Here is a 144,179-nt window from a genome sequence, read left to right on the forward strand (position 1 = left end):
AGAAGACAGAGAGGGGGAGAGAAAGACAGACACCTGCAGACCTGCTTCACCACCTGTGAAGCGACTCCCCTGCAGGTGGGGAGCCGGGGGCTCCAACCGTGATCCTTAGGCTGGTCCTTGTGCTTTGCTGGCTTTAACCCGCTGCGCTACCGCCTGACTCCTGCAAAGGAATTTCTATGAGTTGTCTCAGAGATAAAATTCTTCATCCACTTCAATGCAGGGCTTTCAGTATCAGCAACTCATGAGAAACAAGATCGAGGGAAATATTAAGTCTAGGAATCCAAACTGCAATAAACCTATTAATTACTTGCTGGGAAGCAGTAGTAATATTTACATCCTGTACTCAGATAGCTCAAACGGAGACTGAAAAAAGTTGTTTCAGTTCCCAAGAGATACGCCCAAGCTCCTCGTTTGTTTGGAGAGCATACTTTCTGTTTTGTCTTTCAGGGCCAGTTGAGTTCTCCTTGGAGAGGAGGTGAGTGACTAAGGGTGTTCTGTGATCACTATGTGCAGCTCACAGTGTTCTCGACATAAGATCTCCTTTTTTTTTTTTGCCAAAGAGCTGGGGGCCTTGGCAGCATACTTTGAAGTGAGATAGGTAGGGCTTTTCTACACGAACTGTTGTGAGAACTCTGTCCACGAAAGTCAACCTCTGCCAAAGGCAATGAAAGTTTGCTTGGGTCTGCCAGATACAGTGAGAGATGGGACAGTGAATCATGATACCAACTTTATAAAACATTTTAGTGATCATCACTCAGTCTTTCTTTCCTAAGATTTGTTTGCAAGTTAGAGAGGAGAGATGAATTTGCCTTTCTTGATTCTTTTTTTTTTTAAATTTTTTAAATCCTTGTTTATTCAATAGAGACAGCCAGAAATTAAGAGGGAAGAGGGAGATAAAGAGGGAGAGAGACAGAGATACACCTGTAGCCCTGCTTCACCACTTGCAAAGCTTTCCCCCTACAGGTGGGGAATGGGGGTTCAAACCTGGGTCCTTACATTCTGTAACATGTGCTTGTTGTTTTCTCTGGGCTGGCTTCACGGGCGGGAGACATAGAAGATCAGAAACTCATGGCTGAGCTGAGAACGCAGTTTAACCTTTATTCACAAGCGGGCAAGCAGTCCAACAACCTAATCACAAGACAATGGGCTCCTCCATCTCTCTCCTCCAGCAGCAGAGTCCGGAACCAAGGAAGTGGAAGTATGTAGGATAGGGGGCGGGGAGAAGGAAGAAGCACAAAAAGGCAAAGACTAAACCAAAATCTCCCGGAGGCAGGGGGAGTGAGACCAAACCAATGTAACAGAATGACCATGTAAATAGACCACAGTCAAGCAATGTAATGGAAGGGATCCCAGAAGCAGAACTAGAAGCATACCAACATGTGCTCTCAACCAGATGCGCCACATGCCCTCACCTTGACTCTTTAGGCAGTTAATTCAGCTATGTGACAGAAGGGTCACTCTCAGACATAAAGCAATATTTGAGATCAGTCCTCTCCAAGCCAATAAAAGTACAGGGCGCTGAGTCCCTCCCAAGCTTCCCCAGTAGATGTTCTTTTTTATATGTGTCTTCACAATTCACTGCTGGGGAATTAAGTGTGTCTTATGTGATTCTACTAGGGGAGGAGTCTCAGTAGCTCATACTTGGTTTCCTCTGGACAGTGCCTTTTTCCTCCTCTGATTTTACTTTCAGTCTTTTTGTTGTAAGGAATCACAGAACACTGAAACTTTTGCTGTTGCCTTCACACCTCCTACATGGTGATTTCTGTCTTGATGTGAATTTTAGGAAATTCACAGTTTCTCACTATGCTTGTATTTGCATGATTCGTCTGTTTGTGTTGTTACTATATGGACTCTCTGACTAGAGGTTGGTTCTAAGTCAGGTAGGGGTGCATTTTTAAAGGTAAACAAATTAAACGGGAAGGCTTTTGGGGGATTGTTTACAATAACCCCTAAACTATCAGCTCCCTTCTGCCAACTCAGTGTCTGCATTTTCCCTCCTTTTTTGAAACATACTCAACTCTCTTTCCTTTTTAAAACAAAAGCAAATAAAAAACACCCTTTGAAATTGTTTCCTTATATGTTTTTTCTTTCTTTCACAGACAAAGATTCTGTAAAAAGCAGGCAATACTCAATATCTCCATTTCTCCATTTCATTTTTCTCTACTCTTCTCAGCTTCATCGTCTCAGAAGCAGAAGAAAAACGCCTATATTTCTTTGAAACACAACAAAACTACATGAGAGAAACTTAGGGAGTAGTTTTGGTGCTCTCCAAATAGACCAAGTAAGGAAGGCAGTCAAATAAAGAAAGTACGTAAATACATAAATAAACTACTGTACAGTAGTTGTCTTTACAGATAACATTTGCAAACATATTCAAATAGTAATAATTACTTTTAAAACCAATGATACTTATGAAGAGTATTTCCATGGAAATCTCAGAGCTTAATTTATAAATCATTGGGTTTTTGAGAGGAGATAATTAATTATGGGATGTAGTGAAATTATAATTTAATCTCTGATTCTGGTTAAGCAGGAAGAATAAAACCATCAGACTTTCAAAGCTACTCATTAAGTTTTCAAAGCTATCACATTAGCTTAGAATTAAACAAATAAAAAGATTTTATGTCCAGCTTTAGTTCTACCTGTTTTTTTTTTTTCCCCCCATGAAAGCTTCTCTTCCCTTCTAGTCCTAAAAGAACATGGAGTTAGTTCACAGGAGGCTGCTTTTTTATAAAGAAATGCTAATTTTTGAGGAAAAGGCCCTATAAACAACCAAGAGAAATAAAACCGGTAGCTCACAATAAAAATGACAAAAACAATCCAATTGGATGTAAACTCTTAAGAATGTAAACTTTAGGAGTTAGAGAGATCAATGTCCTGTGTTGTAAATAGCTCTATGTAGGTTGACATAGTTGAAAGGCAGAGGCATTTCAGCAGTTAATTACAGAAACCTATAGGGCTACATTTATTGGTTGCAGGTGGTCTAGTTCAGCTACAACTTAAGTAAACCAGGAAGAGAGGATCAGGTAGAAAATGCTCCAGAAACTATTAACTACATTTGGATGGGAAACCAAGTCTAAAAGAATGTCTCAATAGCTGAAATGCATTGCCTCCATCTTCTCACCCCATTTTGGTTGGTGAGAAGATGGAGAGACAATCAAAGGACACTTAAACGATTTATTTATTTAGGATACAAACAGGGTGATATTGAGAGAGAGAAGGGGGGAGAAAGTAATGGAGAAAGAGAGGTACCTGCAGCACTGCTTCACCGCTTGCAGTGCTTTCCTCTTGCAAGTGGAGACCTGGGCCTTGAATCTGAGTCCTTGCACACTGTGCTATGTATGCTCTCCGGGGTGCGCCAATGCCTGTCTCCCCTTGTCAGTCTCATCCCCTCCCCTTTTTTTTTTCTTTAAACCAGTTACAAATGGGAACTTTGAGGTCAGGAGCACTACCTCTTGGTGGAGAGGCCCCAGTCCCCACTTATGGTGGGAGGTGGGGAGCTTCACAGGCAGTGCAGCAGTTTTTTTTTTTTTTTTTTTTTTAAATATTTTATTTATTTATTTTCTCTTTTGTTGTCCTTGTTGTTTTTCATTGTTGTTGTAGTTATTATTGTTATTGATGTTGTTGTTGTTAGATAGTACAGAGAGAAATGGAGAGAGGAGGGGGAAGACAGAGAGGGGGAGAGAAAGATAGACACCTGCAGACCTGCTTCACCGCTTATGAAGCGACTCCCCTGCAGGTGGGGAGCCGGGGGCTCGAACCGGGATCCTTATGCCAACCTTGTGCTTTGCGCCACCTGCGCTTAGCCCGCTGAGCTACAGCCCGACTCCCAGCAGTTTTTAAGTGTTCTTCTTTCTAGCTCCATCTATACCCGCCCTCCCTCCAGCCTTTTCAATTTTTCTGTCTGTTTTTTTTTTTTTTAATGGCCTCAGTAGCAGCTGGTTCATCATGCAGGGACAGAACCTCAGGATAACCCTGGCGGCAATTAGAAAGGAAAATAAATAAATAAATAAAGGAACTTTGAACTTCACAGTCTGTTCCAGTTCCTGGAATCATTGTTAGCATATTCAACGTCACGAGTAAGTCTTGGAAAGGATCTGATTTTTTTTTCTGTTCTTTCTTTTAGGTACTTCCAACTGGGCATAAAAAAAAGTAAGGTCAAAGTCAAAACTACTGATTCTGTTATTTAGATTTAAAGATATGTGAACACAGCCCAGACAAATGAGTAAATAAAAAGAATTTACCAAGAGTGATGGATTCCCTGAGGTTTCTAGATAGTCATCTTTTCTACAGAATCAGATATAGAATCTGGTACAGGATACCAGACAGTCAATAAATATATTAGATATCTCTCTTTCCCTCTCTCTCTTTCTTTCATCTTTCTGGACTTTCATTTATCTTTAGTTTTGCTTTTGAAAGGGATTAAGAATTTTCAAACATAGAAGAAAAGTAAATATATATTGAAACAGAGAGTACAAGGTCCTTGTCATTCTACTTTTCAAAGGGAACAATGTTATTAACTTGCCTTTTTATTTCTCAATTTTATAGAGAAATGACTGGGTTTAAATTCATTTAATTTAGAGAAAATTAAATGAATTTTAAAGTCACTGCATTCATGGTAGGGGTTTTCCTCCATCCTGGGCTGCTTCCTCCCTCCTTCTCCAATTCATATACAGACAGGTAGGTAGAAACCATCAGTGTGGGGGCCAGGTGGTGTCACACCTGATTGAGCACACATGTTACAGTAAGCAAGGACCCAGGTTCCAGCCCCTGGTCCCCACCTGCAGGGGGAAAGCTTCAGGTATGGTGAAGCAGGGCTGCAGTTGTCTCTCTCTATCTCTCCCACGCTCCCTCCCCCTTTCGTTTTCTGGCTGTCTCTATCAAATCAATAAAGATAATAAAAAAAGGCTTTATTAAAAAAAGAAAAATCATCAGTGTGGTAATATCTCCTATGTGTTATTGGGAGTCAAACTGGGTTCAGTCCATGAATGAGCCCTCTTCCTAGTCTTCTGCCCTGACGTTTGTTAATGAACATAAACAATACACATGCTAACATAGTTAAAGCTAGGACCCTATACTTGTAAAGATTGGGAATTTCTGCTCTTGCCTAAAAATAGTACCACATAGTGCCAGCCAAACTTTCGTCCTTGCCAGCAAGGAGATACACAAAGCAGCTTTGCAGTGGGAGGTTCTTTGAGTGACAGCCACCGCCTCCCACACACCCGCCGCCTTTTGGTAAACAAGGAAACCCCCGCCTGCCATCCGTATAAGGGGGTGGGATTGAGGGCGGGGTCAGGGCGCCTGGCCTAGAAATCTTAAAGCCTCCTATTGGAGATCCGCAAAGCGCAGAAGGGTTTCGAAATCGTGATTGGATCCTTCCATTGACGGACGGCCCTTGTCCGGTTGGGTTGAGCCAGTCGGCGTCGCGCTCTTCCCCTTGGGGGGTGGACTTCCGCGCTGAGTGGCCAAGCGCGTGCGCGCGCCCCACGCCGCGGTCGTGCGGGCCTACTGGGAGGCAGGCGCACGGTCTGAGTCACTGGGCGGACCGCGAGCGGCGCGGCTCCTTGCGGGGAGGCGGGGCAGGGGCAGCATGGCAGCCTCCTTACGGCTCCGAGGAGCCGCCTCAGGCCTGCGGTTCTGGAGCCGCCGGCAGCGGCCGGCAGCGGCCAGCCTTGCAGTGGGTAAGGACCTTGCGCCTTTTCCCTCCGTCCCTCGGTCCCTCCTCTGATCGCCGGCTTCTGGCGCTCTGACGGCCGGAGGGGGACTTCTCCCGGGGCGCGCCGTGGTTGGGTCGGGGCTTCCAAGCCAGCCTTTGGGCTGCACCCGAGGCCTGGTCTCTGCTGCGGCCGCCGCTCGCGCTGCTCCTGTTTTCCCAGATCTCCTAACCCGGATCCACGTGAGTGCGGCCCACCAGCGTTGGGTGGATGAAAGGAGAAGGGAAGAACTCGGGTTAAAGGGCCACGGCTGGGCTCGTTTGGAGCTAAAGACTCCGCAGACAATTAGCGGACCCACTTCTTGGGGCGCCCAGCACCTTGGCGACCTCTGTCTGTCTGGACCACGGGGCACCAGCTGGTGTCTCAACGCCCCCAGGCTGCACACAGGCCTGTTTTTTTTTTTTTTTTTTGTTTGTTTGTTTTTTGCTTAACCACTTTAATCGGGTAGGGATATGTTAACACGAGTTAATAAAGTTTTTAAGTCACCCTTGACCAGCAAGACAGCTTAACTTTCCTTCTCAGCTAAAGCTCTACCTGAAGTTGCTGTCAAATCGTTAACCCAAACACTTCCAGAGTCCTCAGGACGGTGGCCAAGACCTTCCCCACAGCACTAGAAGTTGATCCTCCACACGCATTAGCGAATTAATATATGCGTAAGCGTATTCCAGCAGGATCTAAAAAGTAGGCTTGGAGCACGCCCCATTCTTAAACTTTTCCACAGTAGGGTTCCTTTTTGATTGAAACCTGGTTGATAGGGAGAGACACACTGCCTGCCACTGTCCTTTTGTAAAAGTTTTCGAGTTAGGATAGTGCAGTGCTTAGCAAGAATCATATTCAGGAATTGAAAAGGGGGAAAATAAAAGCAACCCTGTTCTTTGTTTCTAAAATACTGGACTGAGAAGTAGGCTGCAATAAAGCCTAAGCTGAAGAATTTTTTTTTTTTCATTTCTGACTTAATAATGGCAGGCTCCACATGATGTATTACAATATATGTGTGACAAGAATGACAGAAGATACAAACTACTCACAAAATCTGCCAAGCTTGAGTGGACCCAATATTAGAGCTACCTGATTGATCTGCAGAAAATGCACCCTACTTTGGAGCTACTTAAAATAGTTACTTTTCTTAGTTTCAAATGTACCACCATTTTTCACGTGAGCACACAATTCTTTCAACTTTTTTTTTTTTTTTTGAATTTCTTTATTGGGGAATTAATGTTTTTCATTCGACAGTAAATACAATAGTTTGTACATGCACAACATTTCCCAGTTAATTCTTTCAACTTTGATTAGCACTAGAAGACATATGAGCATTTTAGTGGTTTTACAATGTGTTCCAATGTTTTAATGAACCGTTGGTGTACCTTTTGGAATTTTGAAAGTACTTGTTACTTATGATTGAAGAGATGCCCAAGACTCGACTTACTGTGTCTGTAAACTGGAAGAGCCTACTCAAAATGCTGGTTATATTTTGACATACATTATTATTATTTTTTTTAATTTTTAAAAAATATATTTATTTTCCCATTTGTTGCCCTTGTTTTTTCCTTGTTGTTGTAGTTATTGATGTTGTTAGGAGAGAGAGAAATGGAGAGAGGAGGGGAAGACAGGGAGAGAAAGACACCTGCAGACCTGCTTCACCGCCTGTGAAGCAACTCCCCTGCAGGTGGGGAGCCTGGGCTCAAACCAGGATCCTTATGCGGATCCTTGCACTTTGCGCCACTTGCACTTAACCTGCTGCGCTACTGCCTGGCTCCCCTTGACATACATTCTTTTTTGGGGGGAATCTTTGACCCCAACGTGTAAGAATATAGATTTATCACAAGTGTTGGATAAATCTTTTTATAATCATTGTTTAAAATACTTTAGCAATAATTTTGCCTCTGTGGAATTTTTAAAAAAAAATTTCTTTATTGGGGAATTAATGGCTTGCAGTCAACAGTAAAATAAAATACAATAGTTTGTACATGTGTAACATTTCTCAGTTTTCCACATAACAATTCCAGCCCCACTAAGTCTTCTTCTGTCTTCCAGGACCTGAACCTTGCCCACACCCCAGAGTCTTTTACTATGGTGCAGTACACCAACTCCAGTCCACGTCGTGCTTTGTGTTTTCCCTACTGTTCTTATTTTTCAACTTCTGTCTGTGAGTGAGATCATCCCATATCCATCCTTCTGTTTCTGACTGATCTCACCGAACATGATTTCTTCAAGGTCCATCCAAGATGAGGTGAAGAAGGTGAATTCATCATTTTTATTAGCTGAGTAGTATTCCATTGTATTTATATACCACAACTTACTGAGCCACTCATCTGTTGTTGGACACCTGGGTTGCTTCCAGGTTTTGCCTATTAGAAATTGTGTTAACATAGGTATACACATATCCTCTTGGATAGTTGTGTTTAGTGGGTTGCTATATATCCCCAGGAGAAGAATTGCAGGATCATAGGGTAGGTCCATTTCTAGCCTTCTGAGAGTTCTCCACAGGGGTTGGACCAATTGACATTCCCACCAGTGGTGTAGGAGGGTTCCTTTGACCCCACACCCTCTCCAGCATTTGTTGCTGCTACTTTTTCTGATGTATGACATTCTCTCAGGAGTGAAGTGCTATCTCATTGTTGTCTTTATTTGCATTTCTCTGACAATCAGTGACTTGGAACATTTTTCCATATGTTTTTTGGCCATTTAGATCTCTTCTTTGGTGAATATTCTGTTCATATCCTCTCCCCATTTTTGGATGGGGTCATTTGTTTTCTTACTGCTGAGTTCGATAAGCTGTTTATATACTTTGGCTATTAGCCTCTTGTCTGATGTATGGCATGTAAAGATCTTCTCCCATTCTGTAATGGGTCTCTGTTTGGTGGTGGTTTCTTTTGCTGTGCAGAAGCTTTTTGATTTGTCGTCCGATTGGTTTATATTTGTTTTAGTCTTCTTTGTAATTGGGTTTGTATCATTGAAGATGCCTTTAAAATTTATATGGAAAAGAATTCTGCCAATATTTTCCTGTTAGTATTGATAGTTTCTGGTCTAACAACGAAGTCCTTGATCCATTTGAAATGTACTTTTGTGTTGGGTGAAATATAGTGGTTCAGTTTCATCTTTCTGCATGTTTCAATCCAATTTCTCCAACACCATTTGTTAAAGAAACTCTCTTTTCCCCCATTTAATAGTTTGGGCACCTTTGTCAAAGATTAGATATCCATAGGTGTTGTGGAATTGTTTTAAATGCCTGTTGATTTGAGATGACAGTGAAAGTTAACTTTTTTTATGTTGGAGTCTTAAAACATAAAAAAGGAAAAAAATCTTTGGCCCATGGGCACACACCTAGTAGTGCACAGATTACTAGAGAGATGGCGGAGGGAGAGAAAGAGAGACACCTGTATTCCTTTTCTACCGGTTGTGATGCTCCCCCTACAAGTGGGGACTGGAGTTTGAACCCTGGCCTTTGTGTGTTCTGAGGTATATGCTCTACCAGGTGCACTACTGCTCATCTGTAATCCCCCCCATGTTATTTTTTTGGATGTTTTTCTATACATACGGAGGTGAAAATGCTTTCCAGTTTTGGGTTTTTCTAAGAGATTTTACTAAAAACATTCAGTTTTTTTTACATAAATTATTAAAAGAGATAATATACAAGTGGAAAAACTTCACATAATAGGCAAAATGCATAATGCGTTATCTAAATGATAGTATTTTTAACTTTATTGTTAAAAATGATAATGAGGAGAGTCAGGTGGTAGCACAGCGTGTTAAGCGCATGTGGCGCAAAGCGCAAGGATCAGAGTAATGATCTCGGTTGGAGCCCCCGGCTCCCCACCTGCAGGGGGGGTCGCTTCAGAAGCGGTGAAGCAGGTCTGTAGGTGTCTTTCTCTCCCCTTCTCTGTCTTCCCCTCCTCTATTTCTCTCTGTCCTATCTAATAAAGCTGACATCAGTAACAACAGTAACTACAACAACAAAAAAACAAGGGCAACAAAAGGGAAAATAAATAATAAAAAAATTAAAAAAAATGATAATGGCATGTTTTACCATTAAAAAATTTTATGGTTTTACTACTATCAAGAAAAGAAGAGGTTGCTTACAATGTAATCTTTTCTGGAGAATTAAACAATTTGAAGTTTAGTTTGCGGTGTATGAGCTTCATGTTGTTGTTTTATTGTTTTTTTTTTTTTTTAGTGGTTATTATTGTTGTTGTTGGATAGGACAGAGAGAAATGGAGAGAGAAGGGGAAGACAGAGGGGGAGAGAAAGACACCTGCAGACCTGCTTCACCGCTTCTGAAGCCACCCCCCTGCAGGTGGGGAGCTGGGGGCTTGAACCCGGATTCTTGCGTTTTGCGCGATGTGCGCTTAACCCGCTGTGCTACCGCCCAACCCCCAATAATGAATGTTTTTACTAAAATTGTTATCTGCCACTACTAAAAATAATGTATTGAAATTAGTGTGTTCTAGGTCAATGGCTTCTAAGACTCCAGTTGGATTTGTTGGACTAGGCAACATGGGAAACCCAATGGCAAAAAATCTCATGAAACATGGCTATCCGCTCATTATTTACGATGTGTTCCCTGACGCATGCAAAGAGTTTCAGGATGCAGGTGAACAGGTAAGGCCTTTACGTTTGTTTTAGATTTGGCTGTTTAAAAATGAATACTCAGTCAAATAAGTGACTGCTTTTTAGACATATATCTGATTTAAAAAAAGAGAAATGCCCAATGTAGTTATAATTTTATATGTATGTACTTTAAAAAGCACTTTAAAAGTTCCATCCGGGGAGTCGGGCGGTAGCGCAGTGGGTTAAGCGCATGTGGCACAAAGCGCAAGGACCGGCGAAAGGATCCTGGTTCAAGCCCCCAGTTCCCTACCAGCAGTGGTGTCGCTTCACAGGTGGTGAAGCAGGTCTGCAGGTGTCTTATCTTTCTCTCTCCCTTTCTTGTCTTCCCCTCCTCTCTCCATTTCTCTCTGTCCTGTCCAACAACGACGACATCAACAACAATAACTACAACAACAATAAAAAAGAAAAAGGAAATATTAAAAAAAGTTCCATCCGATACATAAGTGTACAATAAATAGAGAATTCCTATAAGTTACCGAAAAGAATTTCCCAGGTTTGGTCAGAAGGTTTACATTGATTCGGTATCATTTTTCTGAGATAATCTCTTTACTGGTCTTTTTGCTCAAGTGGTTAGCTAGGCAGAGATAGCCTCCCATTTTTGTTGGTATTATTTTATTTATTAACAAATTTTAATTATCTTTATTTATTTATTGGATAGGGACAGCCAGAAATTGAGAGGGAAGGGGGAGGAAGAGAGACAGAGAGACAACTACAGCATTGCTTTCTTTACCTCTCGCCAAGCTTTCCCACTGTAGGTGGGGACTAGGGGCTTGAACCTGGATCTTTGTGCATTGTAATGGGTGCTCAACCAGATGTGCCACCGCCTGGCTCTGTTATCTTTATTTAATGAGAGAGACACCAGAGCACTGCACAGCTGAGACAAAGGTAGGGTTGAGACTTGAGTACCATCCTAGTTTCCCCTCTCTCACGATTAATATATGTTTAGAGCAGAAAGCATCTTTTGAATCCCGTGCTAGATGCTTGCTATCTCATTGGGGTCAAGTCACATTATCTCAGTTGGTTTTCTCATATGGAAATGATGAAAATCTATGTCCTTGGATTGTGAGACTCAAATGAGAGAATACATATGGAAATACTGTATTGGCAGCATTTTGTGAATAAATGTCACTTATTGATCATAAATTGTGAGGCAGCCTGAGAGCAATTGAGTTTTAGGTTATTATTCATGTGTAGAATTTTGTTAATGCTTGGTGAGAGAACCTGGTATATCTTGTTTCTTGGGTTTGTTAAAGTTTATCAGTAAATCAGATGATAGGAGACTAAGTTTTGGAAACTAAATTTAGAGGCCCGGCTGTGGTCCACCTGGTATTGAGTACAGGCTACCATGCAAAAAGACAGAATGCAAGGCCCACATCCCCACCAGCAGTGGGGAGACTTCAGGAGTGGTAGATCCAGGTGTCTGTCTTTCTTGCCTTTTCTCACCCTTCCTATTTCTATCATAAGAAGAAGAAGAAAAGGGAAAAAAAAAAAAAAAGGCTGCCAGGAGCAGTGAATGGAGTCATCTTGTAGGCATCAAACCCCAGCTATAATCCTGGTGGGCAAAAAAGCGGAACTAACTTTAGAATTTTATTTCCTCTGCATATGAGAGACATTATTATTGACAGTTGCAGAATGGTAAACTGAGGGCTGAATATTTAATCCCCAAACTGGAGAAATACTAAATACTTCCAGAGAAATCTACAAAAAGATGGTAGAAAATATATTACCAGTTTCTGGATTGTAACCTCGAAATAAATACTGAGAGATGCAGTGCATTCTCTGTACAGAGTAGGTTCAGGCAACTAGAGAGAAGCCATTTGCAAACCTGGGTCTACTCTAGCCCCTTCCCTTCCGTGATTTGTGTGTTGTGTGTGGATGGTGACAATGTTGTATCGTCTTGACACTTTGCAAGGATGGTTGTGACTGCTTATGCCCATGCAATCTATGCATACTGATACTGTATTACCAGTCCAGCAGGCTTTCAGTAACCTTAAGTAGTTCAGGGACTTAGTATCCTTGTTGGAGACATTTTCTTAGTTCTTTGTACTTGTGTATCATCTCAGAAAAGTGGTCTTTTGTCATCTTGGGGGATGGTAAGTAGTTCAAGTTGATGTTTAGTCTGTGAAAATTGAACTATTAAATGTTAACACATGTCAGTGCTTTATATATTTTAAGAGTGACGCAAGGTCTCTAAACAGAATCTATATTTTTTGTTGTCTTCAGGGCTTCACTGTTCTGCACTATTTTATTTTTTTTTTCCAGATAGAAAGGCAGATAGAAGGAAAGATACCACTGTGTCTTCTGGAGTGGAGTCTGGGTCATGTACACTATCAGGGTGAGAGATCTTGCTGGCCTCCAGAGGAAATACCTTAAATATAGAATTTAATCAGGGCCAGAGAGGATAGGTCATTGGGTAGGACATGTGTGTGTGTGTGTGTGTGTTTGTTTTGAGCCCTGGTACCACATAAGAGGGAAGCACTGTGGCACTGGAGGAAACTCTGGTGCTTTGATGTCTTTTTTTTTTTTTTTCTTTCTCTCTGAATGAAAAAATGACCTGAGAGTGGTGAAATCACATATGTTTGAGACCCCGGGTCTGGGGGGGGAAAAAAAAAGGAAAAGTTAAATCACAGTTTAGTTAATATAAGAATACATTTCTCTGGCATATTGAATATTCCAGCAGTTTTTATATTTATTTTCATATGTAGATGAAAAGCCACAAAACCACTTGCATTTCTCTTTCCTTCCCTAGTAAGAGAAGTAGGGATTGAATGGAGACCGATTTACTCTATACAGACAGAACAGAAGCTTAGTACTTTTCAAATTGTTCTAGGTGCTACTGCCTTTCCTTCTGTCTCTCAACCAACAACTTGCCCTAGTAGCACCTGACGTGATTATTGCCTATTTCTGAATCTTCCATCTACTTCTGCTTTCCAGACTTTAAGAGTTTTCTGAGAGCAAGCTATTGTTTCATCTCCCAGCAAAATTTATATATTTCTTTTCTGTTGCTGAAATGTTGGTAGGTTTGAAGGATGGCTATTTTATGATTAAGTATTATTATTATTACCACCGCCAACAAAGCACTGCTCAGGTATGGCCATGGTGGTGCAGGGGATTAAACTTGGGCCCTCAGAGCCTCCGGCATGAGAGTCTGTTTGCAAAACCACTATGCTGTCTTTTCCACCCAAGAGTAAGTCTTATTCTTTTTTTTTTTTTTTTTTTTAAGATTTTATTTTATTTATACCTGGGAGAGATAGGAAGAGGAAAAGGAGAACCAGTTATCAAACTTGGGACTTCATGTTTGAGAAACCAGTGCTTTATCCATAATGCTATCTCCCAGATCCACAATACATCTTATTCTTTTTTTTTTTTTTTTTTTTATATTTATTTTATTTATTTTTTCCCTTTTGTTGCCCTTGTTGTTTTATTGTTGTAGTTATTATTGTTGTTGTCGTTGTTGGATAGGACAGAGAGAGAAATGGAGAGAGGGAGGGGAAGACAGAGAGGAGGAGAGAAAGATAGACACCTGCAGACCTGCTTCACCGCCTGTGAAGCGACTCCCCTGCAGGTGGGGAGCCGGGGTTCGAACCGGGATCCTTATGCCGGTCTTTGTGCTTTGCGCCACCTGCGCTAATACATCTTATTCTTATGTGAAAGAGATACTTACGGCTTAAAAGGAATATAAAGAAGCTAATATTCAGTGAGCGACTACCGTGGTGTCAGACGTTATGTTGACCATTGTGTACATACTGTGTAATTTTTTTCTTTGCAACAGAAGTACTATCAGGAAATTGATACTTGGAGAAGTAAAGTAACATCCCATTATTATATAACGAATGAATGGCAAGAGCCAAGATCTGAACAAAGGTCTATCTCTGATTTTGGAACTTTAGTTTTTTTTTTTTAATTACATGATGCAGAATTACTAATTAATAAAAAATATGTGTGACATTTTTGAGTGTGTGTATATGTTGTTTTCCCTGGTGATTCTGAATTTTACCAGCTTTTATAAACTAGACTACTAGGAAATAAAGTACAGGGGCTGGGTGGTAGTGCACATGTTACGATGCATGAGGACCCATGTTCAGACCCCTTTCCCCATCAGCGGGGGGAAATCTTCCTGATGGGTGTTTCTCTACCTCCCCCTTTCTCAATTTCTCTCTGTCTCTGTCCAATAAATAAATATAAAAAGGAAGAAAGAAAATAAGGTACCTAGATTTCCTCTGGGTGAGTTGTATTTTGCTACTCATCACATGCCATACCTCCCTTTCTGTCTTTTAATATGTTGCTTTTCATGTATGGAGTTTGTTGGAATTAAGTGATTGTTACCCTGAATTATATAGTAACTATACAGTAAGTTGAATAGTAGCCACCTAAAAGAAGTTCTATTCTTAGAATAATACAGTGGGCTAAGAAAATCTACATGGCATATTTGATAATGGATTCCACGTGCAACAAGATAAAATTAGGATTTTATTTATTTATATGTTTTGAGAGAGAGTGAGTGAGTGTGTGTGTGTGTGTAGGAGAGAGAGGGAGAGAGAGAGAGAGAGCTGGAAAGAGACTAAGATCAGAGCACTACTCAGCATGTGGCATATGGTGGTGCCAGGGTACAAACCTGGTGCCTCAGGCATTCAGGTCCTATGTTCTAATTCTGAGATGATTTCCTAGGCCGACAAAGCCAAAGTCATTAGATAAATACAGTCAAAGCCACAATGAGATTTTCATATCCACTGAGATGATAGATCAAAAAGTCAGATAGCAGCAAATACATGTAGTATATACACACTCGGTGAGAATGTGAAAAATGGTCCTGCTACTTTTTTTTTTTTTTCCTTTTCTCCCCTACCTACCACTCAGGAAAAAACCTTGTACTGATGAAATCAGTTGCCCAGAAAAATAATGCAGTCACCTTTTTAAAAGATGAATTTATAAATTAGAGAAAGATCCAGGGGCCAGGCGGCAATGCACCTGTTTAAGTACTCACATTTAAAGTGCACAAGGATCCAGGTTCAAGTCCTGGTCCCCACCTGCAGGGGGAAAACTTCAGGAATGGTAAAGCAGGACTGCAGGTGTCTCTTTGTCTCTCCCTCTCTATCTCCACTTCCCCCGTCAGTTTCTCTCTGTTTCTGTCCAAAATCAGTAAATAAAATATTAAAACAAACAAAAAGAAATAGTAAAAGAGAGAGAGAGAGAGAGATCCAGAACCAGGGCATCATTCTGGCACATGTGATGATGGGGGGGGGGGCAGGGATCAAACTCATGCTTGAGAGTTCAGTGCCTTATCTACTGTACCATCTTCCCGCAGTGATATATATGTATATATATTTTAATATTTTAAGTGTCTTTTATTTTTATTTTTTATTATTTTATTATTTTTGTTTTTTTTTTCTTTTTTATTTAAGAAAGGATTAATTAACAAAACCATAGGGTAGGAGGGGTGCAACTCCACACAATTCCCACCACCCAATCTCCATATCCTACCCCCTCCCCTGATAGCTTTCCCATTCTCTATCCCTCTGGGAGCATGGACCCAGGGTCATTGTGGGTTGCAGAAGGTAGAATGTCTGGCTTCTGTAATTGCTTCCCCGCTGAACATGGGCGTTGACTGGTCGGTCCATACTCCCAGTCTGCCTCTCTCTTTCCCTAGTAGGGTGGGTCTCTGGGGAAGTGGAGCTCCAGGACACGTTGGTGGGGTCTTCAGTCCAGGGAAGCCTGGCCGGCATCCTGATGGCATCTGGAACCTGGTGACTGAAAAGAGAGTTAACATACAAAGCCAAACAAATTGTTGAGCAATCATGGACCCAAAGCTTGGAATAGTGGAGAGGAGGTGTTGGGGGGGGGGGTACTCACTACAAACTCTAGTGTACTTCTGCTTTCAGGTATATATTTTGCAGTAGTTTACGGATACGTGTGAACATATGCTCTCTCTCACAGAAACTGGTGTATATCTAGGTTTTGGGACTTTGTTAGAAAGTGAACCACCTGAGATGGAATTAGAGTATACTATGAAAGGAAAGGTCTCACCCGAGTAATGAAGCTGAAGGGTTGTCATTCCACACATGAAGTCTCTGGACACAGTCTGAAGTGAAGCATGTTGAGGTGGCAATCGTTGCGTTGGTTAGGTTTTGATCTGCGGATGCAATATTATTTGATATGGATTGGGAGACACATACAGGAAAGTGGGCCCTATCCAAGGGTTCCAGGACTTGGGGAAATAGAGGCTCTATAGTGGAGATGTGAGGTTCCTGCTGCCCACAGTGGTATTTTAAAAAAGTGGCCCATGCTTGTCCAGACAGGACCCATCACTCCTGATTGCCAGTTTTGTGCCACACATATTCAGTATCTCACCCCAAGGCAAATCAGTGCCCTGCTAGTCCAGCCACTTTGGAGAGTAACCTGTCAGTTTCTCAAGGAAATGTTGAATTACAGTGTGACCCTATAATTCTACTCTTAATGTATACCCAATAAACATGGAAACATATCTTATACACAAGCCGCATTATTCATTATAGCTAAAACTTGGCAACAACTCTATGTGTCCATTAATGTTTGAACAGATACGTGTGGTGGTAGCCATACCATTAAATAGTAATCAGCCATAAAAAGGAATTCAGTACTGGTACGTGGTACATGGTACAATTTGGATGGATCTTGAAAGTGTGCTGAATGAAAGAAGCCAATTATAAAAAGGCACTCACTACAGAATTCCACTTAGATGAAACAGAGAAATCTAGATACAGAAGGCAGATTAGTGGTTGCTCAGTGGTGGGGGAGGAAGAGGTGAGAAGGGAAAGCAGGAATGGAGCAGTGCTAGCTGAATGGACACGGAATTTCTTTGTGAGATGATGAAAAGATGCCAAATTGTAAAATTGTGGTGGCTCTGAATATTCTAAAAACCACTAGTTACTTACATAGTTTAAATGGCCAAATTGTAAGATATGTGAATCATATTTCAATAAAGCAATTATTTAAAAAAGAGAGTTGGCTAAGTCTTAACCCCAACACCTGCTGAGGTGGCACTACTTGAAACAATCATTGCAGATGTAACTATGTTAAACATCTTATGATTAAATCATCCTGGATTTAGGGTGGGAATCAATGATGAGAATCCTTATCAGGGAAGACCTTATCATAAGAATCCTTATCATAAGGATCCTTATCATAATCCTTATCATCCTTATCAGTTCGGAAAGGCCAAGTGAAGTTGGAAACAAGACTTGAGTTTCACTGAGGCAATCCAATGAATGCCAGCAACCATCAGCATCTGGAAGAGGCAAAGGAGGACTTCTGGTCTCCAGAGCTGTGATTAAAATCCTGTTGTTTTAAGCCACCGTGCTTCTGCTAATTGGTTGCAGCAGCCATAGTTAACTACTAGAGAGGTATTGGTAACTGCTAAAATTCACAGGTTTGGAATCTGTCTTTACCACTTAGCTGCAGTATTGGTCAGGTTATAAAAGTGTCTCTTTATGTCAGTTTTCTCATGTTGTGAAATGATAAAGTTATGAGGATTAAATGAGTTCATTTAAAGAGCTTAAAATAGTGTTTAGTTCATAATAAGTACATGTTAGGACTTTTATTAATCTAGTTTATTTAACAAATAACAATTAGTAATTTAATGTTTTTTGTTTGTTTTTTACCAGAGTACTGCCCAGCTGTGATTTCTGGTGGTACAGGGGATTAAACCTGGGGCTTTGGAGCCTCAGGCATGAGAGTCTCTTTGTGTAACCATTATGCAATCTACCCTCCACACATGATGTTTCTTAAGTACTTAATATGTGCAGTAAAGAGGAAGTAGATAACATGAACAGGCCCATCACAGCTAATGAAATTGAAACAGTTATCAAAAAATCTTCCCCAAAATAAAAGGAATTACATAAAAGAGTCAGTCCTTACCTTGGGGTGGGGGGCAGCAAAAGGAGGCGTTCTAGAATCAAATAATTGTTCAGATGACATTGTCATTATTCAAAACATTTCTTCATTTTTCTCCTCTTCTAGCCAACAAGGTTATTACTAGGGCTTGGTGCCTGCATGACAAATCCACTGCCTCTAGCAGAGGCTATTTCCCCCCCCTTTTTTTTGACTAGCAGACAGAAATTGAGAGGTGGTGGTGGTGGTGGTGGTGGTGGAAACACCTGCAACACTGCTTCACCATTCCTGAAGCTTCCTCTCTGTAGCTGTGGACTGAGGGCTTGAACCTGCCTGGGTCATTCCACATGGCAGTGTGTGTTCTCAACTGAGTGCACCACCACTTGGCCCTTGTCTTTTTTTTTTTCTTTTCTTTTTTTTCTAAATTTAATTTTTATTATTTATGTGTTTATTTTGATAGAGATAAAGTAAAGCAGAGGAAATGGGGAAGTAGGGAAAGAGAGAACTTGATTGCTTATGAAGCTTTCCCTCTACATCTGAGCAGAGGAGGGCTTGAACTGGGGCTGTTGCAACATATACATATTACAGTAAAATATAACACTTGTGCTTTCTCCAGTATATTGTAACATGTACCTGTCCTGCACCCAGCCCCCTTCAAAACCTTTTTATTTTATTTTGTTTATAAAAAGGAAGCACTGACAAAACCATAGGATAAGAAGGGTACATCTCCTCACAATTCCTACCACCAGAACTCCGTATTCCATCCCCTCCCCTGATAGCTTTCCTATTCTTTAACACTCTGGGAACATGGGCCCAAGGTCATTGTGGGATGCAGAAGGTGGAAGGTCTGGCTTCTATAATTGCTTCCCCGCTGAACATGGGCGTTGACAGGTCGATCCATACTCCCAGCCTGCCACTTTCTTTTCCTAGTAAGGTGGGGCTTTGGGGAAGTGGAGCTCCAGGACATATTGGTAGGGTTGTCTGTCCAGGGAAGTCTGGTTAACATCATGCTGGGATCTGAAACCTGGTGGCTGAAAAGAGAGTTAACATACAAAGGCAAACAAATTGTTGACCAGTCATGAACCTAAAGGTTGTAATAATGCAGATGAAGAGTTGGGGGGGGGGAAGTGTCTCTTTTATAGATAGCTAGTAGGCACATTTTAGTTATATTCCAAAGGGCCTGTGGCTATACTAGTGTTTTTTTTTTTTTTCCTTTTTGCCTGAGCCTGAAATCTGATATGCTAGTGGATCCAAGTTATAGTCTGGGGAGATGATGTCATGGCTGGAAAAGGGACAGAAAGCTGGATCAGGGAAGAGAGTAGCTCCCTAATATGGGAAAGGTGTATAAATGGGAAAGGTGTATAAATATTGTTGATTGTAAACCCCATCGATTTGATGTGATCTGGAGCCCATATTCAGCTTAGGAGCCTATGTGACCTCTGCATCCCTGAGTCTTTGATATGTTGACTCTCTTAAAAGCTTAGACCAGGCAGAACAGAAGCAACCGGTGACACAGTTATATACAAATAATGTCAAAGGACATAAATTTTGGTGATGTTGTGTATGATACAGCAAATCCTAACAAAGGGATATGTCAAAGTTAACCCAATTGCCAAATAATGTGATTATAGCAATAACTATCTATTGCCTTCTTAAACCCTAAGACAGCAGGGACCTCCTGCTTCCTTTATAAAGCCTATATTTCCCCCAGACCTGGAAAGAACCTCTAGGATGGAGCTCACTTTCCTGCATGCTTCTCTCAATTCATACCAAATGATACTGTACCCGCTTCTTCTAGCGTTTGCCCTTCTTCTGTAGCCAGTCAACAGCGTCAGGTTGAGCCTGATGTAAAGTTTCGAGACCTCCTTTGAATCTGGAGAGGTGGCAGTCATTGACTATGTGGGTCATAGTCTGTCTGTAGCCGCAGGGGCAGTTCGGGTCGTCTCTGGCTCCCCAGCGATGGAACATAGCGGCGCACCGGGCCCAATCATAACGTGCTGGGTCAAAGCCGGGTTGACGCTTGCAGGGGTCTGTGATGAGGTGTTTGTTCTTTACCTCAGCTGACTGCCAACTCTGTTTCCAAGAGTCCGGAACAGAGAAGTTCAGTGTAGGCATAGGGGACCAGATTGGGTGACGAGACGTCAAGCGTTGCACAGGGTGGGCGAAGATATCCGCGTATATTGGCAGGTCCGGTCGATCGTAGACGTGGGAAATGAACTTAGATGATGCCGCATCCCGACGAATATCTGGCGGGGCGATGTTGCTAAGAACTGGCAGCCATGGAACCGGGGTGGAACGGATGGTTCCAGAAATTATCCTCATGGAGGAATATAATTTGGAATCGACCAAGTGGACATGGGGGCTACGGAACCATACTGGGGCACAGTATTCTGCAGTGGAATAGCATAATGCCAGAGATGATGATCGTAGTGTGGAAGCGCTCGCGCCCTATGAGGAGCTGGCCAGTCTTGCAATGATGTTATTCCTCGCGCCCACCTTTGCTGCAGTTTTTATGAGATGTTTGTGAAATGACAGAGTGCGATCGAGAGTAACGCCAAGATAGACTGGCTGGGCTTCATGCCGGATTCTCGTATCGCCAAGCTGCACATTAAGCTCACGCGAGGCCGAGGCATGGTGTAGATGGAAAACAGATGATACCGTTTTTGCAGTGCTAGGGATTAGTCGCCATTACTGTACTCGCTGATCCCAATCTAATCAATGCAACGAGTACCACCTCAGCATGCTTCACTTCAAACTGTATCCAGAGACATCTGGCATGGAATGTCAACCCTTCACCCTCATTACTCGGGTGAGACCTTTCCTTTCATAGGATTTTCTAATTCCATTCTAGATGATTCACTTCCTAACAAAGTCCCAAAAACTTGATATAGGCCAGGTCCCGTGAGATAGAGCATAGGTTCACATGTATCCATAAATTAGGGCAAAATATATACCTGAAAGCAAAGTACACAATAGTCAGCAGTGAGTCAGTGTAAAGTTCATAATGAAAATAGTGTCTACTTAGACTTAGATACCTTCCTCACCTACTTCCTATTATACTTCCCTTACTACAAAGCTAATCTTATCAAAGCAAGGACTGCAAAAGCTGAATAAGGGCAAGAGACTGGCATACTTTAAGGATGAGTCTTTAATCACTATCAGGCCATTCCATCAGCTGGGGCCCTATTGGGGTAGTCCTGAGATTCCCAAACAGACATGATGGGCCTAGACCTCAAATAAATCCCTCTCTCCATTGTTACTGGTCATCTCTATCAGGAACAACGCAACAGACCCCTTTGTGGGCCCCCACAGGACCTTGTCCTCAACTTGGATCAACAACGGTAGAGAATGTTCCATCCTCCGAAGGGAGGCTGGGGAATATACTCTATGCTACACCTGAGGAAGGTGGGTCCTGATATTGGGGCAGCTTGGAACGTTTCTACTTATGACCACAGAATGTGAGCTCAGCTCTTTTTTTTTTTTTTTTGGTTAACCACAGCTGAGCTCTGTTTTAGGGTGGGGTGAGGGATTGAACCTGGGACTTTGGAGCCTCAGGCATGAGATCTATTTGTATAACCATTATGCTATCTCCCTCACCCCTTTAAAGCATTTCTTAAATTGCAAACATGTATCAACAGTGTTTTCATTTTATTATGAAATGAAAACCTTTATTTATTATGACTTTAACTGTCATAATGAAAATTTTTGTCCAGAATTTCTTATCCTCCATTCCTCATCTACTTAAGTTTCATATTTTTTTTGATTTCATGTGAACTCAGGTTGCAGGCAGGGCCAATAGTGTGGCCACTTTTTTTCCTTTTCTTTAAAAATATTGATTGATTGATTGATTCCCTTTTGTTGCTCTTTTTTATTATTGTGATTGTAATTGATGTCATTGTTCAATAGGACAGAGAGAAATGGAGAGAGGAGGGGAAGACGGTGGGGGAGAGAAAAGACAGACACCTGCAGACCTGCTTCATCGCTTGTGAAGCAACTCCCCTGCAGGTGGGGAGCCAGGGTTTCAAACCAGGATCCTTTCGCCTGTCCTTGTGCTTTGCACCACCTGCGCTTAACCTGCTGTGCTACCGCCGGACTCCTAGAGTAGCCACCTTTGTCTCTCTCAGATTCTTAGTGGGCACTGGCATTTTTTGCTTTGTCACAGCAAAACTCTCAAATCTTGTCTCCAACTCCTCTCGGCTTTTCCCTCTGTGTCTGCTCCTTTTCTCTTTCTGATAAGGATACTCCTCACAGTCATATGTGTTTCCATATTGTGATAAGTCAAAAGAAAAAAAGTCACCCTTTTTTTGTTCCTCTCTTTGTTATTCTTATAAAACATGTATCACCTTGAGTGAGAAGGCAGGCTGGGAAATTCTGTCTAAAGACTAGACATTTTGGTAGATGGCAGAAGAATGAGTAGGGCTTAGCCAGTTTAGAAATGGAGACAAAGGAATAATTTCCTTAAAAAGCATAGGTTTTATCCTTTATGTTTTAGTCTCCATGTTACTAGACTTTTACTTTAGGTCAAAGGCTGTTTAATATGTCTAGCAGGCCACCTAGTACTGTGGAGAATAAAATAGACATTGGGTGCATTTCAGGTGGCAAGACTAATGTTTCAAGGATATCTGTATTAAAATAATAATGACTATAATAAAGTGGTAAGGCACTTTTTGTAGAAGAGAAAACTAACTACTGAGTGATAATTTCATTTCTGTGATATACACATAAATATTGTGTATAATCTTTACTTAACCTACAAGTGGTATAATCTAAATAAAAGTCATGGAGACCAGGTCTGTAAGATGTCTGAATAGAAATTAGAGGATTCTAGGACACAGACTCGATGACTAGATTTCCGTTTACCTGTGCTTTGTGAGTATGATGAAAGGACGATGGGTTCTGGGTAGCTACCCTTCCCATCTTTGTGAAGAGTGAAGACTTGCATTAGCTTCTGGTCAGCAATTCCTACCCCTGCCCTTTAGCATGAGGTGGGAAAAGTCCTATGGGCGGCTCACACTGAGGTAGCAAGCCTGAACTATAGAATCCTCCCCCCTTCCTCATGTCCCATCTCTCATGTTTCCTCTTCCCTTTAGAGTCTTGACTCTCAGTGCTTCTTTAAGTATTTGATTGTGACAACAGTGGAGGGCAGGAAAATGTGAGACTTAGGTGAATGAAGAGAGCATGAAAGAGCTTTGCACTTAAGATGCAGCACTTTGTCATAATGACCTTTTTTTTTTAAACCAGAGCGCTGATAAGCTCTGGGTTATGGTGGTGGTGCTGTGGGGGATTAAACCTGTGACTTTGGAGCCTCAGGTATGGGAGTCTCTTTGCATAATCATTATGCTATCTGTCCCTGCATCCTGTCATCATAAAATGAAAACATTTGCTGACAAATGATTTATATTTGCAGCTTAAAAACATTTTGAATAATGACAATGCCATTTGAACAATGCCCGAGAAAAGAAAAAGTCAATTTCATTCTACTACTAAAATGTTGAAATTAGATTTGGTATGTGCTAGAAAAACGGCAATGATGCACACACGATAGTTCAGTGAAGGGGGGCCAACACGTCAAAGTTTCAGAGTGTTTGAGTTGACACATTTTAAGGACAGGCATTCCTTTTCTTCTTCAACGTTACTGTGTGAAGTGAAACTAAGGAAGATGCAGCCAAAAGGAATAGAAGTTTTCATGTTCCCAAAGATTGCAAAAGACTGACTAGCTAGTTGATTTCTAGTATCAACTGGTTTCATTAGAAGATTTGCAAAGAGAAAAAGTTTCAAAATAAATAAAACTTGGGTCAGAAAACAATCAGTTCTAAAGATCCTTGGACAGCTTCTTCAAGAAGTGCTTTTTCTTTTATTCTTTTTAATAAAAAATGGGATCTACTAAGTTACGCAATTGAAGTGTTGGCGTTGGAGCAGTGCCAGCACTTTTTCTGCACTGTCCCAGCGTCCTGTTTTTATTAGCGGAAGGTACTGACTTCTAAACTTTTCCGCTCACAGCCATGTGACTGACTTGTTCATTTTCACTGCTTCAGAATTTTGTTGAAGAGGCTGTCTGTACTAAAGTTCCAAGGACTGATGTACCATTTCTATGTGACTTTTCTAGTTGAGCTAAACTTAAGTAGATTTTCTTTTCTTTTGTTTCTTTTTTAAAATTTTTTTATTTATAAAAAGGAAACATTGACAAAACCATAGGATAAGAGGGCTACAACTTCGCACAATTCCCACCACCAGAACTCCATATTCCATCCCCTCCCCTGATAGCTTTCCTATTCTTTATCCCTGTGGGTGTATGAACCCAAGGTCATTGTGGGATGCAGAAGGTGGAAGGTCTGGCTTCTGTAATTGCTTACCCACTGAACATGGGCGTTGACAGGTCGATCCATACTCCCAGCCTGCCTCTCTCTTTCCCTAGTGGGGAAGGGTTCTGGGGAATCAAAGCTCCAGGACACATTGGTAGGGTTGTCTGTCCAGGGAAGTCTGGTTGACATCATGCTGGGATCTGGAACCTGGTGGCTGAAAAGAGAGTTAACATACAAAGCCAAACAAATTGTTGAACAGTCATGGACCTAAAGGGCAGATGAAGAGTTGGGGGGATGTCTCTGTTTTGTAGATAGCTAGTAGGCATATTTTAGTTATATTTCAAAGGCCCTGTAGCTATACTAGTGTTTTTGTTGTTGTTGTTTGTTTTTTTTTTTTTGCCTGAGCCTGAAATCTGATATGCAGGTGGATCCAGGTTATTGTCTGGGGAGATGATGTCATGGCTGAAAAAAGGACCAGAAAGCTGGATCAGGGAAGAGAGTACCTCCCTAATACGGGAAAGGGGTATAAATATTGTTGACTGTAAACCCCATTGATTTACAAACTTAGAAACCAGTGTTGTTTCTGGGTTGTAAAGCTGAATATGCTTAGTTAAGTAACTCTCTTGGGATCTAAGCTGGCATCCACTCAGGTCTTGTTAAATTAAACCCTCTTGCTGAGTGATCTCCATCATTGTTGACCAAGTGTTTCAAGATATAGGCTCATACTGCTTTTGTCAGTTTTTCAAGTGTAGTATAACTTTGAAGTAGTAGTATGCTTTTCTACTGGCAAAGATTAAAAAGACACCAAGTGGCAAATTAAAAAAAAAATTTTTTTTATATTTATTTTTATTTATTTATTCCCTTTTGTTGCCCTTGTTTTATTGTTGTAGTTATTATTGTTGTCATTGTTGTTGGATAGGACAGAGAGAAATGGAGAGGGGAGGGGGAAGACAGAGAGAGGGAGAGAAAGATAGACACCTGCAGACCTGTTTCACCGCTTGTGAAGCGACACCCCTGCAGGTGTGGAGCCAGGGCTTGAACCAGGATCCTTATGCGGGTCCTTGTGCTTAGTGCCACCTGCGCTTAACCCGCTGCGCTACAGCCTGACTCCCCCCAAGTGGCAAATTTAACAGGGCAATGTCCATCTTTTTTGCAAGTTTCTGTTAACCACTTGATCTACTTGGAGGCAGTGCTGAGTTTGACTTCTCTCAAGCTGTTTTATGACAGTTTATCTAGAAGACACATTAAGATTTCTCTTTATATAAAGCAACTGGGTTAAGGGGCCAGGTGGTGGCGCACCTGGCTAAGTGCTCACATTACAGTGCTCAAGGTCCCAGATTCAAACCCCTTGTCCCACCTGCAGGGGCTTTGAAGTTTCATGAGTGGTGAAGCAAGGCTGCAGGTGTCTCTCTCTGTCTCTCTCTCTCTCTCCCTGTGTTTTCCCCTTCTTGATTTCTGTCTATCCAATAAATAAGTAAAATATAAAGAAAAAAAAAAAAAACCAGTTCATAAAGCAAGGCTAACATTCTCTCCTCCCATGATTATATACAAAGGAGTGCATATGCAGTTCCTTCAGATTGCTCTAAATCTTTTTTTTTTTTTTTATTTAAAGAATTTATTTATTTACTCATGAGAAAGATAGGAGGAGAGAGAGAAAGAGCCAGACATCACTCTGATACATGTGCTGCTGGGGACTGAACTTGGGATCTCATGGTTAAGAATCCAGTGCTTTAGCCTCTGTGCCACCTCCCAGACCACTGCTTTGAATCTTCTCATCCACCCTCCCACCGTCCAACTAGTATTGAAGAGTTAAACAAAGACTTACTTATTCTGTGAGAGAGAATAATCCCAGAACACTATCACTCTTGCAGATGTGGTGGTTTTGCTGGGAATTAAACCTAGACTTCATTGATGCAAGTCCTGTTACCCACTGAGTAACCTTTCCAGCCATGTTTAGCAGATTGTGTCTTTAATCTCTCTGGTTCATTACTCTTTGTCTTGTACACAGATACATGCTGGTGTTCCAGTGAATCTCAATCCAGAGTAATTGAAATAAATAATTCTCCAAGGCCATACACAAAGCCTGTGCTCTAGTCAAAATGGAAACAAAAAAATAGGAAAGTTGAGTTATTTAAATGTATAACAACATAGGATGTGGTAATTGGGATAGCCAAGGCCTAGAGGTCAGCTTGGTAAGGGACTGTTACAAATAGGAAGTTCTTGAAGAATCTTAGCAGTCCATTGCCGTAACCACTCAACCACCTTGTCAGCTGTTTGAAGAACCTTAGAGCTGCTGTATATTTTTAGTAAGTCATTGCAGATGATTCCTCTCTCTTCTGGCCTTTCCCATAGATACTGTATTCCTTCCTAGACCTTAAGGTTACTAAATAGGAAAAATTTCTTTGTCTTTAAGTGTTATATCTTCTTTGAAAATGGAAATCCTTAAAGATGAGGTACTGTTCTCTTTAATTTTTATGACAAACATACACGAGAACACTGTTTGATCATATGCATTGCCAAGCATTGAATCTGATGCCTCACACATGCTAGGGTGTTTTCTACTCACTGAGCCACTTCTCTGGTCCCCAAATTACTATTATTTTATAGATTCAGACAGTGAAGCCAGAGAGGTCTTAAGTGATCTGTATAAGATCACCTATGAGTTAGCTGAAGGGACCCTAATTAGGTTGGCTCTCCTAAAAGCTAAGTGTCAGACTGGCAACAAGATTTGTTCTCCCTCCATTCCCCAACCCCACCCCTAGTTTTTGAGTCATCGCCAGATTTTGTCAGCTACTTATTTCACAGTCTTGAAGTTATCACATAGAAGGCAAAGTGATTGAAATATCTGGAGATAACACATGTACCTGTCAAATAAACATACCTTCTATAGTAAACATTAGAGACTCTCATTAAAACACACCAGATGTAGTGAGTAGATATAGAACAGTTGTGGCCAGTACAGTGATGGCATTCCAGCTATCATTGTGTGTTTTTTACGGACCTGTAAGCTTAGACATTACTCTTCTGTATAATTGAGGAATATGCAGTACTCAATGACCCAAGCATCTTGAGAAGCAGATGCTATGGAGGCAGGAGGCTGATTGACCACCCAAACTCTTGGCAGTTGCTTGAATTGGAGCTGCCAGTTTATGAGCAGGAGAAGCTCAAAGGTGTGAGGCACTCTTAGATCGATGAGCTAATTGCTAATGTTCCCGAGGACAACTCTGAAGGCGTTCTGCATGAACTTGAATTTCTTTCAATGGGATAGATTCGTTTAATTCATAAGAGCAAGTCTGAAGTAGACCCTTAGGTATACTTGAAGATCCTGAAAGGTCTATAGAGGTGGAGGTTGCTTAGAAGGAAAGGCCACTGAATGGTATGCCACTGCTTTGCATTGTGTTTATTACTTAATTCAAGTTGTGATAAACAGAAGGGACTTTTCAGGTAAACTCTACTCTTAGTACAGTCCAGGAGGAGAGAGTTATGACTCATAACTTTTCATAGAATCTCCTATTACTGAGCAGTATATTTTCATGAGCAGAATTAAAATGTTTGTCAAGAAATAGTTAGCTCCATTGGAACCTCAATATTTATTTGGGCATAGAAAAGTTTTTCATGGAACTTAAGGATTTCTTTTGAATTTGAAGAAAAATTGTTTTCAGAATTGCTTGTGGCATGTCTATTATATGATAGAGAAGGAGAAAGACAGAGAGACACCTGCAGCACTGCTTCACCACTCATGAAACTTTCCCCCTGCAGGTGGGGACCAGGGGTTCAAATCTGTCCTTGAACACTGTAATATGTGTGCTCAACATGGCATGCCACTACCCAGCTCTGTAAAATGTACTGTTTAAGAATTCAAGTTGGTAGAGTCCATGAGAAGTATGTCTGTTCTCAAGACTGTTGGGGTTAGCCCCTTTACTTCCTAACTCACTTCACACTTTAAAAAACTAGTATATCTGATTATCTGATTTCTTTCCATAGAAACTGTATCTGTATGGGTATAAGAAATAGATTTTTTAAAGTCTATTTTACTTTTAATCACTTGGAAACAAATTTTTTCCCCTCCTCTTTACTATTATGAACATTCCTAAAAAGTAGATCTTTCTTGTGTTGTGGAAACTTCTTGCATTTTAAGTAATGAACTTTTACAATTTTTTTTTTAAAGGTAGTGTCTTCCCCAGCAGATGTAGCTGAAAAAGCTGACAGAATTATTACAATGTTGCCAACCAGTATGAATGCAATAGAAGCTTATTCTGGAGAAAATGGAATTCTAAAGTACGTAATTCTCAATTGTAGAAATTTTGTTGTAGTAGTTCATGAATTTCACATTTGTTTAGAACTACTGGAAAATTACATTGTGTTTGTTATACCTTTCTATATAGCTTCTATTCTTGAAATGAATGGTGTGGTTTCTCTCTGTACTGCCCCCCTTTTTTTTTTTTACCCTTTTTGCTTAACTCTTTAATTCTTATATTAAACTTTCACTATAACATGTTTAAGAGACTTTTAAAGTTTGCATTTTAAACTTTTCAGCTGCTTAAAGTGTAACTTGCTTTTGGTTTATAGAAATTCAGAAAGAGGTTTTTTTTTTTTTTTTATGAAAAATAAAACCAAACCCTGGACAGAACATTATTATCTTACATTTTATTATATAATAAAAAGTTATTGTATGTCCTCTGGGTTAGTTAGTATATCTGTAGTAAGAACTTTGAGAAGTTGAAATTAAATATTAATAGTAACTCCTTAAATAAAATATATTTTAGGAAAATGTTTCCCAGTCAGTTCCTATCTACCTGACTTTGAGAACATTTTAATTAATTGCTATTTAGGCAGTCCTTCTGGTTCTGTTAGCATGAAAATGGCTGGATTCCCAGCTTGGTTTTCAGGACTTACTAGTTCCTTTCTTCACTTATTTTGCTGTTGAGAATTTCAGTAAGGAGCTAAAACATACTCTAGCAGGTCCATGAGAGTTCAAAAAGAAATGGCTTACTACATGAAACTTGAGGTTTTTGGAAGTCAGATTGCTTTGGAAAATTAACCAACTTAGACATCTGGATATTAGGCAAAAAACTGATAAGATAAATCTTTAGATTTCAGGGAAGGTTGAAAGACACTCATTTTGGAAGGAGTCCTCAGTCTTTCCATAGCACGTATAGGCCAGAGGCAACCTAGTCATATCATTGCCTACCTAGCCTGCTCCAATTATGGCCCTGCTTTGCCACAGGGAAAACTTACTGAAAACTTATGTGAAGACAAAATGCTGTGTTTGTGTTTATTAATATCCTTTACTGAGGAACATGGTGGCTAGCTACCAGAGCAATGTTGTCTAGGGATTGCTTTAAGGCAGTTTGGCTTTACACTGTTCTATAATTTCCTTCTCATGAATGGTTCTTTATTTTCTTTTGGGTCAGAATCATTTCTCTACACTTGGTGCATGTGTAATTTTGGAGACATTCTCCCCCCCCTTTACTTAAAGATTTAAGATTTTAAAAATATTAATATCAAAGCTGGTAAACTTAATTCTTCCTTCCTAGGTTATTATAAAGTGTTCTAAGGTGAAATGTTAATTGTGTGTGCCATTTCTTTCCCATGGAGTATGCCTGGTCATTCATTCCATCTAATCCAGATCAATTCACTTGTCTAGAATTGTTGTTTAAAGCATTTCGTGTGCTATTTTTTCTCTACAGAAATATTTTATGTTTAAAAAACTGTTGATTTATTAGAGAATTAGAGAGAATAAGGATTAGGCTGTCATTCTGGCATATGTGGTGTTGGGGTCAGTCAAACTCAGGACCTCATCTTGTATGTCCTGTTCCAACTGCTGTGCCACCTTCTGGATGACTTCTTCCTCCTCCTCCTCTTTCTATAGTTTTATCAATAATTTTCTGTTTCCCTTCTGTTTCCTAAATATTTACATTTATTCAATTTTTAAAATATTTACATCTATCCAGTTCTACATTTTTCAGTTGTAATTATGATTAAATGTTCTCTGGGTTAGTTTATTTATAATAAGAACGTTGGGAAGCTTGAGCAAAAGGCTGGTCGTGGCCCTTTATATAAACTATGATATAGGTCAGTGTTTACTAACCAGTGAAAATAGGTTTAGCATACAGATTATAGTGGCCCTGGAGGTAGTACAGTAGATGGAATGTTGAACTCTCAAACAGGAGGCTTGGGGTCAATTCCTGGTGTTATATATGCAGCAGAGTAGTACTCTGGTACGTATTTTCTCTCTCCTCTCTTTTCTCTTAATCATGTTAATAAATATTTAAAAATATATAGACTATAAAGGAATTATATTGGTAGATAGTTTTCACTTACAGTGTAAGTAAGAAAAGTCTTACTCTATAAAGATTTTTTTCCAATATTGATAGAAATAAGTATGAAATGACTACTTACCTTGTTTAACAATGAATATATATATATATATGTATGTAGAAATTTATTATAAATAACGGAGAGACTTTATGAGATTTCTAGCATCTGGATTCCTATATTTTCCTTTCTGCCTTTTTGGTGCTTTGTTTTGTGTTTATATTTTATAGTTACAAGAATATACCATCTTGAAGCAAATAACTAGGTCTTTGTTTCTTATGTTCATTCTACTTAGTGGATATGACATGGATATGTGAAATTGGATTATGGCTTATTAAACACAAATAAATTACTTTTTAAAGGGATCCATTTACTTCAAAGACAAAAGTTAAACCCCACTAAATCGTCCATTTAAATTTAATAAGTGCTTAAAAACTGCTTACATCTTAGCTTACCTGTATGTAATGTGGTTATTGTATATTTCACCTGAAATCAGAACTTATGCCATGTAGTTTATTAGATCATTTTGGGTTTTTTGAGAGAGTTTGGGTTTACTTTGAAGTATAATTGATACGAACATGAATTGAATTTTGAACCAACTTTACTGTCTTTAATACCACACCAAAGACTTCCTTGAGATCTGGCAGCTTTGAGTAGATTCTTATTCTGTAGTTGCATGAAATATTTATTAAGAGTTGTAAACTATATTTTCAAAACTATAAAGCTATTTTAAGACAATTATACTATAGTTTTAAAAACTACACATTTACTTATTTTCTTAGAAAAGTGAAGAAAGGCTCACTATTAATAGATTCCAGTACTATTGATCCTGCGTTTACAAAGGAATTGGCCAAAGAAGTCGAAAAAATGGGAGCAGTTTTTATGGATGCCCCTGTTTCTGGTGGTAAGTAGCAGCTAAAATAAACGTGTACCCATTTCTGTTTGTTAAAAGTGTATGGTAAGTTGTATGATACCCAGCATAATATCTTGTCTTTTCATAATATCTTAAGTATTTTTACACTAGATCTTTTTACCTACTTGCCTTATTAAAAACAATCCTGGAATGTTACTTTTAGCACTGTTCTAAATTTATTTAAAAAGATGCTTCAACTTTGAAAATTATGAATTTTTGGTCCAAATTACAGTGTGTTGAGTGAGGTAGGTCAGTTCTTTCTAGATGAAGCTTTCCAGTACAGATTCAAGGCATAATTATTTTGAATGATCTTACAGCTGCTTATGAAATAAAAAGAATAATTAAAAAATTATTTCTCAAGGAAAGCAATAAACCCAGTTGACTTTTTTTTTTTTTTAAGACAGAGAGGCAGAGAGAATGTGTGAAAGAGACCATAGCTCTGAAACTTCCTTCAGTGCATTGGGAGCCTGGTTAAATGTTGGTTGTGCACATGGCAAAGCAGTGCACTAAGTGAGCTATTTTGCTTTCTTCCAGGTGATTTAAATATAGCAAAATAATTTGGTCTGGCCCCTATCACTGTAACACAAGCTACATTGGGTGCTAACTTCTTAAAATTATTAATTTTTTTACATTTTTTAATTAGTGCTTTAATATTGATTTACAAAATTAGAAGATAACAGGGTTACAAGTCTGCACCGTTGCTACCACCAGAGAGATCTGGATCCCTAATCCCTCCATTGTAAGCTACAACAGTTCTCCCAAGGTTCCAGATATGGGTTAGCTATTATTTCTACAATCTTTGGTCTTTATTTGTGTATATTTGCCCTTTTTTTTGTTTTTAAAGGTCTTATTTGATAGGACAGAGAGAAATTGAGAGGGGCGGGGGAGATAGATAAGGAGAGAGAAAGACACCTGCAGACCTGCTTTGCCACTTGTGAAGCATCCCCCCTGCAAGTGGGGAGCGGAGGCTTAACACCTGGTCCTTGGAGGTCCTTGTGCTTCGTACTATATTCACTTAACACTGCCCAGCCCTGTTGAGACTAGGTTTAATATCTGGCACCACCTTAAGTCAGAGAAGCTGTGTTCTGATAAAAAACAAAAACAGAGAAGACCTTATTGTACTTTCTGATTATACACTCTGATCTTCTTTACTATGTTAACTTCACTGTGATTGTGCTTCTTTGAATGCTTCAGTTTTATTTCACGCAATAAACTCTGCTTACTCGCTCTATTCTCTCTGTTAGGAACATTCCAGGTATTAGGGTTAAGTGAGGTTTTCAAGATGTTCAAAGTGTTTTGCCTCACGGCCGCTTAGCATTCAGTAGCAATATAGAGAGTAAAGAAAAAATAATTTCAATGATAGGTTCTACGAAGAAAAAAAAAAAGATAGAGGTGATAATTGAGGTAAACTGAGGCGGTTTGCTCACATAGAGTAAACAGACATCCCCGGGGGAATTAAGGGTTCAGCTTTGAGCTGACTACATGCACAGGTAGGTGTGTGTGTGGGGGGGGGTGTTTTAGTAGTGGGAGCTGCTTAAAAGGCCTGAGGCAAGAGTAAGCTTAGTGAGTTCTTGCAACATTTGTCTTTGTGTCACCATAACTTGGCAGAGTATATTAAACTGAATCTTTTAGAACTTGACTCCTCATTTTATGTGTTACCATGGGCATGTTTAATAGTGATTATCAAAGCTAACTCAGCTTCATAAAAATCAGTCTGTGACATTGGCTTCATATTTATGATGCTATCTGTTTATATGCCTTCTGTGAATCGCATCTTCAGGTAAGTTGCAATCTTTATTTAATGTCAAATGTTACATAGTCACACCATTTTGAGTATGTATATAATTTAAATTTTTACCTTGGAGCGGCTCTGTGTAGTTATTTCCAATTTGATCAGCTCTCTAGTATAATGAATGCTTGACTATAAAGCAAATTAAAAACTATTGTTTGTGACTAATGACCAAATGCTGTTCATTCTGCTCTAAGGGCATAATTATAGTACTTAACTATGCTTGAATAATTGAAGAACAAACTCACTGATTGCCTCGAATGTCTGTAGATTTACATAGAGACCTGGACTTGCTATGACTCTGAAGTGGCACTTGTAGCTAGCTGGAAGGGTTTTTTGTGCTGGCAAGTCTCATTGCTTTGCTAAACTGTATTGTTCCAGTCAGGGATTAATGTCAAGATTAAATAATTGAACTTGTGTATATATGTTTGCATAATGGTTCCCTACCAGGAAACCAGATTTTATACTCTATTTGGTTACTTTAAGTTTTAGTAATTTGTTTGAGGTATTCTTAGAATATGGAATAGCGAGCACAAAACTTATTAAAGAGTTTCTTCTAAAGTGTTACATTTGCTTTCTAAATTCTTCAGTGAAAATCCCACATAGATTCCATTACTGTTTTTAAAATCAAGTGCACATTCTTGGCTTTTACTACTTACTGAATTGGATACCTACTGTTTTTCCTCTATATCTGTATTTAATTTATGGCAGAAGGACCACAAAAACAAAAAAATATTTATATTTTGGCACCTGACATCATCATAATTAAGAGTATGGGCATTTCTATTAGAACATTTTCTTAGGTTTATAACTTGGCAGTTGTAGTTGGCATGGCCTGAAACATTACTATTCCTGTCCAAAACCGAGTTCTTTTACTAAGTCTTATATAACTGAGTTTGCCTTGGTTTATAACATATGTATGTGTGGGAGGGCTATCGCAGTAGTTCTTTTTTTTTTTTTTTTTTTTTTAATGTTTTGTGTGTGATGGTTCTTAATGTTTTATTCTTACCTCAGTAAAACTTTATTTTTTAGTGTTTTATATTTATTTATTTATTTATTATTTTTATTTTTTTTCTGCCTTCACTGTTATTGCTGGGACTTCATGCCATCACTACAAACCCACTGCTCCTGGCCATTTTTTTTTTTTCTTATTGGATGGAACAGAGGGAAGTTGAAAGAGGAGGGAGAGATAAGGAGAGAGAAAGACAGCTGCAGAGCTGCTTCACCACTGGTGAAGTGTCCCTGCTGCAGGTTGGGAGCTGGGGGCTCAAACCTGGATTCTTGCACAGTTCCTTCGGCTTAGTAAGTACTATGTGTGCTTACCCCAGTGCGCCACCTCCCATCCTTGGTTAAAATTATGTTGGTTTAACATGGTTAAGATAACTCATTTTCATTTCATCCCTTCCAAAGAATTCTGTTACTCATATTGGAGGAAGTGACTTGAGCTGATAGAGCACAGGACTTGCATGCCTGAGGCTCATTCACTGGGGCCACATGTCATGAAGTGCTGCTGGAGCTTTTCTTTCCCAACCCCCTCTTGTGATATTCTATTGCATATGAAATAAAAATCAATTCTTTTTTTTTTTTTTTTTTTTTTTTTTTTTTAATCAGAGCACTGCTCAGCTCTGGCTTATGGTGGTGTGGAGGACTGAACTGAACCCAGACTGGTACTTTGGTAGATTTTTTTTTTTTCTTTAAAGAGTAGTGTGGGAGTCAGGCAGTAGCCGTGGGTTAAGCACAGGTGGCTCCAAGCGCAAGGACCCGCATAAGGATCCTGGTTCGAGCTCCCGGCTCCCCACCTGCAGGGAAGTTGCTTCACAGGTGGTGAAGCAGGTCTGCAGGTGTCTATCTTTCTCTCCCCATCTCTGTCTTCCCCTCCTCTCTCCATCTCTCTCTGTCCTATCCAACAATGATGACATCAACAACAATAATAACTACAACAACAATGAAAAAAAGAGTGGTGCTATCATATGCTCTTTACTTTTTATTTACATATGTGTTTGCTTGATGCCAGGGCTTGTTCCTAGCACTGCTGAGCTTCCTCCCTAGACCGGTTTTCTCATTCTTTATTTTTTGGATGAGAGGGAGATGGGAGAAGGAAAGGAAGAGAGAAGGGGGGGTGGAGAAAGAGGGCAAGAGAGAGGTAGAGAGAGATTTTGCTCGAATATCCTTGGAGCTCCCCTGCTAATATGTGGTGGTTTCATGTGGTACTTGGGGGCTTGAACTCAGTACCATGCATATGTTAAGACGTGGACAAGCTCATCTACTGGATAAGCTCTCTTTTGGCTACAGGTTTTTACTTCTTTCTAAATGATTTCTTTTCCCTCATTTCTACCTTTACTTTTTAATCTCTTTATTAAGGAAATGTTGGTTTACAGGTTATTGTTGTCACAGAGGTGCAGTTTTGCATCCGTATCAGTATACCTCTTCCTCCACTAACAGTCTTCTTCTTTCACCATAGGTCCCCAACCCTCCCTTTATGATGCGCATCCCATCCCACACCCCAGTATCTTCCTTAACTAAGTCCCTGGATCTTCTGCAACAGACCATAATCTATTAATTTTTCACCTTGTATTTTCCCTTGCTTTTAATGTCTTCGGTTCCACCTGTGAGTGAGATCAACCTGGTATGGTTCCTTCTTTTGGCTTATTTTAATAAACATGATTCCCTCCAGGTCCCAAATTGCAACAAAAGAGAATATTTTATCATTTCTTATAGCTTAGTAGTATTACATTGTGTAAACTTCCTTTTTCAAAAGATTCATTTATTAATCAATGAGTGAGAGGTGGAGGGAAAAAGAACCAGGGGTCTGGTGGTAGTACATCTGGTTGATCGCTATGCTACAATGCGCAAGGACCCAGGTTTGAGCCCCCAGTCCCCACCTGCAGGGGGAAAGCTTTGCAAGTGGTGAAGCAGGGCTGCAGGTGTCTCTCTGTCTCTCTCCCTCTCTATCTCCCCCTCCCCCTCTCGATTTCTGTCTGTTTCTATTCAAATAAATAAAGATAATTTAAAAAAAATTTAAAAAAGAAAAAGAACCAGATTATCATTCTGGTACATGCTATGCTGGGGATTGAACCTGGGACTTCATGCTTGAAAATACAATACTTTATGTACTGTGCCACTTCTGGACTGCACAGATCATAATTTTCTTAACCATGCCTCTGTTGCTGGATATTTAACGTTGTTTCCAGTTTTGACTTTGCCACAAGCATAGTCATGCCACAAGCATTGTGGCATGCCTCATAGCATTGCCACAAGCATAGTCATGTGTTGATCTCTTTGGATAATTGTTTTTGTGTCTTTGGATATATACCTAGGAGAAGAATTGCTGGATCATATTGAAGGAACATTAAAAAAATATTTGGGGGATTAATGACTTTTTAATTTAATTAATTAATTAATTTATTTGCCTCCAGGGTTATTGCTGGGGCTCAGTGCCTGCACCATGAATCCACTGCTCCTGGAGGTCATTTTTCCCCCCTTTTGTTGCCTTTGTTGTTGTAACCTTGTTGTGGTTATTATTGTTGTTGTTCATGTCATTCGTTGTTGGCTAGGACAGAGAGAAATGGAGAGAGGAGGGGAAGACAGAGAGAGGGAGAGTAAGATAGACACCTGCAGACCTGCTTCACCACTTGTGAGGTGACTTCCCACAAGGTGGGGAGCCGGGGGCTCGAACCAGGATCCTTACATAGGTTTTTGCGCTTTTCACCACATGCACTTAACCCACTGTGCTACTGCCCGATCCGCCCGATCCCCCGGGGTTAATAACATAGTCAACAGTAAATACAGTTGTTGGTACATGTGTAAAATTTCTGTTTTCTGCAAAACACTAACCCTCCACCGAGGTGGTCTTCCACTGTTGTGCATCAGGACCTGATACCTCCCCTCTTACTTTGGTGCAATACACTAACTCCAGTCCAAGTTCTGTCTGCTTTGTGTTTCCTCTTCTGTTCTTATTTATCAACTTCTGTACATGAGTGAGATCATCCCATATTCATCCTTCTTTTCTGTCTTATCTCAGTTAACATGATTCCTTCAAGCTCCATCCAAGATGAGGTAAAGAAAGGGGATTCATTTTTCATAGCCAAGTAGTATTCCATTGTGTATATATACCACAACTTGCTCAGCCACTCATCTGTTGTTGGACACTTGGGTTGCTTCCAGGTTTTGGCTATTACATATTGTACTGTTATGAACATAGGCATACACAGATCTTTTTAGATGGATGTGTTTGGTTCTTTAGGATATACCCTTGGGAGAGGAATTGCAGGGTCATAGGGTAGGTCTATTTCTAGTTGTCTGGGAATTGTCCAGACTGCCTTCCACAGGGGTTGGACCAATTGACATTCCCACCAGCAGTGCAGGAGGGTTCCTTTGTCCCCACAACCTCTTCAGCAGTTGTATTTGCTACCTTTTCTGTTGTGTGACATTCTCACGGGGGTGAAGTCGTTTCTCATTATTGTCTTTATTTGCATTCCTCTGACAATCAAATGACTTGAAGCATTGTTTCAGTATGTTCAAAATGACTTGAAGCATTGTTTCAATATGTTTATTACCCTTTTGACCTCTTCTATAGTGAATATTCTGCTCATATCTTCTCCCCACTGCTCCTGGTGGCCATTTTTCCCATTTTGTTGCCATTGTTGTTGTTATTGCTGCTGTTGTTGTTGGATAGGACAGAGAGAAATCGAGAGAGGACAGGAAGACAGAGGGGGGAGAGAAAGATAGACACCTGCAGACCTGCTTCACCACTTACGAGGCGACCCCCCTGCAGGGGGGTGGGGGGCGGGAGCTTGAACTAGGATCCGTACTCCAGTCCCTGCGCTTCGCACCATTTGCGTTTAACCCAGTATGCCACCGCTCGGCTCCCTGTTTTTGTTGAGTTTGATGAGGTCTTTATATATTTTTGTTATTAGCTTTTTGTCTGATGCGTGGCATGTAAAGGTCTTCTATTCTGTACAGGGTCTCTTTTTTTGGGTCATGGTTTCTTTTGCTGTGCAGAAGCTTTTTAATTTGATGTAATTTGGTTCAGTTTTGTTTCAGTCTTCTTTGCAATTGGATTTATATCATTGAAGATGCATATAAAGTTTAGATGGCATAACAGTGATAAAACAACAAGGACAACAAAAGGGAAAAAATAGCAACAGTGGATTCGTGGTACAGGCACCAAGCCCCAGTTATAACTCTGGAGGCAAAAAGAAAAAAAAAAAGTTTAGGTGGAAGAGAATGTTGCCAACAATTTCCTCTAGGTATTTTATAGTTTGTTGTCTAACATCCAAGTTCTTAATCTATTTGGAGTTTCCTTTTGTGTCTGGTGAAATGTAGTGGTTCAGTTTCATCCTTCTGCCTATTTCAACCCAATTTTCCCAACACCTTTTTACATTTAATAGTTTAGACTGCTTGTCAAAAATTAGAGGAACATAAATGTGGGGTCATTTTTTTTTAATGTTTTGACTAACCTCATAACTCATAAATTGGCCTGGCAACTTTTCCCAGTTGCCAGGCCAATTTACATTCCCATCAACAGTGTAAAAGGGTTCCTCTCCACTACATCATTGTCAAAACCTCCTGCTTCTCTTATCGTCATCATCTACATAATTTTTATTATCACTAGTACTTCTCTTTTTAAAAAATTTATTTCTTTATTATTGTATAGATAGAGATAGAGAGAAATTGACAAAGGAAGGGGAGATAGAGAGGAAGAGAGACAGAGAGACACCTGCAGCACTGCTTCACCACTTGTGAAGCTTTCCCCCTACAGGTGGGGACCAGGGCCTTAAACCTGGGTCCTTGCGCACTGTAATGTGAGCGTTTAATCAGGTGCACTGCCGCCTGGCTCCCCCCATCACTAATACTGCTAATGTATAATGTTTTCACAGATACTAGGTGGTATCTCATTTTTGTCTTGATTTTTATTTTTCTGATGGTGACTTTGAACATTTTTCTTTTTTTGTTTGTTTTTTAAGATTTATTCTTTATGTATTATGTCAGAGAGAGTTTCATATGAGGTAGAGAATAGGAGAGAGAGAGAGAGAGAGAGAGAGAGAGAGAGAGAAACCAGAGCACCATCCTGGTACATACAGTGCCAGGAATTGATTTGGGAAGCTTAGGTATGACAGCTTGATACTCTCAGTAGAGCCATTTCCAGAGCTAGGATATATATATATATATATATATATATATATATATATATATATATATATCTGTTAGCCAACTGAATATTTTTCTCAGTGAAGAGTATTCAGATCTCCCCCCTCCATTTTATTTTATTTTATTTATTTATTTATTTATTTGTTGTTGTTGCTAGGGCTTCACAGCTCTGGGCTGACTTTTTCAGATAAAAAGGTAGGTAGGGGGCAGGGGTAAATAGCATAATGATTATGCAAAGAGACTTTAATGCCTGAGACTCCCAAGTCCCAGGTTCAATCCCCTGGACCACCATAAGCCAGAGCTGGTGGTGCTCTGGTAAAAAAAAAAAAAAAAAGTAGGTAGATGGCTAGGCAGGCAGACCACAAGACCAAAATCTCCAATGCAGCAGGGCTGGCCTCAGAGCTGAGTACATGGCAAAGCAGGCATACTGTCCAGGCAAGTTATTTTGTTATCCCCTCCCCCAGTTTGTTTGTTTGGTTTTTTTAATGGGACTGTTTGCTGTTTCAGATTTGTGAATTACAAAAAATGTTTTGGTTACTAGCCATTTATCTGGAAGGTGTCGTTTTGCTTTGGTGATAGTTCCTTTTGCTGTGCAGGAGCTTTTCAGTTTGGTGTAGTCTCCTTGTTTTGTTTTTGCTTTTGTTTTTGGATTGTGTCTCCATCGACACCATACCCCATTATGATAGTGTTTTCCTGTATGTATTTTATAATAAATTTCTGTTGTAAAATTAATTAGTACATTGTCACATTGATTTTTTTGCATGAAAGACTTATTCTATCTTGTAAATTAGCCTGTCTTTGATCTGACTTTTTCTGAAGAGAAAGACATCAGGGCATCTCTTGATATGTTGGTATTTAAATTTGTCTGATGGACAAATCCATTTTCTTAGAATTGACATAAGATTTATCAGGACCAGTATGCAGAGTTGGACTAATTTATGTTAGCTGCATACCCATAATTTTATTCATCACGTTGTTTCTGTCTTTGGAGTACATATGTATATTTTTATATATATTTTTTAACCTGGGATTTACTACAGCTTGCTTAAATAGTTCGAAATGTTTGGAAAATTAATACCAACTCTTATGCCTGAGGCTCCGAAATCCCAGGTTCAATTCCCTACACCACCATAAGCCAGAGCTGAATAGTGCTCTTGTAAAAAGAAAGAGAAAGAAGGAAAGAAAGAAAGGAAGGAAGGAAGGAAAGAAGGAAGGAAGAAAGAAAGAAAGAAAGATAAAGAGAGGAAGGAAGGAAGAAAGAAGATACATGCCAAGAATTTCTTTGGAATTGGTCTTGAAGAAGAGGGTCCCCTGCTTTCCTTTTTACATTATTGGCACTCCTTCTTCTAGCGTTTGCCATTGGCACTCCTAAGACTCCTTTACAACAGTCGCCTTGGAAGAGAGTCCCTATATAAAGTGGTGAAGAGGTTTCTCCCCCTCCCCTGTCAATAGCACTGCTCAGTTCTGGCTTATGGTGACACTGGGGATTGAACCTGGGTCCTTTGGTGCCTCAAGTATGGAAGTCTTTCTCCATAACCATTGTGTTATCTCCCTAGCTTGGTCAAGAGTTTTTAATTCTTCAGCAAAGCTGCTGACTCACTCAGTACCCAAAATAACATAGTTGAGGCAGCTTTAATTATTTCTAAGAAAGTAATAGAAGAATGGGTTAGAAAAGCAAGGTGTTCACTTTACCCAGTATTTGCATTATTGCATTCATTTATTAGTAGTGTGATTATTACTAACAACAACCTTGTTCCTTAATTTTTTAAAAGTACTAATTTTATTACTTAAATCATGTGAAAGAGAAACTAGAGCACCACTCCAGCACATGGGGTATTAGGGGATCACACTGGGAGCCTCAGACATGGCAAGTCTTGCGATGACTATGCTAGCCGAACTATACTGCTACATGCAACCAAGTTTGTTTTTAAGAATTTGTTTCTTTGCAATTTGCCATTTCCTCATTGTCAAAGCTGTAGGTCAGAATTTAACAGCATTGCAGTTTCTAGTCTAGTAGTCATTATTGGAGTTGCCAGGGAGACTCTAGACTGTCCTGTGGTGGAGGGACACTGTTCTTCAGATGGTTGTGTTGAAACATACTGGATAAGGCAGGGGTCCTGCCTGAAGTAATCCCAGGGTATTTTTAATGTCCTTTAATTACCATTCAGGATATAAGACAGACCAGACACAATTGAGTCTGCTCACATAGTTTAGGACTGCCTCATGGTGCTTATATAAAGGTAGAGTAAATTTAGCAAAGGAGTCTTCTTAAGCTATTGCTCATGTATACCTTATTTACCATTAATATCTATGAATCCCTAGGCAGTAAGAAATAGTGTTAATATACCTTGTATATCACATGTCTTTATTTTGCTTTTCTTATAACCCCAGGGTAGATTGGGGGGGGGGAAATAAATTGGGATAAAAATGAAATTAAGAACTTGAAAGGGTCCTTATCATTATGATAGAATTGCTATTACATTTTGCAGGTTTTTTTTTTTTTAGATGTCTGGTTTTCCTTAAAAAGGATAGTTCGATAATATTAGTAGGTGAGATTATATAGAATTTGCATTCTTGTGTATATGTGTCATACAATTCTCGTTTGTTTTGCATTATTTGGATATTTTGCTTGTGCAAAGTGTAAATTCACATGAGCATTTCCTAGTGTTTAAATTCATATATATATTTCATAATAGTAATGGCCAGTGAAGGTATCGCAGTGAATTTAATACCCTCCTGCTTTGAAGTGATTTAAACCCTGTTTTTATTATTGTCTTGTATGTAGCCCAAGTTGCCTTCAGTGATTTTAGAAATATGGATGCTTCAGATAAGTCCTAATATTTTTTTTTCTTTTCCTTTTTTTTCTTTTTAACCAGAGCACTGCTCAGCTCTGGTTTATGGTGGTGCGGGGGATTGGACATGGGACTTTGGAGCCTCAGGCATGGGTCTCTTTGCATAACTATTAAGCTGTGTACCCCCACTCAAGTACTAAAAATTTTAAGATTTGTACATTATCTTTTTTTAAAATTTAGTTATTGACTGTTGTTACTCATATCCTGATGGGATATTCATTGCTGTTTTTATGACAACATTGTTCTTAGGGAATATTTGAAAGACTGAAACAAAGCACGAGACCAAGCATAGACATAATTTTACCATAAATTGCATTTTATTCCCCTTAGTTTTTCTTATGTATAGGCTGATATTTGTAAGGATGATATTTGTTCTCAAGTGGCCATCATTTTGAGTGTTTAAAAAGATTCAGTTTGTCTTTTGAGAAACTTTGAGACATACAATTGATTTCCCCCCCATTTTGAGTGTTTAGTGGACATCTGTTAAAAGAATAAAAAATTATCTTGGCAGACACTGAAATAGTTAATTGTTGTTTTTTTTTTTTTTTTTTTCAGTCAAGGTAGGTTTGTAAAACTTTCTGACAAGTAAGAAGGGGGTGGTAAAGAATTTTTTTTTTGTTTGCATTATTACCTTATTTTATTAACCCTTTACCTTAGGCTATAAAATTTTTCTTTCAGCATTTTTTCATTAGATAAGCAAGACCGAGAGAGATGGATGATTTATTGTTATTGTCAGACATTCAGATAGTTGAATTATTTTGACATAAAACTTAAGTGGAGATATTGTCTCCTAGAACTAAGTGATAATTTTGTGAAAGGAATAAAAGTAACAGCGTAGCTAAATAGCAAAAATGCTCTTTTTTAAAAAGAGCATTTTAAAATATTTGATGGTATCTGCGGATCTTTAATAGGGCTATACTTTTATATTCTTATTAGTACTCATATAAAATCAACAGCTTTTCATGGCCAGGCATTTACATCTTAAATCATGCCCACTGCTTGTTAGAAAACAACAAACAACACTGGTTATTTTGAAGTTAATGGGGATGGTATATATCTGATACAGAAAAATTATATCATACTCTAAGGATAACGAATAAGGTTGAGGGAGAGAAGAGGGGGAGGTTTAGAGTGTGATGGTGGGGAATCAGAAAGTGTTGTTAGAGTTCGGGCCCAAACTCTAACGACAAGAAAGATTACATTGTCCTTTACAATTTTAATCTAAACCACTGGCTAAACGGGAAAAGTCAGACTTCTCTGAAATTGCTGCTACCCTAAGTGGGAATGAAACTACATTGAGCAAAATTTACTTTGCATGTTAAAAAGTCAACCCAAAACTATAGTTAAGTAGTTTTACATTATTACATCCCTTCCACTAGGACCTCAACTGGTGTAGAGTAAGAGGAGCTCTATCAGGTGAGCTGGCTGCTACATATGGGGCTTTAAGATAATGATGAGTTTAAATTTCCTCTTAGAGCTAAGTGAGAATAAAACTGGAGGCAATAAATACTCTTGGCCAAAGCCATTAAATGAAAAAGCTGGGAATTCTCCAGCTCTTGACTTAAATTGTTTGTTTATCAGCTGGCGCCTAGTCTGGAGTCAAGAGCTGGAGATTTCTATCTGTGACAGAACTTTGAAACTCTTGCAGGACACTTTCATTTCAACTTAAGGTAACTTGAGTTTATAGCTTTGGCTTTAAAGATTACTAATGATTTACTCATTTCCTTACCATTTAACCAGAGTGGACTTTTTCCCAGGAAGGGATCTGTGTTTATTTAGGGCCTTTGTCTGCGGAGGGATTAAAAGGCAGCCCACCAGCATTGTGAACTTGATGGTAATAAAAGGTCACCAAAACACACCATAAAAACATTCTTACCATGGAATTAATTATACAGTGTAATTTTACAAAGCAGTTCCATCCCCACCCCCACCTTCCAACACCCTCAACTTCTTAAGCATCTTGACTCTTGAAAATTAAAGCTTGGATATAATTTACGTTTTTGAAATGCATTTTGTCTTGATGATATGTAAATACTAATGAAATCACCACATATTGTTAGTCGGTTAGACATTTTAAAGTTTTTACATAAAAACAGTCATTTCTTGTCCAACTATGGGATGAGTAACTTCTTTGGGAGGAGGGCAGAATGCTCAGAATGGATGGTTGGTTTTTCCTAGCCTGGTTCTAAAAGCTGAAGCCAGTAGGAGGTTTTCTGTGCCACCAGGTGGCATTGCATCCAAACCTGCTTGCGATAAAGGGATCCTTACTTTTCTAGATTTCACTTTAGAAGTTGACTTAAAAAAATATTTCTAGTATTTAGGGTGATTAAATGCCTCCGAATAACTGAAAATATAGCTGAATTTTGCAGGCTGTTTGCTTCTAGTTTGTTAATATTGAAGCAAAAGGAAATTTAAAATGTTGAAACATTTGTAGAGGACTGTTGTTCTTTTTCTTTTCTATTGTTTTTCCTTTTTATTTTTTTGTAAAATGAACACTTAACTATTGGTTATGTTTGTTTTGTTTTACTTGTCTAAACACTGGAAAGAGGATCCTGCCTATAAAAACCCTCACAGATGTTGTAGACCAACCCCACTCCCCACCCTACACACTCACACCCACCCCAACGCTTATAAAAAATGTCAGCAGGTTTCACTGTATGGGGATTTTCAAAAAGAGGGAAAGACCTCTGAAAAGTACGAGCTGGCCCTTTTCACAGGCCTAACTATGAGATTCATTTATGTAGTTCCTCATGTTCATGCCTTAAAAGCTGTTTTTGGGAAAGTAAATCCTTGCAGTTTCCTGTGCTGATTTAGAGGGTATATATATATATATATATATTTTTTTTTTTTTCCTCTTTCTTTCTTTCTTTCTTTCTTTCTTTCTTTCTTTCTTTCTTTCTCATCAGAGCACTTCTCAGCTCTGGTTTATGGTGGTGTGGGGGGTTGAACCTGGCCCTTTGGAGCCTCAGGCTTGAGAGTCTTTTTGCATAATTATTATGCTATCTACCCCACCCTGAGACTTATTTTCTTTATTAAAGCATTCTTTTACGTATTACTATTTTTTTATTTTTGAGAGAGATGCAGAGAGAGAAAGACATAGAAAAACCTAGAGGGAGTCTTTATAGTGTTTTGTATCAGCTTATTTTAAGAAAGTGACAGTGTAAAAGCAAAGGGAAAGCAACAACAACAACAACAAAACACACCTCATTATAAATTTCGTGAAAGTATGGCTATTTCTATTAATATACATGTTAGTGTTTTATTTTTATGAATTTATAGAAGTTAATAAATTGTACAAAGTCAGCTAAATTCTTTAATGCGTATATCCATGCGCTACACTATGTTCTCAGGATAAATAAAGTTCAGTGTACATTCGGTTGTTTTTCCTTTAAAAAAGGCAGTCACCCAGAAAGATGGTTAGTGCTTGCCTTTGATTATCAGAAGGCTTTTTGAAATACTAGTCTTGCTTCTTCTTGACTTCTTAGTACATGTCACCTATTTAAGAAATAATATGTTTTCAAAGTAGGTATTTGGTCACTCATTTACTCTTCCTTTTTGCTGTCTATGTCTTGAATAACTGGTTTGGAATGGGTATTATATGGAAACTGAATGTGTACAGCCTTCAGTATTACAAAGAGAGAACAGTTTTTAAAATTAGGAAAATCTCACGTTTGAAAGTGGTCTAAGTGAAAGTGCTGATGTTCTTGACTCTGAATATTTTACTTTTAAACTTGATATAGCAGTCTGCTTCTTTGCTTTGTTGTATGCTGATATTTCTACTTATTTAAGATCAAAAAGCTGTAGTGGTTTCACTTTATAGATTGTGCCTGGGTTCTGGAATTGCCTCCTGCTGTCCAGGAATTGCTTCTTGGCTTGTGTTAGAATTTCTCACCAGGGTTTTTGTGAGCTATAGCTAACATTAAAAAATCAAAAAAAGTTTGAGACAGTATACTGCATTAGTAAAAATTATTCTTATTGTACATAATTATAACTCTGTAAACCTGTTAGTTTAGTATATCATTTTTTATAGTAAGATATTGCCTATGACTATTTTCAAGTGACTTATGTAATATTAACTAAATGTTTTTTTTGCTGAAATTCCAGAAATTAATTTTTTTCACCAAAATGATAGAAAAATCTTTTAGGCACTAGGGTGTGTGTAATTTAGAAATGAAGTATGTAAATTTTGCCTTTTCTCATTTCAGTTGGAGATAGTATTGGTGTAAGTGAGTGTTGCTGTGGGAACCTCTCCATAGATATAAAAGGCAAGACTAAGTGGAGGAGGAGGAGCCATGTACTAAAATACCAGTGGCCTAAGTGATCTATTTTATGTGTGTTGAGAGTGCAGAGGGAGCTGGTATGAGACGGGGGAAAAAAACAGTGCAGAAAATAAAGGCTGAATTCATGCATTCATATACATCTGAAGTTTCATAAGTGGAATTGTTTTAAAATTTGAAATGTGACTCTTAATTATTTGTATTGCATATGTTGAGGAATTTTAGCTTACATTATTATTTTTTAATTTTCAATTTTAATTTTTTAATTTTTTCCCTTTTGTTGCCCTTATTTATTGTCATTGTTGTTGTTATTGCTGTCGTTGTTGGATAGGACAGAGAGAAATGGAGAGAGGAGGGGAAGACAGAGGGGGAGCCAAAGACACCAGCAAACCTGCCTGTGGAGCGAGCCCCCTGGAGGTGGGGAGCTGGGGGCTCGAACCAGGATCCTTAAGCTGGTCCTTGCGCTTAACCCTCTGCACCACTGCCCGGCTCCCAGCTTACATTATTTTTAAAGTACGTTGGTGGAATATATTTATTTAATTTTTTAAAAATTTTTTTTATTTTTTAATATTTATTTATTTATTCCCCTTTTGTTGTCCTTGTTGTTTTATTGTTGTAGTTATTACCGATGTCGTTGTTGGATAGGACAGAGAGAAATGGAGAGAGGAGGGGAAGACAGAAAAGAGGAGAGAAAGACAGACACCTGCAGACCTGCTTCGTCGCCTGTGAAGCGACTCCCCTGCAGGTGGGGAGCCGGGGGCTCAAACCTGGATCCTTTTGCCAGTCCTTGAGTTTGGCGCCACCTGCGCTTAACCCGCTGCGCTACCGCCCGACTCCCTATATTTATTTAATTTTAGATGAAAGTATTTAATTCAGTAAACTTTATCGACTGGAATTTTTTTAGGATTTCCACCTCTGAAGTCACTTTAGGGATAAATTTTATCAAAGATAGCTACCGTATTATTTTCCACGTAACTGAAATTTGATAAGTATTTAACTTTTGCTGATCAAGAAACAGCTAGTAAGGCTTTCAGAAAACTGATATCTACATTTTATTGATGTTAGCACTTTTCTGTAAGTGACGTTATCAAGGAAACAATGACTTACTGTCTTTGCATATATAAATTATGTATGATGTTTCTAAAACAAGAAATAAAATTAGCAAAAACAAGCATCAGATCCTTACGAATACATGTGTTGCTACTGATATAGATGATTAGAGGACTCTTCTTTAACTTTATGCAAAGGAGCACTTCTGTTACTTGTATATTTAGGTTACCCCTGCCCCCGCCCACTTCCCTTGTGCCTACCACAAATTAGAGTAATAAAAGGAATTGTCATCTCAGTTTTGACACTATGGATTCTGGTTGTCAGATACATGTGTGAAAAAAAAAGAAGATACTAACTGGACAGAAACTGTTTAAACTTATGTCTTTAATACAGAATAAAAAAAGTTGCCAAGATAATAAAACATTGATATATGTTTTAAACCAAAAAGGGACTTAAAATAAGGATGGGATAGAAAGTGGGTAAGAGGCATGTGTCTGAAGTAAATTAGCCACCAGTGGAAGTATATTGTTTCTCATTCCACATAAACAGTGCCAGGCTGGGGAGTTCCTGACAATGGGAGGATGAGGTGGTGGGGGGTGGAAGGGTACTAGTGTTGAAAAGCAGGTATGTATGAACAGAAAGCAGAAATGAACTTGGATGCAAAGAGTTCAGTCTTCAGTGAAAATTTCAGCTTGATAACCAGTAGATTGAGAGTAAAAATTTAAAAAGCATGAATACATATGAAATCAACCAAATGCAACCTTCAAGTGGCATTAAATAATTAGTAACTATGAACAAAAGCTTAGTTATTGTAATCTTAAAGAATTTATTTAATTTATTTTTTTAATTAAGAGACCAACACCATGTACTTGTTCAGTAATCAAGATACCTACTTTTAGCTGCTTTTTTTTTGTTTTTTTTGGTATAGCATATTCAGTTTCTTAAAAACAAGAAAATCGTATTCTCAAATTTATAAAGAAAATACTTAAGAGCATGAAGAACAACCTCTGCATTGTTTTCTGTTACAGCTTTTGCCTGTTTTTTTACCATTTTTCCTTGGGGAAAAAAAAATCTGATAATCTTAACAGAGGGGAAAACATAAAAATAAAAATGTATATATCTTTATTAATAAGTGGATTCAGAAAGTATTTAAATAAACTTCATAATGCAGAATTTTCTAGAAGACAACTAATGTTTTAAGTATCTCTGTTGGATTGTGGATTGTGCTGGGTAGTTTCTGTATTTTAAGCAACTTAATCCTGTACAAGTACTGCGCGCTAACCGATTGCACCACTGGAGCAACTTAATCCTTATAGCAACCTTGTAAAATGCAGATTATTGTCATTTCAGTGAAGAAGTTGCAACTCTGGAAATGATGCTGTAACAGCATGTTAATATGATGAGTGACTAGCCTGATACTGCAAAAAGACATTTTAGTTAGGATTTTAAAAGATGATTTTTTTTTTTTGCAACGTTGTGTTATAATAGGACTAATACCTTCAAGTTTGGAGTTTCTTTTGATTGCTAGAATAATAGAAATTATGATTTTACTTTAAAACAAATTCAATAAAACTACTTCTTGTTCCATTGATAACACCTTTAATCATATTCTCTAACACACAAACACACACACACACACACACACACACACAAATATAGGATTACTAACCGACTTAACTATAACAGTTAGGTAATTTATTTTTATTTATTTATTTATTTTTTACTAGAGCACTGCTTAGCTTTGGCTTATGGTGGTGCGGGGGGATTGAACCTGGGACCTGACAGAGCCTCAGGCATAAGAGTCTGTTTGCATAACCATTGTGCTATCTACCCCTGCCCTACAGTTAGGTAATTTAAAGCAGATTTATTTTTATTTTTTATAATGTGTTTGAATCCATTCAACTGCGGGAATAAAAGGGGCAGGAAAATTGAGTCAGAAGTGAAACCCAGAAGTCTTATACCTTCTAAAATAACATCCCTGGAAGGACCTTCAGAAGTTGGGTATTAGAAAGTGCCAGAAGGTATCTTAATTTAGCTATGTAGCTTGAGTATTACTACACAGCATAGTTCACATCTGTTTTTTTCTTTTAACTTGTGTGGTTTTTTTTTTTTTTTTAATTTTTCCAAGGTAGATTATTTAAGTGTACTTTTACACCCTTTTAAATGCTAAAAAATGTCTACTATGTCAGTGAGTTTCTATGAGCCTGTATGCTTTTTCACTATGTTTATAGCATTTCCTCAAGATTTATAACTGTGTATCAAAGTTCATTGCTAGGGCCAGTGGTGGATAGCAGCATTGTTATGCAAAGAGACTCATGCCTGAGGCTCAAATCCCAGGTTCAATCCCCTGCACCCCCATAAACTAGAGTTGAGCAGTGCTCTGATAAAAAAGAAAAACAAAAAACTCTCAAAGTTTATTGCTTTGTAATAATAAAATACACTAGCTAGTCTAACTTGACACTGTAATTAAGGAGTTATAATGTGTTGAAAATTGATGCATTTCTTGACAGTGTTTTTAATTCCTCTCAATAAACACAGTTCTTCAGTCATGGTACTAAAACAGTCTGTCCCAGTAGCTTCTAACAGAGGGTCTTTTTGTATAATATGATGAATATGTATGTCTGCTAGTAGTTTTATCTGGGAGATAACTCAGTGAAAGCTACTTTTTATTTGATTGTGTTAAGCAGCCAGTATTCATCAGAGTTTAATTTAGGTTTCACTGAAGGTAAATAATAATAGCCTTATATTTTCCTTTGCTACTTCTCCTCTGAAATTTGTAACTATCAAGTATGCTGAAGTTTGAAATGCTAATGCCTGTCTAAAAACAAACTAGCCCCTGTTCCCACATCCAGCCTCCAGCTGTGCATATTCTATATGTGAGAGTTTCTAATATGTCTGGTTTCATTCTTGTGAATTTTTAGCTCCAAACCTGACAGGCAGAAGTTTGGAGAGAAGAGGGTAGAAACTGTCTTCTTCCCACATCCTTGTGTTTAAAATGAATACAAGCAAACCAAGGAAGTCATTTTACTGCTGCCCAAAGTACTAGGGAAGAACCTCTTACTGTAAAGAGTACCAGCTTATTACATGTCACATTGTTTTCATAAGTTCTTATTGAATGTTTTGCTGTGAAAGAAAATGGAGAATAGAAAATACTAGAAAATACTTTCTGGGAAAAAATTAAAAATATGACCCTTATCCTTATAGGGGTAAAGTTCCAAGTTAATGATTATTTTTGGAAAGAAAATTACCCAACTGGATAGTGATGAAAACTGGAGTTTATCCAAGTCTTATTTTTGTATGGGTTTCTTTCTTTTCTTGATGTTGTTTGTATTGGAAGGGTCATCTGATTATGGTAGGATGAAGGTCAAGTTTAGTTGTGCCTGACTTTAGTGATGTTATTTTTTCTAACCAAAGTTGTCTATGATAATGTGATTCCTCATTAGAAAAACAAACAAAAAAGCAATTCTTGTTCTTTATCTGTGCATCACTTTTAAGTTGTGATATGTTGTTTCTGAAAATGGAAGTTGTGACTTTATTAGAATGAACTGTGATATTTCCAGAAGTAAGGTAGTGTGAACAGATGACAGTGTTTTCATGAAGAGGAAGCGACATGGGGAAATGGAAGTAATAAGAGTACAGAAAAATAAGAAGCCTAGAGAAGAATACTCAATCTGTTTTTCATAAGGGAGAGAACTAGGGAGTTTGTGTAGTGTTACGTAGATAAAAAGTAAACAAATAGGGAAATACTGTCTTCAGGATGGTAGTTACAGTTCCAAACTGGGCGGGCATCAATTATTGAGTACTTTTACAATAAGTTGAACACCAAAATAAGCTCCAAATGAATTTCAGAATAAGAAATTGTTGACTTTTATTTAATGTTCCTTGTGGATATGAGGGTCACAACCAGGGAATGAACTTTGGGAAGAGGGAATGGGGTTTCACACTCTAACTATATACTATTTCCCACTTATTTGCCACTGAGAATCATAGATGTGCATCTGTGTGGATGTGGATCTTCACTGGCCCTTTCTTTAGTTTGCCCAAATAAAATTTTAGTGTTTAAGAATAAAACATGATTTTGTTGTTGTTGTTGTTGTTACCTCCATGTCTCATAGCCACCCCCATCCCCAGTTGTCAGTACAAAATCGTAATATACCTTCCTTTTACTTGTGTCTGGGTTTTAAATTTTCCTGATTTAATTAATTAATTAATTAATTAATTAATTTTATGTGATGATATTGCAGTGTCACAGTTGTAAAGAGGTAGGTCCCACAAGCATCTATTTACAAATTGCCATTTACATTTTTCTTGAGTAAAATATTTTGAAGTACCTCTAGTCGTTTGAATATTTGCTATTTAACTTTACTTTCATTATTTTACTTTTGTTTGCTTAATTAAAAAATACAATTTAAATGTAATAAGCTCAAAGTAAAATTTAAGAAGAAAAATGTGCTTGTCTCTCCCCACCTCCCACGCCCGCAATTTCTACTGAAATTCCTTTTACCCCTTCTTTAAATTGGACTCAAGGAACAACTCTTTTCTCTGGACCCAAAGCCATAGCCTTTATGTTTGATATATATATATATCGATACATGTTTATATGAACATGTATCTTTTATATGGTGTTTGGTTTCTAAGGAGCTTTTTGATTATTCCCTTTCAGTAATGATATAAAATGAATGAATAAAATCAATCTCAGCCTTTTAGATGTTCTGCTAATCTTAGTCTGACAGAGGTGGTTATGTTAATGTGTATATTATATTATATTATACACATTCAGTTATAATGTGTTTGAATTCATTCCATTTGCTTTTGAGTGACCATGATACTTGCTTTTTCTTTTCAGTGTTTACTGCCTACATAATTATTGAAATGAAGTGGTGATAAAACTTGTGTGGGAAACAAGTCCTTCCTTGTTTCCTGCCTTTGTTGGTACTTCTGGATTCCTAATCTCCTTAGAGGTTTGGGATGTAGATCTGTGCATCACAGCTAAGGGTGGGTAGCTTTTATGGTGAGGAAGAGGGAAAAAGATAGTATTGAAGCAATTCCTGTCTAGGTCTGCAAAGTGCAGATTGCATTTCTCTTTCAGCGGTGCTAGGTTTATGGCTCTTTTTTTGGAAAGTGCTGTTAAGTGTTTGGAGACTTTATCTTTCTCTGTTGTCCTCTTGTGGTTTTGCTAGGTACGATAAATGTTGTACTAAAACTTCTTGGTGGAAGTTTGATCAGGAAAGTTTACTACTTATTTCAGTTTCATGAAGAGAGTAGAATTACAGTATTCAAACAATAATCAGTAGACCAACAGTAATTATGCTTACTTCTTGTGGATGCCTATGGTTTTCCCCCTTTTTAAAAAAGGTGGCTATAGAATAAAACCTAGAAGTGATGATCAGCTTTGCTTCAAGTAATAAAAACGGTAGAGATAGTCAGACTTCTTTTTTTCAGAGATGACAGCGTGAATATCTATATAATGAAAGGTTGTCTTTTTGAAAAGAATGAGAGCAAAGATACTGTGCACTTCTCTTGTGTATACAGAAAGATTATTCCAGGGACTTGGCATTGAAATATTAAGAAGTGAAGCCATCTTTAGTTTTATTGCTAAAAAGACTTCTTGTGAATTATTTTTAATACGCACAGAGGTGTTTTCTTCTTTAACCACCTTTTTGGTTTTGTTCGTTCATTTGTTTTGTTCTAATTAATTTGACTAGTATTTTTAGACATTTGCCTAGTGGTTCTAATAGTTTTTATGCAGATTCATGGCTTATCTACTATGGAGTTGAAAGATCTTAGCTACTACCTACCTGGTTGGTTACTAAAAGTGGGTCGGAAGTTTAAATCAAATTACGTGGTATTTAAATCAAATTATGTGGTATTCTTCCTTTTTGAATGATTGACAGCTCACATGGGCGGAAAGACAGCTGGAAATAAAGTTACAGACTATGAGTCTGTGGGGTAATTTGTGAATCTTTGTTATCGTCACATTTCAATTATTCGCATTCGTTCATTCTTATTCTAATATACTTAATTGAAAATTGACTAGTTTTTAGATCTGAAACTTGCTCTTTGAGTACCTTTATCTTTTATATTCTAGCTTTTTTGTGTTCCTAGCTTTGTCAAGGGCAACGTAATAAAGCATAGTATCTGAGATATCTACAGTCTTAAGTCTTGGTTTTCAGTGGCATTGGGCAAAGTGGTAAAGTGTCGTCAGAATACTAGGTGATGAGTGTCTCAGGAGTGCACTTTGCCTGTGGCCATAGCACCTGGAGCACCAGGTGCAAGAGTCAGTTTGGGTGGAGTTTGGTGGTACTTCCCACAGTGATGTAGCCTTGTACCTGATGGAAAATTACTATCGTGTTTTTCTCTCTGCCTAGGCTGCTAGGAAATTCAGAGCTAGATTTGGCACCTGCAGATACTCATTTTTCCTGCCTTCCCATTTTCTAGCTGGTTTCTATTTCACTTAATACCTTTAGTTTAATAAATACTCATTTAGTCCTTGTGTCAGCTCGGGTTCTGAGAAGATAATTGGTGATTGTTTCCCTCTCATTAGTGCTTCTAGCTCACATGTTTGTATCATCTTATAGACTATCTCGCAATCCTTTTTATTTTTTTGCCCTTTTGTTGCCTTTGTTGTTTTTCATTGTTGTAGTTGTTTTTGTTATTGATGTGGTTGCTGTTAGATAGGACAGAGAGAAATGGAGAGAGGAGGGGAACAAAGAGGGGGAAGAGAAAGACACCTGTAGACCTGCTTGAGTGCCTGTGAAGTGACTCCCCGGCAAGTGGGGAGCGGGGGGAGCTGGAATTGGGGTCCTTATACTGGTCCTTGCATTTCGGGCCGTGCGGCTTAACCCACTGCACTACTGCCCGATGCCCACAATCCTTTTTTTGGAAGTAAAATATAAGTTTTAAAAAAAGGATTCATAGGGTTATCAGATTGTCTTCTATTTTTCTCTCGTTTTTTAGAGGATTTATTTATTTCCATTTTATTGAGGGGGGTTAATGATTTATAGCACAGTTGTCTACATGCAGGGGCAGTTTCCCAGCTCTGAGTGACAGGTGTCTACAAACTACTTTCACCCCCAACCTAGGATGCCACCGCTCCCCAACCTCCTCATTCACTCCTTCCCTGGAGTCCCTTGCTTTGGTACAGTATACCACCCCTAGTCCAGGATTCACCCTGTGTTCTCCCTTTCTGATTTTGTCTCGTGCATTCTGCTTGCATGTGATGCCGTCCAGTATTCATCCCTCTCTCCCTGACTCATCCCTTCCAGTCCTTTTCAAGTTCCATCCAAGGTGAGGCAGAGACTGGGATTTTAGAGTTTCTGGTCTAATATCTAGTTCTTTGATAGTCGGCCTTGGTTTATCACATTGGTCATACTGCTCTCTCCATTTTGCCTTGCCTTTTCTTCTTCTTTTTTCTTTCTTTTTTTTTTTTTAATTTCTTTATTGGAGGATTAATGGTTTACAGTCGACAGTAAAATACAACAGTTCATACATGCATAACATTCCCCAGTTTTCCACATAACAATACAGCCCCCACCAGATTCTTCTTGTTTTCCCTTTTCTTATGTATTTCTTCTTCTTTTGCTGTTGTTTGTGTTACTGGTTCTAGTCTGTTGATATCACAGCTTACTTAAGAGTTCGAATTCCTTCTTTTCATGTAGGACTCCTTTTAGTAGTTCTTACAAGGCAGGATTGTTGACAGTGAGTTCCTCAAGTTTCTCTATGTTTGGAAAGACTTTAGTTTCTCCTTAATATGTGAAAGATAATTTGACAGGATAGAGTGTTACTTATTGATTTTGTGTGTGTGTGTGTGTGTGTATTACTTTTTTTACCAGAGCACTGCCTAGCCCTGGCTTATGGTGATACAGGGGATTGAACCTGGGACTTCAGAGCTTTAGGCTTGAGATTCTCTTTGCATAACCATTATGCTTATCTACTCATGCCCTGCAAGATAGAATATTTATGGCTAGTAATTTTACATACTGTGAATATATCATTGTACTGTACTCTCTTCTTGCCTCTAGGATTACTGATGAGAAATATGATGAAAGTCTGACGTTCTACCCTTGTTTATCAGATTCTTCCTTTCCCTAGCATCTTGCAGTATTTTTTCCTTGTAGTTTTGGGTAGTTTTACTGTGATATCATGGTGTGGACAGTTTTGGATCCAGGAACTTGGGTGTTGGATCAGCTTCCTGAATGCTGTCTAGCTGTGGACAATTTTCTGCTATGATTTACTTGAATATGTTTTTTGCACCTCTCTCTTCTTCATCCTCAGGTATACCAATAACTCATTTTTTCTTCCCTGACGGAGTCTGCTGTTTCATAGAGAATTGCTTCATTTTTTTAATGATCCTTTCCTCTTCAATGGGTTTGTACACAGAGAGTATCTAGCTCTGATACTCTCTTCTCAAGCTGATTTATTCTACTTACTAGGACTCTGTCAGCCTCAATTCCAGCCAAAGTTGTAATTAGAATAAAAAGGATTTAGCTGCATAGCGCATAATGGACTTGCCTGTGGGTCGACTGGGAGAGAGCTTAAACAATCAAAGCTTTATTATGGTGGTACAGTATTACAGGTTGTATATTTTAGGTACCATAAGATAAGAAATTATAGTCAGGAATAAGTAAACTAGTCTCATAAGCCCACAAACTAGTTAACAAAAGTTCAGTCCCACAAGATAAACAATTGTCAGCAGAGGTATAGGTTACTCATGACTGTAGAGGAGAGTCTAGAGTTTACCGGCAAGCCAAGTCACACATGTTCAGTTTCCAGGAGAGGTAGTCATGGTGGACACCTTGAGCACCCTCAGCCGGGATCCATTTGATCAGAAGAGGCAAGGGCCAAAAGGACCTGACTTCGGGCTGGCTGTGCTTAAGTTCATTCGAATCTACCCACAGTCGACCCACCCACAGTCCACTATGCTTTGCGCAGATGGTTGTATGTTCTGTTGTCAGGCTGACGACAGTGGAGTGCTGTGTCCAACTTGCTATGGTGGGCCGGTATACTGTGTCACAGCACATATCTGTATCTCTATTCAGAGTGTTCTCTGTGTGGCTTGTAGCTTCTTGGTGAAATGATCTCTAAGAGTCTGAATTTTTGTCTGTATGTTATAGTTAGTCTTGAATTGCCTTCCTAATAAGCTTTCTGAATTAAAACATTTTTTTTCTCAAATCGTTGTCAGTTTGAATAGTTAAAATTCCCCCAGGTTTTGGATAAGTGGTTTCTGCTGTTCAGCTAGGTGGTGACCCTGTGACTATGTTGTTTATATGTTGTGGTGGGGAGGGAGGGAAGAATCTTCCGTATAACTTTGGATAGATTTACTCAAAATAAGTTCTTGTTGTCTTGTTTTAGGCTGTCCTCTGGCCTATGGCAGTCCTCTGCCATAGTATGACTTGGCCACACAGATTTAGTTTCTGACCAGGTTTTTCCCAAACCTGTGTTCTGGTGTGTATCTGTAACAAAATGGTACTAGCTGCTGACTCCCAGTTCAAACTGTTTTTGTCTTGAAAGTTTGTCCCATACCCGTTACCATGTATGCCGGTACCCATCTGTGGCTCAGTGAATTGCTTCAAAAAACTATGAGATTCTGTGTGTGTGTGTGTGTGTGTGTGTGTGTGTGTTCACACCTACCTACCTACCTACCTACCTCTGTCCCTCTGTGCTTCCCTTCCTTCTTTCCCTTTTTACTTTTATATTGAATTAATTTTATTATTAGATAGAGATAGAAATTGAGAGGGGAGAGGGTATAGAGAGTGAAAGAGACAGACACCTACAGCCCTTCATCACTCATGAATCTTTCTCTGTGCAGGTGGGGACCAGGGGCTTTAACCTGAGTCATTGTGTACTGTAATGTGTGCGCTCAACCAGTTGTTCTACCACCTGTCCCCTTTTCCTTCTTAGGTTATCCTTTGGGCTCATTGCTTGTGGCCATTTTTTTTTTGTTCCTCTAGGTGAGAGAGAGGGAGAGATATATGAGGAGATAGAGAGACAATACAGCATCATTCCATTGCTCATAAAGATTCTCCTCTGCAGGCCTCTCTCTATGGGGTGGCCTGGGGCTTGAACCCAGGTCTCTGTGCCTGGTAATTTGTATGCTCTACTTGATGAACCACTTGCCTTATCTTCTTTTACTTATTTTCCCTTTTATTATCTTTAATGAAGTTTTCTTTTCTTCTGAAGGTTTTTATATATTGTGATAAAAAACTGTCTTAATATTTTATTCCATGTGTATGCATACTTCAAAAAACCAAAGTTGGATTCTTTTTTTATTAGTGATTTAATATTGATTTACAAAATTATATAACAAGAAGAGTATAATTCCACACCATCCACACCACTAGAGATTTTAGACCTCATTCCCTTCATTGGAAACAGCAGTAGTTCTCCCAAGATCACAGATATGGGTTGACTAATTATTTCTTTTTTTTTTTATATTTATTTTATTTTATTTATTTATTCCCTTTTGTTGCCCTTGTTGTTTTTATTGTTGTAGTTATTATTGTTGTTGTCGTTGTTGGATAGGACAGAGAGAAATGGAGAGAGGGAGGGGAAGACAGAGAGGAGGAGAGAAAGATAGACACCTGCAGACCTGCTTCACCGCCTGTGAAGCGAGTCCCCTGCAGGTGGGGAGCCGGGGTTCGAACCGGGATCCTTATGCCGGTCCTTGTGCTTTGCGCCACCTGCACACTACAGCCCGACTCCCGACTAATTATTTCTACAACTAACTATATATCAATACCTATATCTGTCTATATCTATATCCCCATTTTTTTCTGTAGTCCTGCCGTCTTTTCCTTTCTAAGTTATACCTATATGTATTACTACTTTTGAGTATTCTTCCTTTTATCATTTTCTCTGTCTGGGTCTTGATGGAATTGGAGTGCAGAGCCCTCTGAGCCCTCTAAGTCATCTTTCCTAACCTCTATTCCCCCCTGGGAGTATGGACCAAAGTTTTTTTTTTTTTGCCTCCAGGTTTATTGCTGAGGTTTGGTGCCTGCACTAAGAATGCAATGCTCCTGGAGGCCATTTTCCCCCCATCACCACTTGTGCAGTGACACTCCCCCCACTCCCACCCCCCCGCAGGTGGGAAGCCAGGGCTCTAACTGGGATCCTTGTGCAGGTCCTTGAACTTTTTTTTTTTTAAAGATTATATTTATTTACTAATGAGAAAGATAGGAGGAGAGAGAGGAAGAACCAGACATCACTCTGGTACATGTGCTGCGGGAGACTGAACTTGGGACCTCATGTTTGATAGTCCAATGCTTTATTCACTGCACGACCTCCTGGACCATGGTACTTTTGCTTTGTACTATGTGCGCTCAATGAAGTGCCCCACAGCCTGGCCCCCTGGACCAAAAATTTTTATGAATGGAGAAGGTGGGAGTTCTAGTGTCTGTAATTGCTTCTCTGCTGGACATGGGAATTGGCATGTTGATCCATAACCCCAACCTGTTGCTATCTTTCCCTAGTGGGGTAGGACTCTGGAGAGGTGAGCTTCCTAGATGTGAGTATGTGGTAGAGCCTGGCAGGGCTTGACCTGAGAAGTGTGTCTATCCTGTCAGTCTCTCTCTCTACCGAGAGGTTAAGCAAGGAGGGACAGGAGTAACCCCAAAGGTTTGCCCCATCTCATCAGACTCCCTCTCTCACAAAGCATCCTGCATTCCTGATACTATGGCCTGCTCCCTTATTATCTACATAATCATTGTTTTGCCTGAAAGATCCCCACCCATTCCATTCCTTTGATCTATCTTCTTTCTACCCTCAAAGCCCTCTCTGCCTGCAGGATATTATTATTTATCCTACCAGTTAAAACCCTCGCAACAGTTGCTAAGGAAGTTACCTTTCCCAGCCCCTTTTTGCTTTTCTCCGCCCCTTTCCAAATCATGTCAAGCCATTTCCATTTCCAACTTGCCACTTCCGGGTCTGACCTTTAAAAGCCTGGGCTCCCTGATCAATAATCTAATTGCTGCCTGTATTCCCCCCCCCCCCCCACTCTAGAGTCTTTTACTTTGGTGCAACATGCCAATTCCAGATCAGGTTCTACTTATGTTTTCTTTTCTGATCTAATCAAGAACAATTTTATATTTTTATTTGTTAGCATTGGTTGAAACTTGCAGAACAGTTTTGATTACTATTAGTGACAACAGGTGCCTAATTCATGGTTGCTTTCACCAATGTGAGATATATATATGGTTTTCTTTATTAGTGATTAATAGTTATTTATAAGATAATAGGATATGCAACCAAGCTAGAGAACCTGGAAGAAATGGATGATTTCCTAGATACTTACCAACTTCCAAAATTAAGTAAAGAGGAAGTAGGTAACATAAACAGGTCCATCACAGCTAATGAAATTGAAAAAGTTATCGAAAATCTTCCCAAAAATATAAGTCCTGGGCCAGATGGTTTTACAAATGAATTCTACAAAACCTTCAAAGAAGAACTAATACCTCTACTTTTAAAAGTCTTCCAGAAGATTGAAGACACTGGAATATGCCCCTCAGCTTCTATGAAGCCAACATCACTCTGATACCAACAGCAGACAGGGATACAACCAAAAAAGAAAACTACAGACCAATATCTCTGATGAACATAGATGCAAAAATATTGAACAAAATTCTAGCCAACAGGATACAGCAGTATATTAAAAAGATTATTCATCATGACCAAGTAGGGTTTATCCCAGGCATGCAAGGTTGGTTTAATATATGTAAATCAATCAGTGTGATACACCATATCACCAAAAGCAAGACCAAAAACCACATGGTCATATCAATAGATGCAGAGAAAGCCTTTGACAAAATACAATATCCCTTTAGGATCAAAACACTACAGAAATGGGAATAGATGGAAAATTCCTCAAGATAGTGGAGTCTATATATAGCAAACCTACAGCCAATATCATACTCAATGGTGAAAAACTGGAAGCATTTCCACTCAGATCAGGTACTAGGCAGGGCTGAACACTATCATCATTACTATTCAACATAGTGTTGGAAGTTCTTGCCATAGCAATCAGGCAGGAGCAAGGGATTAAAGGGATACAGATTGAAAGAGAAGAAGTCAAACTCTCCCTATTTGCAGATGACATGATAGAGTAAGATATCAGTAATATCAGCAATACAGTAAGATATCAGGCTACAAAATTAACATTCAAAAGTCAGTGGCATTCTCCTCTATGCAAACATTAAGTTAGAAGAAATTGAAATCCTGGAATGAATTCCTTTTATTATAGCAACAAAAACAATAAAATATCTAGGGGTAAACCTAACCAAAGAAGTGGAAGACTTGTATACTGAAAATTATGAGTCACTACTCAAGGAAATTGAAAAAGACACAAAGAAGTGGAAAGATATTCTATGTTCATGGGTTGGAAGAATTAACATCATCAAAATGAAAATATTACCCAGAGCCAGCTACAAATTTACTGCTATCCCCATCAAGATCCCAACCACATTTTTTTAGGAGAATAGAACAAATGCTACAAATGTTTATCTGGAACCAGAAAAGACCTAGAATTGCCAAACCTTCTTCTTCTAGCGTTTGCCCTTCTTCTGTAGCCAGTCAACAGCGTCAGGTTGAGCCTGATGTAAAGTTTCGAGACCTCCTTTGAATCTGGAGAGGTGGCAGTCGTTGACCATGTGGGTCATCGTCTGTCTGCAGCCGCAGGGGCAGTTTGGGTCGTCTCTGGCTCCCCAGCGATGGAACATAGCGGCACACCGGCCATGGCCTGTTCGATAGCGATTGAGGAGGGCCCGATCATAACGTGCTAGGTCAAAGCCGGGTTGACGCTTACAGGGGTCTGTGTGTTTGTTCTTTACCTCAGCTGACTGCCAACTCTGTTTCCAAGAGTCTGGAACAGAGAAGTTCAGTGTAGGCGTAGGGGACCAGATTGGGTGACGCGACGTCAAGCGTTGGACAGGGTGGGCGAAGATATCTGCGTATATTGGCAGGTCCGGTCGAGCGTAGACGTGGGAAATGAACTTAGATGATGCCGCATCCCGACGAATATCTGGCGGGGCGATGTTGCTAAGAACTGGCAGCCATGGAACCGGGGTGGAATGGATAGTTCCAGAAATTATCCTCATGGAGGAATATAATTTGGAATCGACCAAGTGGACATGGGGGCTACGGAACCATACTGGGGCACAGTATTCTGCAGTGGAATAGCATAATGCCAGAGATGATGATCGTAGTGTGGAAGCGCTCGCGTCCCATGAGGAGCTGGCCAGTCTTGCAATGATGTTATTCCTCGCGCCCACCTTTGCTGCAGTTTTTATGAGATGTTTGTGAAATGACAGAGTGCGATCGAGAGTAACGCCAAGATAGACTGGCTGGGCTTCATGCCGGATTCTCGTATCGCCAAGCTGCACATTAAGCTCACGCGAGGCCGAGGCATGGTGTAGATGGAAAACAGATGATACCGTTTTTGCAGTGCTAGGGATTAGTCGCCTTTTTTACAGTAATCAGATATCAGAGACATGTCTTTCGTGAGTGTTTCCTCGAGGATGTTGAACTTTGATGCCTGAGTTGCACAGCAGATGTCATCGGCGTAGATGAACTTCCTTGAAGAAGTTTCTGGGAGGTCATTGATGTAAATATTAAATAGCGTAGGAGCCAGAACAGAGCCCTGGGGGAGGCCACTTGAGACAAGTCTCCATCTGCTAGACTTGTCACCCAGATGCTCCCGGAATCTTCTGTTTTGGAGAAGAAACGATATAGTGTTGGCCACCCATGGAGGCAGGCATCTTGAGATCTTGACTAGGAGACCACGGTGCCAGACCATGTCATAGGCTGCTGTGAGATCAACAAAGACAGCACCCGTCTTTAAATTCTTCTGGAATCCATTTTCGATGTAAGTTGAGAGGGCCAGGGCTTGTTCTCAAGATTGCCAAACCAATCTTGAGAAACAGAACTGGAGGCATCACACTCATAGATCTCAAATTGTATTATAGGGCCTTTGTCATCAAAACTGCTTTATACTGAACATGAATAGACATACTGACCAGTGGAATAGAATTGAGAGCTCAGAAGTAAGCCCCCACACCTATGGACATCTAATCTTTGACAAAGGTACCCAGACTATTAAATGGGGAAACCAGAGTCTCTTCAGCAAATGGTGTTGGAAAAAAATGGGTTGAAACATGCAGAAGAATGAAACTGAACCACTATATTTCACCAAATACAAAAGTAAATTCCAAGTGGATCAAGGACTTGGATTTTAGACCACAAACTATCAGATACTTAGAGGAAAATATTGGCAAAACTCTTTTCCGCATAAATTTTAAAGTCGTCTTCAACTAAACAAATCCAATTACAAAGAAAACTAAGGCAAGCATGAACCAATGGGACTACATCAAATTAAAAAGCTTCTGTACAAATAAAGAAACTACTACCCAAACCAAGAGACCCGTCACAGAATGGGAGAATATATAAAGAACTTGCCAAACTCAACAACAAGAAAACAAATAACCCCATCCAAAAATGGGGAGAGGACATGAACAGAATATTCACCACAGAAGAGATCCAAAAGACTGAGAAACACATGAAAAATGCTTCAAGTCTCTGATTGTCAGAGAAATGCAAATAAAGACAACAAGAGATACCACTTCACTCCTGTGAGAGTGTCATACATCAGTAAAGCTAACAGCAGCAAATCCTGTAGAGGTTGTGGGGTAAAAGGAACTCTTCTGCACTGCTGGTGGAAATGTCATTTGGTCCCACCTCTGTGGAGAACAGTCTGGAGAACTCTCACAAGGCTAGAAATGGACCTACCCTATGATCCTGCAATTCCTCTTCTGGGGATATATCCTAAGGAATCCAACACATCCATCCCCAAAGATCTGTGTACACATATGTTCTTGGCAGCACAATTTGTAATAGCCAAAACCTGGAAGCAACCCAGGTGTCCAACAACAGATGAGTGGCTGAGCAAGTTGTGGTATATATACACAATGGAATACTATTCAGCTATTAAAAATGGTGACTTCACCGTTTTCAACCGATCTTGGATGTACCTTGAAAAATTCATGTTAAGTGAAATAAGTCAGTAACAGAAGGATGAATGTGGGATGATCTCACTCTCAGGCAGAAATTGAAAAACAAGATCAGAAAAGAAAACACAGGTAGAACCTGAACTGGAATTGGTATATCGCACCAAAGTAAAAGACTCTGGGTGGGTGGGTGGGGGAATACAGGTCCAAAAAGGATGACAGAGGACCTAGTGGGGGTTGTATTGTTATAAGGAAAACTGGGAAATGTTATGCATGTACAAACTATTGTATTTACTGTAAAATATTAATTCCCCAATAAAGAAATTAAAAAAAAAGATAATAGTGATATAGTTCTACCCCACTCCCACCAACAACATTCTATGTCATCTCCTCACCCTGATAATCACCATAGTTCTTCCAAGGTCTTAGATACGGACTGTCTGTATATATTTGCATTTTCTTTTTCTCTCTTTTTTTAGTGTCCGATAAGCCTTTATTTATAAATCCACACCATCAAGTATGTTTTTTTCTTTTTATTTATAAAAAGGCAATACTGACAAAATCATAGGATAAGAGGGGTACAATATTTGTATTTTCAAGTTCATGTATTTCAATTTTCTGTAGTCCACATATGAGTGAAGTCATCCCATAGTTGTCCTTTCTTTCTTTCTTTATTTCACTAAGCATAATCACCACCAGTTCCATCCATTTTGTCTCAAAGGACACAATATAGTCTTTTTTAATTGCAGAGTAGTAGTTCATTGAGTATGTGTTGAGAGATATTTTTTAAAATTATGCCAGTAGGTATCTCATTTTAATGTATTTCCATTATTAATTTTCTCAGCAAATATATCATTACTACTTTGAGGCAGGCACCCATATGTTAGAACTAGAAAGTGAACAGTCAAGAGTAGTTATGAAACATGCAGTCTAATATAAGCGCTGCAGTCTAATTGAAAGAAGGATATCAATCATAAGAGACTGTACAGTATTTTCATTTTATTTTATTTTTTAAAGAATTTATTCGTGAGGAAGATAGGAGGAGAGAAAGAACCAGACATCACTCTGGTACATGTGCTGCCGGGGATCGAACTCAAGACCTCATGGTTGAGAATCCAATGCTTTACCCACTACACCACCTCCTGGACCACAAGTATTTTAATTTTTATTATTATGATGATGCAGCAGAGATACATATGACTACAGGAATATATGGTAGACTTTTGTAGAGATCAGGATAGTCTTGTTGGGAGAAAATAACCAATGATCTGAGAGCTAAAGGAAGAGCATGGTTTGACACAGGGCATGCACATTTCAAGCAACGTGTGGCATATTTGCAGGGAAGTGAAGCCTTGGAGATAAAGTTTAAGAAGATTAGGTTGGATTCTCAAGACCCTTTTAGGAGTTTGTATTTTGTCCTTTATGGTAAGAGCAGTGGGAATGTTATACTAGGGCTTGGATTTGTAAAAGATCATGTTAGCTCTAACATGGCAAATGTTTTAAGTGTCAGGGTGAAGGTAAAAGCTGGGAAAGCTGGGGAAGCTGATCGGGAAGCTGTTGGAACAGTACGCCGCGCGCATGCGAGTGTGTGCTCACTCAGAGTCTACCTGTACCACTCATCAAGGAAAATTCATAGACCGGAGGGCAAATTTTTGGATAAAAATACCCAAGTTGGTCTTAGTGGATTTGCGTCGCTAATTTTTATTTCTGTCTTCTGTTCTTTGTCTCTTCCCTCTTTTCCTCCTGACCTACACATAGAACCTCTTTTAATCATATTTCTGTTTTTTATTTTTCAGCATCCTTTCATCCATCCAGTGTTTACCAACCACTTTCTGTGTGTCACATACTCTCCTGGATGCTGAGGAGGAAAGGAGTGTAACCTCAAGGTTATCAGAGTGTATTTATTAGTTGTGGCAGAAGAATGTTTGTAGAAAAACACATTGTACTAAATGTAACATACAACATGTGACGTTATCGAACACTTGGGGGGATATTCATGGTTGTTCTTTTGTAATAATAAGATCTAAGTTACATTTACCAGGATGACAAAGGGAGGTCTGTTTCCAGGCAACGGGAACATAGCATAGACGGGCACAGAACCAGGAAACCACACAGTATTTTTGACTAGTTACAGCAGTTTAATATTTTGGGCTTTGGTGTTCCTGATGGTAAATGGAAGAGGCAAGGGTTCAGGTGGGCTAACCTGGCAAAGCATTCACCAAGAAGTTTTTTTCATTAGAAAAGGGATTAGGGGAAAAACAAGTAAAGAATTACGTTAATTGGGAGAGAAGTAACATGGGGAATTCAGATACTTAATTTTTAAAAGTTTATGATTTTTTTTTTTGCCTCCAGGGTTATTGCTGGGGCTTAGTGCTATGAATTCACTGCTTCTGGAGGCTATTATTATTATTATTATTTTGATTGGATTGAGAGGGGAGGAGAAGATAGAGAGGAAGAGAGAAAAATAGACATCTTCAGACTTGCTTCACTGCTTGTGAGGTGACCCACCTGCAGGAGGGGAGCCAGGGTCTTGAACTGGGATCTTTGCACTGGTCCTTATGCTTTGTACTATCTGAGCTTATCCCAGTGTGTCACTAACCCCTGCCCCTGCCCCTCCCCCCTTTTTTAATCAGAGGACTGCTCAGCACTAGTTTATGGTATAACAGGAGGATTGAACATGGTACTTTGGAGCCTCAGACATGAGAGTCTCTTTGCATAACCATTGTACTATCTACCCTCCATCTGTTTATGATTTCATTAATTTTTTTGACATAAGCTGATGAATTGTTAGGCAAACATTCAATAGGGCAAATTTAGTTAGACCTTTTAGAAAGCACCATATTTATAAATGTCTTTCGTCATATGTCATAGTGCTACTCTGCCATTTCTGGTGTTTTATTTGTTTTTGTCTTTAAGTTTTTGTGTGGTGGCAGATCAGTGAGATTCACACATGTGTTCTGCTGTTGTGTGACTACTTCCTCACCCATGTGGAAAGTATTTTAAATGTTGGGTTTTATTGTAAAGTTAACTGAACTTACATAATGCCTTCTTTTAGCAAAGTTAAAGGCTAAGCTAACAATGAAAAGATTAAGACTCAGAGACTATTTGATATAACATGCTACTGACATAACACCTGTAGAATACTATTTGATGCTTATTCCTTTAAGTCCTATATGAAAAGAAAAACAAATGTGCTTCTCTTGCATGTTAATGTTTTTCCTGAGCCGTTTTATCCTCCTACTAACCATTTCTTTGTTCCTTGAGGAAGAGAGTCAAGGATTGGAACAGAATATGTCACTGAAACGTACTATAATTTCACTTAGTTATATCCCTGATAGTATTTTTCTTAAAAAATTTTTTTTTATTATCTTTATTTATTTATTGGATAGAGACAGCCAGAAATTGAGAGGGAAGAGGGAGGTAGAGTGGGAGAGAGACACTTGAACACCCCTTCACCACTCGCAAAGCTTTCCCTCTGCGTGGGGACTGGGGGACGTTGTAACATGTGCACTCAACCAGGTGGTCACCACCTGACCTCTGATAGTGTTTTTCTTTAAAAAAATTTTTTTTTGGTATTATCTTTATTTATTGGGTAGAGACAACCAAAAATCAAGAGGGAAGGGGGTGATAGAGAGGGAGAGAGACAGACACCTGCAGCCCTGCTTTACCACTTGTAAAGCTTTCCCTCTGCAGGTGGGGACCAGAGGCTCAAACCTGGGTCCTTGCGCATTGTAATACATGCGCTTAACAAGGTGCGCCACCACCCAGCCCCCTGATAGTATTTTTCTAAACATGATGAAAAAGTATGTTTTTACTTCTAGTTGCTGATGTTATGTATGACCAGTTTGTAGAATTAAAGGAGATCCTAGAACTCTGGAGGAATTAGCAGATACCTTCAAAATGCTATACAATTAAGATGTAGATAGAACCAAAGCTCAAAGGGATCAGCTAGGTGGTGGTTAAATAATAGGTGGTACTCCCTTTTAAAATCTGTAAACTAGGAGACAAGTGGTGCTCTTACTTGAGCACACACATTATAGTGTATAAGGATCTGGGTTCAAGCCCCCAGCCCCCACTTGCAGGGGAGGAAGATTCACAAGTGGTAAAAGAATACTGCTGATCTCTCTCTCTCTCTCTCTCTCTGCCCCCCTTCCTTTTCAACTTTTCTATCTCTGTGCAAAGTAAATTAAATAAATATAAAAAGTTTGATAAAAGAATCTGTAAATTAGGCTATTAAGAACAGTACTTATTGTTGACTTAGCTCAACAGGAAACCTTTATATTTGAGTTTCATAGTTCTCAAAAAATCATGAAACTATTCAGACAATTTAGAGATTTGAGGCCAGGATTTTTACATTATAAGATGGACACATTTGCATAGGAATGAAATTCCAGTTAACTAGTGAGGCAGCAAAGTTATTTATAGTTTGAAAGGGAATTTAGTATACTGTAAAGAAAATCTAGTAATCTGAAGACAGATTTGAGTTTCATTGTTACCACTACCTGTTATATGACTTTGGGTAAATGGGGAGACTTTCCCAAGTCTCTCCATTTTTCTGGTATGAAGAGGTGAGAGTATTAATACTGAATATTTAGTTAATACCAGTCTTGTGTAACATGGGAACCTTTATTGAAAAATACAAACCTGGACAAGTGGGGAAGAGAGTGTACTCTACTTGCATGCTTGAGGCCCCAGAGGCCATAGATTCAGTTCACCATTTGCCAGAGCTTAGCAGTGCTCTGGTCACTTTCTTTCTCTCTCTCTCTCTCTCTCATAAAAACAAAACAAGAAAACAAACAAACAAACAAAAAACACCAAAGAAAATGTTGAATAAATGTTTACATCTTAGAAACAAAGTTATATGAATTATTATAACATTAGGTAACAAGATGACTTTGATAGTATATCTGAATGTACCGTATATCGGGGCTGGGCTGTGGCTTCCCTGGTGGAGTATGCACATCATCATGCATTAGAATCCAGGCTCAAACCCCTGGCCCCTCACCTGCAGTGGAGAAGCTTCACTAGTGGTAGAACAGTGATGCAGATGTCTCTTCTCACTGACTCTTTCTCTCCATCTCCTCCTCCTCCTCACTCTCTATCAAGAAGAAAGAAAAAAGCAAAACAAAAGAAAGGCACGTGGTAGAACCATGCAGGCACTGAGCCCCAGCAACAATTATGACCAAGAAAAAAAATCCACATATTTACTCTGTGTATTTAATGTTCTTTATCAACTGATAGAAAATACTACGTATATTAAATATAACATCTATATATATATTCAATATTATATATATATATATAATATTCAAACCTTGTATTATCCAGGACCTCCTTTCCTTTTTCATTTTCAGATTAGATTTAGAAAATTAAGCAAATGAAAAACAAAGATTCAGTAACATCCCAACCCCCCTTTTTTTCTTTTTTCTTTTTATAATTTTATTTATAAAAAGGAAACACTGACAGAAACCATAGGATAAGAGGGGTACAACTCCACACAATTCCCATTGCCAGAACTCCGTATCCCATCCCCTCTTCTGATACCTTTTTTATTCTTTAACCTCCTGGGAGTATGGACCAAGGGACATTATGGGATGCAGAAAGTGGAAGGTCTGACTTCTGTAATTGCTTCCCCTCTGAACATGGGCATTGACAGGTTGATCCATACTCCCAGCCTGTCTCTCTCTTTCCCTAGTGGGGCAAGGCTCTGGGGAAGCGGGACTCCAGGACACATCATTGGTGGGGTCGTCTGCCCAGGGAAGACTGGTTTGCAAAATGGTAGCATCTGGAACCTGGTGGCTGAAAGAAGAGTTAACATATAAAGCCAAACAAATTGTTGACTAATCATGAACCTAAAGGCTGGGATAGTGCAGATGAAGATTTGGGGTCTCTATTTTGTAGATAGCCAACCCCTTTTTTTCTAACAGAACTGCGTTTTAAAATTTTCTTATGCTTAGCCAGTAGTCTTTTCATTCTTCAGTGATGCTATCAAAGTGAGTTGTTATTTTCAGATTAAAGATCTGAAACATTCCTGTGCTAGAATCATTCCTTGGAGATTAGGGTCCAAATATCATCCTGTCACTATGTATTATTTATTACAGCTAAATCCATGCTGTTATTTGTATCACTGCATGATTCATAAAGGTTTGCTTACTTTTACTTTCTCTTAGGCTGCTTATACTACTCAGGTCATATTATGCCTGTTTGGAAGTATAACTATAAATAGTCTTTTTTTCCCCCCTCACCTTCTTAATTATATAGAATGTCTTAATTTTATAGTGACACTTCTTGAGTGTCATTGAATTAGAGTGTCAGCCTCGTGGATTCTGTTCTCAGTTAACTTTTGAAAGGGCTAGAAGTGACTAAATGCCTTTGAACACTTACATCCAAATTAGTCTTCAAATCAGTAGTTCATTACAGTGAGTTATTAAAAGAGAAACCAATTGTAGAGGGGAGGAGGCAAGGGTGCTGGCAGAGGAGGGAAGTTGGGGGAGTGAGGATGTAGACATGGCAGTGAGCCAGCGACATGAACTTTACTGGATGAAATTTCTTGTCACTTTTTATTCAAAAAAGTGGGTCTTAGTAAGATTACTACGGCAGCATTTTTTCTCCTAATAATTCTCTCTCTCTTTTCTTGATTTTCTTTTTAGTCATTAAGATTTAAATTTCATATTTCTGGTAGTAAAATCATTTCTGTCAAGTGGAGGGAAGCTGAAGTATTAACATCACTTCCTGTCTGATGAGGAGGTTTTCCGTTGTAATTAATTTTCTTCTCAGCTCTTTGTGGAGAACAGTAGCCCACTGCAGAGAGGTTAGAATACTGTGGACTCTGGCTGTTTCATCTTAATGATACAAGGGAATAGCACGGCAAGAATAAATGAGGTAGTTTTGGTGAGCAAAAACATGTGAACTGACTGTCAGTGTGAGATTGGTTCTAGGAGCAGTTAGCCAGCAGTAATAGGGCACACTTGAGTAATTGAATTTGCATAACAAGGCTTGCTGAAGGGATCTGACAGGCATAGAGATTTGTCTAGCTAGAGAGCTCCAGATGGAGGTGACCATGCAGCAGCTGGGTGGCACGTTGCTCAGCATGGCCAGCACCGCCCAGACTGGCAGCTGGACCCTGGCGACCACGAGGCTGTGGCAGGCCAGCTGGTGACTTCTGACAGCCAGTGGCCCTGTTAGAGAGCCTTTTCATTATGGCTTGTCAGAGTACTGGACCTGCAGGGACCGGTGGGAAAATGTTACAAGTCAACCAGTGAGGGTTGTTAAGCTGAAGAAATCTGTCCCTAGGAAGTAGATAGAGGTGGGCTCCATTGTAGCGAGTCTTCTCCTTTTGAAAGAGGGCAGGCCTAGTTTTTAAAAACTCACTTACTGTAAACTGCTGTGATTATTATGGATTATGTAGTAGTCTTAAAATCTTGAAACCAAGTTGGCCGTTTTCCTAGGAAGCTATGTAGACTGTTGGTGGAGATGGAAAAGAATGTTGCTATTTTATGGCTTCTCCCTGTCTTTGAATGTTTGCAACAAGGCCATATTTGTTGTTTTTGAAATCGATGATAATTTAATGTTGTATTTATTGCTTATAAATGTGACTTAAAGAATAAACTTCAGAGGACAAGAACTGATTTTTATCAGTACAGTAAATACTAATGACTTATCTACATAAGCAAAAACTTGGGGCTTTTCAGTAATGTTTAAGGCCGAAGAGTTTGAGAACCACTAGTTTCAGATAATAATGATTAGGAAGTAAACCACATGTCTAGTAGGAAGGAATTGGTTAAAATATATATTGTGGATCAAAGTCATAGACACTTAACATTAAAAATATTAAAATGTTTTTTAAGATAGAAAAGTAGGTTAAGGGGCCCAGTGGTGGTACACTTGTTTGAGTTCGCATGTTACAATGTGCAAGGACCCAGGTTCAAGCTCCTGGTCCCCACCTGCAGGGGGAAAACTTCACAAGTGGTGAAGCAGGGCTGCAGGTATCTCTCTGCCTCTCTTCCTCTATTGTCCCCTCCCCTCTCAATTTCTCTCTGTCTCTATTCAATAAATAAATTAAAAAAAAAAAAGGTAGGTAGGTTAAGGGTAGGTAAGGGTAGACAGCATAAGGCTTATGCAAAAAGACTTTTAGGCTTGAGGCTTCAAAGTCCCAGGTTCAAGAGAGAGACAGGCTGGGAGTATGGATCGACCTGTCAACACCCATGTTCAGCAGGGAGGCAATTCCAGAAGCCAGACCTTCAACTTTCTGCAACCCACAATAATCTTGTTGGGTCCATAATCCCAGAGACTTAAAGAATAGGAAAGCTATCAGGGGAGGGGTTTGTATATGGAGGTCTGGTGGTGGGAACTGTGTGAAGCTGTACCCCTCTTATCCTATGGTTTTGTCAATGTGTTTCCTTTTTATAAATAAAAAATTAAAAAAAAAAAAAGTCCCAGGTTCAGTCCCTCATCCCACCATATACCAGAGCTGAGCAGTGCTGTGGTAAAACAAACAAGCAAATTAAAAGTAAATTAAGAACAGTATACAATATGCCTCCGCTTTGTAAAATTTCCTAAGATTTTATTTATTTTTAGAATTTTCTTTTTTTTTTTCCCCTTTTGTTGCCCTTTTTTTTTTATTGTTGTTGTAGTTATTGCTGATATCGTTGTTGCTCGATAGGACAGAGAGACATGGAGAGAGGAGGGGGAGACAGAGGGGGAGAGAAAGACAGACCCGTGCAGACCTGCTTCACTGCTTGTGAAGCGACTCCTCTGCAGGTCCCCAGGGATCCAGGAGCTTGAACCGGGATCCTTACACCTGTCCTTGCACTTTGTGCCACTTGCACTTAACCTGCTGCGCTACCGCCCGACCCCCAATAACCATATCTTTATGGCAGGTTTTTATCCCTCTGGGATTTCATGCCTCTGCCATACCCACCTCCACCCCACCCCCCAGCACTGCATTTCTGCTGTACCACTAGTGAGATTCCCCTTTGCATAGTGCTCCCATGGTGCTGTCCACCAACTAAGCCTCTTAACTTACTTTGTTTTGTTTTTTAAATTTCTTTATTGGGGGATTAATGGTTTGCAGTTGACATTAAAATACAGTAGTTTTTATATGCATAACATTTCCCAGTTTTCCCTATAATAATAAAGCCCTCACTAGGTCTTCTCTGCTATCAAGTTCCAGGACCTGAACCCTTACTCCCTAACCCCAGAATCTTTTACTTTGGTGCAATACACAGCCTGTTTCCTTGTGCATGGTAAAGTGTGCACCTACTGTGTGAGCTATCTCCTGACCCTAGCATTTCTTTTCTGACTCTAAAGTGGTAAGCTGTTTCTCTGGGAAAACAAGGAAGAGAGATATTTTAAAGTTACGAGAATATCAGGCTGTATCCGGAGATAGTCTCATCCTAGCTCTTGATGGAAATAGTTTAATGAAAGAAATGTCACACACTAATGGGTAAGTAAGTAGATCCCACTACCACATCCAGTAGCTTGCATGCATTCTATGCATATATCTTTCCTTCCTTCCTTCCTTCTTTCCTTCCTTCCTTCCTTCCTTCCTTCCTTCCTTCCTTCCTTCCTTCCTTCCTTCCTTCCATAGTGAATGAACTATTAGGAATCTAGCTAAAGATAACCTCTCTATTTCTACTGTCATTTCTGTCTCTCTTCCTTTCTTCCCTAAGTAAAGTAAAATCTAAGAGTTGTTCATAATTTGAATAGGTAGTTGGGTGAGGGGCAGGGGTAGATAGCATAATGGTTGTGCAAAGAGACTCTCATGTCTGAGGCTCCAAAGTTCCAGATTCAATCTCCCATACCACTAGAAAAAGAAAGAAAGAAAGAAAGAAAGAAAGAAAGAAAGAAAGAAAGAAAGAAAGAAAGAAAGAAAGAAAGAAAGAGAGAGAAAGAAAGAAATGCTTGGTACTTGGGTAAGAACCACTGTACTAGGTAAATACCATGGACTGCTACCCCACCACTTCCCATGTCACTCATTTGAAATGTTTTCTTGTATATTTATGCAGACCATCCTACTTATCTAGTGACATTTTTGTTGCTAGTAGCTGAGATTAATTCTGATTGCTCAGATGGATTTCATGAGTGAATCTGTTCATACTCAAAGCTGTTTTTACCCATCATTACTGTTCAGAAGACCTGGGTACAGATGCCTGCTCCATTACTGGTTTTTCCTTTTTTTTTTTTTTTTTTTAATTATTTTATTATTTATTCCCTTTTGTTGTCCTTGTTTTATTGTTGTAGTTATTATTATTGATGTCTTTGTAGTTGGATAGGACAGAGAGAAATGGAGAGAGGAGAGGAAGACAGAGGGGGAGAGAAAGATAGACACCTGCAGACCTGCTTCACCACTTGTGAAGCGACCCCCCTGCAGGTGAGGGGCCGGGGACTCGAACTGGGATCCTGATGCGGGTCCTTGCGCTTTGCAGAACATGCGCTTAACCTGCTGTGCTACCAGGCCCGAATCCTGTTGTTTTTTTTTTAATTTGTGATTTACAAAATTATAAAATAAGGGGTACAATGCCATACCATGCCCACCACTAGAGCTCTCTGTCCCCGTTCTCCCAAGTTGTTCTTCCCAAGGATAGATATGAGTTGACAATTATTTTATAACTATTTATATATATATATATATTACACATTTTTTCCTATGATTCTGCCTTCTCTTCCATTTTCAGTCATATCTACACCTACTGCTACTTCCAAATGTCCCCCCCCCCCCTTTCTTTCTGGGTCCTGATGGAGTTGGGTTTCAAAGCCCACAAGTCATCTTTCCCTAACATTTCTTCCCCTTTGAGAGTATGAACCAAAAAAATACATTAAAAAAAAAGATTTTATTTATTTATTAATGAGAAAGATAGGAGGAAAGAGAGAAAGAAAGAACCAGATATCCCTCTGGTACATGTGCTGCCAGGGATTGAACTCAGGACCTCATGCTTGAGAGTCTGATGCTTTATCTACTGTGTCACCTCCTGGACCACCCAAAAATACATTTTTAAAATTTATTTGTTTTGGATAGAGACAGAAATTGAGAGAGAGGGATGATTTTGTGTGTGTGTGTATGTGTGTGTGTATTGGCAGAGAGGGAGCGAGAGAGAGAGACACACACAGAAAGAGAGAGAGAGAGAGAGAGAGAGAAATACATCCCTGTAGCGCTACTTTACCATATTCAAAGCTTCTCTGATGTAGAGGTGACCAGGGGCTTGAACCAGGGGCCTTGCCCACTACTGTGTATGTGCTCAACTAGATGTGCCACCACCTAGCTCCGTTACCTTTTCTCATCTATTAAGAAACTAGGGGATATTAATTCTTATAATGAATGATGTCTGCTATGGTCTTACTATAATTGATTGTATCTCATAAAATCAAGGGAAAGTGTTTTTTCTTTTTAAATCTTTATATCATGAAAAATGATAGGAACAACAACTTCCTATTTTAATTTGATTCCATACCTCTTTTCCCCAAGTCCTCAATTACAGAAATGTTGTTATTCAGACCAGAACTCCTGTGTATTTTTAAAATGTAGGCATACAGTATAAATGTAGCAATTTTAAAAAATATTTATTCCCTTTTGTTGTCCTTAGTGTTTTATTGTTATTGATATCATTGTTGGATAGGATAGAGAGAAATGGAGAGAGGAGGGCAGGCAGAGGGGGAGGGAAAGACAGACACCTGCAGACCTGCTTCACCGCCTGTGAAGCAACTCCCCTGCAGGTGGGGAGCCGGGGGCTCGAACCAGGATCCTTGAAAGGGTCCTTGCACTTTGTGCTACCACCAGACTCCCACAATTTAAGTATAGTGGACCTTCATGGGTTGTGTCTCCTTGATATGGTGTTGTGTAATAGAAATAGTCTGTGGAAGCTGCTTCCAGATTGTCTTACCAATATAAGTCAAATGGTAGTATATAAAGATACGTGTCTTTTTTTTTTTTTTTTTGTAAAACAACCCTAAAATGGAAGTCAGCTGGATCATTTCTGTACATAATACCCTGGTAGATAGCCCAGAGCAAACATGAGTATTGCCAAGGCAAACCCAGAGCTACTGGAGGCATACGAACCTGACTGTGCAAATGGAGCTACCGAGTAATGTAATAGGAGCTCCTGGAAGCTTTTAGAAATTTCACTCTGATGTCTGAAGAAAAATCTTCTTTAAATCAAGGTGCAATTGTTTATATTCATTGGTTGTTAGACCAAAATTTTCCTCCTATATCTTCTGCCTTGTTTCTTTGCTTATTTGTTTACTCATTGCTAAAGCTTGACTGCTCCAGGCTCTTTTTCAGATGCAGAGAGAGAGAGAGAGAGAGGGTGAGAGAGACACCATAGTACCATAGTACACCCCCCACCCTGACCCCCACAGCCATGTATTCTCATGTGATTGAACCTGGGTTGCACTTAGGACAAAGCAGATAGCCTCCAAGTGAGTTATTTCTCGGGTCACCTCTGCTTCTTAAAAAGGCACAATAAATACAGAGTTAATGAGACATTTCTAAACAGTTTCATTTATATGTAGTGTTAGGCTCTGCAATTATTTTTCATCTGTAGGCTTCCTCTTCCCCCACCATTACTTTTTTCTTATGATTTGTTTATCCAAAAAAAAAAAAAAAAAGAAAGAAAAAGAAAAAAAAGAAGGTTCACATACCTATTTATTATGAGAGCAAAAGTGAAAGAGTGAAGAAAGGGGTGGGGTTAGAGTACTATCAGTTTTTGCGTAAGGGCGGTGTTAGAAGTTGAATCTGTAACTTCTGGGACATGCAGATTTTCACCAGCTCACTTTTTCCCTTTGTAACTGACCTATTCACTCACATCAGTCCTCAGAGAATGGGAAAAATTTTCCTATAAAACTCCAAGACTACTGTCAAACCCAAGAAATTTGGTATTGACTTGGTTAATCTAATATGTAGCCTATATGCAGTTTTTCTCCATTATTTCCCCCCCATAGTGTTTTTTTTTTTTTTTTGAATCCCATTCTTTGATGCAGTATCTAGTCAAGGCCCATGCATTGCATTTAGTTGTTATATTTTGTTAGCTTTCTCTAAAGTAATTTCCATGTATTTTTTTTTTTTTTTTTTTTTACAATTTTGGAAGACAGAGCAGTTGTCTTTTGGAATTTCCCTCATTTGGGGTTTGTCTTTTATTATTTACTTATAGTCCATTTACCTGCTTTTGGCTGGCATCCAGGTCCTGATTTTAAAATACATTGGCAATCAATTGTAGAGTCTCAACCTGTTCTGCCCTTTCTCAGAGTTAATGTCTCAACCAGATATAGGAAAGTAATGATAGAATTCACATTTTGTAGACATGAAAATATCTAGGCTATAGTAATAATAAAAAAAGAAACTGGTTCTCTTGTCAGTGAAAATCAGATGTCCAATTTGTGATCTAATGAGGCTTTCTGAAACCTGATGGCAGGATGCGTGCTTTTCTATTACCTCATAGGCATCGGATAATGACAACATTAAGTAATGTTTTTAAAAATGACAGGCTTTCAGGAGTGTATCCCATCAAAAAGGCCCAGTATGTAAAGCAGAAACAAGCTAAATTTGAAGTGCATATAGTATAGTAATGCCTAGAAAATGCATACTCATGGAAGGACAGATGACGCTTTAAAAATATGTGTTTTTCTCTCCATCCTGCGAATGTCATCTCTGGCTATTTTTGAAACTTGTGTAAAATAAGTGTTTACCAGTGAACTTTAAAACCAAACTATCTTTTCCTAACCCAAATTTATAATGCTCTCAACTTAAGAAAATAATACAAAACAAATATTTTTAATGACATATTGAACTTTAAATATTTTCTGTAGTTGTAACAAGATACTCAACTATTATCTTCAGCTCCATCTATTCAGAACCCTGTTTGCTCTCCCTTTGCAAAATGTGCACACCAAAATTGGAAAAAATACTGCTTTTAACTTAGACTTGATTTTTTTTCATACTAGAGAACAGTAAATATTCAGAATAATGAGAAATATGCTTTCTTTCTCCCTTTCTTTTTCTAGGTCAGCAGGCTTTAGATTAATCAGGCTGACATTTCTTGCTGGTGGGTCATGAACTGTTGATAATAGCATTAAATGGTGACTCTGTTGTTGCAGAAGGTACCACTCATTATCCAGTTTCTGTATTAAATCATCATGAAAACAAATGACACCCACATCCATGTGTTCTGTAGGAATAGTTCATAATGAAGTATGTTTCTTTTTTACGTCTTAAGTTTATTTGTTTATTCATGTTCTTTAAGATGCTGCAGTGTTGCCACTGGGACGAGTATCTGACTGATTTTAAGAGATTAAGTGATGTATAATTCTTTTAATAATATACCCCCATCTTCTCAGTATGATGAACCTTTCTAAAATGCAGTTTCAATAATGAATATACCTGGATAGCAAATAATAATGGCAAATATGTTGTTTACACATTTGTTTTAATTTTAACTTAAATTACTGCTGCCTCAGGTTCAGTCCCCTGCACCACCATAGACCAGAGCTAAGCATTGCTCTGGCAAAAAAAAAAAAAAAAAAAAAGAGCAAGAAATAGAAAGGAATAAAGAAAGAAAGACTCTGACTTCCGGTCCTCTCTCCATTTCTCTCTGTCCTATCCAACAACAATGACGTCAATTACTACAACAATAAAAAAAAAACAAGGGCAACCAAAGGGAATAAATAAATAAATATTTAAAAAAGAAAGGAAGGAAGAAAGGAAAGGAGGAAGAAAGAGGGAGGAAGAAAAAGTTCCGATCGGAATTTGACTACTTTAAAAAGACACGTTTCCATTTTCAGGGAGAAACGGTACCTTGAAAAGTGTATTTATGCACTGGAAGAGTAGATTTCTTGAGAAGGGTTACTGTCACAGAGGGACCGGCTATGGTGTACCTGTTTGACTGCACACGTTACCATTCCTCTAGGGCCTGGGATTGATCCTCCAGCCCCCACCTGTGGGGGGTGGAGATGAGTAGTGGTGGAGCTTCATGAGCAGTGGGGCAGTGCTGTAGGTGTCTCTCTCTCCACCTCACTCTTCTCTTCTCTGTAATATCTCTGTCTGTATAAGACAAAACAGAAAACAAAAATAACAACAACAAAAGGGCTACCAGAAACAGTGGAGTTGGTGTTCAGTTACTTGAGCTGCAGCATCGATTACCCTCGTGATAGAGGGGGTGGGGTGAGAAAGAAGGGTGGACAGGAGGGAGGATTTTGGAAATTGGAGAATTTTTTGAACAGTTGCTAATCAGGTGCCTTTTTAAAGATTAACACCAGTAGACTAGCCTGCAATGATCTAATACCTTTGAATTTGAAACTGAAATGCATTTTCATCATGTCCCTTCGGGAATATGAACATTGTATGACTATTGTATTAATGTGGATTTGGTTTCTGACTGAGTAGTGCAAAACACATGAAACCATTTTCCAAACTAATGAAATGCCTCAGATATCAGCCCAGATGGGTGTTCAGTGACTGTGTTAATATCTGGGTGGCATTGGGCAGAAGCAGGAGTCTTCTTAGCATGTTGTACTTATCACACAGGATGTATTTTAAGGAGGGGAAAGTAAGTTAAAAAAAAAACTATTCCCCATCATAGAAAAAAGAAATATTAACATCTCCAAAGTAATAGCCCAATTTAGAATAAATAGGTTCTTAGAGTCTGTGCTGACTTGAAAAAAGAAACAATACAGCATTAGAAAATTGTGGGCCACTAGAGGTCACTGTTTAGTAATCAACTTTTAATGAACCAGAACAGCCAGGAACGCCAATAAAATACAGTGTGGATTTTTCTAATTATGAATTCATATTTAATCATTCAATGACAAGTTAACTGTGACAGTAGTCCTTTGTATTTTGCATATGTGGTTATGTTAAATGCTATTTCTTTCCTTTTTTTGGGGGGGGATGTTGACTCTCCATAGTACATCTCTAAAGGCTTCATCTGATCTTACTTACTAATAAAAAGACGTAATTAGTTTCATTAACACTTTCACCTCTTCTGTGGACCAAAAGTTCTTTTCCAAAGAAAGCTTCACTGTAAATAAATAAGTTTCCACAAGTATAATGATGATTCGTTTCTCCCTCTTCCCTTGTCTGAAGATTTCAGTCTTGGTTTCTCCTGCTTTCGTCTCTTTTTTCTATCTCACCTGCTTTCTTTCCTCCTCTCTTGGATTCTTTTTTCTACTTTAATGTGAATTGGCAGCTTAGTTTGTTCAGTGACTGAGTGTTTCTTTTTAAGCTGTCCCACCTACTAGAAAGTGACTTTCACTGCAGTTGTGAAAGGAATCTCAGAAAGTGCAAGAAAGGCCAGTCGACCAGCAAAGGGGGGGGATTCTACATGTGCAGGAAGGCGAGCTACCCCCACTGCTGTACACAGGTGGCTCTCCTCAGCTGTACAGGTCAGAATCCTTTCAAGAAAAGGGAGATTTCCCTATTCCTGTGATTAAAAAAAAAATTGTTTTCTTTCTTACAGATTAGCCTGATTGTCCAAATCATAAGGGAAAAAAACTGAACATGTGCATATATGTTGCTTTTTCTTCAAAACAGTCCTGTGAAGAACTTTGCTTTTTGGGAGTAGTGTGGAACTACACACTTATTATCTGTTTTTTGGTTTTGTCTTTTAGAGACAGAGAGAGGCAAAGGCTGAAAGAGTGAAAGAGACCACAGCACCAAAGCTTCCTTCAAAGTAGTGGGAGGGCCAGGTTCGAACCTAGGCCCCACACATGGCAAAGTGAACTATTTCAACAGCCCATACCCCTATTCTCTTAAAATCCTGTAAATCACTATTAAATTACTAATAAAAATAAATTTAAAAATGCTTGCTCAGAAGGCAGGTCCATCAGCACATTACTGTTTAGACTCCCTTTGCGTCTTACTGTCTTTAGTACCCTTGCTGCTAAGCCAGTGCTGTGAACTTAACATCCATTGCTGTTCTAATATTTGTCTCTGTCTGCTATGCAAGACACATTGCTGATATCTTGTTAATCTTTTTTTTTTCTTTTTGCATAACCACGATGCTATCTTCTGGGCCTTACAATGACTTTTCATTTTTTATTAATTGATTCATGAAGAGAGAAGAGAGAGAGGGAGGAGAGGGAGGGGAGGGAGAGGGAGAGAGAGAGAGAGAGAGAGAGAGAGAGAGGAGGAACCAGACATCACTGGTACATGTGCTGCTGTGGATTGAACTCAGGACCTCGTGCTTGTGCTTGAGAGTTTAATGTTTTTCCTACTGCGCCACCTCCTAGACCACATTGATCTTATTGAGCTATTGTTCGTTGAGACCATTCACATCTTCTTGTTAAGGCTCTGCAGACCTGATTCAAGTCGCATCATCGCTGTTTCTTACTACTTCTGTTTACATGCCTTAAGTTTTATTATCCCCTCCAGCATGGTATGTGTTAGAAGAAAACAATAGCAGCAAACTCCAATATGTGACAAACATAAACCAGAGAAAACTTGTGTTAAAAGTGGATGAAATATATAACACTGCAAAGTGAATTTTAACTCACACAGAGACATGGCAAATGAAAAGATACATGCTAAGAGAGGCTTCCTTCTGGAGGTGGCTGTGATTTGAAAGAAAAGGATAACTAAGGAGCAGTACTAGTAGAATTCTGTAAAGCAATGACAAATGAAGTTTCAGAAATAAACACCAAATTAGAGAAATTCAAGATATTATATATGATAAGGATAAGAAAAGAGATAGAGAAAGTGACATAACTAAAAAAGACAGGACTGTATGTATTTAAATGTGTTATATGTGAAATTATTATATAAGTGTACTTTATATAAATACATCAAAGACAGCCAGCCTTTTTTTGGGGGGGCACATTATAAACTTCATTATTATCATTTTATTATTATTTGTTAAATTTCTTTATTGGGGAATTAATGTTTTAAGTTTGACAGTAAATACAATAGTTTGTACATGCATAACATTTTCCTGTTTTCCATATGACAATACAACCTATACTAGGCCCTCTGTCATCCTTTTTGGATCTGTATTCTCCCCACCCACCCACCCCAGAGTCTTTTACTTTGGTGCAGTACGCCAATTCCAGTTCAGGTTTTACTTGTGTTTTCTCTTCTGATCTTGTTTTTCAACTTCTGCCTGAGAGTGAGATTATCCGATATTCATCCATCTGTTTCTGACTTACTTCACTTACCATGAATTTTTCAAGCTCCATCCAAGATTGGCTGAAAACAGTTGAATCAACATTTTTAATAGCTGAGTAGTATCCCATTGTGTATATATACCACAACTTGCTCAGCCACTCATCTATTTGGCTATTACAAATTGTGCTGCTAAGAACATATGTGTACACAGATCTTTTTGGATGGGTGTGTTGGGTTCCTTAGGAAATATTCCCAGGAGAGGAATTGCAGGGTCATAGGGTAGGTCCATTTCTAGCCTTCTGACAGTTCTCCAGACTGCTCTCCACAGAGGTGGGACCAATTGACATTCCTACCAGCAGTATAAGAGGGTTCCTTTGACCCCACACCCTCTCCAGCATTTGCTGCTGTTACCTTTTCTGATGTATGACATTCTCACAGGAGTGAAGTGGTATCTCATTATTGTCTTTATTTGCATTTCTCTGACAGTCAAAGCATTTTTCATGTGTTTCTCGGCCTTTTGGATCTCTTCTGTGGTAAATATTCTGTCCTTGTCCTCTCCCCATTTTTGGATGGGGTTATTTGTTGTCTTGTGGTTGAGTTTGGCAAACTCTTTATATATTTTGGTTATTAAACTCTTGTTTGATGTATGGCATGTAAAGATCTTCTCCCATTCTGTGAGGAGTCTCTTGGTTTGGGTAATGATTTCTTTTGTTGTGCAGAAGCTTTTTAATTTGATGTAGTCCCATAGGTTTATACTTGCCTTAGTCTTCTCTGTAATTAGATTCGTTTAATTGAAGATGTCTTTAAAATTTATGGGGAAAAGAGTTCTGCCTATGTTTTCCTCTAAGTATCTGATAGTTTCTGGTCTAACATCCAAGTCCTTGATCCACTTGAAATTTACTTTTGTATTTGGTGAAATATAGTGGTTCAGTTATATTCTTCAGCATGTTTCAACCCATTGTTTCCAATACCATTTGTTGAAGAGACTCTATTTTCCCCATTTAATCGTCTGGGCACCTTTGTCAAAGATTAGATATCCCCCACCCAAAAAAAAAAAAAAGATGCGATGTCTATAGGTGGAGGGGCTTACTTCCAGGCTCTCATTTCTATTCCACTGCTCAGTGTGTCTATTCATGTCCCAGTACCAAGCAGTTTTGATGACAATGGCCCTATAATACAATTTGAGATATGGGATTGTGATGCCTCCAGTTCTGTTCTTCTCAAGATTGCTTTGCAATTCTAGGAAGACAGCCTCTTAAAAACTGTTCTTGTCTTACCACTATGCTTGAACAGCATCTATCCATTTCTTTTTCCCCTTTCATACTTTAAATTTATCTTTTATTTCTATGGCTTGTGTTTCTGGGTCTCTTTTACTGTATATCACCTTATGGGATGCAAAAGGTGGAAGGTCTGGCTTCTGTAATTGCTTCCCTGCTGAACATGGGCATTGACAGGTTGATCCGTACTCATAGCCTGTCTTTCTGTTTCCCTTGTGGGGCAGAGCTCTGGGGAAGTGGGGCTCCAGGACACACTGGTGGGGTTGTCTGCCTTGGGAAGACCAGTTAGCATCACGGTAACATCTGGAACCTGGTGGCTGAAAAAGAGTCAAGGTATAAAGCAGAACAAGTTGTTGACTAATGATGAAGCTCAAGGCAAGAATATTACAGATGAAGACTTAGGGTGTCTCCATTTTGGAAAAGGAGTTACATTTCTTTCTTTCTCTGTGGTACTCCTTTCAGTTACTCTTGCAAGGCAGGTCTGATAATGGCAAACTGCTTTAGTTTTTGTATGTCTGTTTTGGTTGCTCCTTCACATTTGTATGATAGTCTTGCAGGGTAAAGTATGTATGGCTGGCAGTTACCCTTTATCCTGCTGGGTTTCTGAGATCAGACTGGATGTGTTCAGGGTGATATTGTCATAGACCCAAATACCATAGACTCATATTTCTATCATAGACTTTTATGTTTTTTTTTTTTTTTTAGGACCTCTTAAGTCAACTTACTTTCTAAGTCAGACTTAATTTTGTTCTGTAAAATACATCTTTTTTTTTAAATTTCTTATTCCTTATAGTGTAGTGAAATGCCAGATTGTTTAATTTGATAAGTCCAAACTCTGAGGACTGTCCAGTAGAAATATAATGTAAGATAGCCACATAGCTAATTAAACATCTTTTAGTAGTCACAATAAAAAAGTAGTAAGAAACACAGGTGAATATACTTTGGATAATATACATCTCAGCAGTGAGTATTGATAATTGCCACAACAGAGATACATAAACAAGTTCCACAATAAGATGATACTGTAGTTTGGGTTACATACATTTATCAGATCCGACTACTAGACCAATTGCTTTTCTGAAGAAGTGATAGGGACTTGCCTTATATTGTGGACTTGGATGAAGACATTCTTTTTTTTTTAATATTTATTTATTTATTCCCTTTGGTTGCCCTTGTTTTATTGTTGTAGTTATTATTGTTGTTGTCGTTGTTGGATAGGACAGAGAGAAATGGAGAGAGGAGGGGAAGACAGAGAGGAGGAGAGAAAGATAGACACCTGCAGACCTGCTTCACCGCCTGTGAAGCAACTCCCCTGCAGGTGGGGAGCCGGGGTTCGAACCGGGATCCTTATGCTGGTCCTTCTGCTTTGCGCCACCTGCGCTTAACCCACTGCACTACAGCCCGACTCCCTGGATGAGGACATTCTAAGAACAAGAGATAGATTTCTAGATTTCCTAGTTAGTAGGAAAAGGAATTGGTATGTTTGATTGATTGCTTGATTGGATTGGATTGGATTTTTATTGCCAGTAGGGCTTTATCTTTGGGGCTTAGTTACCCACATGGTAAATCCTTGTTCTAATAGCCACTTTTTTCTTTTTTGGGGGTGAGGGTTAGGGGGTGGGCAGAGCAGGGTAGAGACAAGGAGAAATTGAGAGGGAAGGGAAAGAGAGACAGGGAGAAAGAGAGACACCTGTAGCACTGCTTCAGCACTTGTGAAACTTTCTGTCTGCTGGTGGAGATCAGGGGTTTGAGCGTGGCCCTTGCAGATGGCAACGTGTGCACTCTACCAGATGCGCCAACACTTAGCCCCTGGTACATTTGAAGATGAATTGAGAATCAAGCTACATGAAGTTTCAGTTGTTCTAAAATCAGCTACTGTTTTTGTATCTTTATTACAGATCAGGCAGTTTTATATCATTGGGCATTTGCTTTTACAATTGAATTTCTTTCTCTGCTGCAGGCTCTTTTTGTATCTTCCATGGTTCATGTTAATCTGTTAACTGTAGTGAAGGTTGCCATGCTCTCTTTTCCTGGTTTCATTTCACAAATAAAGGTGATGCTTTCCTCCTTTGAGCCCTGAACATCTTATGGCAGTTACTTTTCTTTGTATTAAAATTAATTATTTGGGGCAACAGCTCTTGTCTGGATTATAGAATTTGAGCAAGAATTGGGTCTCAGTTATTTTTATAATCCCTGAAGATCCAGCAGTGAGTTTTTTTGTAGAGAGAAGCTATTCAAAAATACTTGATTTGCTATAGTAAATATTTTTTATGACCTCTGAGTACCTAATGTTTTCTTCTAGATCCCTTTCACAGGAAATATTCACCAACTTGATTGACTACTATGTCTATTGATAGTTGGATGAAATCTCTTGATATCACTTGTAAAAGTAGATACCATAAAAGCAACATTCTGTTGTAAATTTTAGTGTAATATAGGTGCTTATGGTAAAAATGAAATCTTTTATTGTCAGAAAAGAGTTAAAGATATACTGGCATAAAAATTAATTGGACAAGCCCCCAGCTCCCCACCTGCAGGGGAATCGCTTCACAGGCGGTGAAGCAGGTCTGCAGGTGTCTATCTTTCTCTCCCCCTGTCTTCCCCTCCTCTCTCCATTTCTCTCTGTCCTATCCAACAATGAAGACATCAATAACAACAACAATAAAACAACAAGGGCAACAAAAAGGGAAAATTAATAAATAAATATTAAAAAATTAATTGGAAATTGGTCTTTCCTTTGACATGTAAGAACTTCTTGGTTTTTATTTTATTTTTATTTTTTTACATAACCATCTACTGCTTCTGACTGTATGGTGGATTAGTACGTTAAAATAGCCTCCATGAATATTCACCCTCCCATTCCATGGTTCCCAGAATCAACATTTGCTCCATGGTAATTTTTTAGGCTACTAGTTATTTGGTTTTAGGCTACTATTTATTTGGTCATGGAAGGTTTCTATTATTTTCTAAGGAATCTGAAATGCAATTGACAGAATTCTTGCTCTGCTTTAAACACCACCAGGACCAATAGGATCTGAATAAATAGAGAGTAATTCTGAATAAACCAAACCATTTATCTATTTGAAAAACAATATAAAGATAGTGATTCTCTTAGGGGAAGAATTGCATTGTCAGAAATGTCATGATGCATTTTTTCACAGGAAAATACATCATGATTTTTTTCGACAATCATATATATATATATATATATACATATACATATATATACATATATATATGTGTGTGTATATATATTAGGGACAGATGAAACTGAGAAGTATAGAGATAGTAAAAGAGACTACAGCACCAAAATTTCCTTCTATTTGGTGGGGTCCAGGCTCAGACCTTGGTCACATACTTGGTGAGCTGTTTTGCCAGCCCTGAATATATACTTTTTTTTTTTCCTCCAGGGTTATCGCTGGGTCTCGGTGCCTGCACTACGAATCCACTGCTCCTGGCAGCTTTTTTTTTTTTTTCCCCCGTTATTGTTGTTGGATAGAACAGAGAGAAATCGAGAGAGGAAGGGGGAAGCCATGAGAGGGAGAGAAAGCTAGACACCTGCAGACCTGCTTCACTGCTTGCGAAGCACTTGCACATAATAACGGCTGTGCTCTACCACTGTAGAGCACACAGCCCCTAATTATACTTTTTTTTTTAAGTTCTAACTTTTTTTTAAAAAAATTTTTTTTTAAATTTATTCCCTTTTGTTGCCCTTGTTGTTTTATTGTTGTAGTTGTTGTTGATCTCGTTGTTGTTGGATAGGACAGAGAGAAATGGAGAGAGGAGGGGAAGACAAAGAAGGGGAGAGAAAGATAAGACACCTGCAGTCCTGTTTCACCGCTTGTGAAGCGATTCCCCTGCAGGTGGGGAGCTGGGGGCACGAACCGGGATCGTTACACTAGTCCTTGTGCTTAGCGCCACCTGCGCTTAACCCGCTGTGCTATCGCCCGACTCCCCCCTAATTTACTTAATCATGTTTTACTTTGAAAGGTTCAGGTGAAGGTGGGGAGGGCGGGGCTCAAACCGAGATCCTTGTGCAGCCTTTGCTCTTTGACTGTGTGCACTTATTCCAGTGTACTACTGCCCGGCCCCCGAACATATATATTAATGTAAAGATCGTACCGTTTCTTATGAACAGTAACAGTAAACTTGGGGACAGAAGTGAGTTCTCACATAGACTTAAAACAGTGTAAAGGTTTATAGTATAGTGAGTAAGACAGTCAGGTCAGTGAGAAAATAGATAATTTAGTGAACTGTTAGGACAATTGATGGTATACCATTGGTTAGGGATAACATTGTTCTTCTCATACACACAGTTAAATTGCATGTGAATTGAAGACTTGAGTGTGTGTATGTGTGTGTGTATGGAAATATTTGAGAAAAACGTGAGAGAATATTTTCATAATCTTTAACATGAGGAAAACCTTGCAAAGTAAAACATAATTAAGTATAATTAGGGGCTGTGTGGTGACGCAGCACTAGAGTGTAGATGTTATTATGTGCAAGTGCTTGGGTTCAAGTCCTTGAACTTGTAGGAAGGAAGCCTCATAAGAGCTGGAACAAGTCTGCAGGTGTCTCTTTTTTTGTCTCTCCCTCCCTCTTTCCCTGTCTCTTCTCACACTATCTAGCCAAAAAAAAAAAAAAGGAAAAAAATGGCCATGGGAACCAGGAGCCTTACAAACACCAAGCCCCAGTGATAACCCTGGTAGCAAAAAATAATGGTGTTAGATTAGGGACCAGCACAGTGCACACCTGGTACACCACATACATGCTTTGTGTGAGACTCTGGATTGGAACCCTGGTATATAGCGAAGTGGTACTACAGTATGTCTTGTGTCTGGTGCCCCTTCTCTCAAAAAGTTGATTTCATTTGTGAGGCTCCAGTGGTCCCAGATTCAGTCCCCGGTACCACCATAAGTCAGAGAGATGAACAGTGCTCTGGTAAAAAGAAATAAACAAACAAAAATATGAATAAAAAGTTGGGTAGAGGAGGCCATTGAGTGGCATTGTGTTTGTATTATACTTTGGTAAATATTGTGTAGCTCTTTGTCTTTAGATTTTGACTTAGTAGATAATTCCTGCCATGGTATTTAATACCTTTTAATTGATAGTTGAGTTTTTTTTTTTTTAATGGAAAGTTTTTCAAAATCTAATACACTAGTTTAAGAATTATGTTTTAAAATAATTTTTGATAAAATCTTTTTTGTATGGTAGAATTATTTTTCTGTATGTGTACATAGACATAAAATTTTAATTTAGTGGGCAAGATACACTATATTGTCAGTATTATTTATTTTTAGTAAGTGAGAGTGATTTAAAATGTATGTATTTATTTCACAATAGGCTTAAATGATAAAAAAGAGAGAGAGAACGAGAAGAAGCACAAACGAGCAGCCAGGACACCACTGTAGCTCAAGCAGTGCTGAGGATCAAGCTGGAATTCTTAGCTATGGACATTCAGAACTCTACCAGTTGAGTTATTTCCCTGGTCTATGATATATTCTTTTAAATGCTAGGATTAGCCCTTTAAAAAAAATTTTTTTATTGGGGGATTAATAGTTTACAGTCAACAATAAAATACAATAGTTCGTACATGTGTAATATTTTCTAGTTTTCCACATAACAATACAACCACCACTAACTCGGTCCTCTGCCGTCATGTTCCAGGACCTAAACCCTCCCCCCTACCCCAAAGTCTTTTACTTTGGTGCAATACACCAACTCCAGTCCAAATTCTGCTTAGTGATTTCCTTTCTGATATTGTCTTTCGACTTCTGCCTATGAGTGAGATTATCCCATATTCAAATAATTAGCCTTTTATCGTGTGTGTGTGTGTGTGTGTCTGTCTGTCTGTCTGTCTGTCTAGTAATGGCTTTCTTATTGACATCACAGTGACCAGAACTCAGTAGTATTTTACAAATTGTGTCGTACAGATTTTCCTGACTTCCTTCACATTCTGTTGTCATTGACGAATAAAAATAAAGTTCTATTTTAATAAGATGTTATTCATTATATCCTACTGAGGTTTATCTTTTTAATTTTTTATATGTATTTTATTCCCTTTTGTTGCCCTTTTTTTTTTATTGTTGTAGTCGTTGGATAGGACAGAGAGAAATGGAGAGAGGAGGGGAAGATAGAGAGGGGGAGAGAAAGATAGACACCTGCAGATCTGCTTCACCACTTGTGAAGTGACTCCACTGCAGGAGGGAACCGGGGGCTTGAACCGGATCCCTATACGGGTCCTTGCACTCTGTGCCACATGCGTTCGACCCGCTGCGCTACCGCCTGACTCCTTTTTTTTGGTGCAGTACTACAAGGTCCTAACCCAAGACCTTGTACATGTCTGATACCACCACTGGGTAACCTCCCCATTCCAACATTTTCATTCTTTCATGGGAGATGAAAAGAAAAATGACACCCTGATGGATGCCTTTACATGGGTATTAGAGCTCAAACCCAGATTCTCGTGCATGAAAGAAATGTATCCTGCTGGGTGAGTTATCTCCTTTTTTTTTGTTTGCTTGTTTTGTTTTTCCTTTTTAACATATTACATAATTTTTTTTCCTGGAAATTTTTGTCAGTTTTTTTAGTGGTTATTACACCAGTAGTATATGTATGTAAGCCTAGAGGAAACAAACAGGTAAATAACTGAGTGTGATATGAATGACAACAGAGTTGAATAAAATATATGTGGAGAATGTTTAGGTGGGCTTCCTGAGTACTTTATGGGGGTTGTATACTGGAGCGGAGTTCTGAAACAGAAATGAATTTTTGCTGGTTACGCAGAGCCTAATAGCGATGCTGGAGTAGGGGATGAATTTGGATACAACATACCAGGAAGAGAAGAGAGCTTGAGGGTGGGAAGGCAAGGAAGATGAAGTTCATCGTTTATACATTGGGGAAAGGTGTCAGATGCTAGGGGTCAGGGGCTAAGAAATTAATCTACAAAGGTGAGTTTTGATACCAGACTTTGAAGGACCTTGCATGCTGTGCTAGGAAACCTCTAATCTTGAGGTAAATTAGATTGAAAGCTTTCAAGGAGATAAACAAGATAAATGATGCTCATGGCATTGGTCAGAATTGAGTTCAAAGGAACATGGGCAAGCAGAGGAAAACCTGTTACCGTGAAATTCTGGGTGAGATGGGCCACAGCCAGACTAGTATCTGGGAATGGAGAAAAGAAAGAACATTTGGAGGAAAATAAAGCGTCTTTTGCTAAGGTGATAAAGTAACTGTGTCTTTTTCCACCTGTTCTGAATACATAAGAATAATAAAATATATGAGGAAACCAGATACAGCTGTGCTCCAAGATAATATACTTATTTTCATGAACCAAAAGTAGAAGGGACGTAATAGTGTAGTGAACTATATCAACAAGCTAAGCACTTCCAAACTCAGTTGCAGTAGTAGTGCTTCTGGGTTAAAAAAAAAAAAAGGTACTGCATGAAACTAATGCGATTGGTCCCAGGCTCAGCCCTAAGACAGGAAACCAAAAACTCCTGCTGATTTTTGCCTCGGGCTACAGTTTTTAGCAAGTTTTAAACCTAGGATTTGAGGTGACAGAATTCTGTGGTAAGACCAAGGAGTGAAACTAAGTCTCTGCTGATGTAATGTCTGAATCTGGCATGCCCCTAATACTTCTACTGATCAGGGTTTCCAGTTCTCCACTAGTGTGAGAACCAGTCCTGAAACAGAGCCTGGGAGGTCAAAAGACACAGCTGTAAAGTTATACTTATAGAGAAATGAAGGCGTAGATGTTGGGTTGGGGTGGGATCAAAAAGATGAAAGGTTGTGGTCCGGGAGGTGGCGCAGTGGTAAAGCTTTGGACTCTCAAGCATGAGGCCCTGAGTTCGATCCCCGGCAGCACATGTGCCAGAGTGATATCCGGTTTTTTTTTCTCTCTCCTCCTGTCTTTCTCATAAATAAATAAAATCTTAAAAAAAAAAAGGTTGTCCATTCACAATGAGCCTTCTAACTGAAATTCTTTTTTTTATTTTTTTTTAATATTTATTTTATTTATTCCCTTTTGTTGCCCTTGTTGTTTTATTGTTGTTGTTGTTGTTGGATAGGACAGAGAGAAATGGAGACAGAGAGGAGGAGAGAAAGATAGACACCTGCAGACCTGCTTCACTGCCTGTGAAGCGACTCCCGTGCAGGTGGGGAGCCGGGGTTCGAACCGGGATCCTTATGCCGGTCTTTGTGCTTTGCGCCACCTGCGCTTAACCTGCTGCGCTACAGCCCGACTCCCCTAACTGAAATTCTACACATGCAAAAAAAAAAAAGGCACTTAGCAAAATAACCTTACCTAAGGAATTATTAAATGATGTACTTCAATAAGAAGAAAATATCAGAAAGGAGTAGAATATAGAAAAATAACTTTGAGCATAAAATCATTTTACAAATAAGAACTGAAACTATATCCACCAAATGAGGACTTTCTATTGCCTCTCTCGCTAGCCCTTGGAATACCATTCCACTTTCTGTCTCTAAGAATTTGATTACCTTGGGTGGAATCATACGCCGCATTATTTTTTTTTGTGACTGGCTTGTTTTACTTAACATAGTGACTCCAAGGTTTAGCTGTGTTTGTCATGTGTTAGAATTTCCTTTCCAAGGCTCAATTATGTCCTTATATGCACATACCGTAATTTGTTTACTCATTCATCTATCAATGGACATTTGGGTTATTTCTACCTTTGGGCTATTCTGTACAATGCTGCTATGAACATTGGTGTACGTATATCTTTAATATGCTCTATTCTTTTATATATCCAGAAATGAAATTGTAAAAATAGGGCCAGGGGCTAAGCAGATAGAGCTCATGTTTTCCATATGTGAGGCCCTGAGCTTATCCCCAGCACCTCATGGGAACACCAAGAACAAGTAAGAATGCCATGAAAAGTAGAGTGGTGTTTGGTGTCTCTCTTCCTTTTACTCTGTCACTCATTAAAAAAAAAAAAAAAAAGAATAGAAATTGGGTTGGGGGAGAAGTTCAGCAGAAGATGGTATCTGTGAGACTATAACATTGTATATAGTTTTTCCTTGAAAGCAGAATTAGTGTATGGCCTAACAATTTCATTTCTGGGAGCAGTGGATTCGTAGTGCAGGCACCAAGACCCAGCAACAACCCTGGAGGCCACAAAAAAAAAAAAAAAAAATAGAGGAAAGAAAAATTCTGACATCCCCAACAAAAATAAAATAGGACACTAAGGTTGCAGGCTGTGTAAGGTAAGCTTTCTTACTAAGCTTTTAACGATAGTTTTTAAAACTCAAAGCTCTACCACATCAAAGACATCAAGTTAACTTTTCCTTGAGCTTTTGATATATAACTTTGAGGAGCCTAGAGTTGCATGCAGTCCGGTATTATGTACTATCCTGATCTGGGGCGCATATCAGAAAAGTGGTTTTTCAAAATGAGAGTGAACATCTGATTTTTTTTTTTATTACTGTACCCTTAAAACAAAATGAAAACCCCACTCTCCGTTTGATGGTTTCTGTGCTGTGCTAGTCCTTCTCAGGCCAGCCCAGCCCAGCCCAGCCCAGCCCAGCCCAGCCCAGCCCAGCCCAGCCCAGCCCAGCCCAGCCCAGCCCAGCCGAGCTCCATGTGGAACATTCTGGCGCTCTTTCAGCATAAGCAGTTCTATTGTGATATTTATCTGAATTCAAACAAGGCTAATTAAAAGAGCTGCTGACAGTTGTTGTGATCTGACTTTGACTGCAGCTTGATGGTCATTATGGGTAAATAATGAACCAGGTCTGCAAATGTAGCAGCTGCCAACTTGGGCTAGAAGAACGGCTATTGCTTCCAATTTAAGGATCTATCGACCGCTTCCCTTCTCCCTGCAGATCTTCTACAGAAAACTAATGTTTTCTGCTGCTGTGTATTGTGGTTTCAGCTATTTCAGAGATAGCCTATAATTTCCTTCTTTAATATTTAACTTAGGACATTATTAGCTTTCAGAGTTAACTTTTCTGTTTCAAAGTTCAGCTTTGTCTGCTGTGGGCTATAACTAGCTAAACCATCTGTAGTTTATTTGTGTGTGCTTCATGTGTGTTATGCAAGGAATAGCTGATCTAGACAAGCAAGGTATAGTTGTATGAAGATATCTTAAAACCTTATCCTGGTGGGCTACTTTTTCTTTTAAGTGACAAATGCACAGCTGTTGCTTTTGTCATCTTAAAAAGTGACCTCTCCTGCCAAACCTCAGTTTCAGGTTTTCTCTACCTCATCAGTGACTTATAAAACATTTTGCTGAAAAGCTCTGTCAGTTCAGAGGAACTGCAGTGACTTTCATTAAAATGCAATGCTGAATCCATTGTCACTCCGGTCTCGAGCTTTTCCTTGTCCGATTAACAAGTAGGAACAGGTGCATGAAAGGTAAGAAAAAGGCTCAGGGTTCATAGATAAACAGACTCCCTTGCAGATTTCCCACACTCATGAAATGCGATGTCTGGATTTAAAAAGTCACATTCTAGAATTTTCACACCCCCTGCCAGTACTCAGCAGCACACTCGGAGCGTTTGCTCGACTGCCAAGGGAAAGGCTCTCTGCATTATGTAAAGTCTGAGGATACAGTGGCGCTTTGTGCATAATACAGCAGAGCCTCAAGATCTTGCTGGGAGGAAATGATCCTAGACATGCCCTCTAAAAGACAAGTTTTACTTTGAAAAATAATGATGAAAAATTGCTCCCCTCCCCCATGTATTTTTGTCTGTGTTTCAGGGAAAAAAAAAACTAACTGAACTTTGTTTATCTGACTCTAGGACACCGCTATAGAGCTTTTGCTTTGTCTGTTTCCAGCTTGGAAAATGCCAGAAATAGTGTTAACAAGGGGTTATGTTATGCTGGTTTATGTTAAACCAGATCACCCCTTAACATGTGCAGAGTCATTCATCTGTGTCACCAAAACCCAAGAGAACATCTGACATGGACTCTGAAACAGAAACAGTGATCACTTACAAATCAAACATGGCACGCTCTAAACTGATTGTGCACGGCAATCTCTTCTAGAAAGGACAACTAATTGAACATGATAAAGTGTAAAGTTAATTAACACCCTTAAATTTGTTGATCACTTTCACGGGATTATATTGTTCGTTGAGTAGCAGCTTTCTGTCCCAGCTGTCGCCTTTTCCACCGAATGTCTCTGGTAAACAATAGAGACACCATAACAAGTCGTAAATGGCCCCTGTGACAGCAGCCCCTTGTGAGGCTGCATCTGTAGAAAATGATTAGAACAATTGCATTTTAAAGACGGCTCACACTGCAGCCCAAGTCCCATTGGTCCTTTTCTTGATCTCTTCTGACGGCAGACTGGTTAAAGCATTCAAGTTCTTTTGAGTAAATTAAGTGATTTACTACATTCTGCTATCTATCAATGAAAATGCATCGGTGGCAAGATTTTTAGAGTATTAAGAACAAAAATAATTTGATTATAAACTTTCAGTTTCTGCCCCTTCCCTCTGGATATAAGCACTCTTCCCATAGTCTTAGAATTGAAATGAGCTCCAGATTTGTGACTCATAAGTTGTTATTCAAAGTTGTCAGATCTTGCATCGTAATTTCTCTACCATATTCTGTAGTTCAGCTTTTTCAGTAAGACCCTGCTCCACATTTGAGCTTGCTGCTAGCGGTGAACGACGCTAAGGAGGCTTATTTGTCACATTTTATTTTTAAAATAACTTGGGTAAGAACTGAACACAATGCCTTTCCACTGTCTTCCGTCATTTTAGCTTGGAAGAATGGCAAGTGTTTTAAATCACCATTTTCAGGTGGGAGAACCAAGATTAATAGGTATTTTAATCTGTTCAAGTGGTATGTTTGTGAACTGTGACCTTAATACAGGTGTCTTTTTTTTTTTTTTTTACCAGAGCACTGCTCAACTCTAGCTTATGGTGGTTTAGGGGATTGAACCTGGAACTTTGGAACCTCAGGCATGAGAGTCTTTTTGCATAACCATTTTGTTATCTGCCCCTGCCCCCACTACAGGTGTCTTAAACCTATCTCATGCTCTTTATTTTTTAAGTCTTCACAATAATGTCTCCATACATGTGTATGTTCATGCGTGTTTATGCTTAATAAATGAAAATGCCACTACAATATATATATATATAGAATCATACTACTCCAGGTTGAATTTTTTTTGTTTTTCAAGTTGAACTTTTCTGACTAGCTACAAAATATCCCTTTAGTCTTAGTTTGTATTCTTTGTTACCTTATTTTATTTTTTTATTCTTTGTTATTTTATTAACCATTAATTTCTTCTTTATTTGTCTCCCGAAAGGATAATGAACATTTATCATACGAGGTATGCTAGATGAAATAACAGAAAAACTGAGTGGATTGTTGTAAGTTGTTTATCAGGATATCCCTCGAAATATGGTAAGACTGGAAAAAGCAGATCGTCCCTGTGATCTGTTTCTCAGAGTATGCAGGAGCTGAGTTTTGAAAGCTGAGTAAAACTTTAAAAATCAGAAACTATTTGAGGAGGAAAAGCAGGAAGTTTTTTGCTCCCTGCAACTCAAGACAAAGGGGGCCATATAGTTCTCTTTGGCTCGACTTAAACATACATGCAACTACTTCAGAAACAGCCACTTTTACGTGATAGGGAGATGGGTAGGAAGAATGTTCTTAATTGTGATTTTTTTCAGTTTTCAGATTATTTTGTTCTAATAAGCAAACTCCCACATATCACGCAGAGAGGTAGAGTAGTACATGTACCTAGGTAAAATCAACTCAAGTATCTGCATGTAAGACCACAAAGTGATTTGCCCAGTTCATGCGATTTCACTTAATTTGTTAATAGGTTGTAAAATGGGTTTTGGCTGTCACTGAGCCTTCATCACTCCAGGCTGATTTTTCAGGTAGAAAGGCAGAGACAGAGGGGGCAAAGGTGGTGGGGGCACACTTAGCTGAGCGCACGTGTCACTATGCAGGAGGACCCAGATTCCAGCCCCAGGTCCCTGCTTGTTTGTGGAGCAGGAGGGAACAACCTTCACAAGAATTGAAGCCATGCTGCAGACATCTCTCTCCTCAGTCTCCCCATTCTATCTCAGTTTCTCTCTGTCTCTATTCAACAAATGGATAAATAAATAACAATAAAATCAAAAACAAAAGAGAAAAAAGGAAAAGAAAGAGAAAGAAGGACACCATAGCACCAAAGTGCTCTCGGTCTCTCTCTTTTTATTTATTTGCTTTTTTATTGCCACTAGGGTTAACGCTGAGGTTTGGGACACCAAAGCTTCTCTCAGTGTAGTGGGAGGAATGGGCTGAAACCTGGGTCATGCTGAAGACAAAGCAAATGCACTAGCCAAGTGAGCTAACTTGCCAATTTGCCAGTCCACATTGTATTAAACTACTTGGATCATTTTGTTAATGTCTTTAAAGTATCAATTGCCTTAATGTTTTCACAAGCTACCCACTGTGGACAGCCAAGACCACTTAGTCAGTGAAAAATAATTTCTCATTTCCTTTTGCCCTTTCCCCCCTAAGGATTCATTATTCTTTCAACAAGGAAGATTGAAAAATGGAAAGAAAGAGAGTATCAAAACTTGATGAAGATTGCCCTTGCCCATCTGACACTTGATATCTGATGCGACCTTTTGGCATTTAATTCTGAAGAAATGTCTCCTTCCCTTAATTATATTTTACACCTTTTGGGAGCAAGGACTGTGCTTTACACCTCCTGTGACCTTACATTCTGGACTTTCTGATGTATTGCAAATATTTTCTAATATCAGAAAATGGCCCCTATCATTTGAGTAGAAAAAATGCTTTTCTCCTTTCATCTCTTCAGTTAGAACAAAGATCTAGCAAGTTGAATAAATGCCTGCTGATGTATTCTTTCTTCTGTGAACCTCTATATGACTAATTTACATCTTTTAAAATTATTAAATTTATTTATTGGATAGAGTCAGCCAGAAATTGAGAGGGAATGGGGGAGATGGGGGGGGGGGAGAAAGAGAGAGAGAGTCACACATATAGAGAGAAATAGAGAGAGAGAGAGAGAGAAACACCTGCAACCCTGCTTTACCACTTGCAAAACTTTCCCCCTTCAGGTGGGGACCGGGGACTTGAACCAGGGTCCTTGTGCACTGTAACATGTGTGCTCAACCAAGTGCACCACTGCCCTGACTACATTTACATCTCAACTGTAGCATGTATTTATGTTTTCTCATTTGTATACTAACCTCACCTCTTCTCCTGTTCATTTGCATATACTACCACCATAAATACTAGATTTCAAGCTCCTTTAGGGCAAGGCCTGTTTCTTTCTCATTCTTAGAGTTGAGAACTCCAGTGATCAGTTTTTTTAGTGTCTTCTATAGATTGAAATTAAAGATAGTTTAGGTAAGAGTGTGTTCTATGTGTTCTATGTTACTCTTCTTTTTTTCTAAATTTAATTTATTTATACAATGGAAACACTGACAAGACCATAGCATAAGAGGGGTACAATTCCCACCACCAGAACTCTGTATCCCATCCCCTCCCCTGATAGCTTTCCTATTCTTTAACCCCATGGGAGTATGGACCCCGGGTCATTATGGGGTGCAGAAGGTGGAAGGTCTGGCTACTGTAATTGCTTCCCCGCTGAGCATGTATGTTGACAGGTCAATCCATACTCTCAGCCTGTCTCTTTCCCTAGTGGGGCAGGGCTCTGAGGAAGCAGGGCTCCAGGACACATTGGTGGGGTTATCTGTCCAGGGAAGTCTGGTTGGCATCATGTAGCATCTGGAATCTGGTGGCTGAAAAAGAGTTAACATATAAAGCCATACAAATTGTTGACTAATCATGAACCTAAAGGCTGCAATATTGCAGATGAAGATTTGGGTTCTCCGTTTTGGAAAAAGCTAGTAGGTCTATTTTAGGTATATTCCAAAGGGTCCATGACTTTATTAGTTTTTGCATGAGCCTGACATCGGATATGCAGGTGGACCCAAGTTATTGTGTGGGGAGATAATGTCGTGGTTGGAAAAAGGGCTAGAAAGCTGGGTCAGGGAAGAGAGTAGCTTTCAAATATGGGGAAAGTATATAAATATTGTTGACTGTAAACCCCATTGATTTGATCTGATCTGGGGCCCATATTTAGCTTAGGAGCCTATGTAACCTCTGCATCCCTATAGGTCTGAGCTCACATTCTGTGGTCATGAGTAGGAATGTTCCAAGCTGCCCCAGTTTCAGGACCCATCTTCCTCAGGTGGTAGATAGAGTGTGTTATCCAACTCCCCTTTGGAGGATGGAACATTCTCTAAGATTGTTGATCCACATTGAGGGCAAGGTGCTATGGAGGCCCCTAAAGAGGTCCATTATGTTGTTCCTGATGGAGATGACCAGTGATAATGGAGAGAGGGATCTATTTATGGTCTAGGCTCATAGTGTTTGTGTGGGAATCCCAGAACTCCCCAACTAGGGACCCAAATGATGGGGTGGTCTGATAGTGACTAAAGAGTCATCATTCAAATATGCCAGTCTCTTGCCCTTATTCAGCTTTTGTAGTCCGTCCTTTGATAAGGTTAGCATTGGAGTGAGTGGGGGAATTGTAACAGGAAGTAGGTGAGGAGGCTATCTGGGTATAAGTAGAAACTATTTCATTAGGTACTTTAAGGCGTCTTTTTAGGTCTTTCTACTTGCTTGCTTCATTTATTGACTCACTGCAAACTGTTGTGCACTCTTGCTTTCAGGGATGTATTTTGCCCTAATTTATGGATACATGTGTACATCTACCCTATCTCATGGGACCTGGTCTATATCTAGGTTTTGAGGCTTTGTTAGGAAATGCACCACCTGAAGTGGAATTAAGGAGTCCTATGAGAAAGGAAAGGTCTCACCCGAGTAATGATGCTAAAGGGTTGAAATTCTATGCCTGCCATCTCTGGACACATTCCAAAGTGAAGCATACCGAGGTGGTACTCATTGCATTGATTAGGTTGGGATCAGCAGATGCAGTATCAGTTGGTATGAATTGAGAGAAGCATGTAGGAAAGTGAGCCCCACCCTAGAGGTTTCAGGCCTGGGGGCAATTTGGGCTTTATAGAGGAAGCAGGAGGTTCCTGCTGCCTTAGAGTTTAAGAAAGCAATAGATAGTTACTGCTATAATAAAATTATTTGGCAATTGGGTTGACTTTGAAAATCCCATTCTTAGGATTTGCTGTAGCATACATGATCTCACTATAATTGGTCCTTTGATGATATATATATATAATCTGTATTTTATAAAGTAACCCCACTGGTTGCTTCAGCTCTCCTGGTCTAAGCTTTTTAGGAGAGTCAACATTTCAAAGACTCAGCTAAGAACTATCACAGAGAAGATAATGATGTATGTAACCAAGTAGGAAAGAGCTTCAGACATCATAGGTAAAGGTTAAACTGCCATTCTACAAACTCAAGCTATTTAGTAATAAGACCTTACATTTAAATAAAATTATGTATTTTATAGCATAGGTTCCTATAGTTACAACGCCTCGATTCTTTACAACGCCTCGATTCTTTCTCAATTTTATATAGAGACTCAGATAAGTTAGTTAAGTGATATACCCTCCTAATCTACCTTTAGATCTTTTACTCTTTCTACTTTGCTCATAAATTTATATGCCAAATAACTTGTTCATTTAATTTGATCATGTACCATGAGAGATAATGGGAGTCCTGACATAAATAAGACCCTAATGCTGACCTTGTAAGAGCTTACTTACAGTGAACTCAAAGAACTAAGTATGAAAACAGAGCATTGAAATAAGGTGTGGCAAATGCAGCAATAGAATTAATTGCATTGGTGGTAGTGCACCTGCTAAGAGCACACACATTATCATGCTCAAAGACACAGGTTCAAGCCTCCTGTCCTTATCTGCAGGGGAGTGTGTGTGTGTGTGTGGGGGGGGCGTGAGTGGCAAAGCAGTACTGTAAGGTCTCTGTTTTCCCCTCTTCTCTCTATTTCTCTCTATCCTACCCAACAATAGCAACAGCAATACAATAATGACAACAATAACAAAATGGAAAAAATGGCCTCCAGGAGCAGTGGATTTGTAGTGCAGGCACTGAACCCCAGTCTGAGGCAAAAAATAAAAAAATAAAAATAAAATAAAATCAGTAACATATCTTACATAGAGTCCCAGCTTTTAAGATATTATTTCCTAAATTCAAAGTGATTAAATTTATTTTAGGATAACTTAAGTCAAATATACTTTTCTAGTGGGACTGGGCTTAATTAGTACAAGCCTTTACATTGAAATATAGGTTATGATAAAATTGAAAATAATTACACCATCACATTGAGAGGAAGAGTGAAATATTACAGAACTCTAAATTAAATGATGAATTAGGTTTTTTTTTATTTTGTGGTTTTCTCATTCTTAAGTGACATATTTCTCCTTTTTGAAATAATGTGTTCAACAAATGAGAAAGTACACCTGTCAAAAGATTAATCAGCTGAGAACTATTGTTAGCACTAATTTCCTTTAATAAACAACTCTCTGAAACTGTTCAGCAGTCAAGAAACTAGACACAATGCTATTGACTACTGATGGGTATTGCTGGATCTGTTTGTAAGCTTTGACTTAAATTCTCTATATAGCTTTTTTTAGGTCAGATCAGCAAGACTAGGAATAAAAGGTGGTTATGTGGTTTGAATATAAATGACCAGAAATTTAACAAAGTAATTGGGAAACATTTCTACTGTCTTGGTGAAGTAAATTAAAAACAATATAACAATCACATAAACTTCAAAATTAACATTATGTTCAAATAACATAGGTTGACTAGTTAAGAGCCTTTGTTATTACTGAGTTTTTGTACATACTACCCCGAAGTGTATATAACAACACTATGAAATAATGTGATTATTTGTGAGCATCTCAAGCTTCCAAGACTTTTCTTCTTCCAAGACTGACTCATAATATGGACTTCTTTTGCATCTACTTATTTGTGCCTTTAACTCTGTGAAGTAACACTGGTTTTCAAGATCATCTATGTTGTAGAAGTACAATTCCATACAGCACCTACCACCAGAGTACTTTTATTCTTCTAGCAAAACCATTACCTGCCTTATAATCCAATTTTCCCCCTGCTTTGCCAACACCCTTTGAGAATCTCAGTTCTGCAGTTTGAATTCAGAGGTGTTGTTGTTATTGTTGTTCCCTTTGCCTGGTACCTTGCTTTGTTTCTGTAACCAAGATAAATGAAATATTTATTATTTTCCTTTTATTAAATCTCTTAAACATTTATTATAGGGCTCCTTTGCTTGTTATTTGTCTGAAAATATCGTTATCATCCCATCCTTTAGATTTGAGTGATAACCTAGGTAGGTAGAATATTATTAGCTGGAGATCTTCTCCATTCAAAATTTTGAATATATTATGACTGTCTTTTCTGGCATTTAGAGGTTCTGTTGAGAAGTCAGTTGGTAATATGGGGATTCTTTCATGTGTTACTCTTTGCTGGTCTCTTGCTGCTTTTAGGATTCTCCGCTTATCTTAATTATAATGTGTCTTGCTGTGCATCTGCTTGGGTTTATCTCATTTGGAATGCTGAGGTTCCTGGATCCGAGTGTCTCCTAATTTTGGGGAAATTCTAAATTTGGAGAAATTCTTGACTATTATTTCTTCAAATGAAAAAAATTGACCCTTCTTTTGGAGCCCCTATGATGCAGAGGCTGGCTCTCTTGCACACAGTCTCTCTCTCTCTCTCTCTCTCTCTCATCTGAGGTGTGTGGAGGGGGTGGGGTGGGCAGAACATTGCCAGCAATGGTGCCAGGAATTGAACCTGGAATTCTTGGGATCTCAGGCATGAAAATCTGGTGTGCTACTCTTGCAGTTATCACCCCGCCTACAAACGTTGTTTCATATTATCTTCATTTGTTTTAGTTATATTTTTGTTTAGGATTTTCTCTAAACTATCCTCAAATGAATTGCCTAGACTTTTGACCTCTTTTTTCTACTGTATATAGCATGTAGAGCACTTAAAAAAAAAAATCTCTTTATTGGGAGATTAATGTTTTACAGTTGACAGTAAATACAATAGCTTGTACATGTATAACACTTCCCAGGTTTCCACACAACAATACAACTCCTACTAGGTCCTCAATGGAGCACTTCTTCCAGTACAGTATCTAGTATGTGCCCCGATACTGAATTCTAGTCTGACACTACCCTCAGTAAGGTTGCACAGATCCTCAGGAAGATGGCTCCCATGATTTTCACCTGGTTTACATACTTGATTTCCTACCTTCTGTTGCAATGTCATAAATGCTCATCCTGACTGCAGCTTGTTGTTGAGTATGTATGCATGTATGTGGGGGGGGGTATAGTGGGAGGGGGGAGAATGCTTCTTGCTATATCTTTTCATCTGAAAAAGAGACAGCCTTTTGTTCCTTACTCTGGAAACTTGCTTGTCATTTCTGTGATGATTCACCTATGTAGTAGCGTGTAGCTTAGCTGTTACCATGGGATGAAGTAGACACAGGCTTTCCTTATTCAGCCCTTTTAACTCTACTTCTTTTGCTTTTATTACTATTATTTTTTTTACTAGAGTACTACTCAACTCTGGCTTATGGTGGTATGGGGAATTGAACCTGGGACTTTAGAGCCTTAGGCTTGAAAGTCTTTTTTTGTATAATCATTATGCCATCTCCCCCTGCCAGCTTCTTTTGCTTTTAATAATTAGTTAAAAGCATGTGCTGTAATGTAGAAAGGCTGCTTGATTTGGCAATAGTAAAATTCATTTTTTCAAATAATTTGAATGAAATAGGGAGCTCTCACTAGACTTCTGGTATAAGACTATTTCATTAAACAAATGACAGTGAAAAGTAAGCAGTTACTTGCAGCTGTCTATTCTAATGACCACATTTGATACATAGCACCACCAATTATCATTTCTTTATTTCTACTGTATTGTTGAATAAGGTATAGAGGCAAAAATTGAACTACTATAACTCTTCCACATATGCTTCTAGTTTTGAACAACGAAATTTTACTTGGAAATTATGAATAAAGATTTCCTTAGCACTAAAACAGCAGTTATACTTTTGGCTTTATTTTATGGTTAATAAAAATTTTAGATAAACAAATTTCCCTTCCTTTTTAGGATAAGTCTAGTAATGTTTTCTGTGCTAAAGTAGAAAGTAGTTCTCCTACTTTAATCATGTTCATTTATCAGGTTATCATTAAAAGCGACTAAATAGACAAGCCAAAGTGTATTGTTTCTTCCTGCTTGCTAGGAATGAACTACTCAAAAGGTACATGGCAAGAAGGAAAAATAATACCAAATAGGGGAGTCGGGCGGTAGCGCAGTGGGTTAAGCACACATGGTGCAAAGCCCAAGGACCGGTAGAAGGATCCCGGTTTGAGCCCCCAGCTCCTCACCTGCAGGGGAGTCGCTTCACAAGCGGTGAAGTAGGTCTGCAGGTGTCTGTCTTTCTCTCCCCCTCTCTGTCTTCCCCTCCTCTCTCCATTTCTCTCTGTCCTATCCAACAACGACGACATCAAGAACAACAACAATAATAACTCCAAAAACAAAACAAGGGCAACAAAAGGGAATAAATAAATGAATAATTTAAAAAAATAATCATACCAAATAATATTTGCAGAGATCAAAAATTTTAACGTTAATTTAAAAGAAGTTTCCTTTACTTAAAATAAATCTGGCCTTCTGAAATACCTAGTTGATGGGAGAGAGTCAGGTCTTTGGGTGGATCTCATCTGTAGATAACATGTGGAAGGTTAGTGTTTGAGCTAGAGACCCCACATCCAAAGTTGAGCACCAGGTCACTCTGTCTGCTCGCTATTGCTCAGTGCACAGGTGATCTTTGTGTATACTTCCTTTTTACTGAATAGGCTCCTTAGGAGAATGATATATACAAATAATAAAAAAAATCATTATTTTTTAATTCCCATATTTTCATGCTATGGTTGTGCCAAAATATTTAAGATGAACTGACAATGTATTTGACTGTACTTGTATATCCCAGCTGGGTTGTGATTAACCTGCATGTTTGAATATTAACATTTTCCAAGAGAGATTTTAGAGTACCTTATACATACCCGGCATTAATATGATTTGGAGCCCTCGTGTTTCCCTCTGACTTGGGGATTTTCTCTTAATTGTCCTACCTATTACAGTTAAGCATTGGATGAAATGTATCTTTCTGTTTCTACTCCTTTGTCTCCAAAACCCTGCAGGTGTGGGAGCTGCTCGCTCTGGGAACCTCACATTCATGGTGGGAGGAGTTGAAGATGAATTTGCTGCAGCTCAAGAGTTGCTGGCTTGCATGGGCTCCAATGTGGTGTATTGTGGAGCTGTTGGGACTGGGCAGGTAACATTTTCCCATTAATTACCCTGACTTATTGATGTAAAATTGACTAATTTTCATTTCTGTTTTATTGCTGCATTCTTTTTTAAAAAAAATATTTATTCCCTTTGTTGCCCTTGTTGTTTTATTGTTGTTGTTATTGATGTCGTCGCTGTTGGATAGGACAGAGAGAAATGGAGAGAGGAGGGGAAGACAGAGAGGAGGAGAGAAAGATAGATACCTGCAGATCGCTTCCCTGCAGATGGGGAGCCGGGGGTTCAAACCGGGATCCTTATGCCCGTCTTTGTGCTTTGCACCACGTGCACTTAACCCGCTGCTCTACTGCCCAGCTCCCTTATTGCTGCATTCTTATTCTTACTATGTTCACTGTATCTATATTGCTCTGATTTTCTTAAATTACTTTGGAATACAGTTACTTTTCCATCTATAATCAGTCAATAAACTTAATTTCGAGATAGTGAAAATTCTATGATTTAGTTGTTGACATACCAACTCAGTGACCACTGAGATGAACTTTAAAATTACTTGCTCCTGTTTCTGAATTATTATTGTAATTCAGCTTATTTTGTGGTTATTGGGCCACAGAATCATCACTTGGAAGTAACCTCTACCCTTTAATGTTTTCCTTGAAAACTAAATAATTTTTTCTTAGAAATGTATCACTTTTCCACCATATAGAGATATGTGACAATACTGAACTTAGAAATCAAACTAAATGTCCTCTTCATAGCCTATGCTCCCCCTTGTAGTGCTTGGTCCTGGTCACTTACACCCTCTTGATTAGACTTAAGACTTTGGTAATATCTCAGAGATATCATTTATCTCCTGACATTCTCCTAGTCCTAGTGGTTTGTGCTTCAGTGACTCTCAGTGTGTCATCAAGAGAGTGAACTATATTGTCTATTCTACACATTACCTAGTTCTCTCTTTCTCTTATTATCTCATACTTTGTTTTCTGCGCAGACTAGAGGGTCTCTGGGTACCAGATTTACCACTCTGCCTAAGATGGTACCAAACTAAGATGCTTGCACCATCTTAGTACTTCACCATTTGAAGCTTTTAATTTGTCTCTTCCCTACCATGTTACATTTTCACTTTTTTTTGCAGTGTTTTTAAAAATTTATTATTTATTTAAGAAAGGAGACATTAACAAAATCATAGGATGGGGGGGTACAACTCCACACAATTCCCGACACCCAATCTCCATATCCCATCCCCTCCCCTGATAGCTTTCCCATTCTCTATCCCTCTGGGAGCATGGACCCAGCATCGTTGTGGGTTGCAGAAGGTGGGAGGTCTGCCTTCTGTAATTGCTTCCCCGCTGAACATGGGCGTTGACTGGTCGATCCATACTCCCAGTCTGCCTCTCTCTTTCCCTAGTAGGGTGAGTATCTGGGAAAGCGGAGCTCCAGGCAGGACGCATTGGTGCAGTCTTCAGTCCAGGGAAGCCTGGCCAGCATCCTGATGGCATCTGGTACCTGGTGGCGTTTCCAGAGGTTGTTGTCGGAACTCAGACCGGAAGCTCACATTTTTACTTTCTACCCTAGTTTTCATAGCTCTTGCCGCAGCCTTATAAAATTCATTACGTTCCTTAAAACATACACACACATTAGTTTCCTTATCATTCTCAGGAAAATCCATGCTCTTGTATTTAATTCTTCTATAGAGACTTTCTCTCCTCTCTTTTTCTCTCTTTCCTATTAAATTCAGTCCAGCCTTCTGAGAAATTGTGAGTGTCTTCCTCTCATTTATCAATTAGATTACAAGTCTTACCCCTTATAGAATAGTCATGCCATATAAGTTAGTATTCCCTGTTGTATTGAACTCAAAGGACGGGCTTAATCATTTGAAATTCTTACCTACTAGAATATACCTCCTAGTCTGTGCTGGCTTCTATATTAGGATCAAAGAGAGGCATGCTGTGTACATTCTTTTCAGAAAGAAGGCTCTCTTGTTTTTACGAAGAAGTATGTATACAATTTGAAGAACAACTTCCTGTGAATTATAACTTTAAAGTAGTAAAGATCTTTAATGTGTACTCCATTGGCTTTCAGGCTGCAAAGATCTGCAACAACATGCTGTTAGCTATTAGTATGATTGGAACTGCTGAAGCTATGAATCTTGGAATCAGGTTTGTTGAACATCTTCATATACCAACACATTTTTTAAAACTTTTTTTTATATTTTATTTATTTATTTTCCCTTTTGTTGCCCTTGTTTTTTTATTGTTGTTGTAGTTATTATTGTTGTTGTCATTGTTGGATAGGACAGAGAGAAATGGAGAGAGGAGGGGAAGACAGAGAGAGGGAGAGAAAGATAGACATCTGCAGACCTGCTTTACCACCTGTGAAGTGACTCCCCTGCAGGTGGGGAGCCGGGGGTTTGAACCGGGACCGTTGTGCCGGTCCTTGAGTTTTGCGCCATGTGCGTTTAACCTGCTGTGCTACTGCCTGACTCCATACCAACAAATTTTACGATCTTTCCTATTTGATGTTCTGCTGCTGGGGAAAAAAATGTTCATGAGAGAAAAATGAGTTGATCTAGGAACGTTTTGAAAGTACTTCATTATTGAATTTTAATAGACTTTGCTTATTTGATGACATATAGGACCCAGGAGAGCATGAGTGCTCTTTGTCATAGCCATAAAATGTAGTGTGCTATTAGTATATGAAGTTACATTATCTTTTTATGTGTGAGCTCTGTTTCTTCTATTATGTTGAAATTCAAGAAACGCTTTTACTAAAAGAATGAAGCCAACTTTGGCAATGTAGGATGAACTTATATAAGATGCAGTTTAACTATATAGTAATGAATTCAAGTATTATGTTGCCATGTGGCAAGTTTCATCCATTTTAAATACAGTTCCCCAAATCTATACTGATTGACAGAGCTCTTTGTTATTTATTCTCAAGATAAACTGGATGGCAACCATAAAACCACAGCTCTTGTGCATAACTCATTTTAACTTGCCTATGACTGTTGGTTCACATTAAAGACTATCTTTGCATTAAAATAAAATAGCATTCATAAGGTGTTAGAAGTGATTTCAAAATCCTGTTTTTTCTATTATGATGACCATCCTTTAGAAATACCAAAGGTTGGGACCGGGCGATAGTACAGCAGGTTAAGTGCACATAGCTGCAAAGCGCAAGGACCGAGGTGGTTGTCGCTTCACAAGTGGTGAAGCAGGTCTGCAAGTGTCTGTCTTCCCCTCCTCTCTCGTCTTCTCTCTGTCCTATCCAACAACAATGATAGCAATGACAGTAGTCATAACAACAATTATAAACAATAAGGACAACAAAAGGGAAAAAATGGCCTACAGGAGCAGTGGATTCATAATGCAGGCACCTAGCCCCAGCAATAACCTTGCAGGTAAAAAGAAAAAAAAAAAGGAAGGAAAAAGAAATACCAAAGGTTAATATCTTAATTTTAGTCTTTTAATCTTTTGTGTTAAGAATTCTATTGATCCTGGGTCCATACTCCCAGAGGGTTAAAGAATAGGAAAGCTGGGACCGGGTGGTGGCGCACCTGGTTGAGCGCACATGTTACAGTGTACAAGGACCCGGGTTCGAGCCCCTGGTCCCCACCTGCAGAAGGAAAGCTTTGCAAGTGGTGAAGCAGGGCTGCAGGTGTCTGTCTTTCTTTCTCCCTATCCCCCCTACCCTCTCAATTTCTGACTGTTTCTATCCAATAAATAAAGATAATAAAAAAAATTTTTTTTTTTTTTTTTTTTTAAAGAATAGGAAAGCTATCGGGAGGGGAGGGATACAGAGCTCTGGTGGTGGGAATTGTGTGGAGTTGTACCCCTCTTATCCTATGGTTTAGTCAGTATTTCCTTTTTATAAATAAAAAATTAAAAAGGATTCTATGATTAATCTAGTTAATTTTTGAATGTTTTGTATTTCATAAATATAATAAATGCACAGTTATGACTTTATGCCTAATGGACAAAGAAAAGGTTTTTGTTCAGGTGTTTTCTTCATACTTCTGTAAACTGCTTATCAAGTACATTACAAATCAGAGTATTGTTTCATAATACAGCTTTAGATAAAAACAATAAGAACCAAGGTGCTTGAGATATTTTGTGAAACACAGTAATGGATTCACATTTCCTCTTAATTACCATATCAAGATGCTGTTGTTTTATTGAATTGCCCTTGTCTCAGATGTTAAACTATCTTGACCTATTAAGTTGTCATGTTGTAATTGAGATAAAAGAGGAATTTGCTTTGCATCAGTGCTAATTGGTTTATCAATATCCATACCATTTACATTTTAAAATTGAATGTCTCTAAGATGGCAAGGCAAATCTGTATAAAGCCTTAACAAAACTGGTAGAAAGTATAAAGGGAGTTATTTAGAGTACTGTGTTTGCATTATAGCTTGTTGTTGATAGGTCATTTATCATAATTGAAAAACTGGTTTCTAGTAACTTATTTTCACGTCCTTCTTTTAGATTAATTTTTTTGGGAGAGGAAGATGGGAATTCGTAGAGCAAAATAAAAGTTAACAATAGCATCAGAGCAATAGTATTCATGTGCAAATTTAGAATTTTATCTGTATTTTTCTGAATATAAATGAACATATAATTTAAAAAGAAAGTAAACCAAGTAATATTGTACTAAAAATTTCCTTTTTATTTTTGCACATTTATTTTATATTCTACTTACATGTTGAGCAGTCGTATATCAGGAATTCCTTAGGTATAATGATGGATCCCCTGACACTTCTCAAATGATTTTCATAGCATAACTCTTTAGTAGATGATCATCTGCCACTCAGAAATAAAGTTCTGACAAGTTCTACTTATGAAAGAATGACTAAATACTAATAAAAATTAATGTGGAGCTCAGGTGAACCAAAACAATTACACAAAACGTACATGACAAAATGTATGCATTAGTTGGTTACTAGGATAGACTTGTTATCAAAGAGAAAATAAAAAGTGATCAAATAAATTCAAAATAGAAATGTTAAGAACAAAAGCATAGATATTTCTCCCCTTATTGTTGGCATTGGTCTACTATGATAAAAGCAATATTTAGAAGTATGAGGCTATTAGGTGCTTAATTTGTCTAAATTTACTGTACTATACTGTTACTGTTAAGATATATAAAAGACTATAATACATTATAATATATACTTATAAATAGCTGGACACAAAGCAAGAACCCACTAGCTTAACTTAACAGTAACTTACAAGTTGCTGGTGCTTCAGGTTGTACTAATGAATTGCTTATTTTGTTCTAACATTAAGATTTTATCGGTTTATCTTACAAAGATTTTCAGTAGCTTGAAAGTCCTAAAAATGATTGCATCTGCTATTGTCTTTTCTCCATGGTTTACAGACATGGTTTTAAAATGACAGGATTGCTCCCTAATAGAGTATAGAGAGCAGCCACGATTTATTGAGCTTTGCAAGGTGAAAGAGAAAATTGGCATCAGCAAGCATAAATTCCCAAGTAGTAAATTCCCACAAAGTAGCACAGCATCAAAGTATTTCAGCCACATTTATATTCAGTTCACTAGGAAGTGAAATTTGTTAGAGCGTTAAAGTCAACATTTATAAATTGAGTTACCTATTCCCATGAAGTGATCATTTCTGATTAATTTCATTCTCAGAAGTCACTGTTCCCCCTTCCCCCCCAAACATTGATGCTTCACAGTTTTTTAAATAGGAGAATAAAATCTTATACTTCAAAATTCTTATCCACCTTATAATCTCTTACAGTAGATCTTGAATAATAGTGACATTTCAAAATTCTGTGGAAAAGGTGTGGCATAAAAAGCATTGGTCTATAATAGATTTTTATAGTATTTTTTATTAGACCTTCCTACTTTTATTTTTTGTCATTGCCAGAGCTTCATTGCTTAACAACTTTTTCAGACAGAGAGAGAGAGACTCCACAGCACCAAAGCGTTCTCCAGTGCTGTGGGGCCAGGCTCATGCATATCAAAATAGGCATGTTCCCAGGTGAGCTGGACCTAGACCTTCCTGTTACCTATCTGGGATCTAGTATGGCGTTATTAATATAGTACCTCATTACTAAAAGCGCCCTTGTTGTGTTAGACAGACTGCTCCTGTGTGTCACAGGAGAATACTGTGGATAATGTCATTTATTTTGTGGACCTGGGGTATTGCACATACATGTTTTCATCACTCTGGGATGTTGTGCTTTTGTTTTTTCATCCAGATAGAAAGCATCTCTCACATGGTGCTGGGGCTTGAGGCTAGGATGTGCACTTGGCAAGGCTTATTTCTTTGTGGTGAACTTACTCTCTCCCCTAGTTATTGTTGTTGTTTAAGTATTGTCAGTACTACAAGTTGCTTACTTGACCGATCAGCACCTGGCCCCTGCAGCAAAAACTATATTGTCTTCTACCAAGTGAAACCTAAAATAGTTGTAACTTCTGGAAGGTTATTCAAGGTAACTAAAACTATACATGTGTATACACTTTGTTGACCACTGTCCTTGGAAGATAATACCTTTGCATGGGTGATGACTCTTAGATATGCACCCTAATAATGTAACAAATAGCAAAATGTTTGTAATGAAATCAAATGTATTTGATTTGATCAAAATTCTTGCTAAATTGATAAAAATGCTATCATGTGACACCCAGGATGGTGAGAGTTAGGGTATCTCTCTAATCTGCACCCCATTTTTGCCACAGACTTAAGTTCATCTCATCAAGAAAATGACAAAATTAATAATATAGCTCCACCAGGTTGCATAGATAAAAATTGATCCATGAAAAAAAAAAAGTACCTGGCACATAGTAGGTACTCAATACATGACCTTTCCTGATGTGATAGTTGTTAGTATTTGAAGTGAATTACACTTTAGTGGTTTTTCATAGCATTTCTCTGTGGCTGACAAGTTTTTCTGTTTGTTTATTAACCTGTCTTCACAAAGACAATGCAGGTTCCATGAAAGGAAATGACTTTGTTTGCTCACTGCTGTATTTTTTTTTTCTTCTTAAAGATATATTTATTAGTGAGAGAAGAGAGACATGCATTGTCAGGTACTGCACTCAGGACCTCATACTTGAGAATCTAACACTTTATCCATTGTGCCGCCTCCCAGGCCACACTGGTCTATTTTAAAAACATACCAGGCATGTAGCAGGCATTCAGTTGAATGAATATTTATCAAATAAGAGGGAGTGTAAGAGAGGTACTTCTGCTTCAGGTCCGAGCTCTCTGAGGTTGTGACTTACCCACTCCTAAAGGACAGGCACATCTTTAATTGTTGGGCTCCCTGACTTCAAGCATAGCACCTGCACATAGCAGAGCTGTGTAAATACTGGTAGCTAAGTGAATGATTGATGTTTCTTTTCCACATCTGTTGCTGTGATATAAACATCTCAGTTTAGTGTCATAATTTGCTCTTATACAAAACCAGACAGCGTAGATACCTATAAAGAGTATAAAGTGAACAAACTTGTTTGGCTCTTAAAGGCCACAGTTAAGGCAACCATTTGATTTTCTTTATTATTATTTTTCTTTTGCAGTTTATGAATCATGTTTTTCTTCGTCCAAAATTTCATTTAAAAAACTGGGTAGATTTGACACAGGGCCGTTTATTTGAGTTTCATTATATATTCAGTCAAAGCAATGGATTCATTCTCTGTTTATACCAGAGAACATTCCAGCAATTGTAAAGCCACATGCATGCACGCATGCACTCTCGAACCACATCCACTGGCAAGTTATTATGGGGACTGACAGACTGTCATCCTTTTGATGGCTTGAGCTGTATATCTCCTGAACAGCAACGGGGCTCTTATGCAGAAAGTATCATATGTTCCCAGCCAATTTACAGGGAAACAGCAATAACATTTTATCATGGTTGAGAGCCCAGTAGCTGCTTCCTATTAAACTTGCCCTTTCAGATACCTGTCTTGGATTAATTTGTTGATTTCAAATGGAAACTCAGTCTTCTCCAGTGAAGCATGACGTTCTAGGATAGACGCTCTGAATGACAATTACTGTGTATTCTGGCTGGTTTCAGACCATTACAAGCCTTGGGCACAGTGGAAGACAGAGGACTTCAGTTAACTGATTTTAATATCATGTCTAATTTTAACTGTCAGTTATGTATGTGCCAGTGAAAGAATCCTCAGAAAGATGAAATGCAAAACACTTCTAACTTGCTCTTTTTAATGATGCACTTTGCTGCAGGGCGTGAGGGGTTGGGGGGGGGGATTGGAGAGGAAAAATGGAGAGGGACTAGGCATCTCCTGAAGGCTAGCAGCACAACAGGAACAGATCATAGTTGAAAAGTGAGCACATAACTACCACCTAATTTTTTGTGTGTGCCCCCAACATTTGCAAATAGTACTGTGTTCTCTCAAAAAGGGTTTCATAAATCATTGCCAGTAGTTTTCTTTGCACATTTAAGACAAATAAAATGTTGGATTTTTACAAAAGATGATAAGCTTCATTCACTGTTTTGGTATGTTGGAGACTGTTGAGTATAACTGCTGAGTATAACTCCATAGACTTTTATATAAAAAAAGAGTATGTTTGTTGCTGCTTTACATGTGATGAGCCATTTCAAAAGAACCTGAAAATCAAAGAGCCCCTAAATTACACTTCAAATGAAAGTGAGGAGTGATTTTTTATGGCTTTTAAAGAGTCCCTGCTCTTAAAGCATATTCGCTGTATACATTCTCAAACGTGTGTGCCGAGAGAATGTGTTCCAGGAAATTAACTAACTGCTAACTTGTGATTATACTTTTCATAATTATTCCTTTTTAAAAATTTTTTTAAAGTATTTTATTTCTTTTATTTTTGCGAGAGACGCAGCTTTGGCTTATGGTGGGAGGGGGATTGAACCTGGGACTTCAAGCCTCAGGCATCAGAATCTCTTTGCATAACCATTATGCTATCTACCCCCGCCCTCATAATTACTTCTTAAACACATAACTGTCTTTTCTGAAGTCATCTGCTACAGTAGCATATTAATAACCTAACTTTATTTAAAAGGGGAAAAATTAATAGCAACTATACATGTAGCATGCTTGGGTCTTTATAAAAAAATGTTGAGTTTCTTCCCAGAAATCAACAATGAACAGAGTGTATGATAGCTAATTTAAATCTGATCTTCTCTGTGATACTAAAATTACCTTAAGTATAATATGGGCCTTCCATTGTGAAGTAAAATACACACACACACACACATTACATAGGAGTCTTTGAATTGCAACTACTAGAAGATCTGATCATATAACAGTTGTATTATATATTAAGTCCATACAGCCCTAGTCCCTATTTAGCATTGGGAGAATATCCTACTAGTGATAATATTCAGATATTGTAGCAAATAGACATATATTTGAACACATAAATAACATAAGAATGGGTGGGGAGTCAACTTAATGATTATGTAAAACGATGTTCATGCCTGAGGCTCTGAGGATCCAGGTTCAATCCTCAGCACCACCACCATTAGCCAGAGTTGAGTACTGTACTGGTGGTTCTCTCCCTTTCCTTCTTAACTCCCTGTATCTCTCTCTCTCATAAAGAAAGAAAACATATATATATATATATATATATATATATATATATATATATATTCCAAAATGTACAATTTAATACATATATATATATATATCTTTCCCAGCCTTTTTTTTTTTTTTTTTTACACTCTGGAAGAAATTGGTTTTAAGGAAAAGCAGAAAGCTTTTATGACAGTTGTTTTATAATGCCTCTCAGTATTAAAGGAGCCAATAAATTAGTGGGTGTAAAGTTTTATTTGATTCTATGATACTTAGTAAAACTGTGCTTCCCAGATTGCATTAGAGTACTTAGAATAAAAGTTATGCAGCTTTTTAATTTAATTTAATTTTATTTTATTTCCTTTTATTTTTCTGGGTTCACATTGAGCAGCCATTTATGCCATCAGCTCAGTGATAGAACAAATGATGTTTCCGCTTGGGCAAGTTTTGTTTTATCAGGATCAGTAACCTTATCAGCAGTTGACCCAGAACTATAATGCATGTCTCTGAATAGATAGCATATGTCACAACTCTGCACAGACTTGCTTCATAAGCAAGATTATCTAATGAAGATTTAATAAATAAGGAAAAGTTTGCAGCAAGAAATATCTTCTTTTATAATGGTAACTTCTCTTAATCATGTTTTGCTGTTTATGGCTCATCTCTTGCATTTAGCCTCATAAAATCTAAAAAGTATAAACATACATCTAAATGCATCTGCACAGACTCCCATGATGTCTAGTTTATCTGTCAATATTTCTTTCTGAAATACAGCATTTGTGAGTCAAGCATCTAGAGTTCAGATTATCATATTGGTTTTGAGGTTCTTATGTGCCACATAAATGCAATAATGCCCAGAAGACTTAAAAAAAAATCGCCATGTGTATAATAAACCAACACTCTTGTGCAGTTATGTATTCTTTGTTGAAAGTAGGATTGTGCAGGGTTTCTGTAATGCAGAATCGCCTGACTCAGAAATGTTCAGTCACTAGTTTTTAATACCCTTAATTTTAGGTTGAATTTTTCGCTATCATCAATCTGCTTTGATTTTTGAAGAGCATCCTCATATGTATAATAAGTCACACATGGCTTGTACAATTTTGACATTTAACACTTCTTTCTTTGACCTTTGACAGACTAGGGCTCGACCCAAAACTATTGGCTAAAATCTTAAATATGAGCTCAGGACGGTGTTGGTCAAGTGACACTTACAATCCTGTACCTGGCGTGATGGATGGAGTTCCTTCAGCTAATAACTATCAGGGTGGATTTGGAACAACACTCATGGCTAAGGTATGGTAAATATAGAGTCCACTCAGGAAAGAGAGAAACAGTGTTAATGGTCTAATTCTCCTCTATTCCTGCCCCACCCCACCCTCTGGTTTTGTTTTGTTTTGTTTTTCTTTTGTCTTCTCCCATTTTAACAAACATAATGTCTTAGCCTAGAAGGCAAGATTACTAAAATAGAGATAAATTTACTCATTGGAAGTGAGTTAAAACTCAGCTCAGGTAAAAATACTTATCTTGGGGGAGTCGGGAGTCGGGCAGTAGCACAGTGCGTTAAGCGCAGGTGGCGCAAAGCGCAAGGACCGGCATAAGGATCCTGGTTTGAGCCCCCGTCTCCCCACCTGCATGGGAGTCGCTTCACAGGCGGTGAAGCAGGTCTGCAGGTGTCTATCTTTCCCCCTCTGTCTTCCCTTCCTGTCTCCATTTCTCTCTGTCCTATCCAACAACATCATCATCAATCATAACTACAACAATAAAACAACAAGGGCAACAAAAGGGAATAAATAATAAATAAATAAATAAAAATACTTATCTTGGGAGTTGGGTGGTAGCATAGTGGGTTAAGCGCATGTGGCACAAAGCTGAAGGACTGAACTAAGGATCCCAGTTTGAGCCCCTGGCTCCCCACCTGCAGGGGAGTCGCTTTACAGGCGGTGAAGCAGGTCTACAGGTGTCTATCTTTCTCTCCCCCTCTGTCTTCCCCTCCTTTCCATTTTTCTCTGTCCTATCCAACAACAACGACAACAATAATAACTACAACAGTAAAAACCAAGGGCAACAAAAGGGAATAAAGAAATAAATAAATATATTTTTAAAAACTTACCTTGTTCATTTTTATTCTTGACCTTTGGAGTGAGAATTTTTTCTTTCATGATTAGGTTTGTTTCTATTATTAACTGGTAAATTTTTGTTTCTTTTTCATAAGTCAGAGCTGAGCAGTGTTCTGATTAAGGAAAAAGAAGTATTTTTTGTATATCAAATTGTCAGATCCTTAGAATGGAATCAGTAAGAATTTTTTGCCAGTTAGTAGTCTGTTGGCACTGCATACACATCACAGAGGAGAAAAGATCTCATGATACCAATACGTATTTCTGCTTTAAGAGTGTGTTTTGATGTCTAGTCATTTTTTAAAGTAAATTCTTGGCCTCCTGTCAGTTTTAGGAAGTACTGCTTTTTTTTTTTTTTTTGCCTCCAGGGTTATCGCTGGGGCTTGGTGCTAGCACTATGAATCCACTGCTCTTGGAGACTATTTTTCACATTTTGTTGCCCTTGTTTTGGTCGTTATTATTGTTATAGTTATTGTTGTTGTTGCATAGGATAGAGAGAAATTGAGAGAAGAGGGGTAGAGAAAGACACCTGCAGACCTGCTTCACCACTTGTGAAGCGACAGGGGAAACTGGGGGCTCGAACCCGGATCCTTGAGTGAGTCCTTGCACTTTGCGCCATGTGCACTTAACCCACTGTGCTACTGCCCAGCCCCTAGGAAGTACTTAAACTAGACTTTGAGATTATTTCCCCCTGATTTGACTTTATTTTGTGATTTAAAAAGTAATAGAACCTGTACCTGGATACCATACTCAATGCTCCTTTGTACCCATTATGTTGTCTTCATTCTGCTTCTTTCTTATGTCTTTGATTCATTGAACTTTCACATCTGTTGCTTACTACCAGTCCTTAGGCTGAACTTCATTTAAGTTATTAGGCCATACCAGCCTTCAACTGATGTCCTTCTCTCTTTTCAGTCTTCTCCAGTTCATTTCCACACACACAAACAGACGACCTTAAATGCAAATCCCTGATCATGTCTCCCTTCTTACTCCATCTCTTTCATGGTTTCTAATTACTTCTAGGTAGAAATCTGCCTCTGTAAATGTGTTACAAGGTTCTTGATGATTTGGCATTGGCTTGTCTTTCCACCTCACCTTTACTTTCCCTCTCTCTTCACTTTGAACATACTGAACTCCTTTCTGCTTCATTTTCTCTCACTTGGAGCCCACCACACTTGCTTGTCCTTTCTAGCACTTTATCAGCATATTTTATATGTTTAATGGATAAAGCAGTGTTAAAAGCTCTATTTCTTGTTTTGCTAATTTTTTTTGGGGGGGGCTAATCATTATTTATGTTTGCATATCCTTTACATGAGTAACTGTTTTCAGGAGTGATAGTGGTATAAAGGTGAGCTAGCTGCCTTCCAGGAGTATCTGTTCTGTGTGATCACTGCTGAAAACAAAAAGAAGCTTCCAGGGTCCAGGCAGTGGCACACCTGGCTAAGTACATACATTAAGTGCCTAAGGACCCAGGTTCAATCCCCCCAGTTCCCCACCTGCCAGGGGGAAAACTTTACTAGTGGTGAAGCAGGGCTGGTAGTGTGCTCTGTCTCTTTCGCTCTGTGTCTCCCCTCCCCTATCAATCTCTATATAATAATAAGTAAATGAAAAATGTTTTTTTAAAAAAAGTAGCTCCCTGGGGCTGGGTGGTAGCGCATCACTTAAGTGCACATAGTACAAAGTACAAGGACTGCTCAAAGATCCTGGTTTGAGCTCCCAGTGCCCCGTCTGTGGGGTGGGGGGTGGGGTCTCTTCACAAGCAGGGAAGCAGGCCTGAAGGTGTCTCTCCTTCTCTGTCTCCCGCTCCCCTCTCAATTTCTCTGTCTTATCAAAAATTTTAAAAAGTAGCTCCTGTGTATATTATTTTCACTAAAATGTGTACAGTGACTTAATGTGGGAACACAGAGATAGGAAGAGTCACCTTTATGCTAGGTTTTCATTATGTATCTGTATGAAATGTGACCTATCGGCATTTGGTTCCTGAAATACTACCAAAGGTTCAAACAGAAGAAATTGCTAGCAAGTGAAGTATACTAAGAAAAGGAAGAATCCCCCCCCACTCCCCCCAAAAAAGTAGGTAGACAGGTGACCAGAGAGGTAATGCAGTGGTTAAAGTGCTGGATCCTCAATCGTGTGGTCCTTAGTTCAATTTCTGTCACTGCATGTGTCTTGAGTGATGCTCTGGTGTGTTCTCACGTGCTCTATCTCTCTCTCTCCCCCCACCATCACCTGCCACACACTATATATATATATATATATGTACTTTTTTTTTTTTTTTTGCCTCTGTGATTATTGCTGGGGCCCAGTGCCTGCACTACTAATCCACTGCTCCTGGCAGCCATTTATCCCATTTTGTTGACCTTGTTATTGTTGTTTTGCCGCCATTGCTTTTGTTGTTGGATTGGACAGAGAGAAATCGAGAGAGGAGGGGAAGACAGAGGGGGAGAGAAAGATAGATATTGGGGGTCAGGCAGTAGCACAGCAGGTTAAGTGCACATGGTGCAAAGCACAAGGGCTTGAGTAAGGATCCCAGTTCGAGCCCCTGGCTCCCCACTTGTAGGAGGGTCGCTTCACAAGCAGTGAAGCAGGTCTGCAGGTGTCTGTCATTCTCTCCCTCTCTCTGTTTCCCCTTCCTCTCTCCATTTCTCTCTGTCCTATCCAACAACAACAGCAATAACAACAATAAACAACAAGGGCAACAAAAGAGAAAAAATGGCTTCCAAGAGCAGTGGATTCGTAGTGAAGACACCGAGCCCCAGCAATAACCCTGGAGGCAAAAAAAAAAAAAAAAAAAAGAAAGAAAGAAAGCATACACCTAAAAAACCATGAAGCCCCCCCCCCCCTTTGCTTCTTTTATCTATTTGAAGTGAAAAGAGTAAAAATGTCAACCTGGGAGTAGTGGGATCACCCACAATGAATTTAACAATATAACAAGTTGAGTGGACGTTCCACAATTGCATTGCAGGGCTTTGTCTTTAGTCTTCTGTAGATCTGAAACATCATCAACTTGTGTGCTGTCTGTGTATGAGGATACCTGTCCAAAGTCAAAGCACAAAGTCTTTTTGTATGGTGTGTCCTCAGAAATCAGAATATCTGTCTGGAACATCTGCACCTATCTGAAGGCACTTGGTATATATAACTTAGCACAGTGCTTGTAGCTCTTTTAATCTTTCACTTTTCCTTCTTTGAAAGCAAAACATTAAGAGCCATAGTTTCAAAGTGCACCTCAACTCAAAGTGCATCTCAATGTTTTCCCTCCTGCCCTTATTTGATGTAGGACCTGGGATTAGCACAAGACTCTGCTACCAGCACAAAGAGCCCAATCCTTCTGGGCAGTCAAGCTCATCAGATCTACAGGATGATGTGTGCAAGAGGATACTCAAAGAAAGACTTCTCGTCTGTGTTCCAGTTTCTACGAGAAGAAGAGAATATCTGAATTTGCCCTTTGCTTGTGGACAGTATTGGAAACTAAACTCTACCGTGGAAGCTCCATAACACTCACTCCACAGTAAATGGGTTTAATCAAAGGTCAACTGTCTGCTTTTGATTGTCTAGGTCACTGTAAACCCTAGGATCTTTCACCCATTTTTAGCTGCTTACTGTTTTTATCCATTTAGCAAACATACATTATCTGAGTCTTTATTTTTTCTGCAAACCACTGATCGTTTCTGCTAACAAACTGATTGCCCTTTTTTCAAAAGTTTGATCTTTGAGCATCTTTAACTGAATCGTCACATACTTCAATCAAGATATTATTTAATTCATGTTGCAAATAAAACCAAATATATTTTCCTTAGGGTAAAGCTTACCTTAAAGAAAACAAGCTGATGTGAGGAAAGGGCCTGGAAGAAGAGGAAATACAGTCATTGCTACTATTGTTGCTCAGTGGTTCTGAATACTCTTGTTCTGTAGCCAGTGGTGATATTCTTGTATTCCTGAGTTTACTGATCAACTGTACAGGCAGTTGTCAAAGCAGGGCACCTCCCCAATATGCAGTTTTTCATTTGGATTGGATTCAGTTACAGTATCTTAGTGGGCCCCACTTAAAACAACTCAGACTTTTTATATTTTTTTCTTCCTTGTACATTCTTATTACACATTTTTGACCTCAAAAAGTAACATGTTTAGACTTGTTTTAGAGCCAACAAACAATATTTCTTTTAGATAATTATTACATTATTCTAAATATAGCCATATTATTTTTAACTCTAATAAATTTCTATGCTGGTAGTACTTTCTTGGAGTTTCTGTGTCATCTCAACCATTTACTGAATAATCAAATGGTCTGACAGGCTGATGTTACAGACTAATGGGGGACAGAACAAGAAAATAGGAAAGGGGAGGTCAAAGGAATTGAGTTCTGAGCTGGTCAGGGATCAACCAACATCTTGCAGAATCATGAATCAACATTTGTTGAAAGTCTTTTAAGTTCAAGGCACCCTAGATTCAGCTTGCATTAAATGTAATATGTCCCAGTATCACTCACTGTCACTACTATCCCCTAGTTTAACCCTTAGATGTATTCTAGGTAATGGACCTAGACAGCAAGTTTGGCAGAAAGACTTCTTTTTTTTCTCTTTTTTAATTTTTATTTGTAAAATGGGAACACTGACAAGACCATAGGATAAGAGGGATACAATTCCCACCACCAGAACTCCGTATCTCATCCCCTCCCCTGATAGCCTTCCTATTCTTTAACCCTCTGGGAGTATGGACCCAGGCATTATGGGGCTTCTGTAATTGCTTCCCCACCAAACATGAGCGTTGGCAGGTTGATCCATACTCCCAACCTGTCTCTCTCTTTCCCTAGTAGGGCAGGGCTCTGGGGAAGCGGGGCTCCAGGACACAGGGAAGTCCAGCTGGCATCATGGTAGCATCTGGAACATAGTGGCTGAAAAAAGAGTTAACATATAAAGCCGAACAAATTGTTGACTAATCATGAACCTAAAGGCTGGAATATTGCAGATGAAGATTTAGGGGTCTCCATTTTGGTGCATTTATTTATTTATTTATTTATTTATTTATTTATTTATTTATTTATTTATTTATTTTTGTAGATAGAAATGGAGAGAAATGGAGAGAGGAGGGGACAAGAGAGATAGACACCTGCAGACCTGCTTCACCACCTGTGAAGTGACTCCCCTACAGGTGGGTAACCAGGCGCTTGAACCAGGATCCTTACGCTGGTCCTTATGCTTTGTGCCACGTGCTCTTAACCCGCTGCACTACCGCCCAACTCCCAAATAATGCACTTTTTTTTTTAGATAAAATTTCTTTTTTTTTGTTATCTTTTTTTTTTTTTTTATTGGCTAGAGACAGAAATTGAGAGGGAAAGGGGTGATAGACAGAGAGACACCTGCAGCCCTGCTTCACCACTTGCAAAGCTTTCCCCCTGCAGGTGGGGACCGGGGGCTTGAACCTGGGTCCTTGCACATTGTAGCATGTGCACTCAACCAGGTTCGCCACCACCTGGCCCCTAGGGGGAGGGGTCTCCATTTTGGAAATAGCTTGTAGGTCTATTTTGGGTATATTCCAAAGGGCCCATGATTTTACTAGTTTTTGCCTGAGCCTGACATCTGATATGCAGGTGGACCCAAGTTATTGTCTGGAGAGATGATGTCATGGCTGGAATAAGGATCCAGAAAACTGGATCAGGGAAGAGTAGCTCCAAAATATGAGAAAGGTGTATAAATATTGTTGACTGTAAGCCCCATCGATTTGATCTGGGACCCATATTCATCTTAGGCAGAAACACTTCTATTTTCATAATTTCCTGGAGATAAAAAATTCCACACACAAATATAAGAGGGACTATAATGATGAGCCAAACACTCTCCCTTAAATTCTGGTATCTTGTGTGAGTATGAGGGGATATGCCAAACAATAAATATTTAATGTCTGTGTATTGGTGATAAAGACTAAAAGGAAAAACAAAGGGAAATGAGTAGGAAATGCTAGAAATGCTTTATGTTTTATTAGCACTTTGTGATCTATGTCCAAACATTGGCTTTTGGGTCGTGGAACAGCTCACCTGGATGGTATGCCACTTTGCCATGTGTGTGACTCAGATCTGAACCTAGACACCATAATAGAGAAAGATTTTTGGTGCTGTGGATTCCTCTTCTCTTCCGCTCCACCTCCCCCAACCCCCACTACCTTGAGCTTCTCTGTCTGAAAAAGTCATCCTGGCAATGAAGCCCAGTAACAAGGAAAAGAGAGAAAAAGAGAGGAAGAAAAAGAAGATTGACTGGCTTTTATTTTGAGTTAAAGAGCAAGTGCAAAAAAAAAAAAAATAGTGGGTGGCTTAATTTTAAAAGTGTTATTTTTCAAGATTCTCTAGGCCGACTGACTATATTCTTCTGGATTACGATAGCTCATCTGGACTGGAGGTCTAGTTCATCTTACTCACTGGTTAGTGGGAATGGCTGGGCTTTTTCTCCACGTGCTCACTTATCCTCCAGGACACTGACCCAGGTTTGCTCATATCATGGCAGAAGGGTTATGAACAGCAATATAGTAAGGACCCCCCCCCCCCCCCCCCGTGAACAAGAATTTTTCAGTCTTCTGAGTACTATAGATCTGTACTATCCCACTGACCAAAACAAGTCACATAGCCAGTCCCAGAGTGACTGTATGAAGGGCTACATAAGAAATGTGAATACAGAGGGACATTTGAGTGGCCATTTTACCACACCCTGTGTAATGACTCACAAAAAGAATAAATGCCTGTTACGTGATGTCTGAACAGTTGACAAAGGAAATACGCAGTCACAAATAGATTTTATATATCTTTTTTTTTTTTTTTTTTCACCAGAGCACTGGCTCAGCTCTGATTTGGATTGAACCTAGGACTTTGGAGCCTCAGGCTTGAGAGTCTCTTTGCATAACTATTATGCTATCTACCCTCACCTAGATCATGTCATGTCAGACTGCCAGCATCTTATATGGAGAAAATGGAAAAAGTCATGATATGATAGAGAAGCAGAGACCACAGCAAGACCAAAGCTTCTTCAATGCAATTGGGGCCAAGCTCAAACTTGGGTCACATATGACAAAGTGAAAAATAACTATATGACCTCAAATGTTAATAACATGGAATCTAAGAAATTCTGCTCAAGTGTAGGATCCAAATGCATCTCAAACTCAACATATCAAAAACATGCTCCCTAATAGACCTGCTTCTAGGTCCCCAAATTTCTTTCTTTTCCTCACCATTCTTGATGGCAAAATTGAAATTTCCAGTGCATAGTTCAGGCCACTATCAATTCTTGTCTAGGATATATCAGCGTCTTTGCAATTGGTCCTCTTTTTCTAACAGTTTTACTGGGGTATACTTTACATAAGGGAAAACCTGCTTATTTTTTAACTTTCACTTTACTAGTGGTTTACAAATGGAGCTGGGCAATGTCACACCTGGGTAAGCACACACACACTAAGCACAAAGACCCAGGTTCGAGTCCCTGCTCCCCACCTATAACCAGAATGCTTTTACTTTATTTTATTTTTATTTATTTAAGAAAAGAGACATTAACAAAATCATAGCATGGGGGGGTACAACTCCACACAATTCCCGCCACCTAATCAAGCCGGAATGCTTTGCAGGTCTGAAGGTGTCTATATTTCTCTCCCTCTCCCAATCTCCCTCTCCCCTCTCAATTTCTCTCTTTCCTATCCAATAAAATGAGAAAAAATGGCTGCCAGTTGCAGTAGATTTATAGTGCCAGCACCGAGCCCCAGTGATAACCTGTGGGGGGGGGACCCCAGAGATTACAGGATATAGTTCTAGACCACAACTGACCTGCTCACTTTATGATTTTTATTTTTTTGTTGTTTTGGATTTTTACCAGAGAACTACTTAGCTCTGGTTTATGGTGGTGCTGGGGATTGAACCTGGTACTACTGTTGTCTCAAGTATGAAAGGCTAATTGCATAACTATTATGCTATCTCCTTATACCCCATTTGCTGGTTTTAAATGTATAATTCAGTGACTCTTAGTAAATGTACAAAGTTATACAATCAGGACTACAGTCGTTTTAGAACATACCCATCACTCCTTTGACCCTGAAGCTATCGACAACCCCTGTCTAAAACATCTGCCTCAATAGATTTGTAGCTGCTGTGTATCCACCAGTCTGGTTCTTCTCTAAGATCACACCACTGAGAGAGATGTCTTCATAAGACTGAAATCCCGCTCAGTGCCTCATTTCTATAAAATTCCTTGGCCAAGAATACAGTCTGAACCCATCAGCATAATATTCACGGGTCTCTGTACTCTGGTTCTTCTTGTAGGTCTCTGTCCAGTGGAGTCAGGTTGGCATCATGGTAGCATCTGCGACTTGGTGGCTGAAAAAGCATTAGTATATAAATCAGAATAAATTGTTTTAATAATCAAGAATCTTAAGGTAAGAATATAGAAGATGAGATTTGGGGCCTCCACTTTGGAAAAGGCTAGTAGGTCTATTTTAGGTATATTCCAAGGGACCCATGACTACTAATTTTTGCCTGAGCTCAACAGCTAACATACAGGTGGGCTAGAGATATTGTCTGGGGAGATAGTGTCAGAATTGGGAATAAGACTAGAAAGCTGTATCAGGGAAAAAGAGTAGCTTTAAAATATGTGAAAATTATATAAATATTGTTAACTGTAAACTGCTTTATATATTAATGTTTTTTCAGCCACCAAGTTACAGATCCTACCATGATGCCAACCTGACTTCACTGGACAGATGACTTCACCTATGCACCCTGGAACCCCACCTCCACAGATCCCTGCCCCAATAGGGAAGGATAGAGACAGTCTGGGAGTATGGATCAACCTGCCAATGCCCATGTCCAGCGGAGAAATAATTACAGAAGCCAGACCTTCCACCTTCTGCATCCCATAATGACCCTGGGTCCATGCTCCCAGGAGGGCGAAGAACAGGAAAACTTCCAATGGAGGAAAGAGGGTACAGAGTTCTGGTGGTGGGAATTGTGTGGAATTGTATTCCTCTTATCCTACGTTCTTGTTGATTATTATTAAATCAATCAAAAAATATGTAGGAAAAGGAAGCTGTACAGTAGCGCAGCGGGTTGAGCACACATGGCACAAAGCACAAGGGCGGTGTAAGAATCCCGGTTTCAGCTCTCAGCTCCCCACCTGCAGGGGGCGCTTCGCAGGTGGTGAAGCATTTCTGCAGGTGTCTATCTTTCCTCCTCTCTGTCTTCCCCTCCTCTCTCCATATCTCTCTGTCCTATCCAACAACAAGTTATGACAACAATAACAACTACAACAAGCACAAGGGCAACAAAAATGGGAAAAATGACCTCCAGGAGCAGTGGATTCTTAGTACAGGCACCAAGCCCCAGCAATAACCCTAGAGGCCAAAAAAAAAAAAAAAAGAGTAGAAAAAATAAAAAAGAGTACTGGAAAAGAAGAAAAGAATAGACACAGCATTGTATTAATACTAAAACAACAACAACAACAACAACAAAAATATCATAAAATACTTAACCAAATATTTTCTACTTAGACCTAGGTACCCTCCTCACCTATTTCATGTCCCTCAATCACTCTAAGTCTAACTGGATCAGATTAAGGAATACAAAAGCTAGATATGGGCAAGAGACTGTCACACTTTAATGATGGCCCTTTTGGTCCTCAATAGCTTTGTACCTTTGTGCTGCCATTTCCATCACCTAAAATGCCCTTCCCCACTCCCAGCCAACTGACTCAGGCAATGTCTCTTTCTGAAAGGCCTTGCTCAGCTATTTCAGGATGAATCACTTCTTTATTGATACCTCTTGTACTGTGGGACTTAGCCTGTTACATTAATATATTCTGGTTTGCCTGTCTTATCTTCCACACCAGACTGTGAGCTCTTTGAGGACACACAATGTATTCTGCTTAGTTTTGAGTGTGGAACCTGGTTCTGAGTAAGAAGTCAGTAAGCACATGACTGACTCAGGGAGTGGAGCTAGCTACTGCAAGTTTGTGTTTGGTGAACTACTGACTGTATAAACTTTTTTCATATGCTTATTTATGTTGGATAGAAAAAGAAAAGATAGGGGAAGGGGAGAGGGAGGGAGAGAGAGGGAGAGAGAGCCAGCCTGCAGCACTGTCCCACTGCTTGTGAAGCTTCCTCACCTGCAGATGGTGACCAGGGGTGCTTGAACTTGGGTCTTTGAACTCTGTAATGCATGTCACTGCAAGGTGCACCACTGCCCAGCCCCTAAACTTTTTCTTTTTTTTTTTTTTTAAAGAGATTTCCTTTTTGGACTACATTTATGAATGATGCAGTCTGTTACACACAACTGCCCAACAAGTCTGGTAGATCTTGTAGCTCTACTGCAGAGTTGTGTTTTTTTTTTTTTTTTTTTTTTAAGTTAAAAGCTTTGCTTATTCTGTTTGAAGAAACGAGGAAATGTGCATTTTTGGTAGGAAGGTTTAGCCTCATTTTTAGGTACCTGAAACATCTATTTGCATGCAAATAAAGTGTCTGTATTCCCTTTTATGGATTGCAGCAGTTCTGACTGTGATCTATAACAGATGCACAGATCTTGAGACATAAAGGTGAGTCTCAAATATGCAAGTCTGATTTATTCTGAGTTCTGTGAGTAGTTAGGCATTTAAGAGATAGCTTCTTTTTTCTTTTTCTTTCTTTTCTTTTCTTTTTTTTTTTTTAGGTAAAGATGGGGGGAAGAAAGTGAAAGAGACCACAGCACTGAAGCTCCTTTCAGTGCATTGGGGGCCAAGCTCAAGCCTGGGTTGCATATGCGGCTAAGCACTACACTGTCCAGTGAGTTAGATTGTCAGCCCCTGGGAGATAATCATCTAGCGTTTTGATCTGACACCATACTAATGGATCTTATGTTCAGTCACAACTGAATCCAAATTTTAAGTGAACTCCAAATGAACCAGGCCTATTCTTTGGTCATTTAATAACTTTCACTTAAAAAAAGTTCTTTATTGGGGGATTAATATTTTACAGTCAACAGTAAACAGAATAGCTTGTACATGCATAACATTTCTCAGTTTTCCACATAACAATACAATACCCACTAGGTCCACTGTCATCCTTTTCCAAGACCTGTACTCTCCCCCCCCCCACCACTTTTGCTTTGGTATAATGCACCATTTTACTTTTTTTTTTTTTAATTTTTTATTTATAAAAAAAGAAAACACTGACTAAACCATAGGATAAAAGTGGTACAACTTCATACAATTCCCACCACTAGAAGAACTCTGTATCCCATCTCTTCCCCTGATAGCTTTCCTGTTCTTTAACCCTCAGGGAGTATGGACCCAAGGTCATTGTGGGATGCAGAAGGTTGAAGGTCTGGCTTCTGTAATTGCTTCCCCACTGAACATGGTTGTTGACAAGCCCCGGTCCATACTCCCAGCCTGTCTCTCTTTCCCTAGTGGGGAAGGGTTCTGGGTAAGCAGAGCTCCAGGACACATTGGTGGGGTTGTCTGTCCAATGAAGTCTGGTTGGCACTCATGCTAACATCTGGAACCTGGTGGTTGAGAAGAGAGTTAACGTACACAGCCAAACAAATTGTTGACCAATCATGGACCTAAAGGCTGGAATAGTGCAGATGAAGATTTGGGAGGGGCCCTCCATTTTGTAGATAGCTAGTAGGCATATTTTTAGTTATATTCCAAAGGGCCTGTGGCTATACTAGTTTCTTTGTTTTGTTTTGTTTTGTTTTTTGCCTGAGCCTGAAATCTGACATTTTGTCATATTGTCTGGGGAGATGACGTCATGGCTGGAAAAGGACCAGAAAGCTGGATCAGGGAAGAGAGTAGCTTCCTAATGTGGGAGAGGGGTATAAATACTGCTGACTGTAAACCGCATCGATTTGATTTTCTTAAGATAGAGACAAGGAAGTAGATAGATACAGAAAGGTAGACAGAGTGTGAAAGAGACCACAGCACCAGTCTTTCCTTTCATGTCGCGTGAGCTAGGCTGGAACTGATGTTGCACACGTTGGCAGAACAGGGAGCTACTTCACCAGACTCACTTTTATCAGTGTGTGTGCGTATGCAAAACAATCAGAAATGTGTGTGATCTAGCCACTTGCTTTGTTGGAAAAGAAATGGTGGAGAAAAGCAAATCTGAGCAGAGAATGGGGCAGTGTTAGCTGTGTGTATAAATTCTCCCCAGTTACTGTCAGTAGCTTGCTGCTGCTCAGGAAAACAGCACAAGTTACTATCAGCCTCAGCAGCAGTAACTGTACCCTTGAGCATTCTCAAATGGCTGGCCAATGGGGAGTCGTCTGCCTGAGTGGAGTTTTTAGCCATCTTTCAGTTCAATTGAAGAGAGAGCTTAAGGACATCATAGGGATTTGTAACGTTCCGTGCAAGGTGTCAGCCCCATAAACCAGCGTGTCCATCGCACTGATGCGCACGTGGAATCATCTCTCATTGATGGCAGGGAGATTGAAGATGACCTTTTACTATTTAATTGTATTCATCATTTAATAATTCAAGAATACCTAAAAGAGGCGAAGGCTTCTACATTCAGACTGGAATTAGACTTTTTCAAAGTATTAATGGGAAAATACAGTAAGGCAGAAAGTACTTTACAGCCAGCCTACAGAGAGTGCTTTCCCCACAGAACTGTCCCCACCTAGGAGACAAGATCTGTGTTAGAGCCCCAGGCCAATACCCCAATAATCCATGTAATATTGCGGAAGTATTTCCTTCTCTTTAAAAAGAGGGCATTGCTCTGATCTCCAATGTTTATTTTAGCTCTAAAATTCTGTTTACTTTTAAGGTTTTAAGGAAATGTGAGGCATGTGTTTCTGACAAGTTTTGAACTCTCTCTGTTTAGGTATTATTTATTGCTCGTATAGCCATCTCATTTATTAGGGCTTTTTTATAGCTGGGAATAGATTCAGAGATCAATACATTTTTATTAATGATAGTCTGTCATGCCTGGTAAAAAGATGGCAAGAGAGCTCATCTAGAATGAGCCACTTGAATAAACCTGACACACAAGCTTAGCTACGTGCTGCATTTTGGCAGGCCTCTCTGAAAAATAATGACATTGGCAGAGGGTGAGACTATGGAAACCTTCACAGCCAGACTCATAAAATCAAAGGGCAGATTTGGGGTGTTTCTCAGCCTTGACTGTATATGCGAATCCCATGACTTTTTGAGTGTAGCATTTTATCTTCAAAAGGACAGAATTTGGCATTTGCAGTAGTCATTAAAAATGATAAATGCCTAAAATGCTTTCAAGTTGGGTTATCATAGGTTAGAACAAATATTGTCTCAGTACCAAACAGTATTTTAGGGTAGAAAACTTCTCACTGACGTCAAATCATAAAATCGGAATCTTTCCTTACTTTCCCTTTAATCATAAGAAATTGGGCATGATTGTTGTCAGTGCTCCATATAAAAAAATGAATGTTCTGGGCCTCTTAGACATGAATTACTCCTCCCAGCTCCATTAAGAGATAGCCTTGTGCCCAGAAAGAGTTAATTCACTGCTAGATGAAGCTTTCAACCCCTTTGAACAGAGTTCAAATGAGATCAAGTACACTATCCTTATACATTTGTTTAGTGTCTGTTGAACTTTTCATTCCATTAAATGGTAGAATTTGAAATGTTCTCTGATAATGTTAGATGATCAGAGGCCTTTTCCAGAAATTTCACCTTAGAGTTCTTATATCAGAAACCCTCTGAGCAAATATAGCTTTAATCCCCATTTCTTTCTTCTCAGTGACCTTAACTCTGACCCCAGACTTGTTCTCTATAAGTGCCAAACATGATTCATTCTCCTTGCTTGGTTTAGTTTCATCCCTTTAATGAGCCAAGATGACCAGGGAGCCCTGATAGCTTATTTGTGCTAATGTAAGTATGCTCTACTAGTTAAGCCCTAACTCATTTATTTGACTTTTACTTTTGTCTAGAATTGAGGCTTTGTCTCAGAGATGAAAAGTGTGTATTTTAGACAAAGAAGATACTAATAGATAACATTGATTGGGAAGTGAGATAGTATGCTGAATTGATAACTAAAGCAAGCTGCTAATAAAGGGGAGATGGTTTTTTATATGTACCCCAACTGCTATGTTATAGATATGGTATAAATGTTCATCTAGAATCTATTCTATTATTCAGTTACAGTCTCGTGCATTACTGTTCAGAACCATTTTCTTCTGAGTTTGAAGAGTCATAATGTCACCAAGATGGTTTGGCCTGGATGTCTTCTTTCTCCAGCCTCTATAGCAAAATGTCTGCTCCTACTGACTGTGTGTTTAGGTTTGCTTTTTTTTTTTTTTTTTACTTGATTCTTCTCCCCAGAAGTTACAGTAGCAGGACTAGTGAGATAACTCACCTTGGAAAGTGCCTCTGCCATGTGCACAACCCAGGATCCAGTCCCCAGACCCTCACAGTAGTGTGGGAAGCTTCATTCAGTGCTATGATGTGTGTGTGTGTGTGTGTCTCCTTTTCAATCTGAAAAAAAAAATCAACTTGGAACTTTGAGGCCCTGACAATGACAAAAAAGGGGGGAAAAAGTTGCAATAGCAGAACTAGGCCATCAAGGACACTTAGAAGGTGATAAGCAGGAAGGAAGACTTTTAAAGATTCATGATGGGGTTACTTTTCCTATCATTCAGCTTGCTGTTTCTAGTCCAGCTCATTGCGGGTTGGTAGGGGTCTGTCCACAGGGTTCTGATAAATGTGTTTTTATTATTGTGAATTTATGCTCCCTTTGGTGTCAAAAGAAAAAGGGAAAGAGGAAGAAAGAAAAAGAAAACCTAAGCTATTAAAAAAAAAAGCTAACCCCCACACCTATGGACATCTAATCTTTGATAAGGGGGCCCAAAGTATTAAGTGGAAGAAGGTGGCTCTCTTCAATAAATGGTGCTGGGGAAACTGGGTTGTAACATGCAGAAGAATGAAACTGAACCACTTTATCTCACCAGAAACAAAAATCAACTCCAAATGGACCAAAAAGACCTGGATGTTAGACCAGAAACAATCAAATACTTAGAGGAAAACATTGATAAAATACTTTCCCACCTACACCTCAAGGACATCTTTGATGAAATAAACCCAATTGCAAGAAAGACTAAAGCAGAAGCAAACCAATGGGACTACATCAAATTGAAAAGCTTCTGCACATCCAAAGAAACTATTAAATAAACAAAGAGACCCCTCACAGATTGGGAGAAGATCTTCACATGCCAGACATCAGACAAGAAACTAATCACCAAAATATATAAAGAGCTCAGCAAACTTAGCACCAAAAAAACAAATGACCCCATCCAAAAATGGACAGAGGATATGAACAAAACATTCACCTCAGAGGAGATCCAAAACGCTAACAAACATATGAAAAACTGCTCTAGGTCACTGATTGTCAGAGAAATGCAAATTAAGACATTGAGATACCACCTCACTCCTGTGAGAATGGCATGCATCAAAAAGGACAGCAGCAACAAATGATGAAGAGGCTGTGGGGACAGAGGAACCCTTTTACATTGCTGGTGGGAATGTAAATTGGTACAGCCTCTGTGGAGAGCAGTCTGGAGAACTCTCAGAAGGCTAGACATGGACCTTCCATATGATCCTATAATTCCTCTCCTGGGGTTATGTCCCAAGGACTCCATAACACCCAACCAAAAAGAGGTGTGTACTCCTATATTCATAGCAGCACAATTCATAATAGCTAAAACCTGGAAGCAACCCAGGTGCCCAACAACAGATGAGTGGCTGAGAAAGCTGTGGTATATATACACAATGGAATACTATACCGCTATCCAGAACAGTGAACCCACCTTCTCTGACCCATCTTGGACAGAGCTAGAAGGAATTATGTTAAGTGAGCTAAGTCAGAAAGATAAAGATGAGTATGGGATGATCCCACTCATCAACAGAAGTTGAGAAAGAAGATCAGAAAGGGAAACTAAAAGCAGGATTTGACTAAATATGGAGTAGGGCACCAAAGTAAAAACCCTGTGGTGAGGGGTAGACATGCAGCTTCCTGGGCTGGTGGGGGGGTGGGGGTGGGTGGGTGGGATGGGACATAGTCTTTCGGTGGTGGGAATGGTGTGTATGTACACTCCTAGTAAAGTGTAGTCATATCATTCACTAATTAATATGAGAGGGGGAAAATTAATTATATGTCTCGAAGTTTTTAAAACATAGACTGAGGCTTTTTAATATATAGGCTGTGTATTTGATATGTGGACTCTCTCAAAAGCCTAGACCAAGTAGATCAGAAGCAACCAATGGCACAGCTACATACAAGATACTGAGTACTATACAGCAAACTCTAACAAAAGGACTTTTCAAAGTTAACCCAGTTAACAAATAATGTGATGATAACATTAACTATCGATTGTCTTTTTGAACCCTAAGACAGCAGGAACCTCACATCTCCACTAGAGAGCCTATATTTCCCCCAGTCCTGGAACCTTAGGATAGGGCCCACTTTCCCGTATGCCTCTCCCAATCCATATCAAATAATATTGCATCTGCCGATTGCAACCTAATCAATGCAACGATTGCCACCTCAACATGCTTCAGCTCAGACTGTGTCCAGAGACTTCAGGTGTGGAATGACAACCCTTCAGCTTCATTACTAGGGTGAGACCTTTCCTTTCATAGTATTCTCTAAGTCCATCCCAGGTGGCTCACTTTCTAACGAAGTCCCAAAACCTAGATATAGACCCGGTTCTATGAGAGAGAGCATATGTTCACACTTATCCATAAACTAGTGCAAAATATATCCCTGAAAGCAGAAGTACACTAGAGTTTGCAGTGAGTATCCCCCTAACACTTCCTCTCCACTATTCCAAGCTTTGGGTCCATGATTGCTCAACAATTTGTTTGGCTTTGTATGTTAACTTTCTTTTCAGTCACCAGGTTCCAGATGCCATCAGGATGCTGGCCAGGCTTCCCTGGACTGAAGACCCCACCAATGTGCCCTGGAGCTCTGCTTCCCCAGAGACCCACCCTACTAGGGAAAGAGAGAGGCAGAGTGGGAGTATGGACCGACCAGTCAACATCCATGTTCAGTGGGGAAGCAATTACAGAAGCCAGACCTTCCACCTTCTGCAACCCACAACGACCCTGGGTCCATGCTCCCAGAGGGATAGAAAATGGGAAAGCTATCAGGGGAGGGGGTGGGATATGGAGATTGGGTGGTGGGAATTGTGTGTTGTACCCCTCCTACCCTATGGTTTTGTTAATTTATCCTTTCTTAAATTAAAAAATAAATTTAAAAAAAAAAGCTGATATAACTCAACGATGACTTCTTCCTTGATTATGGCCTTACCTGGTCACTACATGGAATTTCTGACTAGTCCCAAGTAGTAACATTAAAAGCTGCCTCTTTTAAATGTTACTACGTGGATGTTGCCTTTGTGGCACTGTGCTTGCTCATAGTAGTTTAGTCTGGTCCTTTACACAGCTCAGTGACATCTGCAACTTGTATACCGGTGTTGCCACAAATCTTGAAAGATGCATTTTTTCCTGGCAGCTTCATAATCCTAAAATGAATGGGAGGGTAGGAGTGAAGGACAAGGTTCTAATCTCCATGTTCGGACCAGGGAGGCCAGTGACAGAAGGACCATGAAAGATGGATTCAGATGACATTAGTCACATGCTGGAATGTTACTTTTAAACAACTTGCTTGATCTCTTTCTAAAAATACTTCTGAATTTGGACACCTCCATCCCTTGGAGGGCGTTGCAATTCCCCTCTGAGAATGCACCTTCTGGAGCTTTGCTGATGGTATCCATTAGCCACTGTTCTGTCTTACATATTTGCTCTCTTCAGAAAGAAGGAAAATTAAAACTTCAAAGAAAATTCTCCTCAAAGCAGTCAAAGAGTTATCTAATCTCTAGCCCTGCCAAGTTGGGAGTCTTTTCATGTGTTAGTCCTGTTATGCCAGATAGTTTCCTTTTTAAAACAAATCCTAAATGAATTCTGCCTGGCCAGGTATTGTCATCTTTGCAGAGAATTTTCTTTGCCTAATGTTCTATCTGATGGGCCATTCTATGTGTTATATGCTACATAATCTCCACAAATGTATACTGTGGTTCATAAAACTGCCACACTGTTTTCAGAAACGAGTAATTCACAAAGTAAACCTGAGACAGTGCTGTTAATAAACACAAATTGCAAACAAGAAGGTAGTAAGTGGAAATAATGCACTCATTTAGGAGTAATAAAGCCTTTGATCTTACTTTGAAGGAAAAAGACTATGTTTAAACTACCCATTCAGGGACAGCCAGATGCCCATAAAGAGCAGTGCTTTGCTTTGATAGAAAATCACTGAGGCCTGCCTAGCAGGTCTGGTTTGTAAACAGATTAGTTAAGGGCTCATCAGGACTGATTTGCATAGGATTCAGGGAACCCCAGTCACTTGTTCAACCTTAATAAGCAATGCTATTTCCAGGTTGGAAATTATACCTCCTCTCCCCTTCCTCCCCTAGCTAGAAATCTTAGATAATTATTGTATAGGAAAGGAAAAAGAATGTTCATATAAAATGAACTCTTGCTGTCTTTAGTTAATGGGAAAATGATGACCTAAGACTGGTTCTACCTGCTTTAAATGGTGAAGAATATAATAAAACAGGTTATGAGTTTAAAACTAGGTTAGGAACAGGTTCCTTTCCCTTTCTCTGCTATTCCAGAAATAGAGAATTAATCTAAATTTTAACAGAAAAGTTTACATGAGCCTGAAGATACAAACCACAACTATTTGATTATCCAGAAATATTTATGGAGGGCCTGCTTGGAGCCAGGCTGTGTTTTAGGGGCTTGGCATCCCATGGGGTTCAAGGCAGAAAGTCCTGTGAGGAGCCTACCCTCCAGGACCGGCCACTGTAGAGAAATAGGGGCCAAAGAAGAAAGGAATTGGGCCAATGTAAGCATCATTTCTGAAATTTCTACCGCTTAGCAACTACTTGCTTGAGAAATGACAAGACCAGTGTGTACAAAAGGGGGCAGGGATTAAATAAAAGACCCTCTGGTTAATCTACACTTTTAATTTCAGAGTACTCAGCAATCAAAATCTGAATGTCAATAGTTAAGACTATCTCCTTGGGCCAGGGAAATAGCTCACTTGGATAGTGTACTGCTTTGCCATGTACACAACCCAGGTTTGACCCCCTGCCCACACGGTACTGAAAAAAGCTTTGGTGCTGTGGTCTCTTTCTCTATCTCTTTGCCTCTTTGTCTCTAGAAATAAATAAACAAACAAAAGCCGTTCTTCAAGACTATCTCCCTAAAATTTGGAGTGGAGAAAATATCAAAAGAAGACAGGCTTGTAGGTCCTGAGGCTTGTAGGTCCCAGGTTCGATTCCTGGCACCACCATGAGGCAGAGCTGAGCAGGGCCCAGATGAAAAAAAATAAAGTCCTAAGAAAACCTTTGCTTATTCTGATTACTTAAAAACAAGTGAAGCAGAACAGTACACACAAAGGGTAATTTTGAAAACAAACCATTTTTAAATCAGATGAACCGATACTGCAAGTTTTTGTTTGTTTTCTTTCCTTGATCCTTTCAAAGTGCAATGGGTCTGGTGATGGACATTTCTTTGTTTTGCAACAGCCTAGTTCTACTTATGAGAGATGTTTTTAAGTGTTGTAAACACTAATTTGCTCAGTTGGAGATGTGGGTTTAATCAAAAACCTTAATTTCTTGTGTCCTGCCTTGTCAAAGCCAAGTACCTAGACCTTAATGTGCATCATGGAAGTGAGAGTACATCAACACCAAACTATAAATGTCACCTTGGATACATTCCACTCTGGAGGGAAAATATGGTCTAGGTCTGGCAAGTGTTTAAGAGGCCGGGGACAATATCATACAGCCTTGGGCAGGACTCCAGGTCTTATCCAGGTAATTCAGTTGGATAAGGAGGCCATGGCCTTTTTTTTTTTTTCCAGATGGACTAGATTAGGTTGAGGAAGAAGAGGAGGCCTTGTCTGGCTGCCTGCTTGTGAAAATTACTAGGGAGAGAGTTCTAGTAAAATCCACTTGGGATCAGGCAGGATACCTGTGTTGCAGAAAGCTGGGTTACATGAGCATTCTGTCTCTCAAGAGAACACACATGAGGTCTTGGGGGGGTCTCCAGTTCCTCCCACTGTTTCCGAGTAGGGAGATCCTCCTTGTGCCTGATTCATAGCTAGTCTAGTTCTTTCAGCTTCCATATGTGAATATGCCTGAAAAGCCCTTCCAGCAAATCCCCTTGCTTGGAAAGAGCCCTCTAGCTGGACACTGACAATGAAATCCCAGCCCACCTTTTCCAAGTCCTCTCCACACACGGCAATGCCTGCATCTGTGGTACACAATGATGAGAGTCTGAGCTGCTCCCTTTCCTCCTCTTTCTACGCACACCCCTCTTCAGATCACTTCTACCCAGCTCTGGTTAGCATGGGCAGATCAGCAAGACCACTGCCTCCGCAGACATTCAGATGTAAACTCCAGAGGGCATGGACATGAGTCTGTTCTAGAGTAGATGCTCAATAAATGTCCCATCGTGGTGTGGTTGCACCCAAATCTTTCCAGGTAAGGTCTTCCAGCACTTGGTTAGGGGACTCATGGAACATGGACACCATGTTAGCAGGAGGCCAGCTTTTGCTGAGTGTTATTTTCCTGTGTTCATACAAGTGAGATATGTCTAAGAACTCTACTTTATAAACAATATAGCTTTTGAAAACAGTGATGAGAGTCATCTTGCGTCCCTCGTTCTTCCTTTCCCCTCTGACATCTTTTGACATCTTTTTTCTTTTTTTCTCCCTCCCTCTGTCCCCTTCTTCCTCTATCCTCTCTCTCTCTTTTTTTTTTAAAGTTTTTTTTTAATATTTATTTTATTTATTTATTCCCTTTTTGTTGCCCTTGTTGCTTCATTGTTGTAGTTATTATTGTTGTTGTCGTTGTTGGATAGGACAGAGAGAAATGGAGAGAGGGAGGGGAAGACAGAGAGGAGGAGAGAAAGACAGACACCTGCAGACCTGCTTCACCGCCTGTGAAGCGACTCCCCTGCAGGTGGGGAGCCGGGGTTCAAACCGGGATCCTTATGCCGGTCCTTGTGCTTTGCGCCACCTGCGCTTAACCCACTGCACTACAGCCCGACTCCCTCTCTTTTTTTTTATAGACAGTACATGGACTTTCAACAACTTTTCCAGATAGAAAAAGAGATAGACAATGGGAGAAAAAGAGATAGACAAAGGGAAAGGCACAACAGCACCAAAGCTTCCTCCAGTGCAACAGATCTCTGGCTTAAACCTGGGTCCAATGTATGGCAAGCAGACAACTTCTGTTTATGAGTGGGATCATCCCATACTCATCTTTGTGTATATTTATAAAGGAAACACTGACAAAACCATAGGATAAGAGGGGTACAACTCCACACAATTCCCACCACCTGAACTCTGTATCCCATTCCCTTCTCTGATAGCTTTCCTATTCTTTATCCCTCTTGGGAGCATGGACCAAAGGACATTATGGGGTGCAGAAGGTGGAAGGTCTGTCTTCTGTAATTGCTTCCCTGCTGAACATGGGCGTTGACAGGTTAATCCATACTCTGTCTCTCCCTTTTTCTGATGGTGCGGGGCTCTGAGGAAGCCAGGCTCCAGGACACGTTGGTGGGGTTGTCTGCCCAGGGAAGTCAAGTTGGCATCATGGTAGCATCTGGAACCTAGTGGCTGAAAGAAGAGTTAACATATAAAGCCAAACAAATTGTTGACTAATCATGAACCTAAAGGCTGGAGTAGTGCAGATGAAGATTTGGGGGTCTCTGTTTTTTTTTTTTTTTTTTTTTATTTAAATTTTTAATTTAAGAAAGGATTAGTGAACAAAAGCATAAGGTAGGAGGGGTACAACTCCACACAATTCCCACCACCCAATCCCCATAACCCACCCCCTCCCATGATAGCCTTCCCATTCTCTAGCCCTCTGGGAGCATGGACCCAGGGTCGTTGAGGGTTGCAGAAGGTAGAGGGTCTGGCTTCTGTAATTGCTTCCCCGCTGGACATGGGCGTTGACTGGTCAGTCCATACTCCCAGTCTGCCTCTCTCTTTCCCTAGTAAGGTGTGTCTCTGGGGAAGCTGAGCTCCAGGACACATTGGTGGGGTCTTCAATCCAGGGAAGCCTAGCCAGCATCCTGGTGGCATCTGGAACCTGGTGATTGAAAAGAGAGTTAACATACAAAGCCAAACAATTTGTTGAGCAATCATGGATCCCAAGATTGGAATAGTGGAGAGGAAGTGTTAGGGAGGTACTCACTGCAAACTCTAGTGTAATCCTGCTTTCAGGTATATATTTTGCAGTAGTTTATGGATACGTGTGCACATACGCTCTCTCTCACAGAAACTGGTGTATGTCTAGGTTATGGGACTTTGTTAGAAAGTGAACTACCTGAGATGAAATTAGAGTGTACTATAAAAGGAAAGGTCTCACCCGAGTAATGAAGCTGAAGGGTTGTCATTCCACACGTGAAGTCTCTGGATACACACTGAGGTGAAGCATGTTGAGATGGCAATCGTTGCTTTGGTTAGGTTGTGATCGGCGGATGCAATATTATTTGGTATGGATTGGGAGAAGCATACGGGAAAGTGAGCCCTATCCAAGGGTGCCAGGACTGGGGGAAGTAGGGGCTCTATAGTGAAGATGTGAGGTTCCTGCTGTCTTAGGGTTCAAAAAGACAATCAATAGTTAATATTATCATCACATTATTTGTTAATTGGGTTAACTTTGAAAAGTCCCTTTGTTATGGTTTGCTGTACAGTACCCAGTATCTTGTATATAGCTGTGCTATTGGAAGCTTCTAATCTACTTGGTCTAGGCTTTTGAGAGAGTCCGCATATCAAACACGTAGCCTATCTATTAAAAAGATTCAGTTTGTCTTTTGAGAACCTTTGAGACATACAATTGATTTCCCCCTCTCATATTAATTAACTACTGATTTATATGTCTACATTTTGCTAGGAGTGTACATAAACACCATTCCCATCACCAAAGGACCGTGACCCATCCCTCCCGCCCATTCCCACCCCCCACTGGCCCAGGAAGCTACATATCTACCCCTCACCACTGGGTTTTTACTTTGGTGCCCTACTTACAATTTGATCAGGTCCTGCTTTTAGTTTCCCTTTCAGATCTTCTAAGTCAGCTTCTGTTGATGAGTGGGATCATCCCATACTCATCTTTAACTTTCTGACTTAGTCCACTTAACATAATTCCTTCTAGCTCTGTCCAAGCTGGGTCAGAGAAGGTGAGTTCATTGTTCTTGATAGCTGCAGGGGGTCTCTGTTTTATAGATAGTAGGCCTATTTTAGTTATATTCCAAAGGGCCCATGACTATATTAGTTTTTTTTTTTTTTTTTTTTTTTTTTTTCTGAGTCTAACATCTGATATGCAGGTGGAACCAGTTATTGTCTAGGGAGATGATGTCATGGCTGGAAAAAGGACCAGAAAGCTGGATCAGGGAAGAGAGTAACTCCCAAATATGGGAAAGGTGAATAAATGTTGTTGTCTGTAAACCCCATGGATTTGATGGGATCTGGGGCCCATGTTCAGCTTAGGAGTCTATGTGCCCTCTGCATCCCTGTAGATCTTGGCTCACATTCTGTGGTCATGAGTAAGAACGTTCCAAGCTGACTCAGTTTTGGAAACCATCTTCCTCATGTGGAAGATAGAGTACGTTGCCCAGCCTCCCTTCGGAGGATGGAACATTCTCTACCATTGTTGATCCATGTTGAGGGCAAGGTCCAATGGGGGCCCACAGAGGGATCTATTGTGTTGTTCCTGATAGAGATTGCTGGTAACAATGGAGAGAGGGATTTATTAGAGATGTAGGCCCATGTTGTCTGTTTCAGGACTCCCTGACTAGGGCCTGATAATGACTGAAGAGTTATCGTTAAAGTATGCCAGTCTCTTGACCTTATTCAGCTTTTATAGTCCTTACATCCCATACTCATCTTTATCTTTCTGACTTAGATCACTTAACATAATTCCTTCTGGCTCCATCCAAGATGGGTCAGAGAAGGTGTGTTCATTGTTCTTAATAGCTGCATAATATTCCATTGTGTATATATATACCATAGCTTTCTCAGCCATTCATTTATTGTTGGGCACTTGGGTTGCCTCCAGGCTTTAGCTATTACAAATTGTGCTGCTATGAACATAGGTGTACACATATTTTTTGGGTTGGGTGTTATGGAGTCCTTGGGCTATATCCCTAGGAGAGGATCATATGGGTCATATAGGTCATATGAAAAGTCCATGTCTAGCCTTGTGAGAGTTCCAGACTGCTCTCCACAGAGGTTGGACCAATTTACATTTCTACCATTAGTGCAGCAGGGTTCCTTTTCCCTCACAGCCTCTCCAGCATTTGTTGCTGCTGTCCTTTTTGATGTATGCCATTCTCCTAGGGGTGAGGTGGTATCTCAATGTTGTCTTCATTGGCATTACCTATGCTCCTATGTTGAATATGGGCCCCAGATCAAATTGATAGGTATTTACAGCCAATAATATTTATACACTTTTCCCATATTTTGGAGCTGCTCTCTTCCCTGATCCAGCTTTCTATCCCCTTTTCCAGCCATGACATCATCTCCCCAGACAATAATCTGCATATCAGATGTCAGGCTCATGCAAAAACTAATAAAGTCATGGGGCCCTTTGGAATATACCTAAAATAGACCTACTAGCTTTTTCCAAAACGGTGACCCCAAATCTTCATCTGCAATATTCCAGCCTTTAGGTTCATGATTAATCAACAACTTGTATGGCTTTATATGTTAACTCTTTTTCAGCCACCAGATTCCAGATGCTACCATGATGCCATCCCCGGACAAATGACTTCACCAATGTGTTTTGGAGCTCTGCTTCCTCAGAGCCCTGCCCCACTAGAGAAAGAGAAAGACAGGCTGAGAGTATAGATCGACTTGTCAACGTCCATGTTCAGTGGGGAAGCAATTACAGAAGCCAAACCTTCCACCTTCTGCACCCCATAATGACCCTGGATCCATACTCTTAGAGGGTTAAAGAATAGGAAAGCTATCAGGTGAAGGGAGGGGATACAGAGCTCTGGTGATGGGAATTGTACCCCTCTTACCCTATGGTTTTGTCAGTTTTTCTATTTTATAAATAAATAAATTGAAAAAAAAAGAATAATGAATCCACCTTCTTCGACCCATCTTGGATGGAGGTAGAAGGAATTATGTTAAGTGAGATAATCTAGAAAGAGAAAGATGAGTATGGGATGATCCCACTCATAAACAGAAGTTGAGAAAGAAAAACAGGGAAATGCAAAGTAGAATTTCACTGTTTGTAGTATTGCACCAAAGTAAAAAACTCTTGGGGGTGGATGGGTGTAAAAATAGATTTTCAGCTACACTGTAGGGGCTGGGGGTAGGGACACAGCCTTTTGCTGGTGGGATAGTGTTAATATATTCTATTAACCTATAGTCTTATAAATCACTGTTTAATCAATATGAGACAGGAAAATAGATTGAATGTCTCAAGCTTTTTAATGCATATACGTCAGTTATGACTATATATTCCTTTAATCTAAGCACTTAAGGTTTCAAATTAGTAAACTGAATTTTAACATTGGTCTTAATTGTTAATAATAACTTTTTATTTTTAATATTTATTTATTTATTCCCTTTTGTTGCCCTTGTTGTTTTATTGTTGTAGTTATTACTGTTGTTGTTATTGATGTCATCATTGTTAGACAGGACAGAGAGAAATGGAGAGAGGAGGGGAGACCGAGAGGAGGAGAGAAAGATAGACAGACAACTGCAGACCTGCTTCACCGCTTGTGAAGCGACTCCCCTGAAGGTGGGGAGCCTGGGGTTCGAACCAGGATCCTTATGTCAGTCCTTGCGCTTTGCGCCATGTGTGCTTAACCCACTACGCTACCACCTGACTCCCAATAATAACTTTTTTTGAAATATTAAATCAACTATAACCTTAGACCGAGGAGATAAGAAGTAAGCGGTCTTGTCAGTGCGTAAGATATAGTTATTTGTAAATAGCTTTATATGACACAAATTAGTACAGTAAATCTTAGTCATGGGATTTTCAAAGTAATTAAAGATCCCAAATAACTTGGTTATAATGATTATAACCTTAAACCTAACACAGCAGGAGCCTTCCTCATTCTCTATAAACCCGTGTTTCTCCCAGTGCTGGAACCTCTGGGGCTTGCTCATTTTCCTTCAGGCTTCTCTCGATCCATCCCATTTGATACTGCATCTGCTGATCTCAACCAAATCAGTGCAGCCCGTGCCACCTTGACATGTTCCACTTTGGACTATGCCCAGGGATGCCAGGTGAGGGATGTCAACCCTCCAGCTTCAATACTTGGGTGAGACCTTTCCTAGCTCATAGGACTCCTTAGTTCTACTTCAGGTGGCACACTTCCTAACAAAGTTACGGAACCTAGTTATAGACCAGGGACCATGAGATAGGGCACATGTATCCATCCATGTATCCCCACATGTAAGTTGGGGGAAAATATATACCTTAAAGTAAAAGTATGTAATAGTCTACAATGACTCAATAAATGCAGCAAGCAAGTAGAAAGACCTGAATAAGACACCATAAGGTACTTAAATATTTTCTACTTAGAACTAAATACCCTCCTCACCTACTCCCTATTTCACTTCCCTCAATCACTCTAAGTCTAACCATGTTAGATAAAGGATAAGGACTACAAAAGCTGGATAAGGGCAAGAGACTGGGATACTTTAGTGATGACCCTTTCGGTCACTACCAGACCACCCTATCATCCAGGGCTCTTGTCAGGGATACCTGAGATTCCCACACAACTTTGATGGGCCTAGACCTCTAATAGATCCCTCTCTCCACTGCCACTGGTCATCTCTATCAGGAACAACATCTTAAACCTTCTTGTGGGCCTCTATAGGACCTTGCCTTCAATGTAGAATCACAGTAGTAGAAATTGCCCCTCTCTCCGAAAGGAGGTTAGGTCATCATACTCTGCCACTGGAGGAAGACTGGTCCTGGAATGAGTGCAGCTTAGAATGTCCCTAGCTAAGAGAGAGGCAGGCTGGGAGTATGGACCGACCAGTCAACGCCTATTTTCAGCGGGGAAGCAATTACAGAAGCCAGACCTTCCACCTTCTGCAACCCACAATGACCCTGGGTCCATGCTCCCAGAGGGATAGAGAATGGGAAAGCTATCAGGGGAGGGGGTGGGATACGGAGATCTGGTGGTGGGAATTGTGTGGAGTTGTACCCCTCCTCTCCTATAGTTTTGTTAATGTCTCCTTTTTAAAATAAATAAATAAATTTTAAAAATAAAGAATGTCCCTAGCTATGACCATGGAATGTGAGCTCAGACTGACAGGGATGCAGAGGTTACACAAGCTCCTGTACTAAATATGAATATTGATCTGCCCGAGGTCAGATCAATGGGGTTTACAGCTAATGGAATTACATGCTTTTCCTATATTTGGGAGCTACTTCCTGCCTTTATCCAGCTTTTTAGTCCTATTCTCAACTCTAACACCATCTCCCCAGACAATACTCATAGCTCACGTGCAAGTTAGCTATTGAACTTGGGCAAAAATTAGTCAAGTCATGGACCCCTTGGAATATACTTAAAATAGACTTCCTAGCTCCTTCCAACATGAAGACCCCAAATTTCATCTGCTTTACTTTTACTTTTAGGTTCATGATTAGTAAACAAATTATGCTGCTTTATATCTTAATGTTTTTAGCCACCAAGTTGCAGATGTTTCCAGGACGTCAACCTGACTTCCCTGGACAGATGAACTCACAGATGTGTCCTGGAACCTCACCTCCCCAGAGGCCTGCCCCATTAGGGAAAGGTAGAGATAGGCTGGGGGTATGGATCAACCTGCCAATGCCCATGCTCAGCAGAGAAGCAATTACAGAAGCCAGACCTCCCACCTTCTGCACCCCATAAAGATCTTTGGTGCATACTCCCAGAGGGATAAATAACAGGGAAGCTTCCAATGGAGGAGAGGAGATATGGAATTCTGGTGGTGGGAACTGTACCCCTCTTATGCCACAAATTTGTCAATCATTATTAAATCACTAATAAAAATATATATAAAAAAG

The 144,179-nt window shown here is 39.3% G+C and overlaps 1 protein-coding gene across 1 annotated transcript; it reads left to right on the forward strand.

Moving 5' to 3' along the window:
• The first annotated feature begins 5,486 nt into the window (after positions 1-5,486).
• HIBADH (3-hydroxyisobutyrate dehydrogenase) lies at positions 5,487-119,649 on the forward strand. Its single transcript, XM_007521633.3, has 8 exons — positions 5,487-5,681; positions 10,153-10,313; positions 28,659-28,768; positions 31,591-31,712; positions 104,368-104,501; positions 106,553-106,629; positions 115,139-115,295; positions 119,394-119,649. The coding sequence occupies exons 1-8, from the start codon at positions 5,591-5,593 to the stop codon at positions 119,550-119,552; spliced, it is 1,011 nt and encodes a 336-aa protein (XP_007521695.2). The 5' UTR covers positions 5,487-5,590; the 3' UTR covers positions 119,553-119,649.
• Positions 119,650-144,179: the final 24,530 nt, after the last annotated feature.

The sequence above is a fragment of the Erinaceus europaeus genome, chromosome 8 (genome assembly GCF_950295315.1).
Source record: "Erinaceus europaeus chromosome 8, mEriEur2.1, whole genome shotgun sequence".
In the NCBI taxonomy this organism is placed as follows: domain Eukaryota; kingdom Metazoa; phylum Chordata; class Mammalia; order Eulipotyphla; family Erinaceidae; genus Erinaceus; species Erinaceus europaeus.

Bases quoted from the DNA above. Each gene is read 5' to 3' on its own strand.
- HIBADH (XM_007521633.3), top strand. From the start codon at position 5,591: ATGGCAGCCTCCTTACGGCTCCGAGGAGCCGCCTCAGGCCTGCGGTTC. The intron at 106,630-115,138 runs GTTTGTTGAACA...GACCTTTGACAG, and splicing joins GCTATGAATCTTGGAATCAG to ACTAGGGCTCGACCCAAAAC. The intron at 115,296-119,393 runs GTATGGTAAATA...TATTTGATGTAG, and splicing joins GAACAACACTCATGGCTAAG to GACCTGGGATTAGCACAAGA.